Genomic DNA, 143408 nt, shown 5'->3' on the forward strand with positions numbered 1-143408 from the left:
CAGAGTCTCCGAAACGTAATATTCCAGAGTCTTCCCAGGATACAATCCAAAATTAATAAGTAAAGAACCATGAACACCCATCTCTAAGGGAAAGAGGACACGCAAGAATGATGCTGACGGGAATGAGCAGACAAGGGTTTCGAAGCGGCTGCCCCAGCGACGCGGTGAGGGAAGCGCTGGTGGAGAGGACACAGCATCTGAAGTTCTCAAGTCACCGCACGGATTTAACGGCAGGATCCAGATGCCGGAGGACAAGAACAGAGAACGTAAAGACAGACCAATAGAGAACATCTCATCTGAAGAAGAAACAGGACTGAAAGAAAATAAGCAAAGCTTTAGGCATCTGTGGGACGACACAGCTCGGAATAACATACACATCTGGAGTCTGGGAAGGCCGGGAGCAGACGGGTCAGAAAAAAGAATTTGAACACATGCTCTCCTAAGTATTATCCAAGTGTATTGAGGCACAGGTTTTTAGATTCAAGAAACTCAGCAAATCTGGGTTTGCTTTTGATCTATCAGATTTCCTTCTAGGAATTACCCTGAAGCAGGAAAAGACACCTGCATAAGGTTATTTGTTATATATTGAGTGTATAATGTCTATAATGTATCGCATATTGTTTGAACAAATAACCATTCATTTTTACCATGGGACGGCCAATTTCTCTTAAAGGGCCAGACTGTAGTTTGGGGTCTGCCCCGTCTCTGTCACTCTGTGCTTACCTGAGTGGCTTCAGGAGTCGTAAACAGTGTGTAAGCAAAGGCACACATGGTGTGTGCCAAACAAAATGTCATTTACAAAGATACACGGGAGTCAGATTTTGCCAGGGGTCATGCATGGTTTGCCAGCTCCGGATCTGCACAATGGAGTCCTGCCCATCTATTTAGGAAAAATAAGACTGAAGAGAATCGTTATAAACTGTTATGAACTAATGATTTTATTTTTTTAAAGATTTTATTTATTTATTTATTTGAAAGAGAGACAGAGAGACTGAGAGAGCACAAGCAGGGTGAAGGGCAGAAGGAGAAGCAGACTCCCCAGTGAGCAGGGAGCTTGATGTGTGACTGGATCCAGGGACTCCCAGATCATGACCTGAGCCAAAGGCAGACGCTCTACCGACTGAGCCTCCCAGGCGTCCCTGGAGTAATGACTTTAAAGAGACCCAAACAAAAGGGCCTAATCTTGGGCCATTTGAACATCAAAATAAATAATGACAATAATGGATAATAATGCGTTGAATCAACTACATGAGTTCATGAAAAATAAGTGAGCGCCTGGAAAGGAAAGAAGAAAGTGGTCCTTCTGATAGCCGAACGCCAGCACAGGACTACAGAAGGAAGGTGATGTTAGAAACACCATTGTTTGGTAACCAGGAGAGCAGTGATTGCTGCAAGCAGGAGTCATCCGCGTGTGTTCAGACTCGTGGGTTAAGTCTGGCCTAGGAGCAATGTATTTATTCACACAGACTCAAGGAATCACTCTGCAGATTACTTATTAATCACAAAGTGAGCCATAACCTGACAGCAGAAGTCAGGACCACAGCACTTTAACCAGGACTCATGATGACGACATGGTCCTAGCAGAGGCCTCTGGACACCACCCACAGAGGAAGGCATGTCACCCCATTTGTGGTTCTCCTAACCTGCACGTGTAAGTCCACATAACAATGAGGACAAGTCAGACAAACCCAGACTAAGGGTCTTTCCACAGAAATCACTGACCTATGCTTGGGAAAGGCTGACGCCCCGGTGAAGACTGTTCCAGATCAAGGGGGACGAGACAGACTTGCTGCGTAAATGCAGTGTGTGAGTGGGGACCTGGTCCCGGACCAGACAAACAAGACTGTCGAAAAGGACATTCTTGGAATAATGTGCCAAATCAGATTAAGCACAGCAGCCTGATGAGAGAACTCAATAATGATAAACATCTCCGGTTCTGATAGCTGTATTTGGCTATTCTTGTTCTTGGGAAATCCACATTGAGATGTTTTGGGGTAACAGGGTATGAAATCTTCAACTTCCTATCAATGGACTGGAAAAAATGTAATGATTTCTGTACAGAGAGACAAAGACGTACCCAGTACGAGATATAAATAAAAATATAACAATTGGTGAATTTGGGTGAACGGTAGGTGTGAGTTCTTTCCGCTTTCCAGACACTCATTCTGTACATTTTTATTTGGAATTGTTTCAAAATAAAAATATTAAAGAGGTAAGGCATCGAACCACACTCCTGTCACAGCAAAACCAAATCCTGGCACAATAAAGTTTCCTTCAACCAAAAAGTCTACCTGTGATTTCTGACGACGTCCCGCCCGTCGTATTTGGAGGTTACCTCGATACACGGAACACACAATTACGGTTAACATGTTTCGAGTTTGAATACGCAAACATGAATGTGCCCGTAGAAACGTTATCCAGAAACCCCGCACCGAGGCTCGGGCCCGCGGTGCAGAGCGGGCATCGCGGACTCGGGGAAGTGGCTCAGGCGGCGCGCGCCGGTTCGCGGGGACCGCGTCTTCCAACACGTGCGCTGTTGGCACCACGGAGCTGGCGGCTGGAAAGCTCGGGGGCTTCCCAGGTTTCCACCGGGACACGAGGACTCGAGGGCGGGCCGCGCCGCAGACAGACGGAGGACACCAGAAGGACACTCACCTGCGGCCTTGTCCCCGGCGCCCCGCACGCGTCAACAGCTGCATCTGCCGCGGGGCCGGGCAGGGTCGCCCCCAGGCCTGGGCAGGCTCTGTCCTCGGCGGTCTCGGTCCTCGGCAGTCCGCAGGCGGCCGCACACCCCCAGGTCGGGCCGGAGTGCGGGTCGGGAGGGGCTCCGGGTGCCCGGATGGAGCGCGGGGTCGCCCGGGGTCACGTCCTCTGCGTGCCCTGCGCCCGGGGCCACGTCCTCTGCGTGCCCTTCGCCCGGGGTCACGTCCTCCGCGTGCCCTGCGCCCGGGGTCACGTCCTCCGCGTGCCCTTCGCCCGGGGTCACGTCCTCCGCGTGCCCTGCGCCCGGGGTCACGTCCTCCGCGTGCCCTTCGCCCGGGGCCACGTCCTCCGCGTGCCCTGCGCCCGGGGTCACGTCCTCCGCGTGCCCTTCGCCCGGGGCCACGTCCTCCGCGTGCCCTTCGCCCGGGGCCACGTCCTCCGCGTGCCCTTCGCCCGGGGCCACGTCCTCCGCGTGCCCTTCGCCCGGGGCCACGTCCTCCGCGTGCCCTGCGCCCGGGGTCACGTCCTCCGCGTGCCCTTCGCCCGGGGTCACGTCCTCCGCGTGCCCTGCGCCCGGGGTCACGTCCTCTGCGTGCCCTTCGCCCGGGGTCACGTCCTCCGCGTGCCCTGCGCCCGGGGTCACGTCCTCTGCGTGCCCTTCGCCCGGGGCCACGTCCTCTGCGTGCCCTTCGCCCGGGGCCACGTCCTCTGCGTGCCCGGCGCCCGGACCGTCTGCAGGGCCGTCACGGAAATCGGCGCCCGCCCCGTCCGGGCCCTGCCGGCGCACCAGGCAGCGGTGCAGAGTGGGAGCCCGGGCCGCAGGGGCGCGGGGCCTGCCGGGGCCGGGCGTCGGCGGGAGGTGCCCCCGCAAGCGCATGGGCGAGTCTGCGAGCGGCCTGGGGGCGGGCGGGGGTCGCTGGAGCCGCGGGTCTGATCGTGGGCGGGAACGCACGACGTTGGGAAGGTCCTGGCTCCTCAGGGGCGGGGAATGTGTCCTCCGTCGTCCAGCGAGGTTGGGGCAGAATCCCGAGCAGACACGGGCTCGGGCCGCACCCTTCCAGGTGGGGGAGCCCGAGGCCGAGGGGCTCCCCTGCAGCCTGGGGGTGGGCGCTCAGGGGCTGCACCTGGGAGGGGCGAGGGAGGGAGAGCGGCGTCAGACGCAGCAGAGCACACCCCCATGCGTGTCACCGCTGGCACACGAAGCTGACTGCAATCAGATGGAAAGAGATTTTCTGATTTCGAGAGACGCATGCTGCCAGAGGAACCGCGAGCCCACCGCAAAGCTGGGGCTTTGAACAGCGTCTCCCGCGCACAGCTGCAGGCATAAAGCGGCTTGGGTGGACGGCGCCGGCTCAGCCCTCAACGGTCTTGTGGGTGTGTCTATACACAATTGAACACAGATGTACGTTCTTGCTTTTATTAGTCAATCCTGTAAGTCTTTTTCTTCTTTGTTTCAGCCTTGGGTGAGCGCTTAGAATGTCGTTATCCGCCTGAAGATTACACATTAAAGAAAAAAAGTTCACCTGGACCTCTCTTTAGAGGTTTTATGGTTTTAAAGATTACATTTAGTTTCCTAATGCACCCCATTTATTTTAAGGCAGAGGTGGAGACAAATCTCTTAACTTCTTCCCTTTATCCAGTATGGCTTCATTTCCCCCAATGAGTTAGGACATGTCCTTTATCCTGACATAAAGTCTTTTATATCCTTAAGTCATTGACTGAACTTTCTGTTATATTCTTTGAAGCTATTTTGTGAATATCCATCTATTCATTGTGGTTTTACTAAATCATTTAATGTTTTGTACAGAGAGTTCCTTTCACTGCTTTCTAAAAATGAATTTATTTGCTTTTGTCATATTTATTCTTGGAAAAAACAAATAATAGAGAAAACCTGTCCCTATAGGGAAAGACAATACTGAAAATACTACATTCTAGGGATGCCTGGGTGGCTCAGTCAGTCAAATGTCTGCCCAGGAGCCTGGGATCAAGTCCTGCATTGGGCTCCCTGCTCAGCGGGGAGTCTGCTTCTCCTTCTCCCTCTGCTGCTCCCCCTGCTTGTGCTCTAACCCTCTGACGAAGTCTTTTAAAAAGGAAAATACATATTATACCCAAATTAATCTATAAATTTAACATGAAACTATCAATTAATAATTTGTGTAGACTTTGACTCATTTAAGTTTAAAATTTTGTTTACATGGGTTTTACAGTTCTCGATTAAATTTATTTCTATTTTATATTTTGTAGGATTTACTATATTTTAACTGACTATTGATAGCATGTAGGAACACTACTGAATTTTCTGTTTTCCTTTATACTCTAACATTGTTCCAAACACACTTCTTTCTCCTTGGTTTTCATAATTTTCAGTTAAAAATCTTAATTCTTTTAATAGTAGACAATTAAGTCATCAGTCAACTAATAGATTTAGATTCTTTTTCAAACTTTCCCTCTTATTTAACATGTTTTATTTAGCTTATTATAGAAATTCTTAGTTCATGAGTAATAGCAATGTATAGGGACACCTTTATCTTTTTCCTTGTATCAGTGGAATCGTCTGTGGTATTTTTCCATGTTGGTTTTATTTGAAACAGGTACTCTTCACCATGGTAAAGACGTGTCTACTATTCTTAGTTTACCAAGTTTTTTGAACAACATACATTAGGAATAGATATTGATTTTTGTCAACTGTGCATTTTGGATCCCTGGCGTTGGTTAATTTTTGAATTTTGTGCTTTTTCTTTTTTTTGGTAAGATTTTATTTATTTGACAGAGAGAGATCACAAGCAGGCAGAGAGGCAGGCAGAGAGAGAGGAGGAAGCAGGCTCCCTGCGGAGCAGAGAGCCCGATGCAGGGCTTGATCCCAGGACCCTGAGATCATGACCTGAGCCGAAGGCAGAGGTTTAACCCACTGAGCCACCCAGGCGCCCCTTTTGTGCTTTTTCTTAAAAGATCTTGGTGTTCGTTGAATTGACCACGTTAACATTCATTCACTTTACAGCATATGTAGAAAACTGAGGTCCAGGCTGTTTTTGAATCCTTCCAGCGGTAGCAAAGTAACTGCGTATGAAGGCAGCCCCTTCCATCCTCGACGTGTCTGCCCTTATGGAGCCCGCCTGAGCACGCCCTAGCGCCGCGGTGTTCTCAGCCGCCCCCGGCTTGAGGAACCTCTCCTCTGTTACCCAGCGCATACTTGTCAGTCTTGCTGCCAAATCGTTACATGATGCCGTTGGTCAACAGGTCACTGGAACACTCTGATCCCTCCACCAAAACGGAAGTCAGTTTAGTCCAACGTGCCCTGTCCTAAGTATGCAATCCCGGTGCTCACACGAAATACCCATGTAATGCCGTCAGCAGGCAGGACACCTATCTGAGCTCAAGTTAGAGCAAGAATTAAAATAGGTTGCTAATGATTCACATAATGTTTCTCATGTTTAATACAGTAACATTTTAGCTGCAACAGAGATAGTAAATGTACTTACTACAACCCCAAACTGTAAAAATATTCTGATACGGAAGTTCAGAGATGCAGGGCCGGCCACCATCTGCCTCGAGCTGAGTCTCCACAGACCTTCCCTGAGACTCTCAGGCCTTCCATGGCTTGTGGGGTGTTTTCTGTTTCCCCCTGTGGATTCTACAGGAGTCAGGATTCAGGGGCCCCGTGCTTTAAATTATCCAGATGGTTTCCTGACTCCACTATTATCTGTAGCTGTCAGCCAACTAGCCCCAAACTGTGTTTCCCAGAAAAGCTCTTGTGTCCGTGGTTTCCCATCAGGAAGAGCAGCTGTCCTGGGCTTCCACGTGGCGTCTTCTCAGTGTCTTCCCCAGTCAGTGAGCATCTCACAAGGTTTCCCCAACCTCTGTCCCTGGGGTCGGAGGTAACTTTGTTATCTCTGCCTTTGGGTTCCTAGCCTGCAACCTTCCAGAGGGCAATCCTTTTTTCTTACTCATTTTGCCGCACTTGACTTTTCAAAATACTGTTATAATAATTATGCCAGTTCTTGTGGAATTCACCAATAATCAGCTCAGATGAGTGTAGTGAGGTGTCCCACCCTGCAGAGGACAAAGCCCACTGTCATCCCCGAGTCTTGGGGTTACAAGGGAGTGTTCTGTGTCATCTCCATACCGCAGACACAGGACGAGCTCATGAGATGTGAGATTGTGTAACACTGCACTTTTCACTCGTCCAACAGTTTTCACCTTGAGAACGGTCATTTTTTCATTCAGCCGTCTTTGGTCCACATCCACTCAACACGGCTGGACTTGATTAGGACATGTTACTAGTTTGAGAAGTTGTCTTCTCGTTCTACCATATTTTTAAACGTAGCTGAAGAGATGGAACTTCTCAGATAAGCACAGAATGCAGAAAGAGACAGACTGCTCAGTAATTATCTATCACTCGCCAATTAATAAATGAAGCAGGATGGGCTGTCTGAAATCACAAAAGTTTCCTTTCGGGGAATGGTGAAAACAAGAACCTAGGCTTTCAGACTCCAACCCGACTCTCTTCGTGCTTCCTCGTGAAGTCCTTCACAGCCTCCCAGCCCCGTACACCGCCTCCTGCCTTCGGGGAGAGACGGGGTCTACTGATCCCGTACCAACCGTATGTCAGAAAACAGAGAAAAACATGTCTTGTAAAACGATAAAATCATGTCACAGTATCAGTTTACTGTAATAACTTTTCCAGTGTGAAGGTTGTTGCCTGAGTATGAAAAACTGTGATGAAGAAAGGCACAAACAGCTCAACTAACTGGAAAACAAAGTAATTCTATCTCAATTTTTGTTTTTTCACATTAAAGACTAACACTTCAGCTAACACCATCAGTCTTTTCCAACTTTGCTTTGACTCACAGAATCTGAGTTAGGTCGAAAACATTTTAATATTACTTCCCCCACTAAATTGTTTCCTGCACTTGATGTTTCTAAACAGATTGCTTTGGTGCTGTTTAAATTAAACATTTATTAACTAATTCATTCAAGCATCAAAGCTGTTGCATTCTCACAGATAGCATTTGCCATGAACAAACACATTTCAAGCAGAGTATCTTATTGCTATCTATAATTACCAGAAAATAATAAAAACTTTAAATCATGGCTCTAGATGTTGAGAGATCATAAAATAGGAGATTCCTAAATCAGGACCAACGTACTTCAAAATGACTCAGGATTTTCAGGGTAAACATCCTTTAGGTAGTCCAGAGTGTTTTCGTATGTTTTTGTCTATACTCCATCCACCCACCCATCCAGGCACCCACCCAGCTCTCCCTCCACCCATCCATCCACCCACTCAGCCATCCATTCCACGTACCTGGGCCACATACGGAACTAGGCCCTCAGGGTGCAGTGGTTCTCACCCCTCAAGCTTTAGTTTCTGGTGTGCTGGCAAACTCAGAAAGTCTAAATTTGTGATCTGTTTTCACCCTTGTGCTCACGCTTCAACATCCATTTCATTGCTCACCTGTTCATGGGAAGCAAAGGTACCTTTACTTCAGAATCTCAGTCTAGCTGCCTTCGCTCCAACCGTCACGGACTTCTGATCCTTTCACGTGTCTGGCTCCTCACCTTCTCTCTTCACTTAACCGGCACCTCCCTGGAGAGGCCTGTTTTAACCACCTAACCTGAAATAGTCCCCAGTCACCATCACATCAGTGTTCTTTTCCTTGTGCCTTTGTGTCTGATACTTTCCATTTGCTTCTTTAATCTGTCTCCCTTTCCTCCATGAAAGCCCTGTGAAGGCAGACAGGGCCCTTATCAGGCTAAGTTGCCACTGAATCCCAAAATGGTGCTTGGTACACAGTTGGCATTGATTAAATATTTGTTGAATAAATGAATCAGTGGATTCCTAATTGACTACTTCTTAAACTACTGGAGATAATGATTCATCTTTTCTGAGAAGTTTTAAGTTCTCACATCTGTGAAGATTAAATCAGAATTTAAGACTAAATCTTAAAATTAAAAACAGTTTAGAAGTGTAGGAAACATCTGACAGAGAAATAATCTCAGCATTTGCAGAGATGGAAGGAAAGGTTTTCTCTGAAGTAAGCAGGTTGCCGGCCCCTTTATCGCACCATCAGAAAACGCCTGTTTTTGTTGGTTCGCTGGGGAGGTGGGAACATCTGGTGTTGGGACACAGAATGTTGCTCATTTTAAAGTAAAGAGTTACAATAACTTCAGGGGTTGGAAATGGAAGAGAAAATGCCCAAAGGAAATGAAGACAGTCTGGAGAGTCTCTTGTCCTTTAAAACAAACACAAACAAAAAACAAGTTTATTTCGTTCTTAAGCATCTTAAAGGAACCTTCCAAAAATTTTTCAATTTGTATGATTTGCAAATAAGCAGACTTAGGAGGGGAGAAACAGAGAGGAGGGAAGGAGCAGGGAGGCAAGGAAGGAGGAGGCGGGAGGGGAAGGAAGGATCAAAGAATCAAAGAAAAGAAAGAAGGAAAAAGTAAACGAAAGAAAAAAGAGGAAAGAGAAAAGGGAAAAGCAAAGAAAGGAAAGAAGGAAGCAGCGCGCGCGTGTGGCTCCGCCTAGTTCTGGGTTATCCTGGCCAGACCGGCTGACTTCTGGAGGCCGGTTCAGATCCCTTTAAAGGCGGGGACCACCCGTTGGACGCGGGGAGAGGCCCGCGGGAGCGAGGCCGGAGCCTCGGGGGACGCGGCATCTCCTCCGCCGGGTGCCCGGCTCTGCGCTCGCCCGCGCCGCTGCGCCCGCCGCCCCGCCCGAGCTCGCTCCGCCCCGGAGCCCCGGCGCCCTCCGCGCGGGGTCCCCTCGCCGGACGCGCTCAAGCCAGGTCCCCCGGTGGCCCCTGAGTGGTGACTTCTCCCCCGGCCGGCCGGGGAGCCTCTCACAGAGCTCGGAACCGCGGACGTCCGCGACCCCCGCCCCAGCGTGGTGCCGGGCGCAAGGGTCTGCCGGCGGCCAGTCCGACGCGGGGCGCGGGCTCCTGCGCGCGGGGTCTCTGCGCACCCGCCCTCCCGGCTCGCCGACGTGCCTTCCGCGAGAGCCGGTCCTCCGCCAGTCCGGCGCTCGCGCCATGAACCAGAGCCCGGTGTTCGCGCCCCGCAGGGGCGGCTCTCCCCGGCTGGCGGCCGGGGCCGGCGCGCGGCGCAACGAGAGCCAGGACTACCTGCTCTTGGACTCGGAGCCCGGAGACGACGGCTGCCCTCAGCCCCCGCGGCCGGCCTACGGCTACTACCCCTGCCTGTGAGTGCGGGCGCCGCGGGCGGGGGGCGCGGGTGGGCGGGGGGTGGCCGGCGGGGCCGCGCGCGTCCGGACCCGCGTGTCGCTCCCCGGGCCGTGCGAGCCTGGGCTGAGCCCCGAACGAGCGGAGGGGCGCGCGCGTCGAGGTTTTGTTCCTGGTGAGCGCACCCGGGTATGTTGGCCCCGTAGAGCGTGTCCTCGGGGTATTGACCCCTTCAAGGATGGGCAGGTGTTGGTCTCCAGCCCCAGCGGCTGTCCATCCACTCAGATCCCTTGTCGCTGCGCCACGGGCACGGGCTGGGTCGTGAGACTCGGGGTCTGGGGGAGAGAGTGCCACCCGGCTCAGGGTCCCCGGTGCTGCCTGGCGCGCTTCGCGGGGCCTGCCCCTGTCCTGCGGGGCGCGTTCGGGCCCTCCCGCGGCCAGATCCCGCACAAGTTGGCGGGTGACAGTGGAGGGGCGACTTGGCCCGCCACACCCGGCCCCCAGGTCGCCGGGTTAGGACCGGGACAGGGAAGCGCGGGAGGCTTTCTCACCCTGAGCGCCAGGCGCGTTCAGCAGGGGCGCCCAGGGTGTGCGGGAGACTTGCCGCTGTGGAGGCGAGGGGGTCGAGGTCGTTTGCTGGGAGCTCATAGCAAATACGGGATTTTATTTAAGAATCCGGAGGTTGTTTTTTTTGTTTGTTTGTTTGTTTGTTTTGTTTTGCGGGGGGAGGTTGGGGGTTGGCAGGGGCGGGCAGAGGGTGGAATGAGGGAGAAGCTTTCCCTCCCCCCGCGCTCCGGGGAGCTAACAGGCAGCTGGCAGATAGCATTTCTGCCTCTTTGTCACGTTCCTCGATTGGGTAGTGTGGGTCCCTGACGTTCTCGTGGCACGCGGTTTCCCGAGGAAAGCAGCTCTCAGCCCCAGTTCCGTAAGCAGCTCTAGAGTGTGTGGTGGGGGTCGCGGGGAGGGGGAGCGCTCCCCTCCCCATTCCCTCCCCCACTGCCAGGCTCCTGCAAACCCTTGGTCAGGTCTCCCCAGAGTTAAGACCTGGCGTGTTCCCTTTCTCAGAAAGAGGTGAGGCCCAGGAAATGGTGCATCAATTTTTTTCCGAAGGTAGAAGAAAAAAGTTGAACTGGTTCCATCCGTCTATCTGCTGTACGATTTGAAAGCATTTACTATTATTTTTTCTTCCTTTTTCAAAAGTTAAGATCTATTTCACATACCACAGAGTTCACCCATTTACAATGTACAGATCAGTGGTTAATATATCCACAGAGGTGTGAAAAAAAAAATCACTATCTAATTCCATGACGTTTTCATCATCCACAAAAGAAATCTCGCAATTGATGTTGAATTGGGAAATATTTCTATGTCTTACAGCACAGTGCTCAAACGTTAATGGGCAGATGAATAACACCCCCCCCCCCCCGCCCGAATCTTGTTAAAATGCAGATTCTGATTCAGTAGGACTTAGGTGCTGCCCAAGATTCTGTGTATCTGACTACCTCTGAGATGCTGCTAGTGCATGGACCACACTCTGGGGAGCAAGGAGGTACATGCCAAGAAAAACAGAAAGGAAGAAAAATAAATCAATCCTGGATATTCTGAATACTGCTATTTTCAAGCGTGCTCTGAGGGTATATGTTTAAAACATAAGTGAATTTTTCATATTGGCTTAGACTTGAGACGTACTAAGCCTGAGGGCCAGGTACTTGGTGATGTCACCTGTAGCTAATTAAGCAGCTTTAAAGAGCTATGTTGCTTTTTAGCAATCGGGCTGTCCTGTAGAGAAAATTTTAATTTTTTTTCACCTCATTGTACTATAATCATTTGTTACTGTGTTGAGAAAAATAATCTGATTTTTAAAACTTGTGGTTGTAAATTAGGAGTGAGAGAGACTAAGAGAAATAGTAATTCCAGATCGTCCTGTAGACTTCTCCACGGCTTTCTTCGAACGACCCACCGCCTTATTGATGTAGCCCTTAACATCACCTACTCTCCAGAGAATGAGCATTCTCCTCTCTCACTTGAGGAGTCCGAGCTTTCCAAATATGTAGACCGGAGCAGCAGAGATGACCTTTTTAAATGTGTTTCTATTCTTAATGAACACCCCCACCATCATGTCAAAGAAACGATCATTAATTACAGAGGGAACCATATTCCAGAATGTTTGTTTTGTCTAAATCTGTTATTTCCAAAAGATTCTACAGTTACTTTTCATCACTGTGTGCTCTGGTAAGGTTTTCTATTTTTTCCAGCTGAATAATCGGGTAAGTACAAACTCTGGCCAGTCAACAGTGCAGCATTTCCCACCTACGATGTAGGAGAGGAGCTAAGGGACATCACTTCCTTCTGGTGGAGAGTACAAAAAAGCCCTTCCTACAGTCGGACTGTGATGTAGACAGTGTCCTCTATGTTCCCAGAGCGGGAGGTGTGTTACTTGTGAACGTGGCAATCATTAGCGCACCGGAGATGAAGGTATCACCGTTTTCTCAAATCACTGAGATTTTGCCCTTAGAAGAGCTCAGATTATTGCAAGTTGTCATTTCTGTGGGATAAATTCTATGACTTTTGGTAAAAAATTCTGTTTCATAGTTTCCTTATGTGGAAAGATTTTTGTGCCATACTATTTATGTCATGGGGTTTTTACTACTGAAAATTAGGGCCAATCGTCTTGAGAGAAGTTGCACATTTTCAGGCTTTAATAGTGTTTAAGTGGTAACATTCGAAATACTGTTCAGTGAAAAGAGATTCCCTTTCTCTCTCTTCCCTACTTTTAGTCAGAAATCAGTTAGTATTCTCTCTTTTGATTAATTGGAAATGGTAACTAGCAAAACCGGGTCTTAGTCCTTCCCGGGTCCCAGGAGGTATGTCCGAGACTTACTTCACTTCCAAGGCGAAAGTTTGCCTCTAGTCCATGACTTCTGAACATGGGGAAGAATCCTGGGCATAAAAAATAACATGAAGGGGGCGCCTGGGTGGCTCAGTGGGTTAAGCCGCTGCCTTCAGCTCAGGTCATGATCTCAGGGTCCTGGGATGGAGCCCCACGTCGGGCTCTCTGCTCCGCAGGGAGCCTGCTTCCTTCTCTCTCTGCCTGCCTCTCTGCCTACTTGTGATCTCTCTCTCTCACTGTCAAATAAATAAATAAAATCTTTAAAAAAAATAACATGAAGGGTTTCTAACGCCTCAAGATCTGACTGAAGAACAGTTCCACTAACCTTCAGCTTGGAAAGGACTAATTAATTAAATGATTATGAATAATGAAACAGTAAAGTGTTGATAAAAACTCTCTCACACACAAAAAACCCTCTTGCAATGCAGTAGACTGAAATAATCTAAAAAAGTTTTATGGTCACAAATACCTCGTAACACTGGATCAGATGTTTAAAAGGATTTCAGAACATTGACTAATTTTGCAGTCAGTCAGTCAGTGAGAAAGGATTATGACCATGTGCCCAAAGGAAAGCAGTAAAAGGGAGAGCATAGTCCGAGTTGAGCTGAGTCGCAGCTGCCTTGTGGATTAAGCATCTGCATGAACACGGAGGTTGGAGTCGAAAGCCTGCATGGGACAGAGATGACACGAAGGCCTTGCTTCCAGATGAGGGCTGGAGCTAGGACCGAGACAGGCCTGCCTCTTGCCTAAAACCAAGCCCTTTCCTTAATGAAAAGTTAGGCTTGAAAAATGCCACCAGCAATGAGTGAGAACAAGAAACCTGGTTAGTGGGGCGCCTGGGTGTCTCAGTGGGTTAAAGCCTCTGCCTTCGGCTCAGGTCATGATCCCAGGGTCCTGGGATCGAGCCCCACATCGGGTTTTCTGCTCTGCGGGGAGCCTGTTTCCTTCTCTCTCTCTGTGCCTGTCTCTCTGCCTGCTTGTCATCTCTGTCTGTCAGATAGATAAATAAAATCTTTGGAAAAAAAAAAAAAAGAAACCTGGTTAGTAGAAGAAAAAGAAATCTGCTAAGAATTGTATTCTTTGTGCCTATGTCCATGCGAGTTTCTGTTTTTGCTTTTTTAAAAAAAACTAATATAATATATTATTTGCTTTATGGGTACAGGTATGTGAATCGTCAGGCTTACACATTTCACAGCACTCACCATATCACATCCCCTCCCCAATGTCCATAACCCAGCCACCTTATCCTTCTCCCCCCCCAGCAACCCTCAGTTTGTTTCCTGAGATTAAGAGTCTCATATGGTTTGTCTCCCTCCTGGTCCCATCTTGTTTCATTTTTTCTCTCTGTCCCCCACAACCTCCCACCCTGCCTCTCAAATTCCTCATATCAGAGAGATCTTATGATAGTTGTCTTTCTCTGACTGACTTATTTTGCTCAGCAGAATATCTTCTAGTTCCATCCACATTGTCGCAAATGGCAAGATTTCATTTCTTTTGATGGCTGCATAGTATTCCACTGTGTATACATACCACATCTTCTTTATCCATTCATCTGTTGATGGACATCTAGGTCCTTTCCATGGTTTGGTTATTGTAGACATTGCTGCTATGAACATTTGGGTGCACGTGCCCCTTCGGATCACTACATTTGTATCTTTAGGATAAATACCCAGTAGTGCAATTGCTGGGTCACAGGGTAGCTCTATTTTCAACTTTTTGAGGAACCTCCATGCTGTTTTCCAGAGTGGCTGCACCAGCTTGCATTCCCACCAACAGTGGAGGAGGTTCCCCTTTCTCCGCATTGTTTTTTACACCACCTGCTGACCTAGAAATCTTCATGTCGAAAAATACCCCTGAGAACCCTTGAGGAGTAGAGCGCAAAGCTATCCCCAGGCAGTGGTACCGATCATCTGGACTGCCCAGGGTTTTCAAGGAAACAGCAAGCCCTCTGAAGAAATGCTCACTGTAATACGTGACCAGACGCACAAGGAAACGATCAGACATTCTCAACAGAAGAGAGTGAGCAGAGGATGTGATCCCTGGGGAGAATCAGCAGAAGACAAAACAGCAGTTTGTAAGCTGAAACACTTGACATAATGTAACAACATGAACGGGGATGTAAAATGGGCGTGAATAAAGTGTTGACAACATACGGCAAGAAATTAAGCCTGAAGAAAATAGACCAATTGTTTAAAGACAGGCAAATAGAAAAATCAACAAATGAAAGATAAAATTTTGAAAAAACTGAAGGGGAGGGTTAAAATGCAGATTAACCATAGCATAATTGATGATAATACCCAGAATGCAGAGACATAAGTGAATGAAAATATGAACATCATTGGGTTATGGAACAAGAAGATAGCAGTCCCAGGAGAGAACACAGGCAACAAGGGAGAGGCAACATTTGAACTGATCAGGAGTGAACATTTTCCAGAAATGGTGAATTCTCCTGTTGATCAAGTACATCAGTAGTTCAAACCAGAAAACTGAAACCATATGAACACATCATTTTGAAACTGCAGAACATTAAAGGCAAGGGGAGATATTTAAAATGAACCAAGATACAGGATACTTGGAGTAAGTTCTAAAGTAAAGATCTACACTGTGGGAATGTACGGCGGTGGATCTTGGTACCTGCTCTACAATGTGTGGCTTGGAAGCACTGTGGTTTTCTTTTACATAAAAGAAATTGTTAGTGTAATGTTTTATACAACTTTGGCGTTCCATTGCTGGCAGGATCTCTTTATAATATGGACAAAAAGGGGTTCGTATGCAGCGACTCGGATGCCGGAGAGAATGCTAGTATTCATTACGACCTTGGAAAAAATGGTATCTAGAACCACAAAGCAAAGGCCTAGACTTTGGTTAAGTGTCTGCAGGTTGAAAGCTGCTAGTAGGGGACAAGCAAGTGTAAAACTCAGCTTCGCATGTTGCTTCCCCAAGAGGCCCCATTTAAGGTGGGTTTGTGTGCTTGACAGAAGGTTTGCGTGCATGACAGAAACTACCCATTTTGTTTCCAGACCTCCCCTGGTTTGACGTATTCAGCATCTGCTGATAACAAATTATCGTGAGCACTTTTTTTAGGGGGCGATCTTTGCAGGTTGTGCAGTTACTGCCAGATGTGCTGGGTGGCCCACATTCATTCTGTAACAGAATGTGTACATACCCCAGAAGACACCGTGGTTTTTTCTAGACAGTTATGTTCCTTGTGTTATAAGAAGTAACGTCATAAGGCAATTCATCCTCGCCTCCTACAGAGTAAATCATAAAAGGAAAACATTTTCTTGAGTCCGTCCTTGTTTTTCCGCCTCTTTTATGACATATGCTAAATATAATTGGATCCAGTTGGATAAAATTACCATTTGTGATTGCTCTTTGTTTAGGAATCTTCTGGGACTTTCCATACAGGGAGAAGGGCTCATCTGTACGCCCAGTCTCCGTTCAGCTTTGGTGTCTAATATGGGTGTGCTGTTCTGGACTCTTGAGCCGTCGGAACGGATTGGACCACGTTTCTTGCAGAATGTCTGCAGCTGATAGAAATGAATGTTACAGATTCGCAAACAGCATATGTGATCGCAGCGTAACTGTTCTCTACCTAATCCGGGTCACTCAGCCAGGACAAGAGGAGAAGTGATGTTACCTAGAGCTATTCACAGTTTGCTGCGAGTTTCTCAAAAATATTTCCATGTGTTTGGGGGACGATTCAAAACTTTGAGGACCTACCTTGTAGCAGGTCCTGCCCTACCTGTCATTCCGGTGTAGTAGTTTGCTCTGTGGAGCGGCCACTGGGCTCTCGTAACGTCCATTTAATAAGTCGCTGCGCTGGAATTAAGCCATGCTCCGGCCGGGATACGGTTACTAGGTTGCTGGGCTAGGGGGCGGCGCATAGCCCCTACTCAGCATCCTGGGCCCCTGGGGACGTGGTGGCACATGCCCCTGGCGAGCACACGCATCCTTTCTTCTGCCTTTTCACAGGGACCAGAGACAGCACGGGGGGCTCCGCTCTCCCGCAGGGAGGGGCCGTCCTGTCCTCTCTGAGGCCTGAGCGTCATATCGCACTTCTCCGCTCACTCACTCGCTAGTCTGTTGACGCCCTCGTCTCTGCAGGCCTGCGACCCGGGCAGCGGTAACGGAAGCGGTGGCGGCTCTGCGCGGGCGCCTGTTGTACGGGCCTCGGAGGGGTCAGCCGACTCCGTCCTGACTCAACAGGCCCATGACGTGCGCACTTTTGTAACCCCATTTTACTGACAAGAACACAGAAGTACCACAGCAGAGACGTTAAGGGACTTGCTGAAGATGACATGCTCAGGAGCTGACCGAGAGAGGGAGGCAGGCAGGAAGGAGGCGAAGACTCCGTTTGTCGCTTATCCAGACCGACAGGGAAGCTGGGTTTTGGAAGACTGCCAGTCTTTGTCACCAGAGGAAAATCCTGAATGTACCAAACCTAGCCAATCTGTAGATGACTTACTAATTTTACCAAACGGCCCACAAGCTAAGGATGACTCCTCAGAGGTTACAAGGGAGGAAGCTTGCTTTTATTCCATTTCTGTCTGCCGTGGGGGTGAGGAGGCATCTGGGCCACGAGGCGCGTGGTGGGACGGGGGATGCCGGTGCCCCGGCGCGATCTGAGTCATTTTTAAAAGCATTGGACATGGTATTCCTCTGAAAGTATGTATTGCCAGAAGCCATCGCAGTGTGGACAGTCACGGGAAGACTCACTGTCTCAAGACAGGTTTCGTCTTTCAATGCCAGTGGCTCTGGCTTGTAGCACAAAACCCTTGCGCGAAATTGGGAAGAGATCCCTTCGTGGGAATTCCCAATAGCAGCATCTTGGCAGTTATAGTAAGAACTGGAAGTGACATGTTTCCAAAGTTCTTTCTGAAATTCTTTTAGGCAGATACACTGCAACAGATAAAACTTGTTTTTATTGTTACTATGTTAAGTTCTTCTGGACAAGAATTTTGCAATGCGTAGGCTGGAGGGTGGCCAGCGGTGGTGACATGCTGATCCCCGGGCTCGGTGAGAATCCCGGGAGAAGGTTTTCTGCAGACACCTTTCTTGGAAGGACATTCAGGGCCAGACACTGTATTCCATTTTGCAGAATGCGGTCACTGCTTTCAACAAATACTTGTTTAAGCTCCTTCAGTGTGCCAGGCATCATACGTGGGGCGCCCGGACACCATGTTTCCTTGAATCTTGAGTTCTGTCAAATGTGTAGCCTGCCCTGATATTTGATACATGTTCAAAACACAAGCGAAAAACACTTTTGACTAAACTATACTTCAGATTTTTGTTTTCTCTCGGTTAAAACAGCTCTTTATGCTAATTAGATACAGACCTGGGTCCTCTGTCACTCTTGTGCACGTATGAAATGAAGACATCTAAACAAAATAAATTTGGTTAAAGAATTCCCCAAGTTCAGGGGCGCCTGGGAGGCTCCGTGGGTTAAGCTTCTGCCTTCGGCTCAGGTCATGATCTCAGGGTCCTGGGATGGAGCCCCACGTCGGGCTCTCTGCTCCGCAGGGAGCCTGCTTCCCCCTCTCCCTCTGCCTGCTGCTCTGCCTACTTGTGATCTCTCTGTCAAATAACTGAAGAAAATCTTAAGGAAAAAAAAAAAAAAGAATCCCTCAAGTTCCTTCATATCCAGAAAAGGGCTTTCTGAGTCACTTTTCAACACAGAATCTTCAGTGCCCATGTTTTCCCACATAGACTTGTCCTCGGTGCCAAAAAGAACGATGGTGATCCAGCATTTCCTTGAAGAACTCAAAGAGCCTGTGTAAGAACAGAAGCCATGGGTGCGAGGCCGATGACACGACTTTGCAATTACTGGAGCGAGACGGTTTTATTAACAGTTCTCGGTGTTCTGTGTGCTAGAGTTTGGGTCAGGGAGAGTGATGATGGGGCAGAAAAGGTTACAAGGTCAAGGACATCCGTTCTGGTCTGTCCAGAATTTACAGGGTTTGAACTTTCTTCTCTAGCTGGCGTTAAAACTCGGGAGAGGACCGTGACCATCTTTTTGCTTTATTTGTGTTAGCATCCTTGATCCTCCCGGCAAACCCGTGGGGTAGGTTCTGGGATTTCCATCTGTTAAGGAGGAAGCCGAGGTTTCAAAAATGTAAGGGAACTTCCCATTTTATGCCTGTCAAGCATGTGCACCAGGACTTGAGTTCACAGCTGCCGGGTTCTGTGAGCCCCTGTTCGTTCGCTTGCTTTCTTTTCGGCCCTCCTTGGCTGTCCTTCTTTCCCTCCGTGTGGGAAGGGCACCTCCCTGAGGACAGGGGCCGAGCCTGTAAACAGTCACTGGGGACTCCTGGGATGTTTGTTGAATGAATGAATGGATGTTTTTTTCATGCACAGTGATTTCAGTGGGTTGGCCTTACCTCCGATGTTCTCTCCCTGGGCCTCACAGGGTGTTGCCTTTGCTGCGAAGGTACCATTTTTTGTCTTCGCTTTTTCAGAAACACCGTGATACTGGAGTTTTATGTTCTTATGGTTCAGGTCGGTTGATGAATTCTAAGAGCGTTGTGGCATATGCTTGAGACCTAAAATAGTGTTTATTACATATTTTTAATAATCCTACAATCAAGAAAACATTAATATAAACTATTTCTTTTTTTTCCCATTGTGTTGACAAAACACCCAGGGGGATTTTTCTTTTTTGTTTTTACTGAACTGGTGCGAGGAAAGGTACTTGAATTTTTATGCAAGTTAAATGGAAACAGTTTTAAAAAAAACTGAACTTCCCAAGACCAAAATACATTATATTTAGGAAAGTCTTAAGTACTTGAATGAAATAATCCAGCTTAAAATCAAGAAAGTGAGAAAGGCATGGTTAAGTGAAAATGGTCTGAAATTTGCGCATTATTGATAACATATTGATAACTTTGATTTGGGCCAGGTTGTGCCATGGACAGACCTTGCAGTAGTCACAGTCATCTAGTTGATTTTCATTACAATCTGTCTTCTAAAAATTGGATCAGTTATTTTCAAATTGTTTTACAATCCCTCTTACACCCAGAGGGGCTGAGCTGTTATCTTCAGCCCCTTCTCTTGCAAGAGTCAGAGACGCGCTCACTGGAACACTACAGAGAGAGGTGCTTACTAAAGGAAGACTGTTGCGCATTATGTGAGGTAAACCCAGAGAATGTATTAGCAGCTTCTTGTCTGAACTCGTGTAGCAGAGGGTGAGGACGTGGTTTGCAAACCTGGCTGTATCTCAGAATCCCCTGGATTGTTCTTTTAAAATATAGAGTCCCTAAGAACAAGGAAAGTCCCACTAAATCAGAGTGACTAGGAGGATTGCCCAGGAATAACATTAAAAAAATTCCCCAGAATTTTGTAATTCTATTGTTTCAGGTACCTAAGATTCTCTCTGGAAACCAGACGTAGAACTAAACCTAAAATCAAGAAAACCATTGCTGATTATTAATCCAAGAACAAAGCTATGAGATTTAAACATTCATTTTTCTACCTGGGATCCAATGAGCAGATATTATCAGATAAGTTGGGAAATATTATATTTTAAGTCAGTTAAGTCCTCCTCAAATGCTACCATATACCAGATTCTATTGATATATTTGAGGAGAATAAATAATGTGTCTGTATGTCATGCTTGATACAGTGTCAGGAAAGTAATGTGTTTTATGAGAAAGTATATGAGAAAACTGACCTTTCTAGTTTTATTTCTTAAAATATGATGCAGTAGTTTAATATTTAAACTAGAGAACAAAAGAATTTTATTTCTATCTTAATATTGACCTTCTTCCTGATTTGGATTATTCATAATTTCCAAAAATATGAAGTAAATTTGTTCTTCTTCAGATCACCTGAGACTTTACGGGATAAAATTTCCCAAAGGGTAAAAATTTTCTTATTGAATAAGCTTACTATCCCTTAGCTGGATTTCTTTTTTGGAATAGTATGAGGTTTTGAAAAACTTTTTTGAAATTCTGCCTCCAGTGGTGTAGTACAACAGATCATCTTGGCAGTCATCCTATGACAAAATAACGAGATTCTGCATGAAACAGTGTTTTTGTGCTCGCACACCATGAGGAGAGTAAGACCTGGACTCTGTCTTTGCACACACGTGATACCATGCTGGGGAGCAGCATGGCAGAGTGAGTTCTCTTGAGAGGCAGGATTCCTGAAATCAGTTTCAGGAAACTGTCTTGGACTTGAGACTGCTCAGTTCCAAGAGGTCCCCTAGGTTCTCTACAAATGGGTGGTCCGGACGTGAGTGTGTATTTATCTAATTCACCTTACACAAGAAAACAGCCCTCATGAGGTGGAGTAGCAGGAACCACAGATGAGGTAGGACTCACTCAAGGAATTCGTAGAAGCGTTAATGATAAGAACATACGATGAGGGTTGCCTGGGTGGCTCAGTGGGTTAAGCCGCTGCCTTCAGCTCAGGTCATGATCTCAGGGTCCTGGGATCGAGTCCCGTATCGGGCTCTCTGCTTGGCAGGGAGCCTGCTTCCTCCCCTCTCTGGCTGCTGCTCTGCCTACTTGTAATCTCTCTCTCTCTCTCTCTCTCTCTCTCAATCTGTAAAAAAGAAAAAAAAATTAAAAAAAAAAAAAAGAACATACAATGACTGTAGGAATTATGCCCAGAAATAAAGGTGGAATCCAGATGTGAACAAGCAAAAGAAACTGTCTGAGACGAGCGGGCATCGTGAAAATACGACCAGGAAGCACAGCGTTCGTAAGTTAATTGTTGAGATGAGTGGATCAGTACGTGAGAGACGCTGCTAGTCCTGGGAAAAATCCCAAATTCGACATTCGATGTATAGTCTCTACTGAACGTGTGTTGTTCTCATGCCGTTGTAACGTCCGAAAAGTGTCAGCGGAACCATCCAGAGTCAGGGACAGTCTGTCCTAGCCTGGAAACTTCCCTTGGAGGATGGTCTGAGGGAGCAAGGAAGTGAGAGCGAGCATGCGGATACGGAGGAGCCCGACGAACCCGCTCTCCTATGACGGTCATTCGAATTGTGGGTGTAAACAAAGGCCAGAGCTAAAATGCTCAGCGATATCCTGTAAGCGGGGAGGGAGTTACCAGACGGAAATGCTGAAGTGATGTTGCTTGGGAAGGGTGATGCTTTAACTGTACGTCGCACATTTTCAAAGGTAGCCCGTGTGAAAATGCACAAGCATAGAAACAGTGCTAACTCCAGCACCCAGCGGAGGGAAAATAAAGGGAAAGAGGAAAATAAACACCGGGAAGAAAGCAAGCAGGGAAAAAGAAGGAAGATAAATTCAAAGCAAAAAGTAGGAGATATAGATATAGATATATATATTTTCCATATATGTCCGTTAAGATAATAAATTTAACTGACAGAATTCGCCAAGGGGGGGAAAACAGATTTACAAAATAGATTTTTCTTAATCTGGATGTTTTTCATTTAACTACAAGACATATTTAAAACATAAGGACATGGAAAAACTGAACATCAGGAGAGGAAAGAAGATGTATCAGGCAAACACAAAGAGAAATATGGGTAGGTACACTAAACCAAAAGAGAAAAGTGCTTTAAAGGAAAAGCCATTAGTAGGGAGATACAGGACCACTATAAGATTATAGGGTGTATAATTCATCTTGCAAGTACAAAAGTTAAAAACCTGCATTCCTACAATGAAGTAGCTTTAGAAATAAAAGCAAATATTGAAGGAACTGTAAGGGCCATATTGAAAACCTAGCCTCATAGTAGGAATCTCAATTTTTTATTAGGTTGAATAAAAAATTATAAATAAGAACACTTGGAAGTTAAATTATCCAGCATAGTTTATTAGACATTTATAGAATCTGACTATTTAAGGAGCATTCACTTTTTTTCCAGGCATGTGTGAAACATTGAATTTTGTTGAGTTTTGCTTTATCGTCTAGCACACAAATTTTACTAAAGGAATATGTATCTCCTAGAAAGACTATCCGATCACAACACAATGGAATTAGATAAGTCTCCTGAGGCCAGAGAAACAAAAGCAAAAGAGAACTATTAGGGCTTCACCAAAATAAAATGCTTCTGCAGAGGAAAGAAAGCCACCAACACAACTGAAAGACAACCTACAGAATAGGAGAAGAGATTTGCAAAATCATGTAACCAATAAAGGGTTAGTATCCAAGATGTATAAATAACTTATACAGCTCAAAACCAAAAAACCAAATAATCCAGTTTAAAAATGGCAGAAGACAGGAACAGACATGTCCCAAAGAAGACCTGCAGATGGCCAACAGTCACGTGAAAAGATGCTCAACATCACTCATTATCAGTGAAATTGCAAATCAAAACCTTAAGATACCACCTCTGCTGCCAGCATGGCTAAGATCATCAACAACACAGGAAACAGTTAGTGCTGGTGAGGATGCTCAGACAGCAAAAATAAAGAGTTTCCAGAAATTTAAAAATGATGCATTTATATATACATTTCATGGATAAAGAAGAAATCATAAATTTTAAAATACTTAAAAATAAATTACAATGAAAATATTGCATATGCTCCAAATTTGAAAATTTAAGACACAGTGGCCAATTTTTAGAATAATAGAATATATGAAAATTGACTCTTGAAGATATAGAATCCTAAACACTTCTATAACAAATAAAGGAATTGAATCAGTACATCAAAAATGTTCTCATAAAGAAAAGACATACTCAGAGTTTTAAAGTAAGTTTTAATAAATTTCTTTTTTTTCCTTTTAAATTTTTATTTCAATGCCAGTTAAGTGTTGTATTACTTTCAGGTGTACCCTATAGTGATTCAACACTTCCATACACCACCTAGTGCTCGTCACAGGTGCCCTCCTTCAACCCCATCGTCTGTTTCCCCATCCCCTACCCACCTGCCTGCTGGTGACCAGCAGTGTGTTCTCTAGATTTAAGAGTCTGTTTCTTGGTTTGTCTCTCTGTTTCTTTTTTTTTTTTCTTTTCCCAATTTGCTCGTTTGTTTTGTTTCTTAAATTCCACATTTGTGAAGTCATATAGCATTTGTCTTTCTCTGACTTATTTCACTTAATATTATATTCTGTAGATCCATCCATGTTGCAGATGGCAAGATTTGATTCTTTTTACTGGCTGAGTAATTTTCCATTGCATGTGTCCACCGCTTCTTCATCCATTCATCAGTTGATGGACACTTGGGTTGCTTCTGTATCTTGGTGGTTATAAATAATGCTGCTATAAATATTGGGGTGCATGTATCCCTGTGAAGTAGCGTTCTTGTATTCTTTGGGTAAATACCCAGTAGTGCAATTGCTGGATGAGAGGGTAGTTCTGTTTTTAACTTTTTGAGGAACATCCACACTGTTTTCTACAGTGGCTGCACCAGTTTGCTTTCTCTCCAACAGTGCAAGAGGGCTCCCCCTTTCTCCACACTCTTGCTCACACTTGTGGTTGCTCATGTTGTTGACTTTAGCCATTCCGGCAGTTGTGAGGGATGTCTCATTGTAGTTTTGGTTTGCATTTCCCTGATGATCAGTGATATCAAGCATCTTCTCATGTGCCTGTTGGCCATCTGGATGTCTTCTTTGGAGAAATACCTGTTCATGTCTTCTTCCATTTTTTGAAGTTGGATTATGTGGTTTTTGGGTGTTGAGTTTTCTAAGTTCTTTATATATTTTGGATGCCAACCTTTTACAGGCTATGTCATTTGCAAATATCTTTTCTTATTCTGTAGGCTGCCTTTCAATTTTGTTGATTGTTTTCTTTGCTGTGCAGAAGGTTTTTATTTTGCTATTGTCCCAATAGTTTACTTTTCCATTTTTTTTTTTAAGATTTTATTTATTTATTTGACAGAGAGAGAGAGATCACAAGTAGGCAGAGAGGCAGGTAGAGAGACAGGAGGAAGTAGGCTCCCTGCTGAGCAGAGAGCCCCATGCGGGGCTCGATCCCAGGACCCTGAGATCATGACCTGAGCCGAAGGCAGCAGCTTAACCCACTGAGCCACCCAGGCGCCCCTACTTTTCCATTTTGTTTTCCTTGTCTTAGGAGACATATCTAGAAAAAACTTACGATGGCCAAAGTTAAGGAGGTTAGTGCTTGTGTTTTCTTCCTGGATTTTTATAGTTTCATGTTTCATATTTAGGCCTTTAATCCATTTTGAATTTTATTCTGTGTATCATATAAGAAAGTGGTCCCATTTCATTCTTTTGCAGGTGGATGTTCTGTTTTCCCAACACCATTTCCATTGGTTATTCTTGCCTGCTTAGTTGAAGATTAGTTGACCATATAGTTGTGGTTTTATTTTTGGGTTTTCTATTCCATTCTGTTGATCTGTGTGTCTCTTTCTGTACCAGCACCATCCTGTTTTGCTTACTGCATCTTTGTAACATAACTCGAAGTCTGGTGTTGTGATACCTCGAGCTTCGTTTTTCTTTTTCAAGGTTGCTTTGGCTATTCTTGGTCTTTTGGGGTTTTTTGTTTCCATACAAATTGTAGAATTGTTTGTTCTAGTTCTGTGAAAACTGCTTTGGTATTTGGATAGAGATTGCATTAAATGTGTAGATTGCAATTTTTGTTTTAACTATATTTTAGCAATATTTGTTCTTCCAATCCATGAGCATGGATTCTTCATGTCATCTTGAATTTCTCCCATCAGTGTTTTATAGTTTTCAGATTACACGTCTTCACCTCTTTGGTTAGGTTTATTTCTAGGTATCTTATTCTTTTGGGTACAACTGTAGATGGGGTTGTTTTCTTAATTTCTCCTTTTGCTCCATCTTTATTGGTGTATAGAAATGCAACAGATTTCTGTGCACTGATTTTGTATCCTGCGACTTTACTGAATTCATTTATCAGGTCTAGCAGATTTTTGGTGGAGTCTTTAAGGTTTTCTATGTATAGAATCATGTCTTCTGTAAATAGTGAAATTTTGACTTCTTCCTTACTGATCTGGGATGACTTTGATTTTTTTTAAATTGTCTGATTGCTGTGGCTAGGACTTCCAGAACTCTGTTGAATAAGAGTGGCAAGAGTGGACATCTCTGTCTTCTTCCTTGCCTTTGGGGAAGAGCTCTCAGTTTTTGACCGTTAAGGATATTGTCAGCAGTGGTTTTTTCATAGATGGCCCTTTATAGTGCTGAGATATATTACCTCTAAACATAGTTTATTGAGAATTTTATCATGAATGGATGTTGTGTTTTGTCAAATTCTTTTTCTGAAAAGAAATGATTTTATGGTTCTTATCCTTTGTCTTATTGGTATGATTTATCACATTGATTGATTTGTGAATATTGAACCACACTTGCATCCCAGGAATAAATCTCCCTTGATCATGGTGAATGATGTTTTTAATGTATTGTTAAATTCAGTTTGCTATTATTTTGTTGAGAGTTTTCACATCTCTGTTCAGCAGGGATATTGGCCTATAGTTCTCTTTTTTAGTAGGGTCTTTGTTTTGGTATCAGTGTAATGCTTGCCTCATAAAATGCATTTGGAAGTTTTCCTTCCTTTTCTATGTTTGGCATCATTTGAGAAGAATGGGTATTACCTCTTCTTTAAATGCTTAGTAAAGGTGACCTGTGAAAACATTTGGCCCTGGACTTCTGTTTATTGGGAGTTTTTTGATTACTGAATCAATTTCTTTAATGATTATTGGTCTGTTCAAATTTTCTTTCCTCCTGTTTCAGTTTTGTTAGTTTATACGTTTGTAGGAATTTATCCATTTCTTCCACGTTGTCCAATTTTTGGCATATAGTTTTTTTATAATATTCTCTTACAATTATTTGTATTTCTGTGGTATTGATTGTTATCTCTCCTCTCCTTTGTGATTATGTTTATTTGAATCCTTTCTCTTTTTTCTTGATAAGACTAGCTAGAGGATTATCAATTTTATTTATTTTTTTGAATAACCAGCTCCTGGTTTCATTGATCTGTTCTTTTGGTTTTATGAGTTTCTATATTATTTATTTCTGCCCTGATTTTCATTTTTTCTCTCCTTCTGCTGGCTTTGTTCTTTTTTCTAGCTCCTTTTGGTACAAGTTTAGGTTGTTTCTTTGAAATTTTTCTTATTTCTTTTTTTTTAATTTATTTATTTATTTTCAGCATAACAGTACTCATTGTTTTTGCACCATACCCAGTGCTCCATGCAATACGTGCCCTCCCTATTACCCACCACCTGGTTCCTCAACCTCCCACCCCTGACCCTTCGAAACCCTCTGGTTGTTTTTCAGAGTCCATAGTCTCTCATGGTTCATCTCCCCTTCCAGTTTCCCTCAACTCCCTTCTCCTCTCCATCTCCCCATGTCCTCCATGTTATTTGTTAAGCTCCACAAATAAGTGAGACCATATGATACTTGACTCTCTCTGCTTGACTTATTTCACTCAGCATAATCTCCTCCTGTCCCATCCATGTTGCTACAGAAGTTGGGTATTCATCCTTTCTGAGGGAGGCATAATACTCCATCGTGTATATGTACAACATCTCCCTTATCCATTCGTCCATTGAAGGACATCTTGGTTCTTTCCACAGTTTGGCGACCGTAGCCATTGCTGCAATAAACATTGGGGTACAGATGGCCCTTCTTTTCACTACATCTGTATCTTTGGGGTAAATACCCAGCAATGCAATTGCAGGGTCATAGGGAAGCTCTATTCTTCATTTCACAAAGCAAGCTTCAATAAAGAAGATTAAAGAAGATTAAAGTCATACCACGCATCTTTTTTGACTACAACAATATGAAACTGGAAGTTAACCATAAGAAAGAATCTGATAAGTCCACAAACACATAGAGATTAAATAACATGCTACTAAACAATAAAAGGGTTGGCAAGGAAATAAAAGAAGAAATAAAAAAATTATATGGGAACAAATGAAAATCAGAACATGACAGTCTAAAACCTCTGAGGTGCAGAACTTTGGGGGCCCTGGTTAAGGGAGGCTTGATTTGAACTCTGGGACATTTGTTTAAGTTGAAGGCAGCGCTGGCTGTGTGTGGGCTCTCTTCCCTCTGTGAAGAAGGAAGGACACTGAAGCGGAGGCGGGACGGGAGAATCAGCAAGTCTGTTGGACTGCCAGACCACGATGTGTTCTAAGGGAAGTCTAGGAGAAGTTTGAGGAAAGTGCATATGGAAATGGACAATTTGAAAATAGGTTTTAGTAAAACTTTTCCTGTCTTTGTACCTGTGGCAAAGTTGTCGAGTGCTCCAAGGGTGTGGGTCAGGCCCTGCACCCGGACTTCCCCGAGCATGACCCCACGATCCCCGGGGAGTGTCCTAGACATCCAGGACGCTGCCTCAGAAACCCCGAGGGTAGCGTCCGGCTGTGCGTGTACATGAGTGTGTGTGTGTGTGTGTGTGTGTGTGTGTGTGTGTGTGTGTGTAAACGCACAGCCTACTTCGGACCACCACTTTCGTGCTGTAAGTTCTCCACCATTCTCAGATGCTCCTTTGCTCTGTCATTACTATACTTCACCAAATTGAAGGCATCACCATTGTAAGGTAAAATCTAATTTTAAAGATTATAAAGTACAAAAAAATGTGGAGTAGTTTTGGACTGAACAGACATGGTCTTGGCTTGCCTATGAGATTGGTCCTCCTGGGGGCGGGCTCCTGGCTTCCTCCGTCTCTGTGCCTCTGGCCCTCCGGCGCTTGGCTGCATTGGGCTGTCGAGCAGGTGTGTGTTGGGCTGTCGAGCAGGTATGTGCTGAGGGCACGTCAGCGTTGGCCTGTGTTGTCCGTTGTGTTCTCTGTGTTTGTTCTTTTCCTCTCTTCTCTGCCTGGACAGAGATTCGTCCTGAGGAAATAGTAGCTGCTCAGTAAACATTTGTGGATTCCTTGCCTGGTTTTAAAAGGAGAGGTCAGGGCACCTGGGTGGCTCAGTGGGTTAAGCCGCTGCCTTCGGCTCAGGTCATGATCTCAGGATCCTGGGATCGAGTCCCGCATCGGGCTCTCTGCTCGGCAGGGAGCCTGCTTCCTCCTCTCTTTCTCTGCTTGCCTCTCTGCCTACTTGTGATCTCTCTCTGTCAAATAAATAAATAAAAATCTTTAAAAAAAATAAAAGGAGAGGTCAGCTGGGGTCAGAAATGGGAGAATGTGGTGGTGACCCGGGCTGTGGACTAAGGGAACTGGGTCCTGCTTCTGCTGTTGGACCGAGAGGAAGGGGAAAGAGTATCCTTTGCTGTGAGCAAGATGGGGTTAGGGAGAGCAGAGCAGGAAATAGTCTCTGGCGGAAAAGTACATGTCTCTCTGTTATCTGAAATCACGGTGTTTGTCTACTGGCCTTTTCCCCTTGTATCCCTGCTAGCGTGTAACCTCAGCGAAGGGGTGGGCTTGGAGTCACTTTCCACTCTATTCCCAGTGGCTACAATAGCACCTATCTCACAGCAGACAATCAATAAACACGATTTGAATAAAGGACTGAATAAGTGTGTTGCCTGAGTTTACCAATGCCTGAGAGGAGTGTTTTGTTTTTGTTTTTAAGATTTTATTTATTTATTGGCAAACAGAGATCACAAGTAGGCAGAGCAGCAGAGAGAGAGGGGAAGCAGGCTCCCCGCTGAGCAGAGAGCCTGATGCGGGGCTCGATCCCAGGACCCTGGGATCATGACCTGAGCCGAAGGCAGAGGCTTAACCCACTGAACCACCCAGGCGCCCCTCGAGAGGAGATTTTGTGTGTGGAAAAATTATTTACAATAACGCATGTTTTAATTTTATTTACTTCCATTGGGTTGCAAACTGTAAATCCTAGTGTTTCTCAAGCTTTTGTTTAAAACTTATTTTTATTGAGATATAATTGACATTATATTAGTTTCAACTATAACATAATGATTTGATATATGTATATATTAAAAAATGATCGCCACAGTCATTCTACTTAACATCCAGGGCCACACATCATTACAAATTTTTTTTCTGAGGGCTTTTAAGATCCACTTTGAGTAAAAAAAACAAGAAAAAGAAAAAGAAAAAGAAATCTACTCTCCTTACAGCTCTCCGATCTACAGCAGTGTTACTGGCCGCAGTCCCCTTGCAGTAGGTCACACGCCCAGCACTTACGTGTTTTGTAACTGGAAGCTGGTACCTCCCATCACCTGCACCCTTCTTCCCCACCCCCCACCTCTGGCAAGCATTAATCTGTTCTCTGTATCTATGAGTTTGGGGTTTTTTTTTCTTTTTTGAAGATTCCATTTATAAGTATAGCAACCTGTAACCTGTATTTCACAAGCTCTCCAGGTGATTCTTTTCTAATATGTGCTAAAATTTGAGAGCCACTGCCCAGTTCTAACCATCGTGTCCCCAGATATATATAGAGGAATGTTCAAAGCATCGTTGTTTCTTATGTCAAATAATTATGCAACAGTCCTAAGAAAACACTGTAGGCTGCCTGCAGGTGTGGGCAGGTCAGAAAACAAATTAACAGCAGAGGATATTAGCATAGCTTGAACCACTTAATTTCCTTCACATTAGATTTCTGTGGGAGGCAGGGAGCAAGTTCTTTGGATTCCTGCCGTGTGTGCATGCATTTCCGTGGCTCTATGCAGCGAATATACAACTTGTGTCCTTCTTCATGAACGTGCAAGGAGAACACGGAACCAAGAGGGAAAATACTTACCAGGAAACTAGCGGGACCATTCCTTGGCAAAAGGAAGTAAAGGCAGATCTGCGCTCACCTATCTCTGTCCTCTCCACACTCGCCTCCCGTGCTGTGCTCTGCTCAGAACTCTGCTTTGCCGGAACCCCTGGTCTCTCCCGGTGTCCTGCCTTCTGTTTCCTCCTCCCTCCAGCTTCATTTCTGGAATTCTCATCCTGACCATCCTCACCCCTTCATATTTGACTCTGCAGCTTCATTCATTCAGCAAATATGTGGTGAGCACCTATTATGTAGTAAGCCATGTACAGGGAATAAGAAATAAAAATGGTGAACAACCCTGATGTCCTTGGTTCGTGGAGTCTAGATTGTAGTCATGGAGACTGATAATAAATAGCTTTAAATTCTGAGATGCGGGGCGCCTGGGTGGCTCAGTGGGTTAAGCCTCTGCCTTCGGCTCAGGTCATGATCTCAGGGTCCTGGGATGGAGCCCCGCATCGGGCTCTCTGCTCAGTGGGGAGCCCTCTTACCCCTCTCTCTGCTGCTCCCTCTGCTTAGATCACTGTCAAATAAATAAATAAATCTTAAAAAAAAATCTGAGATATTTCTTATCTAAACTCTACTCACCCCTTAAATCTCCTTAAAATTAATTTTCCTGACACACCAGCCGCACGCCCCCAGGAGCCACATGGGACAAACAGACGCCTGAACACGCACAGGATCCTCAGCGCTTGCTGCAGCAGCTGGTCCCGAGGGAACCCTCGCTCAGTGTTTCACGCGTGCCTGAGTCCACACACTCTTGTCCTCATTCCGTCCCCTGGGGCCGCTGTCATCACCACCACCACCGTCACAGTCAGCACCGTCGGTTTTACTTACGGTGCAGACAGAGAGTGAGAGAGCAGGGAAGTATGGAAGGGCAGAGGGAGAGGATCTCAGGCAGACCCACCCCTGAGTGCAGAGCCTGATGCGGGGCTCGATCTCATGACCTGGGCCGCTGTCATCACCACCACCACAGTCACAGTCAGCACCGTCGGTTTTACTTACGGTGCAGACAGAGAGTGAGAGAGCAGGGAAGTATGGAAGGGCAGAGGGAGAGGATCTCAGGCAGACCCACCCCTGAGTGCAGAGCCTGATGCGGGGCTCGATCTCATGACCTGAGCCGAAACCAAGACTCGGCTGCTTAACCAACAGCCACCCAGGAGTCCCTCCACCGATCAGTTTCTAAAGAGCACCGTGCGGTGGAGCTTCCCACAGGGGCGGAGGTGCTCTGTGTCTGCCTGTCCGGTCTGGAGCCACGGGCATCCGGCTCTTGAGATAGGCTGGTGCAACCGAGGAACCGACTTTTTAGCTTTATTTGCTTGTAGTTAATTTGAATTAAAAGTTAAATTGCTACGTGTGGCTAGAGGCTACCATATTGGTCAATGCTGGTCCAACCCTTTATATGGTTTAGTTTCCCGGATTCCTCACAGAGGAAATGTTAATAAGGAGATAAAATTAAGTGCCGGACACTATCCTAAGCATTTTGCACATATTAACTCATTTAACTTCACTATAACCCTGAGGTGGGGTTTAACAGACATCCTTGCAATTTAAGATGACACTTTTATTATTTTTTTAAGAAGACACTTATAAAATGAAATTCTCTCCTAATGAGGTCTTGAGCCCTGCCCCGTGATGGGAGACTCAGCAGAACCTGTACGATCTTACTTGGAATTGACATTCTCTATTTAATTTTTTTCTGCTTATTTTTAAGTTTTCTTTTTCTTTCAGTGAAAAGGAGAGATGGTGCTCAGTTTTAAATATTAGAAGGACACAAGTTGCTTTGTTATAGTAAAATGAAGTGTGTACACAAAAAGTATAGATTTTTTTCTTAGGTTTTCATCTGTGTGACCTTTTCACAGCCACTTAAAGGGAGTGTTCTGGGTCTTTTGTCATAAAATATCCAGAAGGCACAGCTTGCTTTTGTTCTTACTCTTTTCCCTCGGAGCCACCCAATGCTCAGAGCGTCCCAGGCTGTCCTCTCCCTGCCTGTGATGCTCCCACACCTGACCGCCCCCCACCAAGAAATATCCAGGACAAAACACAAGCCACTTTAAAATTTCAAGTTCTATAGAATGGAGCATTTTCATGTGGTGGAAGGAGTAAAAAGGAAAAGCAGGGAAGGAATTGTAAAGTGTGATTTGCAGAGGGATTTACCCTGCCAGCGTGCCAGGACTCAGGGTGAAGTCGTAAGCTTCTCGAATGTGGGGACTGCCCCAAATGGGTAGGTACTAAATGGGTAAGGACTTATTCACATCCTTGCAAGTCCCATGGAAACTGGGTGATTCCCAGCTTCTTATCTCCCTCTTTGTTTCTTTCTTTAGTTACAATGTTTCTCTTTAATCCCTTATCTGTTTCTCTCTTCCTTCTGTGCGGGAGCTTCCCAGTCTCAGGAGGATTAGAGGAGGGAGAGAAGCAGAATGAGGAGGCGCTCACAGTCAGAGCCGGTTTGGGTCTGCAGCATCGCAGGACACTTACTTTACCACAGGTTCGCTTCACCCATGCTGGCAGCTTGGAACCTTGGTTTTTTGGTTTTTTTTTTGTGATGCTACAGTGTATTTTATGAATTTTGGAGTAATGTACCAGGCAATTCATTAGTAAGGGTTAACGGACCAAAATACCCAAGGTCCAATATCCAACGGTCCAAAATATCCAATATTGCTTTTTTAGAAATTGAATTGTAGGACATTGTGTGTAATCCCTGGATCCTGATACTGACATGCCTTTTCGGGTGTTTTTTTGAGAGAGAGAGAGAGAGCGAGCTTGTATGGAACCCAGCCTGACCGTCTGCCTCCAGCCTAAGGGAGCTTCTCTCCCTTATGACATCCCAGTCCCTCGGAGAGCAGAAGGACAATAATGATGAAAGCCGCAGTCCGGGGACATACGCAAGAGTCTACACGAAGGTTAAAACAAATTTTAAAAGTTTGTGGGGGACAGGCTTCTGGGAAAATTAAAGAGTTGGCTCGAAACTGATGCCTGTAATCATAAAGCGAAACACAAGACTCACCGTGTAGATTTCTCCTGGGCTTGACCCTCCCGTTCAGCTCATCAGAAACAACAAATAAGGGGAGAGAACACTTCGGAATTTCTTATCTCCATGTCAGTTGCTGCCGATTTGCCTAAGAGTTTTATTTTTTTTATTTTTTATTTTTTTATATTTTATTTATTTGACAGAGAGAGATCACAAGTAGGCAAAGAGGCAGGCAGAGAGAGAGGAGGAAGCTCAGGCTCCCCACGGAGCAGAGAGCCCGATGCGGGGCTCGATCCCAGGACCCTGAGATCATGACCTGAGCAGAGGCTTTAACCGACTGAGCCACCCAGGCGCCCCTGCCTAAGAGTTTTATAATATGCATTATACACACACACACACACACACACATACATACATATGTCACTCAGGTAGAATGTTATTAGTGTAGGAGGAAGGTCCCATAACCCTAAAACCCACTGACATTTTATTGGCCGCATGGGGCAATGACTGATATTGATAATGGGACCCTTGAATCATCAAAAGAGGCTTAATCTGGGGGCACGTGGCCGGCTCTGTCGGGAGAGTGTGTGACTCTTAATCTCGGGGTTGTGAGCTCAAGCCCCATGCTGGGGATAGGGATGACTTAAAAATAAAATCTTTTTTTTTTTTTAAAGAGACTTCAATCGACCATTCTGAACATAACTTTAAAAGGGACTGATGTATGCAATGCACTTTGGATTTTAAATCCAGTGTAGATCACAGAAAGGTTCTCTCTCAGACCTGGGGGTGAGCAGGAGGCCCCTTGGCTGGATGTTCGTCGATACACTGAGGGACAGGTCGAGCCCTGCAGTGAGGAGCTCAGCAAAGCCACGTCCACAGGCGACTCCCCTGCCAGCATGAGCCCTCCCCTGCCCCCTGCTCCTGTGACAAGCATGAGGACGTCTCTGACTCTGTGCCCTTTTTCACGCTTCCTTCCTGCTTCCCCTGCGGCTGTCCTCCGGGCTCGCCTCCCGTTAGGAGCAGAGGTGTCTCCGTGTCTGCTGCCTGGGCTTTGCGGTTGGTCGTGGAGCCCCGTGTCCTACGCACGATCTGAAAATCCTGATGCTTAGAAGGACGGTCGAATGAGCCAGTCTTGCCGACTCTAATTCCAGGGCAAGTAAGGAAAGCAAGTCTGATGTAAATTAGGGGCATGATGACTTTTCAAGGATGCCCTGCTTTCAAATGGCAGTCCCCGCTGAGCCCTGGTCAGTGGCCACCATGCGGCAAGAGGGACCGGTGTTTCTAAATCCTCTGACTTCTTAAGAGAAGCCAGAAGTAGGATTTTATCTGTAAAATACTCTGATTTTTAAAACTTGAAGAAATTCAAAAGGACTATGGACCGAAACTAATGCCCAGTCTGACAGTTTTTAGGGCTACAGAGTGGATAAAAGGTCAGTTTCTAGTAGAAACGCACTGAAGATGGAATCCACTTTGCCCGATGGTACACCGCCGTGGACAGATCTACAGCTCCAGTCACCTCCCCCTCCAAAAAACCCAAAAATATCTTGGTGTCATAAAACTTTTAATTTTCGTTTCTCTTCTTGAGCTGACAGGTACTGCTTGTCCACAGCATGTCCAGCTGTTGCTTCAAAAAAAAAAAAAAGGAACTGTAAAAAAGAGACAGCTTGAATGGATAGTAGATGCTTTCGAGGCTATGGAAAAAGAAGTTCTGAAAAAACGCTGCCAGGAAAATTCTTTCAAATTAGTAAGGAACTCAGCTAACTGTCTGTTAAGAACAGAACCAGCCAACCAATCACCTAAAGTTTAGCTTTAGTTGGAGGCACTACTAGGATTTATCCTGGTTGTTAAGGTTTAAAGGGTTAGGGTATTGGGGTTCCTGGGTGGCTCAGTGGGTTAAGCCTCTGCCTTCAGCTCAGGTCATGATCCCAAGGTCCTGGGATCGAGCCCTGCATCGGGCTCTCTGCTCCGTGGGGAGCCTGCTTCCTCCTCTCTCTCTGCCTGCCTCTCTGCCTACTTGTGATCTCTCTGTCAAATAAATAAATAAATCTCTAAAGAAAAAAAAATAAAGGGTTAGGGTATTAGCCCTTAAAATCTATAAGGGTAACTTCGTGGAGAAACACTCCCTAGGGAATGGCTGACCTTGTGCCCCTCAAAGTTTTATAAATAAAATTGTATTTTCACAAAGTTCTTCACATTTTATATCTCTGACCATCGGGAAAAAAAATGACTGGTTCTCATGAAAACGGGTCCAACCCACCACAAACTCAGACAATCTTTGACATCTGTTTTACGTTAAAAGTTTGCATCTTGTCTCATACTCTTCCCTTGTTCTCCTGGAAAAAGTAGCTTTTCCATCAGCCTGTCTTCCCAGGAAGATGTAATGTGTTTATCCATAGCTTTTATGCCCTTGGGTCTTGCCATAGGCTCTGGGGTGCTCCGACTTGGCTGGGGGAAGCCAGGGTTTCCCATCAAGGATGATGATGGGAAAATAACAACTCTGTGTCTTCCCAAGCTCAGGCCACGAGCAAAGAAACTGGGCACACAGGACCCCTCCTAGGCAGCCAGAGGTAGCCGGAGCCATGGAGGCTTTTAAAAATAATGAAACAAAAGGAAGGTCCGCTTCAGCGCAGGGAAGGAGCAGGGCCCTGCGGGGCAACGTTGGAAGGAGGGGTGTGTGGACTAGAAGGGATAGGACAGGGCCCCCTCACGCTCTGGGGCCTGTCGACACTGAGCCAGGGGCCCCCTGCCTTGAAGAGCCGGTGTGGGAGGCTGACCGCAGCAGCAGGAGAGGCAGCTGCCGGGTGACCTACTGGGCGCACACTCGGCGCCCTGAGCAAGGCCCCGGGAGGGCTGCACGCCCGAGCTCTCCTGTGCTGCGTGGGGCGTGGGCCCGTGGCCTCCTGGAGCAGTCGGCACAGGGGGAGGCCCATGGCTTCCAGACGCTGGCCTAGTGCTGAGAGTCATGGACCGTAGCGCCCAGAGGAAGCCCGGCCCGGAGCAGCCTGACTCTGGGATGGAAGCGAGGTGTGCGCTGAGCGTCCAAAATTCAGAACCAACACAAGCGTGAGGAGCACGGAGCTGGGCGGGGCAGGGAGCCCCGTTCCCACACCCAAGGGGAGGAGACGGTGCGGTGCGGGTCAGGCGCGACTGGGGAGCGTCGAGCTCTGAGAGCTGCCCCGGCTGCCGAGTCTGGTGCTTGCAGCAACTTCCTTTCACTTTTAGGTTGTAGGGGATTTTGGTAGGTTGGCTGTATGTTATTTTTATTTTCCCTCACCGGGTGAAACAGAGACGGGAGCAGGAGGCCGGATAACTTGCCCCCTCAGACTGCCTGGCTGGCTCCGGGCGGCCCGCTGAACCTGGCCGGGCCCTGGAGGGGACCCTGGTGGCCGGCGCCCCGCCCTGGAGCCGGGGAGTTCACCATCTTCCCAGGTCATCTGTTTTACATGTGGGGTCATGCAGGCAAGGGAGACCTGGAGGAGCCCAGCCCCCTCGGCCGGCCGTTGCTTATTCTCCTCGTTTCCACCCTGGTCCCTTCCCGTGGGCTCAGGCACCTGGGAAGTAGACCACGCCTGGTGTACACGCAAACACAAGTTTAAAACTATGAGTATGTGCAAATCACAGCTTTTCCTCCAGCTCCTCTGAAACCGACCCCTTAAATACACACACTCAAGTAAAAAGGAAGAATTTCCACTTTCGGTTCTCCTGTGGAAGTGAGGATACATCGTACCGTCTCGCGCATCCTTCCCGTCGTGTTGGCGCTCTGTCCACCCAGAACGCCGGTTCTTCCTTCCTCTGGGCCTGTAGACCCTCTCTGCACCCGATCAGCACAGTAGAGTGACCTCCCTGTGGATGCAGTGGGAGCCCAGGCCGAGGTCGGCGTGTGTGTTTCTGTGTCTCCGCGTGCGTTGTGTGTACATCGGTAGAGTGTTCAAACTGCGCGTGGATGGCGCTCAGACCCTGAGATTACAGCACGACCAGTTCCGAGCAGGTATCCCCAAATGCTGCTTTTCCCAAGCGTCTGTTTCCCAGGGTGCACGCCCTCTTGCTGTGCACCTGTGCTCGGCAGCGAGATGAACAGTGGCTCTGCGTGGAGAGAACGCCGTCCAGGTGCCTGTGCTCTTCTGGAGCTCACTGCGGAGCCCAGAGGACACGCGACGGTCCCAGAGGAGCTTTCTTGTACCCGTTGGGCGGGATATCTCTTAGTTCTCAGTGGACTTGATGCTGCGTGTGCTGAGCTTCCAACGAGGGAAAGAGGCTGGAAACTACTGGGAACACACTTGAGGTGGGTTCTGAAGTACCGATCTGCGTTCTGGAGCACAACGTCCGAGGGCACGGGGCTGGCGTCACTGGGTTTCGGCTGACATCGGCGCCGGGAAGGATCTGATCTGATCGGTGGGCTAGGCGGCAGGAGCCGACCGGCTGTAAGATACTTGGATTCTCTTGTAGTGTCGTCTTAATTATCTTTATTCATCCAGTTTGAAACAGGAGATCGGTTTTGGTAAGGATTACGATTGAGGGAGAGGCTTACCAAGCCGGGTCAGGCAGAAACAAGAGCTGGTCTCAGCGTGGGCAGACGTTGGCAGGTGACACAGAAGAGCTCAGGGGACGTTAGGGTTCTGCACGCGACCTGTTTCCATTGTAGAGTCCCCGGACAGAAGGCGTGCAGGCTCTTGGTTCGGACCGTCAGCTGCTGAGCGGTCGTGGGAAGAAGGGACGTCAGTTACCGTCCCCTAGAGCTCCTATCTTACTTCCCATTAATACCTACTTCCTGAATTTCCACAAACCCACACTTCAAACTTCTCTTTTCACATTAACCAAATACAACTCAGTTTCTTTTCTATTTTTGAAGAAAAGAACAATTTCCTGGTTCTGATATTTTAATTTCATGTCTGGCCCTTGAGACGGAGAAAAGCACCCCGGTAAAGCGTTTGTGTGGTAACTACCACTCGTGCTCACACCGTAGTATGTGCACACCCTGTTCTAGGCACCGCCTGCAGCCCAGAGGCCTGATCCGGGTCCGCGGGGTAGGACAGATGGATACTCAGTACTAACAGGAAAACAGGAAGGTAGGAGTTGTCGAGGAAACATGCACGGTTTGAGACGTTTATAATCTAGGTAGATTTTTTAAATTAGGTAACCCGGTAGCTAAGACTGAATTTCTTTTCGCATTTGTTGTTGGAGTATCAAGCACTGCTCTCTTCTTGCTTGGGGTGACAAGTGAACAGAGTTAACGTGGACACAGGAAACATGTCTCAGGAGCAAACCTCAGAAGCTTCTGGCTCACCTCTCTAGTTTTGTACCACCCAATTTGATTACTTGGACCACGTGCTTCCTGGACTGTTTCGATTCTGGATGTATAAATTACTGAGACCAAAGGTGGTAAGAATATTTAGAGCCAAGTGATTTTAGATGATTAGAAAATCCTGCCTCATGTGGCTTTGTTTTTATTTTTTCAAAAATAGGTCATTGTTTCAAAAGTGGGTTAAGTGGATTTCTCTGCATCATCGATTCCTTGTCTCTCTTACTTCCGGGGGCATGGGGTGTGGGGTTCCCGCCCTCAGTGGTCATCCCTTTATAGACCCTACAAATAATTTAGAAATCACACGTAAATTATATGATCTTAGGATGTTCCGAACGGCCTAGAGCTGGAGGTTTTACTTCCCTTACAGACTTCTAAGATCTCCTGTCACAGTTCCGTGGACAGTGGTGGAGGGTGCGAGCCTGGGGTCGGAGGGACGGGGCAGTTTCTCGTCAGAGCGTCAGAGAGCTGCCTGCTCTTGACTTTGGATCCGTGCCCCAAGCCCCCGTTTCCATGGGGAGACGTGGAAGGACCAGGCGGGGCTGGCCTCCGTGAGCAGCCCTGCAGGCGGGGTGCTGGCCTGGGGGAAACGAGTGGGCGGTCAGCATGCCTGCCCCTGGCTCTGCAGAGAGATGCTGTCTGTCTTCCGAAGCTCTTGACTGGACAGACACCCTCGACGTGATGGTTCGAAACAGAGGACTGCCATTGCCTTGAACACAGATGTGTAGAACCTGTAGACCCATCCGTGAATGAGTCATTGGATTTCAGGGTCTTTCTGAGGCCATTATTTGGTAGAAACCATCTATTGGAGGAAAGTTTATTTAAAAATTATTTATAGGGTCACCTGGTGGTTTGGTCGTTAAGCCTCTGCCTTTGGCTCAGGTCATGATCTCAGGGTTCTGGGATCGAGTCCTGCATCGGGCTCTCTGCTCAGCGAGGAGCCTGCTTCTCCCTCTCCCTCCGCTGCTCCCCCTGCTTATGCTGGCTCTCTCAAACAAATAAATAAAATCTTAAAAAATAAATAAGTAAATAAAAATTATTTATAGCTACAGGAAAAAAATTGCAGATCCTGACTACATGAGGAAGTAATAAGAGCATTTACCTTAGGTTTGAAAGTGATAAATCAGGTATTTCTAAGTGTCATTTCTTGGAAGAGTGGTTTAAATAACATGACTTTTTGGGTCTTCCTTTGAACTCAGTTTATTTTTACTTTGTTACTGAGGTATACTTGACACACATTATGTTAGCTTCAGGTGTACAGTATAACGATTCAGTGTTTGTATATAGGGTAAAATAATCACCACAGCGAGGCGAGTCCACACTCATACCACATACATCACGAAAATTATTTTTCTTGTGATGGACAATTTTAACATCTATTCTTCCAGCAACATTCAGGGATGCAATGCTGTGTTATTGCACGCAGTTACCTGTGTGGTGTAGAGATGGGCGCCCGGTAACCACGCTGCCCGCCGTGCCCCCACGCTCCCTCATCTTCTCACGGAAGCGTGTACCGCCCTTCCCCTCCAGCCACCAATTTGTTCTCTGTCTCTAAGAGAGCTCGTTTCCTTCTTTTTTTAGATTCCACATACAAGTGAGATCGTGGAGCATTTGTTTTTCTGTGTCTGATTTATTTCACTTAGCACGATGCTCTCAAACTCCATCCATGTTCCTGCAAATGGCAGGATTTCCTTCCTTTTTGTGGATGAATCGTATCCCACTGCATGTCTCTCTGTCCTGCATTTTCTTTATCCGTCTGTCTGTCCATGGACAATGGTTGTCTCTGTACCCCAGCTGTTGAACATGATGCTGCAGTGACCGCGGGGGTCACGGGGGTGCAGGTGGTTCTTCAGGATCATAATTTGCATCTCCCCCTGCGTACATAGATCCTACGGTGGAATTCCCAGATCAAATGGTAACCCTCGTTTTAATTTTTTGAGGAACGTGCCCACCGTCTTCCATGGGGACAGCCACAGTTTACTTGCCCAACAACACTGAGGGCTTCCCGTTTCTCCACACCCTCTCCAGCCCCGGCTGTTTCTTGGGTATTGGTTGTAGCCATTCTAGCAGCTGTGAGCTGGCGTCTCGCTGTGGCTTGGGTTCACATTCCCGGATGACCAATGATCTGAGCATCTTTTCTTACACCGGTCGACCATCTGTCTGTCTTCGACAAGCTTCTTTCTGGATCTGCTCATTTTTAGTCGGATTGTTTGGGGTTTTTTAGCTATTGAGTTGTATGGGTTCTTTATATGTTTTAGATACTAACTTCTCATCAGATAGGTGATGTGCAAATCTCTCTCCCGTTCAGTAGGTTGCCTTTTCATTTCTTTAAAGATTTCCTTTGCTATGTAGAAGCTTTTTGGTTTGAGGTAGTCACTTATTTTTAAGAAGAGAAATTATGCAAAAAAGAGAAATAGTTTGAATGGTCAAATCTAATATTGGCTTTCTTTTTGGCAAACAGTTTCTATAGCTACTTTGTTATTAAGATTGTGACCTTAGTTTGGCCATAATGGCAGTTTACTCTTGAGGGCTTTCAAGTATGTTGTGCTCGCTGAGGGTCAATCCATGATGTTCATTTAGTCCTTTTAATTCATTCAGTAGTTTCCCACAGTGTTTTTACTGATTAAATGCTAAGTACTCATTTCTAGGAAGTTTGAAGCTGAATTGTTTATTTATAGAAATGTTGACCTGAGAATATGTCTTTATATGGAGAAGATATTTTCCAATTTTCAGCATTTTCTCCAAGCACACCAGACTGTAGAAAATGGCTACTTTGCCCTGAATACTCACATACCTATAGTCACAACTCCTCTTAATGGAAATGATTGTTTTAACTTTGGTTAATGCTGCCCTAAAATTAGAGGTTTCATTTTTAAATCACATGGTTTAATTTACTGTAAATATTACAATCCAATAAAATAGAGGAATCATCTCTTACACCACAACACTGTTAGGTGAACCTAATGAACATATAATTAAGTAAATAATATTATTTTTAAATAACAATGAAATAATGGTAACATGGAATATTAAGAAGTGTTACATTTGGTAAGAGCACATTTTTCCAAATGTAGAGAAGTTACACCACCCGCTGAACACGCTTTGCATATTTTTTAAGTTAATCTGTTTGTATTTTATGATGTGTCAATGTCTGAGAAACATTTACACATAAACAAGGATAGAGTTATTCAACTGCCCTCTATCCCTATTTATTTGTGCTTATGATAAATGTAATAAATTTTGCCATTGAATTTAAATTTCCCTTTTCCTTTTTGCTCTTAAAAAAATACTATGCTGTGTTTTAGGGTTGTGGAAAATATTATTATTGGTTGCATAAAGATCTTCATAACAACAGAAATCAAATTAAAATTAAGAAAAAAGTATTGATACAGCTGAACTCTAGCAAATCAAATTGTATTTCTCTCAGTGACCTGCTTGTACTCATCTGTATATATGCATGATTTTATAATAGTATATATCTCTGTATCTTTTTAAATATAGTTGGATATCATACCTGTTATTTCACATGTGTGATATGTATTCTTTATAATAATCATGTTAAAACTCTCATAGAACTATATTGAGGAAATTTTATTGAGGAATTACATGAATAATTTTTGACAATAATTTCCTTATTGTCAGACATATGTAAGTTGATTCTAAATTTTTGTTTTTATACACAGTGTTGCCAAAAATATCTTACACATATTTTTTATGTACTTTAGATTCCTTTTTAGACTAATTTAGAAGCAGAATTTCTGAAGCACAACATAATATAAATATTTTCATGATTCTTAAACTGTGTTATTAAGTTACTTTCTAAAAAGACTATTCCAGTTTTTGTGTCATCAGCAAAAAGGAGCAGATATAAATTTCACTTAGATATAATACACTTTTGGTGATATCATTCCTTACACGGCTGCTAATTTAGTGTATGAAAAATAATCCTCTTACTAGTTTTAATTTGCATTTTTTTGGTTATGTGGTTAACACATTTTCCATGTGTTACTTCACTAATTTTATGTTACATTGTGTGAGTTACATTTCTATGAACTTTGACTGTTTATCTGCTAGGACCATAATATTTTCCTCACAATTTTATATAAGCCCTTTTTAGAATATAGTACCCTAACCTTTGCTGTCTTATGCAGTGTAGTGTTTTTTCTCTCAGCTACTTTCTTTTCATTAAAATGATTTTATTATAAACACTTAGCGTATTTATTTCATAATGTCATTTTGTTATGATCCCTTCTACCTCACTCTGATTTTTAATCATTATACAGGTCCGATAAATATTGAACGCCTTCTCTGCTCTTTTCTTGGGTCCGTTTTTATTTAGTTCACTAACTAAAACACACACGTGAATATTTTATTCATGTTTCTTTAGCTGCATAATAAAATATGAAATATAAATTATGCAAATAATTATTTCTCCATATAGTTGACATTTGCCTCATTTTTCTCCCACGTAATTTCTTTTGTAAATATTTTAATCCTTTTGTTGTGGTAAAATGCCTATAAATAAAACTTAATTTGAAGCATTTGCAAGTGTGCAGTTCAGTGGTGGTGAGTGCACAGACCCGTTGTGGAGCCATCGCCGCCGTCCACCTGCAGAACTCCGAGCAGCTGTACCCTTTGCTCCCATGAGCCCCTTTCCCCAGTCCCTGGCAACCGTGTTGCTACTTCCTTTTCGTCAGTTTTCTAAGGTCTCTCCTCCTGCCCCCCATACAGTAGCCTCTGGTAAACACCATTCTACTCTCTTTACTGTGAGTTCAGGGTAGTTTTTTTTCGTAAAATAGGTTTCGCATGCAAGTGGGATCATGCACCGTGTCTTTCTGTGTCTGACTTATTTCACTCACGGTGCTCTCAGGATTAACCAGGGCACAAATGGCAGGATTATTTTTAAGGCTGAATAAAATCGCACATATGTCAAATTTGCTTTACCATTCGCTCATCCGTGGACATTCAGGTTGTTGCCATTTTTTGGCTACTGTGAACAGGGCTGTGAGGTGCCTGGGACAGCAGATACCACTTAAGCTCCCGATTTTCTTTCTGTTGCCTTTATAGGGACAAGTAGCCCTGCTGGATCCTATGGTGATTCTAATTTTATGTTTTGAGGAACCACCATACTGGTTTCCACAATAGCTGCACCATTTTTTATTCCTATCAACAGGGTATGAGGGTTCCCTTTTCTGTATGTCCTTGAGACTTCTGTTAACATTGACTTGTGGTCATAGCCATCCTGAGTTGTGCGGTGACACGTTATTGCGGTTTTGATTTGCGTCTCCCTGTTGGTTAGTGACGTTGAGCATCTTTTCACGGATGGGTTAGCCGTTCGCATATGTTCTTTGGAAAATTTCCTATTTAAGATTTTTGCCCCTTTTTAAATCATTTTATTGTTGTTAGTTTTTTCCAGGAGTTCCTTATATATTATGAATATTAACCCTTTATCAAATACATGGTTCACAAATATTTTCTCCCATTCCGTAGCTTCCCTTTCATCTCGTTGATTTTTTCCTTTACCGTGTAGAAAGTTTAGTTCAGCGTACTCTCACTTGTATATTTTTGGTTTTGTTTCCTGTCCTTTTGGTGTCAGATCCAAAAAATTATTGCCAAGATCAGTGTCTGGGGGATTTCCCCCCTGTGTTTTTTTCCAGGAGTTTTATGGTTTCAGGTCTTATGTTTAATTCTTTAATCCACATTGATTTGATTTTTATATATAGTGTAAGATAAGGGCCCACTTCCATTCTTTTGTATGTCAATGTCCAGTCTCCCCAACACTGTTTATGGAAGAGACTGTCTTTCCCCCACTGTGTCTTCTTGGCACCTCTGTAAAGTTAGACGACTATATATGAGGGGATTGTTTGGGGGCCTCTGTTTTCCATTGATCTATGTATCTGGTTTTTGTTCCAATGCCATACTGTTTTGATTACAGGAAGTGTGAGACGTTCAGCTTTATTCTTCTTGCTTACGATTGCTTTGACAATTTGGGGTCATTTGTGGTTCCGTAGGAATATTAAGATTTTTTTTTCTGTTTCTATATAAAATGCTGTTGGAATTTTGGTGGGGATCATACTGAAATCTGTAGATTACTTTGGGTAGTATGGACATTTTAGTAATATTCATTCATGTGATCTGTAAACACAGGACATTTTTTTACTTCTTTGTGTCACCTTCAGTTCCCGTCATTAATGTTCTGTAGTTTTCAGCGTGTAGCTCTTTACCTCCTTGGTTAAATTTATTCCCAGGTATTTTGTTCTTTACAAATGGGCTTATTTTATGAATTTCTTTCACAGATAGCTTTTTGTTACTTTTTGTTACCGTATAGAAGCTCAATTAATTTTTGTGTACTGATTCTTGAATCCTGAAACTTTATTGAATTCATTTATTTTAAGAGTTTCTTGGTGATTTTTTTAGGGATATATATATATATACACACACCATATATATAAAAGATCATATTTAACTTAAGGAAAAAATGACTCAAATAAGTCAGAAATGGAAGAGGAGACATCACAATTGATCCCACAGAAATCGAGAATTGTAAGACACTACTATGAACAATTATACCTGCAAGTTAGATAACCTAAAATAAATGAATAAATTCCTCAAAATATACAACTTACCACATGTGAATCATGAAGAAAAAGAAAATCTGAACACACCAACAATGAGTAAGGAGATTGATTTAAGTAATCAAATATCTCCTAATGAAGAAAAGTCCAGGACTAGATGGCTTTTGGGGAATTTTATCAAATTCTTGGTGATTCTATCAAATATTGTAAAAAGAATTGATATCACTCTTTCTCAAGTGCTTCCAAAAATTAAGATGAAGAAACACTTCCAAATTTGTATGTTGAGGCTGCCTTATCCCAATACCAAAGCCAGACAAGGACAGTACAAGGAAAAAAATTACAGACCAAAACCTTGATGAACATTGATGCAGAAAATTTCCACAAAATTATAACAAATTGAATTCAACAGCACATTGAAAAGATCATATGCTGTGATCAACTTGGATTAATCCCTGGGATGAAAAGATAGTTCAATACAGACAAATCAATAAGGGTAATACACCACATTAACAAAATGAAGGATAAAAATCATATGATCATCTCAATAGTTGAGGAAAAAGTATCTGATGAAATCCAACATCATTCATGATAAAAACTTTCAAGAAATTAGGTATAGAAAGAATGTACCTCAACATAATATGGGTCATACAAGACAAGCCTGCAGTCACATCATACTCCATGGTGAAAAGCTAAAAACTTTTAAGATCAGGAACAAGACAAGGGTGCCCACTTCCCACACCAGCATGGAGCCCAACATGGGGCTTGATCTCATGACCCTGAGATCATAACCCGAGCCAAAATTAAGAGATGGACACTTAACCCAAACCCACAAGCCACAAGGCGTCCCTATTGAATTTGCAATAGATGTCAGTGACAACCATGCTTAAAAAGTGGTCAGTGGAGTAGTAAGTAAGCAATCCTAGTAGAATTGGGGAGGAAGGCGTGGGGCTAAGAGGTTGGAGGCACTGTCTATACAGCCACTAGGTCTATACAGGACTTTTGAAAGCTACTGCTGTCTGGGGGAGTTTTTTATTTTTTATTTTTTTTTAAGTCTTTAAATTTTTTATTTATTTCTTATTTTTTTTATAAACATATAATGTATTTTTATCCCCAGGGATACAGGTCTGTGAATCTCCAGGTTTACACACTTCACAGCACTCACCATAGCACATACCCTCCCAATGTCCATAACCCCCCTCCCCCTCTCCCAACCCCACCTCCCCTCAGTAACCGTTCCCCAGTTTGTTTCGTGAGATTAAGAGTCACTTATGGTTTGCCTCCCTCCCAATCCCATCTTGTTTCGTTTATTCTTCTCCTATGGGGGGAGTTTTTTAAAACCATACTTCCCGTGCCCTTCTCTTGCCCCCTTTTCCTACATGAACCTGTTGAAAATACCATAAATGCCCCTTATCGGACCCTACTGGGATGGTCATGAACAGTTTAATTAGAAGAATGAATTGAGCAGAGACTTATGAAAAGTGCCTTACCTGTAACTTAATACTTCAAGTTAAAACATAAATTAGGATTCACCAGTAAAACAAATTGATTCACCAGTATTTTGATTAAGTATCAAGGTTGTACCTCGAGTGTATTGAAGATTTAGAGTCACTAATTTGTCTCTCATGTCTTTCTCCTCCCAGCCACACTAAAATACATCATTTCTGATTTACAGTATCTACAGTATATGTAGAATGAGAAGTTAAAAACTCCTCCAAAACAGCCTGAGTATAGAATTCTTCTAGATTTCTATGATTTTCTTTCTTTACGGTTGCTTTCCTCCATCTAATTATAGAGCACTTTTTTCTTAATAGACTCGTCCTTAACAATTCTTCCCAAAGTATCGAAGTGACTGTTTATAGCTCTGACAAATCTCACGTGACGTCCCTGTTCTGTTAGTGAACACAAGGGGCTGGTTGTTACTGGAACCTTTGGAGCGAAGCATGCACTGGTGGGAAGCGTTCCGTGCGCTGAGAGCATCCGTCATTTGTTCTGCCAACAGACGCATGGGCTGATCCGGGGTTAGGGAAGAGGAGGTCCGTGAAGAGACATTGGATTGCTTTAAAATTCAAGGTTTCAGATACATTACAGAATGTGAGTATTTGGATTTCGACAGAAAATCTCTGACTATGGTTTCTTGTATGTGGATTTCATGTGTTTATCAGAAAAAAGGAAATGTAATTAGAAAAACCACAAAAGTAAATATAGTAAGTTTATTTTTGCCCTCCTGCTTTATAGAGACACCTGTCATACATACAGAAAGGTAAATAAAATATACCTGTACAGTTTAAATAGTAACTGTAGAATGACCTCCACGTAACCAACACCAAGGTCAGGACACACATTGCCGAAACCCGGAAGACTCCGTTTCATGAGTTTCCTTCCAGTCTGACTCTTGGGATGATCATTTCTTGGTTTTTCTTTATTGTACCACCTACGTATTTACCTGTAAACAATATACTGTGCTTGAATTTTCTGTAAATGGATTGTATTCTCTTATTTTTTAGTCTCATTTGCAGATATAATAGTCCTAACACTCATCAGTGTGGCTCATTCGTTTCCGGTACTGCGTGGTACCCCGTCGCTTAGACCCCCATCATGCATTTATCCCTTCTGTTGTCGGTGGAAGTGTGATTTCTAGGGCGGGACCCTTTGAATCACGCCGCTCCAAGCATTCCTACAAGCATTACTTGGTGCATGTCTGTTTGAGTTGCTGTAGCCTGTCCTGTCAACGGCGGCAGCACTAGACAATGGCTATTTCAGTTTAAGTTAATAAGTTTAAAGAAAACGTGGTGCTCCCTCCGTGGTGCTCGCCACATTTCAAGCATTCAGTAGACACACGCGACTAGTAGCTGTAGTGGAAGCTCCCACTACGGGATATTTCTGTCACCCCAGAAAGTTCTCTCCGACAGCCCTTCTCTGGGTACGTACCTTCAAGTGGAATCATTAGGACATGGGGTAGAGAAGTCTCTGGTCTTAACCGGACAGTGCTAAACTAGAGGTTGTACTAGTTTATATACTAGTTCACATTCCACTCAACACTACGAGGAGGAGCAGCAGTCTCTATGCTTCTCTCCACACCTCCACACGCTCACAGACACTTGGCTCAGACACGGCATCAGTCAGGGCTGTTGGACGACCTTCCACATGTTGGGTGGCGTAAGAAGGGGGACTTGGTATCTTCCAGTTCTGGAGGTCAGGGTCTGAGGTCACCTGTCGCAGACCCTTCTTCTTGGCTTGTCGACAGTTGTCTTCTCCCTGTGCCCGTCTGTGTGTCTCCAGGTCCAAATATCCCCTTTCTGTGAGGACACCAGTCATCACGATTAGAGCCACCGAAGGCCCACATTTTGCCTGGATGACCTTTGTAAAGACTCTGTCTCCAAAGAAGGTCATGTTCAGAGGTGCTGCGGTTAACAGTCCGCTGTTAACAGCTGCTGGGCGCACAGCCGAGCCCGTAACAAGCCCTTGAGCTGCCGTAGTATTGCAAGTGTGGCGAAGTTCTGTGGTCTTGCCTTGTCACTGTATCTCCTTCGGGACTATGGGGCGGGAGCATGCGTCTCACGGATCTCCTGCCCATCTGAGAATCCTCTTTCTTAGCGAGCACCTGGTCAGCGTTTCTACTCTTGTTCTTTTCTGTCAGCCTGCGTTGTTTCCCACACTGCGTTAGATGGCCTCCTTTCCGAGGCTGCTTTGGTTCTGTCGCCGTTTTAGTCTCCTACTCTGTGCTCTGCCTTTTATTGATTTTATTTTACTAAGAATCAGTTCTTAAATGTGATGTATGTTGTTTAGCAAACATTTGCTTTATGGTTGGTACATTGTTTTAGAAGATTTATTTGAGAGAAAGAGTGTGATCAGGGGGAGCAGCAGAGGGAGAAGGAGAAGCAGACCCCCCTCTCAGCCTGGAGCTCAATGTGGGGCTCGACCCCTGGACCCTGGGACCATGACCTGAGCTGAAATCAAGTCACACGCCCAATGCCTGAGCCCCCCATGTGCCCCCGTGGCTGGTACTTTTTGTGTCTTATTAAGAAACTTTCCTTACCCTGATGTTATGACCATTTTTTCCCCCTATACTGTCTTCTAAAAGCTTTGTAGTTTTGTTTTTCCCATTTAGGTCATTTTTCTACCTGGGATTATCTATGTTACGTAGGGGTAAATTTTTTTTTTTAACTCAAACAATTTTTTCTCAACATGATTTATTGAAATTGTACTTTTTCTCCAAAAATTTTGTACAAAATTTCCACAGGTGTATCGATACTATTTGTTCATTCTTTTGATCTGTTTTCCCACCACTTTGTCGAAATGACACTTTCTTTCTTACCAAGGCCTTGTACTAAATCTTATCTGACAGGGAGGGTCTTTGCTCTTTTTCTGTAAAGGCTTCTCAGCCATGCTTGGCCCTTTGCATTTCCTGGTTTTTTATAGCCATGTTTTGTCAGACGAAGTTCCCATCTATTCCTGGTTTGGTAAGACACTTTTTAAAAAAAAAAATCATAAATAGAAATAGAATTTTATTAAACATTTTTTTCTGCAGCTGCACTTGACTTTTTTGGAAATTCACTACTTCACAAATGATGTGTTAGATGTGTCTAATCCTCAGATCAGTTTTGCAGAGCAGGTAATATTGTTGCCATCTTGTAAAAGAAAAAAACCCACAGGGTTCGGAGAGGCTAAGTGGCTTGCCCACATTTTTAGGTACTAAATTGAAAAGCGGGGATTCAAAGTGCAGTGTCTGGCTCATTCATTAACTTATGTGTGTATTTATGCAATAAATTGTCATTGAGGGCCCACCACGTTCCCTTGAAGTCTCTGCCGTCGTTACCACCATTTTCTCAGCACGAGTATACGGAATTCTACAATATGCTCCTGGATCCATCACTATTCTACTTCCTGGATGAATTCAGATCATCTGTCTTTACTTTCTCCTTTATTGCTCTCTTCACTGCACGCACCAAGCTGATGTTCACGGGCAACATGAATAAATGGAGGGGCCCCTGTGTGAAAACCAGGCAGCTACACAAGACAGACTTGCGAAACTAACCAACAGGGCTAGGTCTGTCCCAGCAGGACGTATCTTTAGATTTTCATTTAAGGTCACTCTCCATCAGTGGGACCAAACAGAGTGACCAAGTTACGTTTTTTGCAGTCATGAGGTTTAGTTGGTTCCCTCCTTAGGATTGGTTACGGTGTTAATTTGTTACCTATTTCTGGGAGCATCTCAGATAGTGCCCAACAGACCAGGCACTTCTGACTCTCCATCCCCACTGATCGTGTCCTTGGATTACAGTGGTCAAGACACTAGACACAGGAGACAATCAATAAACTAAATACAACCATGGTTCTAATTTCAGTTATTGTAAGACTATCTAGGGATCTGTCTTTTCTTCTAATAGATCAAACACCAGCCACTTTACCATTAACATTTTAGACTTGACCATTGCAGATCCCAATCTGAATTGTCCAGAAGTTGCCTGATATTTCCAGAGACTCCAGACTTTGAAGCACATTATATATTTTAAGATAGTGGAAACTGTAGGGTGGTTCCTGCGTGGAGGGGTTCTGGTGAAGGTCCTCCCTCCTGGCCACTTGAGAACGTGTCGTCGTTGACAGGGCTAAACGGGCATGTATGTGAACACACTCCGAGCTCGTTGAGAGCCAGTCTCCTCCAGCGGTCGGGGCGGCTGGAAGAGACATCCTGCACCCGGCGTCCTCCAAGGTGCCCTGTGGTCCTTGGCAAAGGTAGGCATGCCTGGAGCCTCTCTGCGGAGATGAAGAATTCCCTCATCTTATCCGTCCTTGCGCCTGCCTCGGTCATCTAAACAAAGGGCAACACAGTTGAACAAGAACGAATCTCAGTGTACTCTGAGCATGGGTGACAAGTGTGGACATTTAACATTGCGTGGCCTTGGGGAAATATGTACATGATACAAAAATTTTATATGTACTGTAGGAGCTCCTGGAGGCTCAGTCGGTTCAACATCTGCGTTCCCCTTGGGTCATGATCTCTGGGTCCTGGGATCCAGCCCCGCATCGGGCTTCCTGCTCAGCGGGGAGCCTGCTTCCCCCTCCGCCGCCCCACCCATCCCCGCTTGTGCTCTAATTCTCTCTCAAATAAATAAAACCTTTTTAAAAATTTATATACATATGTAAGAAATACCATGTGTTGCCTTTCTTTGATGTCTTTAAGAATAAGAAAAAGGTAAAAGATAGCTGCCCTGAGAACAGAAAGCTGCTTAGTTTCCAGATTACCCTTTGGACCCTGCCGTGTTCTCTGTTTCATATCTGCTCTGATCTGCCGCTGCCCGCCCCCTCGCAGCGCCGAGGCGGTCTTCTGGTGTCTGTCCCTGGTGCTGCCTCATTTCCAGGGCAGGTAATTGTTTCAACATTTCCTAGAATATTGAAACTTTTACACAGATGAACTGCTCCTTGCTAAGAGGGACTGAAGAACTTTTGAGCAACTTTTTCATCTTCTTCTGTAACTTACTCAATTCCTTGCTGTATTTTGACATAACTGGGGGCCTTAAAAATGATTTTGTGTTTCAAATCTATAGTTAGTCACAGAACAAAAACACACGATCCCACTGAAACTTCCAGGATCAACTGTGAATGGCTGTTGCCTTCACCACCTGCCAGCCTCTTAGGGTAGAAGTGCCTTGTCTGTAATACGGAGGTGGCCTCACTTCGCAAACACCCAGATTCATTAAAAAAAAAAAAAAAAAAAAAAAAAAAAAGAATGTCCTGGGGCACATTTCAATACATTTTAAGTAACTCTCTGTACAAAGAAAGTTAACACTGAATTTTGTTACAAGAGGAGCTGCCCTTTGGTGATTGAAATGTGGCCTAATTTTTGAGAATAATTTTACCAGCAATTTTTCAAAAGTGTGTCCAGATTAGGGCCAGGATTCTAGGAAAATGGTGACAACAGAAGAAGCATCATTTTGTTTTATTTTTTCAAATATTATTAAAATTATTTATTTGAGAGAAAGAGCACAAGCAGGAGGAGAGGCAGAGAGGGACAGGAAGAAGCAGACTCCCCGCTGAGCAGGGAGCCCAATGCCGGACTCGATCCCAGGACCCTGAGATCATGACCTGAGCCATAGACAGATGCTTCAGCAACGGAGCCACCCAGGTGCCCCCAGAAGCATCCTTTTAAATGTCTTCCAATTCCCGCTATAACACCACAGCCACTGTTTAGCAAACCCAAACCGGATGACGGCATTCACAGTAAAACTGGCGGCCGAGTATGTCCAGGAGCCGCAGAGAGGCGGCTGATGGGAGAAGCCAGCCGCAGGCAGGGCGTGGAGCCGGCGTCTGTCCTGTGGACAGCAGGGACACTGGGTGTGCTGCTGAGGAACAGAGTCGCTCAGGGGACAGCTGCTGAGCCTGGGACTGGTCTGCTTGCTCTAGGGGCATGGTGCAGGTGCTCGTGCAGACTCCTGCATGGCCGAACACTCTAGACCCTGTGAAATCCCCAAATGGAACCTTTAGGCCAAGCTTCTTTCTGGGACGAGACCTCGCGAGGAAGAGTACAGGTAACACGGAACTTGGGGGGGGGGGGGGGGGAAGAGCAGGTTCCGACGGAGTGCCTGAGCCAAGAGAACACATACACGCATCTCACCAAGTCAAAGACCCCGACCTGAAAAGCCCCCATCCCCTGGGGGGTTCCGGGTACGGGAGGTTCTGGAACAGCAAACTGCTGGAGGTGCGGCAGCAGCTGGACGGGCGGGCGCAGGTGGGGGCGCGGCGGGCGCAGGTGGGGGCGCGGCGGGCGCAGGTGGGGGCGCGGAGGCTCCGGGTCCGCGAGGCTGTTCTGGGCGCCTGTGCCGCGATGCGCACGTCCTTGTGCTCTCGTACGAACTCCTCAGACGAACCACGGCAGGAGTGAGCTCCAGCCGGAGCTGGGGTCCCCGGGGGATACCGACGTGTTGGTGGAGCGTCGCTGGTTCTAAGAAGGGCACCCTCGGTGGACGGTGTTGATAATAGCAGAGGCCGCCGGTGCGTGGGGCAGGGGACCCACGGGAAATTTATTTCTGTACCTTCGGCTCAACGTCTCTGTGAACCTCAAACTGCTCTGAATAATAAAGTCTCTTGGAAGGTAGGGTTGTTTTTTTTTTTTTAAGGTTTTATTTATGTATTTGACAGAGATCACAAGTAGGCGGAGAGGCAGGCAGAGAGAGAGAGGGGGAAGGAGGCTCCCCGCTGAGCTGAGAGCCCGATGCGGGGCTCGATCCCAGGACCGTGGGATCATGACCTGAGCCGAAGGCAGAGGCTTTACTGAGCCATCCAGGTGCCCCAGGAAGCGCGTGTTTTCACGGAAGCTGCCGCAGATTTAGTAACGTGGAGCTGCCTCCGACTTTGTAGTTCAGAATTCTGGGAGGTCTCAGCCCGGTCTCTGTCCCGAGCCTGACACCAGGTATCAGCCGTCTGGGCTCTTCCTGGAAGATTCGAGGAAGGTTTGGCTCCCGTGTCCCTTCAGGTGGATGCCGGGGCTCAGGGCTTGCGGTTGTAGGCCCGAGGGTCCCGTGTCCTTGCATTCTGTTCCGCGGCTCCTTCTCCCCCACTAGAGCCTGGGACCCTCTCCGCCTCCTGGTGCGGGCTGAGTCCTCCTCACGCCTCCTGTCTCTGTCCGCTCGTCCGACCTCCGCCCCTTCCTCCAGCTGGGGAAGTCCTCCGCTGGGAAGGGCTCGCGGGACCTGACTGGGGTTATGTGGAGAATCCGGATCTGTCCGTGGGTTTTGTGGTTGGTAAACGTTCCTGTCTGCAGAGCCCATTGCGCCCCGGAACACGCCTAGTCCCAGGTCCCGGGGTCGGGCGCAGGCATCTGCGGGCACCTCCGCCGCCCCCGCTCTGGGCGGCATCTCAGGAAGCAAGCTGCCGTCGGAACACAGCAGAGGGTGGCTGTGGGACCTCAGGGACGAGTCCGCGACCTCGGCTTTCTCCTGGCAGCGCAGAGAACGGAAATTCAGGTCAAACAGGCAGCAGAAAAGGCCCGCGTGGCCTTTTCTCACAAACAGACTGAACGATGAAAGTATGACACAGAATGTGGAAGAACAGCGTTCCGCAGAATGAGAAAAGCTCATAAAACTGAGGTTTCAGAAGTTTAAAAAAATGTAGCACAAGAAATAAACAACGCGCTTTAAGGGAAGCCGAGTGCGGACTAGGACAGTCCAGCGAGTGGAGGAGGGGAGGGAGGTCGGGTAAAGGACCGGCGAGAAGGTCACAGGAGCGCGAGGACAGACAGTCCGACGCTCGGTACCGGAGGCCTCGGGACAACGAAGAATGGGTCCGGGGAGCAGAGAAGAGCCACGCGCCGCGGGGACTCAGGAGAGCTGTCCGAGCGCAGTTGAAACGGTATGTGGGAAGCCCAGCGAGCACCCGGGACCCGGCCCAGAGTGACCAGTCACGCCGCGTCTGGCGACACGACCGCACGTGAGAGGAAACACCCATGCGGCCTCAGGCGAAACGGGCAGCGATTCCCAAGGGACAGAAACCTGGTCGGCGCGAGCCTTTCCCGAGAGCAGCGTTCGCAGCGGGCAGGGAGCGGGGCCCAGGGAGGAAACGCGCGCGAACTCGCCTTCGGGCAGGGCACAGGCCGCTGTGGACATGCGGGAGCTCGGGGCGCGGCCCGCAAAGTCTCCGCGTGCGGGGCTCCCGGGGCGCCCGCTGCCGAGTCCGCCCTAGCGAGCCGATCCCGGGCGAGCCGATCCCGAGCGAGCCGATCCCGAGCGAGCCGAGCCCGGGCGAGCCGAGCCCCACCGAGCCGAGCCCCACCGAGCCGAGCGTTGTTGGCAGAGGCAGGGTGAGCCGCTCCTCGGGACCGGGACTGCGGTGTGGCCGGGCGCGGGCGGGGCCCGAGGCTCGCACGGAGGACGGCCGGAGGAACGGAGGGAAAGCGCGTGGGCCGACAGTAGACGTGATGAACGAAAACCACGTCCCAGGGGTGAGGGGGGCAACGCGCGCGGTGCTCGTCACCCCAGACGGCCGCGCACGCAGCAGGTGAATGCGTGAAAGTCCCCGCGATCGTCCACGAGCGGAGAAAAACCACATCATCTCCGCGGACTTCTCGGGGACCCGCGCCTGCGGCCGCTTCACGACCCGAGGCCCGTGCGTGAGTGTGGCCGCCGCCGCCTGACCCTGGGCCCGGCCCCCACAGCGGCTGAGCGGCGTGACCCCGCCACCCCCGGATCCCGCCCCCAGCCCGTGCCTGGAAGCTCCACGGAGAGAGAACCCGCGTCCCTGAGCAGATCCGACGGAATCCGCGGAACGACGTCCAGGCAGACGGGGCGGGCGCCAGACGCGGGCTCCCTCTCCTGCTCTTCACAGCGACTCAGACCACGTGTGACGTCCTCTGCTTTGTACTCACGGGAGTATGATTATAGGATATTTCCACATTCTCAACTTTTTAAATGACAACTTTTCCAGGCCTTCGGGCAGCCTGCTTCTCCCTCTGACCGTCCCAGCTCTCATGCGCTCTCTTTCTCTCTCTCTCTCTCTCAAATGAGTAAACAAACAAACAAACAAGAAAGCTTTTCCAGCAGGTCATTCAATTTACCTGCTAAGTCTTTCCTTCTTCTCACCCAGCTCTGACCGCAACAAAGCTGGTTAACGAGGGCCCTCCACTTAGTAATGCTCTCCCGTTCTGCTTTTAACAGACGAGGCAGACCACAGTGCGAAAAACAGAAGTCTGGGATCATCAGATTTGCTAAGATGTAAACAAAACCACAAAGTCGTATCCTGGAGTCAGCCCAGCTTTGGACATTTTCTCTATTTGTGGTTGTTCAGAATCACGACCTCATATCCTCTGCAGTCCCAAGTTACGAAAAAAACCCGAGTTAATTATCTTGGCACAAAGTCGATAAAATCTTTTATGAGGACTTCCAGTAGCAGAGGTTAAAGCCAGAAACCAGAACGAATAAATTCTTTGGCTGGTCACAAAGTTAACCACAAAAATAAATTATCCAGAACATCTTACTTCTGAACATTCTAGAAACTTCTGAACTCCTCTTTTATATGTCAGTTTACATTTCTTAATTGTCCCGGCACCCCAGGTGATTTATATGTGTTTATTTTCTCACATAAATTTTATAGCTATACATGAACAATGCGTGATTTCTGGTGTGCAAGTCAGGGTTTCCTAAGAAACCATTGCTTTAACTTCTGAAAAATCACACTGGGTGACAAAGACACTCTGCCGTGAAGTGGGTGTGTTGGAGAGACGTGAGCCATCTCTTGCTAAACGCACCATTATTTCTAAATAGATACCGGCTTTTAGTTAACCTTCCCTTCAACTAGATCGAGTGCGTAGTCATTCATCTTTTCCCAGTCATATTATTCGGCTGCTTATTTATTTTTTGTTTTTTAACGTTTCTGGACATGACAGAACCATACGTCTAGATGGATTTGTCTGTTTTCAGATGGTGTGGCTTCAGTAGCTTCCCAGTAGCTCTGCAGGGGAAGCTTGCAGCGACCCTGAGCGTGGGCAGCAGCAGGGGTGAGAGGAGAATGCAAGGGGGCTGGGATGGAGTGCGACGCAAGGGATGGGGAGATGTCTGTCTGCAGGGACTTCTCGTGAAGACCAGCCTTCTGCACTCGATGGCTGGAAGCTTCCAGATTGGCCCGCTGAGTCTAGCACCCAGGAATCCAGCAAACCAGGAGGAAGGAAGAACATCTTTTATGGAGAGAAGTTCTGCCTTGCACTCCAGTTGGCCCCAGGAGTTGATGGAACAAAGTAAGAGCTCCTCAAAGGTGGGGGGAGGCAGGCTATGGGCACACGAGCAGCACAGTGTCTGGTTTCTAGTTTCCAAATAGCCCGGCCGATTGCAGCTTCAGCCAGGAGACCTAGGCTTTTGTGGGGCTTATATAATTTCAAGGGCTCTGTTTAAAGAAAACACCAAGTTCTGAGTATAAGCTTACCGAGTCCCTCTGCACACCCAGAGTGGCCCTGAGGTTGAGTATCTGAGCTTTGGAGGCGTGTGCCCGAGTCCCAGGGTCCGGGAGGGACCTGACCTGTCCCTGCTGCTGCTCCGGCGTCAAGAGACATTCCGTCAGATGCTGGACCTCATCGTGGGGCTCGGCTCTGCCTTGGGAGATGGGCGGCGTCTCTGACCCGCAGAGCCCCTCCTGCCTGCCTGCTCCTCTGCGGCTAGAACAGGCTGAGGCGAGTGGGTGAGGGGGTGTGAGGTGCAGGGAGAGCTGGGGGGGTGGGGGCAGGGAGCTTGACTCCTGTTGGGAAGAGCTTGACTCCTGTTGGGAAGAGCACCGCACAACGCGCACTGCTGGTGCCGGGCCTGGGAGCAGGGCACGGACATGGAGGACGGGTTGATGTGGGCCCACGGGTTGCATGGGATAAAAACACAGCAGGCGTGAAGGGGTGTTCAACACAAAAAGTCTCAAATTACGTCTACCCCATCATCATATGCACGGGATTCAGGCGAAGAAACTGGTAAATAACCTTCCTGTGACGCAACCAAACAGATGTCTGTAGAGTCACGACCGTGAGTCCAGGTACACCTCAGACCAGAAGCCCTGCGTGTGGCCCATCGGCCGCGTCACAGCCCCCACGCCCTGGAGGAAAGCTGACCACCTGCCTGGGTGGAGGGCCAGGCCCTGAGCCGGTGAAGGGTGCAGACCGTGGGCTGTACTCCCTGGGTCGGATCCCTGCTCTGCCACTGGGGAGCTGGGGCACTGGGAGCATGTTCTCGTGCCTGTATCCCTCCGTTCTCTCCTCTGTGCCACGGCCACAGTAACAGTGAGGCCGTCCTAGGATTCCGGGAGGATTGAGTTATTTGTAGAGCTCTGTTCCGTGTGGTCCAGCGTTAAGAGCCAGGTAAGAAGTTCCGAGACAAGCATTTTCTGAGATTCCTCCTGGTTCTGAGAGTATCGAATTCTGTAGAACAAACTGTTCTGCCGGGTCTGGAGCATTGTTTCACTTGGCCTTCAGAGGAGTCTGCACTGAACAGTGTTAAGGACGCCGTGCGGATCGGGGACCTCCTCGGAGGACGGAGGCCGGCTCCGTGCACACCCAGACCGTTTGACCGTTTTCATGAAGCAGCAGCATCCGCTGGCTCCCAGGAGAGCCCTCAGGACTGTCACTGCCGACCCTGCCCGGGCGCTGACTGTCGGCCCCGTGTCCTCAGAGTCGCTCCACCCGTGCTGGTGAAGACCCTGCCCGTCCACTAACCCTCCCTGAGCTTTCTAGGCTCTTCGTGACGTGTGAAGCTTTTCTGACCTTTCGATCTGCCCACCTGTGTCACAAGGTGAAGTCTTGTGGATCCCCAAGTTGGGTGTTTACTTGTTTATTTTAAAAAGATTTTATTTACTAAAGACAGCGCATGTGAGCGCACAGTCAGGGAGGCGGAGGAGGGGTGGAGGGCATCCCAGGCAGGCTCCATGCCCAGTGCGGAGCCCAGAGTGGGGCCCGATCTCATGACCCAGAGCTCAGGACCTGAGCCGAAACCAAGACTCACACCCTCCGCCTGCTGAGCCACCCAGGCGCCCCCACCGACCTGGTATTTAAAGGGCTTGGGAATTCCTTAAGTTTGCATATTATTGCTTGGTTTCAGCTGAAATTCAGTTTATCGGTAGTTAAAAGGAGGAGAACGGTGTCTGTCCGTGGTTCACGTCTCCAGGATGTGTAGCTGGGGAAGAACCGTGACTGTTGTCGCTGTTCCCGGCACTAATTCGACTGAGGAGTTATTTTATAAATTATTCCTTCATGTGCTCTCGCAGGCCAACTTAGGCTCCCCCAAACATCTAAGAACTTTTTCAGTTGGTCAAAATTGCCTTTGGCTAGAAGAAATCTTATGGGCATATTTGCTTGTGACCTCACATCCCTAAGCGTGTCAGGGCCTACCAGCTGCGTAAATACCCGTTGCTCTGACTTTTACCTTTTCCGTCACACGTGCCCAAGGTCATAGAGCACACATCCATGTAACACAGAGTTAGTCCAATAGATACAAATCTGTTTATGGATATGGATACACAGACAGACACTGATAAAAATAGTTTCTAGTCCATGTCATTCCAGAAAGGATTTGGGATGGCTGTAACTTAAACAGAGTGCTAGAAACAACTTAAAAAGAATAACTGTTTAGTTACTTCATTTTAAAATGTATCCTTTTGTAAATAATTTCACAAAGTCGATTAATCAATTTCAAATGGTGCACATTGTTCCCACGAAAGCTGTAAGGTGTCTGGAAAATAGCTCTCAGAAGCACACATACTCGCGCACACCCCACTTAACGAAGGCGTGTTCTCTGTTAGGTGAACAGTATTGGGGCTCTGTCACAGAAATGGAAATTGTGAAATTCCTGTTTTCCCTTGATGTTACATAAGAATGCTTGCTGGGGCGCCTGGGTGGCTCAGTGGTTAAAGCCTCTGCCTTCGGCTCAGATCATGATCTCAGGGTCCTGGGATCGAGCCCCGCATTGGGCTTTCTGCTCAGTGGGGAGTCTGCTTCCTCCTCTCTACCTGCCTCTCTGCCTGCTTGTGATCTCTGTCTGTCAAATAAATAAATAAAATCTTAAAAAACAAACAAACGCTTGCTCAGTTCAGTCATATAAAGTGATGAAGCAAAGCAAAAGACTGCTTCATGAATGTTTTAAGTGTCTAGAGGCTTCAATTTTAATTGAATATAGTGGTTTTGAGCTTTGTTTTTCAAGTTGGTGAAAATACATTCAACCAAGATTCAGAGGCGGTGATTCAGCAGAGCCTTGCAAAACCCAGGAACTCCATTTGGCATTTTCAGGAGAAGTGCAGATGAGCAGCAGGAAGTAAATATATTGCAGGAAATAAAAAATAAAAAGAAATAATTTATAATCCTGACAAATTATAATGGACTGAAATCACCCTTATGGGGCTTTATCCAGGGTAAGTACAACTTACGAGAGACCCCACGGCCTTGTACCTATACGATGTCTTGAAATTGTAGCCTTCCACATTTCTTCAGGATTTATGTGAACAGTGAATAGAAACAGGACCTAATCAGTTATACTTTAAAAAAAAATGCATTCCCTGGATTTTGGAAGCTAAGCTTATTGACTTATCTTTTGATATGTAGAAAATTGTAGAAGATATTTATGTATAAAAACAAAGAGGCAAATTAGGAATCATACACCTAGAAGGGTCCACTCAGTTAACAACAACCCTAGTTCTTGATTTTTATTTTACAAAGGAAAAAGGACACTAAAACATACAGAAATTTTTTGACAGTTAAAAAATATATATAGCTTAGGTGTAAGCTTCTAAGGGCAGAACATACACCGTGGTTACCGTAATGGTCAATGTTTAACACAATTTCCCATGGAATTAGCACTCAGAACTTGTCTGAGGATGATGGTGGTCATCTGTGCTCTGGGGGAAAAGTTGCATCGCTGAGAGATCTGCATCCCCTCGGGACTGGTCATTGCTAAAAGGACCGGCACAGAGCAGAAGAGAGACACTCACGTTCACACTAGGATTAACGCCTGCTGAGCACCGCACGTGGCAGAAGTTGTGTGAGGAACTGGACATGGGACATGTTCTTGTCATCTTGGAGCTTCCATCCCCCATGTGATTGAAACACGTGGTAATGGGCACCGAGCAGAGGAGGCAGTCAGCACCCCAGGCTCTGGACCAGCTGCCCTGGCAGGGTGGAGGGCAGGGAAGGCTGTCCTAACACCTGCCTCTCTCCACATTCCCGCTATCCCACTGCGGGCCACCGTCGTCTGCCCCCAGCTCCTGACTGGTCATTTGGCCCCTTCGCTTGCTCCTCTCCACTCCACTCTGGATGGGGACACTCTTGGTGTCTCCGCCTCACCTTGGGACGAAGTCCGAACATTGCGGTATAACTCAAAGGATCGTCTACCCGTGCACGACTTTTTTCCTCCCACCCCGATTTCTAGCTCTCCTGCTGCACAGGACCCTCAAGGCATATGAAACGACCTTGAGTTCCAAGGGTACATTGTGTTCCTGCTCCCCTTCTGCCTTTGGGGCAGGCAGAACATCCTCTTTCCCCTTACGGCAACTTTACCCTCACTGGAGGTCTCAGTTCAGATCCGTTCCTGTGAGCCAGAAATACGAGTGTCAGCCTAGCCTCTTCCCTGTGCCTCCTCTCTTTATTTTTTAAAGATTTTATTTATTTATCTATTTCCTTAGATAGTATGCACGAGCAGGGGGAGGGACAGAGGGAGAGGGAGAATCCCAGGCAGACTGCCCGCTAAGCACAGATCCAGTCACGGGGCTCGATCCCAGGACCCCGAGATCATGACTGTAACCAAAACCGAGAGTCCAAGAGTCAGACGCTCCATGGGCTGAGCCACCCAGGGACCCTCTCTGCCTCCTCCTTTTCCTTCCATCACCAAATTCCAAAAATTTTAGGGCTAATAAGCATCTTGCTGTGGTCTGTGTTCTTCGGTTCCTACTCATTCAAACACACCTACAAGGTTAGTATTGTCCTTCCCCATCCTCGGAGAATTAATTCATCTCAGAGATGAAGTCACTCGGGATCGCACACTCGGTAAGTCAGCAATCTGGAACACAAGCCAGATTCTGCCCGACTCCAAGGAGGCGTGCCTCACCACGGCGAGGGACCTACCATGGCGTTTGTTCCAAAAACATCATGACTGTGAGATGTTTAACTTCATTTTGTTTGTTTCTCCCATGTTTATACAAAAATCAGACCCTAGGTTTTTACATATTTTCATCTTTTTAACAATTCCTTTTAGAGCTCTACTTAATGTAGTCGCCTGTTTTAATGGAGGCAACAAGACTGATAGTTGCGCGTGTATTTCTAAAGGTTAGAAAGTGAGAAATAATTGGAAAGTGAACAGATTAGGTGTATTTTTTTGTATCAAAGAAAAATAAATTATTTAAAAAGCAGTGTAGGCTGATCTCACTGTTGCGCGGCATCGAGCAGAGTGGAATGCACAGAAGCAGAATGTAGCCTGGTGGTTTGCAGGGACAGGGAGGTGGCGCAAGGGTCACAGAACTGCGCTGGGCGGGACCGTGAGTCTAGAGTGCAGTGGCCGGCACGGTGACGCTAGTTAATGATGCTGCTCTGATGCCGTGGAAGAGCTCTTGAGACATTTTGCGGTACAACTTTGTGTATTTAAGGGGCACGGGGACAGGACCTGCGGCAGAAAGAGCTGCACTTCTGCTGTACGATGCTGGACTCACATGCTGAGTGCTCAAGGGGGAGGGGACGTGCAGGGAGTATTAGATCATACATTTCTTCTTCGAATTTTATTTGTAAAACTACTTTGTAAGATTTCTCAGGTGTTTATCATTCACTTTGGTATTAACTCTCAGTGAGATGTGCAGAAAGTCGTGATGTAGAAAATGTTGGGGTTCCGAGCCAGCGGCCAGAAAAGAATTCTTGATACGTCTCTGGTGCAAAGAGGTGATTTTATTAAAGCACGGGGACAGGATCCCAGGGCAGAATGGGCTGCACCGGGGTCCTGAGGAGTGGCGCATTGTGTACTTCCAAGTTGGGAGGGGGGTATGGACAGCGTGTCTTAAGGAATCTGGGAGCAAGGTTTCCAGGACCCTGAGGGGCTAGCTGTTGGGAACAGGGCATTTATTACTCTTTAGTAAAACCCTGAGTCATGAGACCCTTCAGACTTATCGGTGGGCTGTATGCTTGGGGAATGATTGCCAAGACGGATCTTGGGGGCTTTAGAGATAAAGAAAGTTTCGAAAGGAATTTTTGTGTGTTAAGGTAGACTTACAGGCTCCTGGGGGTGGGGAGGGAGCTGGTTAGGCTAGGATTGCCTTTCGCCCTTAGCAGAGTATTAATATGGAGATAGCTGCGTCCCTAGAGGATGGTCACTCTGCCTCTTTCAAGGACTTGTCAATGGGCTGGAGGTAGTGAGGAAATAAGTTTTTCTTCTGCTTTTAAGAATGTAGCAATGTACTTAGCTGATCCTGACCCAAACGAGACAGGCTCTAGGTCAGCTTTCTGGGCTACAAGTGAACATTTTTCTGCTTCTATCCCTCATCAATACCAGAAATTTCCTAAGAGAGTAGATTTCATAAACTCTCAACTCTAAGGAAAAAACCTAGCTATGTCAGTAGATGATTAAGTTCATAAACTTGCTTATAGTAAACATTTCACTGTCTATCAAATCACCAGGTCGTATGCCTTAAATACACTAAATACGTATGTTTTTTATTAAATAATAAAATAAAATAAAGAAATGCTTATCGGGCAAACATGCCATTAAAATTCTGGGTCTCCTATTTAAACAAGCCAAGCAGCGTTGCAGGAAATTCCGCCACCAGCCTGCAGATAGCCCCTGCTGTTAGGGTTTGTTGGACTTGATAGACGAAGTTGCACATACAGCGCCGTGTACCGACAGATCGTGCTCGTACCCCCTACCGGGGACTGCTCACCGTTTTGAGAAACGGGGGATCAGCTGTCGAAGCTCCTGCCGTGCAGCAGAATCCCATTCAAAGGTGGACGGCCTGTCTCTTTGTCTGTCGGTCAATTTACCTGGGTGGCCGTGGTGGGCCTACAGTCCAGACTGTAGAAGGAAGACCGCAGGAACGATAAGAGATCGATGGGATGGGGACCCCAAATGTGGGACGTGGACCTGTGGGGCGGTGGGGGGGACAGTGAGCAAAGGACATGAAGGTTTTGTGAATACATCACCAGGGGACGGCTGGCGGGACCGAGAGACAGTGGGCAGGGGCTGTTATTTATTTATTTATTTATTTATTTATTAAAAGATTTTGTTTATTTATTTGACGGAGATCACAGGCACGCAGAGAGGCAGGCAGAGAGAGAGACGAGGAAGCAGGCTCCATGCTGAGCAAAGAGCCTGATGCAGGGCTTGATCTCAGGACCCCAAGATCATGACCTGAGCTGAAGGCAGAGGCTTTAACCCACTGAGCCACCCAGGCGCCCCGTTTTAAAGCAGAAAGGGGAGCAGGTAACTGTGTCTTCTTGTCAGTAACCTGTTGGATATGTAGGGCCTGTGGGTAGTCTGAGTTGGGTTGTCCCATGTGTTCAGCTGGTGGTCATGATCAGCCTTTCTCCTTTCCATCCTCAAGCCCATTTACCCAAAGGTGGGGGCTCCCAGAAGAATGAATGAGAGGCTACTTTTAGATGAAAGGAATGCTAATGAGTCCTGGGGAGGAAGGCAACTGGCTGGCTGTGAGTTATTCTCTGTTGACTTTGGCAAACACAAAGCAGGTCTGCTTGGAGAGATCCCTCCCAAATTAGCAGCCATCATAACTTTAAAATAACAAGGGAACACAGGGAGAAGTGAGAGAGAAAAGAATATTTACTCCAGTGACATGAAGGGTTAGGAAATTTCACATAGAACCACTGTAACCATTCTTTTTTTTTTAAAAAGATATTTATTTATTTGCCAGACAGAGATCACAAGCAGGCAGAGAGGCAGGCAGAGAGATGGGGAAGCAGGCTCCCTGCTGAGCAGAGAACCCGATGGGGGGCTCGATCCCAGGACCCTGAGATCATGACCTGAGCCTAAGGCAGAGGCTTAACCCACTGAGCCACTCAGGTGCCCCCACTGTAACCATTCTTTTTTTTTTTTTTTTTTTTTTTTCCCTTTTTATTAATTTTTTCAGCGTAACAGTATTCATTCTTTTTGCACAACACCCAGTGCTCCATGCAAAACGTGCCTCCCCATCACCCACCACCTGTTCCCCCAACCTCCCACCCCTGACCCTTCAAAACCCTCAGGTTGTTTTTCAGAGTCCATAGTCTCTTATGGTTCGCCTCCCCTCCCCAATGTCCATAGCCCCCTCCCCCTCTCCCAATCCCACCTCCCCCCAGCAACCCCCAGTTTGTTTTGTGAGATTAAGAGTCATTTATGGTTTGTCTCCCTCCCAATCCCATCTTGTTTCATTTATTCTTCTCCTATCCCCCTACCCCCCCATGTTGCTTCTCCATGTCCTCATATCAGGGAGATCATATGATAGTTGTCTTTCTCCGATTGACTTATTTCACTAAGCATGATACGCTCTAGTTCCATCCACGTCGTCGCAAATGGCAAGATTTCATTTCTTTTGATGGCTGCATAGTATTCCATTGTGTATATATACCACATCTTCTTTATCCATTCATCTGCTGATGGACATCTAGGTTCTTTCCATAGTCTGGCTATTGTAGACATTGCTGCTATAAACATTCGGGTACACGTGCCCCTTCGGATCACTATGTTTGTATCTTTAGGGTAAATACCCAGTAGTGCAATTGCTGGGTCATAGGGTAGTTCTATTTTCAACATTTTGAGGAACCTCCATGCTGTTTTCCAGAGTGGTTGGACCAGCTTGCATTCCCACCAACAGTGGAGGAGGGTTCCCCTTTCTCCACATCCTCTCCAGCATCTGTCATTTCCTGACTTGTTAATTTTAGCCATTCTGACTGATGTGAGGTGATATCTCATTGTGGTTTTGATTTGTATTTCCCTGATGCCGAGTGACGTGGAGCACTTTTTCATGTGTCTGTTGGCCATCTGGATGTCTTCTTTGCAGAAATGTCTGTTCATGTCCTCTGCCCATTTCTTGATTGGATTGTTTGTTCTTTGGGTGTTGAGTTTGCTAAGTTCCTTATAGATTTTGGATACTAGCCCTTTATCTGATATGTCGTTTGCAAATATCTTCTCCCATTCTGTCAGTTGTCTTTTGGTTTTGTTAACTGTTTCCTTTGCTGTGCAAAAGCTTTTGATCTTGATGAAATCCCAATAGTTCATTTTCGCCCTTGCTTCCCTTGCCTTTGCCGTTGTTCCTAGGAAGATGTTGCTGCGGCTGAGGTCGAAGAGGTTGCTGCCTGCGTTCTCCTCAAGGATTTTGATGGATTCCTTTCTCACATTGAGGTCCTTCATCCATTTGGAGTCTATTTTCGTGTGTGGTGTAAGGAAGTGGTCCAATTTCATTTTTCTGCATGTGGCTGTCCAATTTTCCCAGCACCATTTATTGAAGAGGCTGTCTTTTTTCCATTGGACATTCTTTCCTGCTTTGTCGAAGATTAGTTGACCATAGAGTTGAGGGTCGATTTCTGGGCTCTCTATTCTGTTCCACTGGTCTATGTGTCTGTTTTTGTGCCAGTACCATGCTGTCTTGATGATGACAGCTTTGTAATAGAGCTTGAAGTCCGGAATTGTGATGCCACCAACTTTGGCTTTGTTCTTCAATATTCCTTTGGCTATTCGAGGTCTTTTCTGGTTCCATATAAATTTTAGGATTATTTGTTCCATTTCTTTGAAAAAAATGGATGGTATTTTGATAGGGATTGCATTAAATGTGTAGATTGCTTTAGGTAGCATAGACATTTTCACAATATTTATTCTTCCAATCCAGGAGCATGGAACATTTTTCCATTTTTTTGTGTCTTCCTCAATTTCTTTCATGAGTACTTTATAATTTTCTGTGTATAGATTCTTAGTCTCTTTGGTTAGGTTTATTCCTAGGTATCTTATAGTTTTGGGTACAATTGTGAATGGGATTGACTCCTTAATTTCTCTTTCTTCAGTCTTGTTGTTGGTGTACAGAAATGCAACTGATTTCTGTGCATTGATTTTATATCCTGACACTTTACTGAATTCCTGTACAAGTTCTAGCAGTTTTGGAGTGGAGTCTTTTGGGTTTTCCACATATAGTATCATATCATCTGCGAAGAGTGATAGTTTGACTTCTTCTTTACCAATTTGGATGCCTTTAATTTCTTTTTGTTGTCTGATTGCTGAGGCTAGGACTTCTAATACTATGTTGAATAGCAGTGGTGATAATGGACATCCCTGCCGTGTTCCTGACCTTAATGGAAAAGCTTTCAGTTTTTCTCCATTGAGAATGATATTTGCGGTGGGTTTTTCATAGATGGCTTTGATAATATTGAGGTATGTGCCCTCTATCCCTACACTTTGAAGAGTTTTGATCAGGAAGGGATGCTGTACTTTGTCAAATGCTTTTTCAGCATCTATTGAGAGTATCATATGGTTCTTGTTCTTTCTTTTATTAATGTGTTCTATCACATTGATTGATTTGCGGATGTTGAACCAACCCTGCAGCCCTGGAATAAATCCCACTTGATCGTGGTGAATAATCCTTTTAATGTACTGTTGAATCCTATTGGCTAGTATTTTGGCGAGAATTTTTGCGTCTGTGTTCATCAAGGATATTGGTCTGTAGTTCTCTTTTTTGGTGGGATCCTTGTCTGGTTTTGGGATCAAGGTGATGCTGGCCTCATAGATTGAGTTTGGAAGTTTTCCTTCCATTTCTATTTTTTGGAACAGTTTCAGGAGAATAGGAATTAGTTCTTCTTTAAATGTTTGGTAGAATTCCCCTGGGAAGCCGTCTGGCCCTGGGCTTTTGTTTGTTTGGAGATTTTTGATGACTGTTTCAATCTCCTTACTGGTTATGGGCCTGTTCAGGTTTTCTATTTCTTCCTGGTTCAGTTGTGGTAGTTTATATGTCTCTATGAATGCATCCATTTCTTCCAGATTGTCCAATTTGTTGGCGTAGAGTTGCTCATAGTATGTTCTTATAATTGTCTGTATTTCTTTGGTGTTAGTTGTGATCTCTCCTCTTTCATTCATGATTTTATTGATTTGGGTCCTTTCTCTTTTCTTTTTGATGAGTCTGGCCAGGGGTTTATCAATCCTATTGATTCTTTCAAAGAACCAGCTCCTAGTTTCATTGATTTTTTCTATTGTTTTTTTGGTTTCTATTTCATTGATTTCTGCTCTGATCTTTATGATTTCTCTTCTCCTGCTGGGTTTAGGGTTTCTTTCTTGTTCTTTCTCCAGCTCCTTTATGCGTAGGGTTAGGTTGTGTACTTGAGACCTTTCTTGTTTCTTGAGAAAGGCTTGTACCGCTATATATTTTCCTCTCAGGACTGCCTTTGCTGTGTCCCACAGATTTTGAACTGTTGTGTTTTCATTATCATTTGTTTCCATGAATTTTTTCAATTCTTCTTTAATTTCCTGGTTGACCCATTCATTCTTTAGAAGGATGCTGTTTAGTCTCCATGTATTTGGGTTCTTTCCAGCTTTCGTCTTGTGATTGAGTTCTAGCTTCAGAGCATTGTGGTCTGAAAATATGCAGGGAATAATCCTAATCTTTTGATACCGGTTGAGACCTGATTTGTGACCCAGGATGTGATCTATTCTGGAGAAGGTTCCATGTGCACTAGAGAAGAATGTGTATTCTGTTGCTTTGGGATGAAATGTTCTGAATATATCTGTGATGTCCATCTGGTCCAGTGTGTCATTTAAGGCCTTTATTTCCTTGTTGATCTTTTGCTTGGATGATCTGTCCATTTCAGTGAGGGGAGTGTTCAAGTCCCCTACTATTATTGTATTATTATTGATGTGTTTCTTTGATTTTGTTATTAATTGGTTGATATAGTTGGCTGCTCCCACGTTAGGGGCATAGATATTTAAAATTGTTAGATCTTCTTGTTGGACAGACCCTTTGAGTAGGATATAGTGTCCTTCCTCATCTCTTATTATAGTCTTTGGCTTAAAATTTAATTGATCTGATATAAGGATTGCCACCCCAGCTTTCTTCTGATGCCCATTAGCATGGTAAATTGTTTTCCACCCCCTCACTTTAAATCTGGAGGTGTCTTCGCGTCTAAAATGAGTTTCTTGCAGGCAACATACTGATGGGTTTTGTTTTTTTATCCATTCTGATACCCTGTGTCTTTTGATTGGGGCATTTAGCCCATTAACATTCAGGGTAACTATTGAGAGATATGAATTTAGTGCCATTAGTAGCCTGTAAGGTGACTGTTACTGTATATTGTCTCTGTACCTTTCTGATCTACTACTTTTAGGCTCTCTCTTTGCTTAGAGGACCCCTTTCAATATTTCCTGGAGAGCTGGTTTGGTGTTTGCAAATTCTTTCAGTTTTTGTTTGTCCTGGAAGCTTTTGATCTCTCCTTCTATTTTCAATGATAGCCTAGCTGGATAGAGTATTCTTGGCTGCATGTTTTTCTCGTTGAGTGCTCTGAATATATCATGCCAGCTCTTTCTGGCCTGCCAGGTCTCTGTGGATAAGTCTGCCGCCAATCTAATATTTTTACCATTGTATGTTACTGATTTCTTTTCTCGGGCTGCTTTCAGGATTTTCTCTTTGTCACTAAGACTTGTAAATTTTACTATTAGGTGACGGGGTGTGGACCTATTCTTGTTGACTTTGAGGGGGGTTCTCTGCATCTCCTGGATTTTAATGCTTGTTCCCTTTGCCATATTAGGGAAATTCTCTCCAATGATTCTCTCCAATAGACCCTCTGCTCCCCTCTCTGTTTCTTCTTCTTCTGGAATCCCAATTATTCTAATGTTGTTTCGTCTTATGGTGTCACTTATCTCTCGAATTCTCCCCTCGTGGTCCAGTAGCTGTTTGTCCCTCTTTTGCTCGGCTTCCTTATTCTCTGTCATTTGGTCTTCTATATCACTAATTCTTTCTTCTGCCTCATTGATCCTAGCAGTGAGAGCCTCCATTTTTGATTGCACCTCATTAATAGCTTTTTTGATTTCAACTTGGTTAGACTTTAGTTCTTTAATTTCTCCAGAAAGGGCTTTAATATCTCCAGAGAGGGTTTCTCTAATATCTTCCATGCCTTTTTCGAGCCCGGCTAGAATGTTCAGAATCGTCATTCTGAACTCTTGATCTGACATAGTACCAATGTCTGTGTTGATTAGGTCCCTAGCCTTCGGTACTGTCTCTTGTTCTTTTGTTTGTGGTGATTTTTTCCGCCTTGTCATTTTGTCCAGATAAGAGGATATGAAGGAGCAAATAAACTACTAATATGGTGGCAAAGACCCCGGAAAAATGCGCTGTAACCAAATCAGAAGAGACCCCAAATTGTGGGGGGGGGGAAGGGGATAAAAAACAGGTTCTGAAAAAAAAAAGAAAAAAAAAAAAGAAAAGAAAAAAATTTAAAAAATAAAACAAATAAAAAAATATAAAAAAGAAAGAAAAAATATATATATTTAGATGAACTAGTCAAAAAACATTAAAAAAGAAAAGGGTAAAAGTTTTTAAAAAAATTTAGCAGAAGAAGAAAAAAGAAAAAAGAAAAAAAATTGAAAAAAGAAAAAAAAATAAAAAATTGAAAAAAGAAAAAAAAATTGAAGTAGCCGCAAGACTAAAGAATCATGGGGAGAAAGCATGAGTTCCGTGCTTTGCTTTCTCCTCCTCTGGAATTGCTCTGCTGTCTTAGGAATTGAATCTGCTTTCTCCTTGATAGATGAACTTCGTCCTGGCTGGATATTTTGTTGATCTTCTGGGGGAGGGGCCTGTTGTAGTGACTCTCAAGTGTCTTTGCCCGAGGCAGGATTGCACCGCCCTTACCGGCGGCCGGACTAAGTAATCGGCTCGGGTTTGCTTTTGGGAGCTTCTGTTCCCTGAACGCTTTCCGTAGAGTTCCGGAGGACGGGAATGAAAATGGCGGCCTCCCAGTCTCCGGCCCGGAGGAGCCGAGAGCCCGGGGCCCCACTCCTCAGTGCGCCCCCAGAGGACAGCACCCAATCACTCCCGTATCCCCAGCCTCTAGCCGCGCTCCGAGCTCACCCAGCCCGCGACCAGTTCAAGGTAACCCCGAGCTGAGAGTTCAGTCCTCGGCTCTGTCTCTGCAGCTGGCTTCTCCGTTCTAATACCTGCGAGCTCTCCGACACTCTGACACCCCCGATCCTTCTGTGACCTTGCGGGGCCTGGGGCCACGCTGGCCCCGCGTGGGCTTCACCCCGGTTTAGCCCCTGGAGCAATGTCCCTCAGTGGAACAGACTTTTAAAAGTCCTGATTTTGTGCTCCGTTCCTCCGCCGCTTGCCGGGAGCCGGCCCCTCCCCCCGCGGTCTATCTTCCCGTCGTTTTAGATTCACTTCTCCGCCAGTCCTACCTTTCAGAAAGTGGTTGATTTTCTGTTTCTAGAGTTGCTGTTCTTCTTCTCTTCGCTCTCCCGTTGGATTTGTAGGTGTTTGCTATGTTTAGATAAGCTATCGAGCTGATCTCCTGTTACCTGATGTAGTCTCAGGCTACTACTTCTCCGCCATCTTGACTCCTCCCCCCACTGTAACCATTCTTAATCTTTTGGTGCAAAGTTAGAAAAATTTAAATGACTTTCTTTTCTACCTGCCTTAAATGATCATTGCAAGTATAACAGAATATTTGAGTTGTGATTAGATGTACTTTTTATCTCAAATGTACAACCTCTGAAATGGTTTAGTCTGTCTCGCCTAGAATGCGTTAGTTCCGGTATGACTGATTTAAAATGCTTCATGAGAAAGAGGAAGAGGCAGTGGGAAACAGTGCCAGGTGTCGAGTTTCTAGACTTCTGTGTATCCTCGGGACGAGAAAAAGAGGAATGGGCCACGAAACCACGCAGAAACCATGTCTGTGGCATGAGCTGAAGACATTGTCGGGGAGAAGCGCTTGTCCCTGCCTGGTGGCCCTTCTAGCTGCACTTACAATCGAACTGACAGGAGACAGATTAACAGGAGAAAAATCACACCTAATAGACCTATGATTGGGGAGGGCACACAGACCTGGGAGTGGAAAGACAAGGAGACAACTCGGAGCTTCAGGGAGCTCAGGAGGGGGTCAGTTGCGGGTTGCGGAAAGCCCATTAGCAGGGAGGTGAGAGATGTTTGCAACAACCAGGTTGCCCTGGGATGTGGATGAGTTTCTTAGGTGGAGAGGAATCTGTGTGAAGAGCTGTCTTCCTGTACCAGCCGGCAGTTGAGGGGAAGGTAAAGAGATTTTCCTGAATCTGTTGGGTTTGGATTGCTTTTACTCTAAATCATGGTCCTACAAAGTGGCCCATCTTGGGGCAGCCTGCCCTTGGTCCCTACAACAGGGGTGACCAAAGTTCAAAATAACCACAAGAACAAAAAGAAAACCTATTGGATCCTAAGGCAGGATCTCCCATTCCCCGGCCCCGCTCCCCTCCATCCTGGCCTGTGTACCCAAGAACAAGCAAGGACAGAGCGAGAAAAACTGCAAAAAAGAGATTAGAAGGAAACTGGTGAATAAGCTGGGCTTGATCTAAAACTATGGCTGGAAGGGACTCAGCTGACCCTCTCTCTGAAGAACGCTAAAAACGAATCTGCCCTGGGAGGTCAGAGCTAGACTGCAGAGAAAGAACTTAGAAGGCTACAGGGCTGGAAAGAGTGTTCTTCAAAGAGCGCACCGTCTCGGGAGAAAGGCGAAAGTGAAGTGAGAAGTGCCTTCTGGCTACTAGTGAGAGAGCAGAGAGCAGGAGGGAAGAGGTTTGGTCTTGGAATAAGGTAGGCAACCAGAACCACAGCCCCACCTCCGGCCGCCTGAGCAGCCAACAATGCACGGCAGTCTCGGAGCTCCGGGGCACTCACAGAAGACGGTGCCACTGAGCCAGAAGTCTTGCACAATAATAATAATTTTTTAAAAAGGAACAAAAGAAAGTTCCAGTTGTCCTGCATCCTCACTGCAGGGTGGTAGTCATTCTTGTTAATTTGGGCCGTTCTCACAGGAGTGCTGTGCGTCTCATCGGAGTCATCATTTGCATCTCTGTCTTGGTAACAATACTGAGGGTTTTCCTGTGCTTATCGTCGTCCATATGCATGTTTTGGTGATGTGTCTGTCAAAGTTTTGCTTATTTTCAATAGGTTTTATTTCCCTTTTTTAATTAGATTTTTATTATTGAATGTTTAACGCTCTTTATATATTCTGGATATAAATCCTTCATCAGATAGGTTATTTGCAAACATTTTTTCCAAACTGTGGCTTATTTTTTTAATTCTTTAAACAGTGTGTTTCAAAAAGTGGAAGTTCTTCATTTTGATGAAGCCCAATTTACCAATTTTAAAAAATTCATACATCGTGCCTTGAGGGTTATATCTAAAAATGTTTTTGCTGGGGCACCTGGGTGGCTCAGTTGGGTAAGCATCTGACTGTTAATTTCTGAAAACTGGTGTGTTATTGATTTGATTACTTCCTTCTGGCAGGAGAAATCCTAAATGAATAGGCTGGCATTTTATAAGAAGCAGAGCAGATCGAGTTCTGCCCCCAGAGTGGTCCGTGTCTTTCCCCTCGGCCACCCGAACGATGCAGGAGCCTCATGAAGAGTCACTGACTTCATAAATCAAGGAGACACTTCTCCAGATTTAAGTCTCTGGTGGCGGAGATACTTTGTGTCATGTGGTTGTCACTCATTTGGTCATTAAGTGTCATTCTAAATGCAGAGTAAGGGTAGGTTCTTACAGGGAATAACATTGTTTGAGAAACTCAGGAATGTGAAAAAACACCATGCTCTCCCCTCACTTTTCTGCTTCCTTTCCGTTATTCATTCATCTGCAGACTCGTAAGGCACGTTGGCACTGTAGTACGAGGATGAGTGCAGGCTTTAGGAGCACGCGTCCGTGGGAAAGGCAGGGGAAGCACACGATCCGGGAGTGAGGCGGGAAGCCCGGGGCGCGCACCGGCCCAGCGAGGCTGGAGCACAGGGCACGCCTACGATGAGGACTGCAGTGAAAATGCACGTTGGTGTGCAGAGAAAGCAGTCCTTGTGTTCTGGGCCACGGTGGAGATTGGATGAGGTGGCTCGGGGACACTTAGCTGCCGTCTTGTTCATTCCGGCTGGAACACGCTCAGCAGGGACGATGGAGAAGGATATTCAAAGTCCGTCCTAGATGGTCACCCATCAGCTCCAGCTGGAGCTCACAAGTCATGCATCGCACAGCAGCCCTGCCAGGTCTGACCTGGTCCACGACCACACCTCGACCACCCATGTTCCAGCCCCAGCATCCAAGGCTCGGAGGGACCACCCCGGAGCAGGGCGCAGTGTCTGGGCTCCTGACACAGCCACTCCTTCTTCAGGCCATGTTCCTCCAGGATCCCGCAGGCTTCCTGCCCAGCCTCAAGTCCAGACCCCCAGAACTCTGTGCTCAGCAACTCTGAATTTGTCCTCCATTTTTCTAGACGTGGGACTTTGGTTGATACAAGTTCCAAACTCCTCAAAACAGAACTCCTTGAGCTGGAGACCAAACCCTTGGGTTCTGAAGCTTGAATCTTCTAGACTGGACTCCTTAGCTCCTGGGGGGTTTCTTTAATGTTCCCCTTCCTCCCGGAGGTACAAGTCCCAAGTGCAGACCTGAGAACCCCAGTGGAATCCACAGCCCAGCCTTGAGCCCTGAGCTCACCACCTTCAGGTCAGCTGAGCCAGGAATCAGAAAGTCCTTGGGGGAGGGAACCGCGGTGTTTGCAGCTGTAACGGACACCGCCCCCTTTCTCTGGACTACTGGCTCGGAGACAAGTACGGTTCTGTGTGCCCAGTGGCTTCTTCCCCTCCGCCCTCCCCTGGGCTGACTTCTCCCTCCTGCTTCTGTCTTCAGAAGCCTCTCGCTGACGCTCAGACTGCGCTGAGAACTACTGGCTAAGTTCTGTAGTCCACGGTCCCATTCCTTTAATAAGAGTCAGTGTCCTGTGGTGTCTTGTGGACCGCTCTCTCTTCTGTGCTCCATCGTGTGTCTTTCCCTGCTGTCTCTCCTGTCACACATCCCGCGTGCCCAGCACAGTGCCCGGAACTCTAAGGATCTGAGCTGATGAATGAAGGAACGAACTGTTGGGCCCATGATCATGGATGTGCAGTTTGAGGGCTGTGTCCAAACTCATCCCCCATCAGCAGGGACAGGCATTCCGGAAGTGTGGCTTCCAGACAAGGTGACCTGTGGCTTGTCGGGTGTTTTCCCGACAGCGAAGAGAAGGGAAGACAAGCTGAGAGAGATGAAAGCCGATACACCTGTGATTCACTACAGAAGTTTGTGCACTTGCTGTCGTCTCTGTGCACACGTTTTCAGCAGCGGTTTCTGAGGGTGTGGACCGTGGCGAAGTCAGGGTCCCTCTCAGAGCGTGCTCTGGGGGATGCTGGCTTGGCCCCCAGGTCTACTCTCCACCACACCCGCCGTCCTCTGCCTGTGGGGGGTGGGCATCTGTGCAGATGGCGTGGGCGGCAGCCACGGGCTCCTTTGTCCCCGGGCTGAGCTGGCTGCAGCCATCGGAGGCCCCTGTGGGATGAGAGGCAGTGTCCTGTAGCTAGGGTTCGTCCACCTGCGTTAAGTTACTCCCCCAGGAGGCTCAGCACAAGCCGCTCTGACTGAGCTGAGAGGGCAGGAGAAGGACGTCAGCGGACCAGATCGCCGGCTCTCTCTTTGAAGGCTGCTTGTTGCCCTTACTGAAGGTCAGAGACTCTGGGACTGGCCCTTGTCTTACAGTTACCCTGTCTAACTTCAGTGACCGTCTCGTCCTTCCGCAACTCCTGGACTAAGCGTGGCACCATGTTGGATTTCCATAATCCCTGCCACCATTCCCAGCGTCTTCCCACCCAGCTCCGCGGATCCCCCAGGAGAAGTGGGCCGCTTCTCTCCTGCCTGGACTCCGTCTTACACAGAGCTTCTGGGTGGAGTGAGACTAGGTTTCTGTTAATGGAAGCAAACCGTTTAAACCTCTTTCTTTGATGAGATAATTGAGATGAATTTTGCTTGTATGACACCTAAGCTTTTTAGTTTTCCTGAGGGTTCTCTACTAAGATCACTCAAAGTAGAGGCCTGTGCCCTACCACCGTTCCAGAGGAAGACCCGCAGGTGGGGGTCCCCGAACGGGAGGGGCTCCCTGGAAACTGACCTTTCAGACTTGGTTATTTTATGAACAACCTGTATCTGTTTCCTTGTTTACTCTTGTTTCCATTCTCTCACCGGGTCAGGTTTGTTTGTTTGTTTGTTTCTTTCTTTCCTTTAAAGACTTTATTTATTTGTCACACAGAGATCACAAGTAGGCAGAGAGGGAGGCAGAGAGAGGAGGAAGCAGGCTCCCTGCAGAGCAGAGAGCCCGATGCGGGGCTCGATCCCAGGACCCTGAGATCATGACCTGAGCCGAAGGCAGAGACTCAACCCACTGAGCCACCCAGGCGCCCCAGGTTTCTACTTTATAGAAGCAAAATGTCAACTGGTATTAAAAATAAACAAAAATGTGTAACATACACGAGACATGCTGGCTCCCAACGAAAGTGACGAGCAGTGGGGGCGTGTGCTGTCCCTCGTTGAGCAGGGGAGCAGCGTGATTCACGGACTGAGCACACAGGAAGACAGTGTTGGAGGGGATGGGACACCTCCAGGGGGAAACTGAAGCTGACCGAGTCAAAATCCAGACTTGCTCTCTTGAGATCCGCTCTCTTGAGATCCCAATGGGAGTCCCCGGATTTGGGACCACATTGTGAACATTGGGACCACATGCTGTGTGGGGTGTGAAGGACCCGGAGAGAGAGAAGGAACGGTGACAGGAAAGGACAAGATCCTTTCTTGGATCTTGTCAAAGGACAGGATCCTTTGCCTGGATCCACGTCTGGATCCAGGCAAGTCACAAGGATGCCGTTAAAAAGATACGGTTCTCGGTTTCCTCTGTCTGCTACCTCCATCAGCCTGGTGTGCATGTGTGGGGCTGTGTCTGCCTTAACGGGATGCAGTGGCTCTAGGGTTTAACGTTATTCCTCTTACAGTTTGTACTGTGCCTTTCTGCTAAGCACAGGGGCATCTCCTAGTGGATACGGCAAAGCCGTTCTTGCTCTCCTGGGACACGGAAAACCACTCTCAATGTTTACTGCTCCCTCAGCCCTGAGGGGAAGGCCGGGGGTGTGTGTGGCCAGGGAGGAAGCAAAGTAAAAACAGCCTCATTTTTTTTTTTAAGATTTTATTTATTATTTATTTGACAGAGAGAGATCACAAGGAGACAGAGAGGCAGAGAGAGGAGGAAGCAGGCTCCCTGCTGAGCAGAGAGCCCAACACGGGGGTTGATCCCAGGACCCTGAGATCATGACCTGAGCCGAAGGCAGAGGCTTAACCCTCTGAACCACCCAGGTGCTCCCAAACCGCCTCATTCTTATAAAGTTAGAAGAAAAGTGCTTTTACCATTCATCCCCCTAAAGCGGCCTGCACATTTGCTGGTTGTTTTGACTCTTACTCTCCAGATACTCACGTCTGATTTTCCCCACGGGTCACTGTGCAGGTAATAGAAATGCTGCTCTGGAATCCCCTCCGTCCTCACCTCCTGGCTCATGTCTGGCCGTGGACGTGGCTCTTCCCGGGCCGCGGGCACAACTGTATTTCTCATGTGTCTGCTTCCGTTACAAGTGTGCTTTCACTTGACAGTGTCAAGGGGTTTTGAAGCAAAAAGCAAAACGTTAAGCCACGTACTTAACATAAAGCTTGGTTTGCGTAAGAGCCGTTCCATTTGGCAAGAGCACATCATGCTTGCTCAGGAAATGGAGGAATTAAGGCGCACGCTCTCGGCTCCAAGCACACAGTCCCCTCGGCTCCGCAACCAATTTGCGCTGCCGGCATTTTCAGCAGCGATGGACTGTTCCATCCCTCCCTCTCCGGGGCAAGAGGCACTGTTTCGCAGCAGAAAGAATCAGGAAAATGAGGTATGTGAAAACTGTTGATTTTCATGGCCTGGTCAATATTTGTGTACCAAGGGGGCATGGCTAGTGAGTGATACTCCTTCCTAGAACTGGTGTTTACGTCTTGTGATAAAACAACTTTTTAAAATACAGACATGAAAATGTAGGTCACTAAAGACCCAGTCATGCTGCATATGGCTAAGTGGATGGAGAAAAATTCTTAATACATATTTTCCTTAAACAGAAGAACTGACTTGGCCAAAGTGTGCCCTTCAGCTGGAGTGAAAATATCTCTTCTGTTGACTAATGTGTGGTTTTGGGTGGCTGTTCCTCTTCCTGGTAGATGATTCGACTCGGTTTCTTTGGGTTTAAGGTACAGTCCTACAACACAGCCTTTTAGACTCCGTTCTTGGGGGGAGGAGGGGCTTGTAATCCAGCGGCACCGAGTATTGTCCTTGAAGGTCTTAACATGTGAATTCCTTGAGTTGTTCTACACATTCTGCCTTTGCATTTGGAAGGTAGGGATCAGCCAGAGCAATGCATGGAGGGTTTTCAGACTGCAGTTGGGGAGCTGGGAGACAGCCAAGGGTGCATTTTGTTGGGTCGCCTTGCTGGCAGGCCTCCCTTGACTTCCCCGCCCCTGAGAGAAGAACTGCCCTCCTTGTGCCTGCCGTGGCCATCTTCCTCAGAGCATCCCACGTGCCCCTCCCAACACTCTGCCTCGGGCTCCCGGTCCGTCCACAGGGTGCCGACGACATGATGATGATAAATAAATCGTATCTGAAACGTACGCCTCTCTGGTGGGTTAATGTTAGTGCTTGCCTCGAGGAGCCAGAAGATGCTTTGAAACGGAAGCAAGCATTCTCTGTGGAAACATTTTTGCTGTGTCCTCTCAAGGACAGAGGCGATAGGTATGAAAGCCGTAGCAGTCTGGAAGGAGACGGACATATCCTTAGGAATGGTGTCTTGCCAGCATCGAACCTGCCCTTGTCCAGACAAACAGGGATTCAAGTCATAAGTCAGGATTTTAAAATTTTAGAATTAAAGATGTCACAACTCTACCTCAGTGTCGATTTAGAGGTGTTGTGTGCAAGAATAAAACCCTGGAAACGGAGATACGAGTAAAGTTACTGATAATAATCTTTCTTCCTCTACAAGGACAAAAGCCGCTCAGTCTCCACAGCAGTCCTTGCCTTTCTGCCTGACGAGGCCGCGAGGTGCGAACGCTGTGAGCGTCTTGTTCACAGGAGCGCAGATTCCCACGGCCCTAAAAACCGTGCAGCCCCAGCTGAGGTGCCGCCCACATTTGTCATTTCGGTCGCCCTGGAAGGGTCCCGTGACATGGGCTGGCGTGACCGTTCACCCATCCTTACCGAAGAGAAGGAACAAAACAGAGACATGGCTCTTGAGTCCATTTTGTGTCCATTTGTGCTTTGTCGAACTTTCCGCCACGTGCTCACTCCTTGCACGTCCATAAATCCCTCATCTTAGCTCTTTTCTCCTTTGATTTTAGTTTTTCCTTCCCAGCACGTTATGCATGTTACGCAGACGCTTCCCCCGCGTTGGGGTTGAGGCTCCTCTGGTCCACGGCAGCTAAGTGGGTGGCGCAGAGAGGCAGGACTGGACGGGTTCTCAGAAGCCAGAGGAGCGGCAGAGAGAAGGGAAGGAGGCTCAGAATCTCCGAGGGACGACGGCGGATGGGGTCTGGGTGACCTCTTCGCGGGTCTACCTCACGCATTCTGTTGACACAGAGATGACCCTGCTCTTGCAGAACCTCACCTCCGAGAGTCACTTTTTGCCAAAACCAACATTAGCAAATTCTTGTGGGGGAGAATTACACTCTTTTAGAAAAGACATTGGAATTAATACATATTTTTTAATGGAAAAGAATATCTACTAAGGACAACTAGCTTTTTGAGGAAAAACGCTGACATAAAATATAGAGTACAAAATATTCATTACAAAACAGCATGGGAGTAAATTCTCAGAATCGTTCTGATCTGTGTAGTCTTTATCACTAATGTCTCTGGATTTAGGTAAGAGAAGATAATGTGTCTGTGAAACTAGCAAAAGTGTTATAAAGGACAAAAAGATGAGAATTAAAAACACAAGATCAGAGAAAAACTTTCAAAAGATTTATTAGAAGATAAAGTTAAAGAAAAGTCCAGATTCTAATGCAAAAAGCCACCAAAAAAAAAAAAAAAAACCAAAATACAAGAAATAAAAAACCCACAAAACCAACCAAACAAAAAAGCATATGAATTAACTGGAAAATCTGAGAGAAAAGGTAAGAAAACTAAATACTAATCCCAGAATGTCTAGCATCCAAAAGGAGTCCCAGAACTAACAATGACCTTCAGAAACAAAATTACCGGAGACATCCGTCAACAATATTTCTCAGAAAAGAAAAAAAAAATTTTTTCTTAGAAAAGGCCACATTTTTCCAGATGAAAAGAATTACTGGGTGCAGAAAACCGTGGAGGAAAACAGATTCCCTCCAGTAAAAAAACTATGTAATTTTACAGCATCAGAGGCAAAGAGAATATCCAGAATGTTATTTCCCAATAGCCCTGTAAAAACTAGAATCTAGGGCACCTGGGTGGCTCAGTCGGTTGCGCGCTGCCTTCAGCTCAGGTCATGACCCCGGAGTCACGGGATCGAGTCCCGGGTCAGGCTCCCAGGTGCACAGGGAGTCTGCTTCTCCCTCTGACCTTCTCCCCTTTCATGCTCTCTCTCACTGTCTCTCTCTCAAATAAGTAAATAAAATCTTAAAAAAAAAAAGCTAGAATCTAGTAGAATAATTCTTCCAAAATTACTGTCAACCTAGAAGTTTCTATGCAACCAAGATAACAATAAGGCTGTTGATTATACAAGGTCACTTCTAGACATGCAACACCTGAAGAGGTCTGCCTTCCACGCGTCCTTCCTCAGGCAGCTCCTGGAGGGTGTGTCGTGCTGGAACACAGGCATGACTAAGGGGGGGTCTGGGGTACAGTACACGGGGGATACAAAACAAACACAAAGTGCAGAGAATCCCTGGGAGGAAGCCAAAAGCAAGATCCAAAGACAACACCCATTCAAGTTTAGACTGCGTCCGGGGCCAGTTAGCAGACCCCCTTCATGAAGCTAAAGTTAAACAAATACGTAGTGTGCTGGTCGAAGGAGAGTGGTTTTGTTGAGCCGGTCAGAAGTACACAGAACATGAAGGGTATGAATACAGAAAGAGAATTTTTAACCAGGGGGGGGTCAGGACGCAGGGAAGCAAGGACAGGTACCATGTGTGCTGCGTGTCGAGACCGGGACCAGCCCCACGTTACTCGAACACATAGTTACGAGTGAGACGTGTGCTGTAACTGTGGAGTGATGGGGCCTTGCGTGTGTTTGTGTGTGTCCCTGTGGGTGTGTGTGTGAGGTGAGGGAGACGGTGAAAGTGAGCTAAATGCTCAGCTTCGGTGGGAGTCCGCAGATAATGACAAACCCGGAAAATTAGAAATCACAATGTCACTAAGTTATATGGATACAAGGATTGAAATTATACAATAATCAGCTAAAACAGCTGACTTTATTGCCTCGGGATCAGGAAGAGGGGAAATGAAGAGCAAAGACTTGCTGGTTTCCTATAACATGTTTGTAGAGTCCTTAAGTTGTGTGCATGCATAACCTTAATAAAATTAAAAATGAGGGGGCCTGGGGGCTCAGTCGTTGAGCATCTGCCTTTGGCTCAGGTCATGATCCCAGCGTCGTGGGATCCAGCCCTGCATCGGGCTCCCTGCTCCACAGAGAGCCTGCTTCTCCCTTTGCCTCTGCCTGCCTCTCTGCCTGCCTGTACTCTCTCTCTCTCTGACAAATAAATAAATAACATCTTAAAAAAAAAAACCTCAGAAGTGTTTACAGTGCATGCCTAAATAGGGTTCTAGATCGTTACACAACTTGATATTTAATTACCTCTTTACCCACAGTGGCAACGAGAGAGTCTGCAGAAGCCAATTTAGTTGTTGGCAAAATTGAGCACCTTTAACATTGAGAACTTTTAACTTTCTTAAGTGAACAAAGACCTGATAAAGATGAAACATAGAGACTTTGGCTTTCTGGGTAGATAAAAGAAAGAAGAAACTTTGTTTATGATTTCTTACCAAAAACAGACCAACGATCCAAGAAAACTTTGTCTCTCTAACAGAGAGAAAAGCCAGATCTCTGTCTTACACTAGTGTAGTTTTATTTTTAGTTTTTTTCTTTATGCTTATTTATTTTTATTATGTTCAGTTAGCCAACACACAGGACACCACTGGTTTTTGATGCAGTGTTCAGTGACCCAGCAGCTGTGTGGAACACCAGTGCTCCTCATACCACATGCCCTCCTTCCTGCCCGTCACCTGCTTACTCCAGCCCTTGACTCTCCCCCCTTCCAGTAACCAGTCTGTTTCCTGGAGTCCAGGGCCTCTCACAGTTTGTCTCCCTCTTTGATTTCTTCCCATGCAGTTTTTCCTCCTTCCCCTGCGCTTCTCCACACTATCTCTTATGTATGAGTGAAACCTTAGGATAATTGACTTTCTCTGCCCGACTTATTTCACTCAGCATAACCCCCCCAGTTCCATCCATGTCAGTACAAAAGTTGGGTGTTCATCCTTTCTGATGGTTGAGTAACATTCCACTGTATATATGAACCACATCTTCTTTATCCATTCGTCTGTTGAAAGTCATCTCGGCTCCTTCCACAGTTTGGCTACTGTAGACATTGCTGGTGTGAACATTGGGGTGCACATGTCCCTTCTTTTTATTACATCTGTGTCTTTGGGGTAAAGACCCCATTGTGCAATTACTGGGTTGTAAGGTAGCTCTCTCTCTCTCTTTTTTTTTTAAAGATTTTATTTATTTGACAGAGATCACAAGAGGGCAGAGAGGCAGACAGAGAAGGGGGAGGCAGGCTCCCTGCTAAGCAGAGAGCCTGATGTGGGGCTCAATCCAGGACCCTGAGACCTTGACCTGAGCTGAAGGCAGAGGCTTAACCCACTGAGCCACTAAGGTGCCCCTGGTAACTCTATTTTTAACATAAAGACCTGCTTTAAAAATTACTGGAATTGTGGCATATGTCTGGCCATTGGCCCTTGACATGATTTATTGGTTGATTATGTTTTTATTTATAAATATTTTATTTATATATTTTAGAAAGAGAGAGAGTGCAGAGGGAGGGGAGCAGAGAGAGAGGGATTGTAGACCCTGATGCAGAGCCCGATCCCATGACCCTGAGACCATCTTCTGAGCTGAAATCGAAAGACAGACACTTAACCAACTGAGCCATCGGGTGCCTCCCTGGACATCATTTTTTGAATTTACAAAGTTCTCTCTTAAATAAAACATCAGCCTGGTTAATTTTGAAGAGAGACCGTGGATGGCTGACGGGCTCCGTGTTGAATCAGTCTCTGGGAAGCATTGGTGAAAACAGCAGCATACTCTTGGAGCTGCTCAGAGAACCCTAATCCGTTTCTGTGCTGCTGACCTCTTGCTACTTCTTTGGCCATCATACTACCGTAGACAAGAGATTTATATTGAGATGAATAAGGACTCCTAGAGAAAGATAATTAGTCCACATTGGAAGGAAGGATCATTATGGGTTCTTTGGACTGATTTAACTTCTTTTCCTGCTGGGAAATTTGTGACAGTCTTCAGGGGGTGGCTCTAGAAACATTTATGAAGACAGGACACATCCGTCACATCTATCATCATTCACACCTTTCTCCTTCTTTTCAGCCCCCGCCCCCGACTCCTACCGTGGCCCTCGTGGCCCTTCCCTGTTCTGCATGGAGTCACCCATTTCAGGCTGGTTGGCAACAGTGATAAGGATTGAGCCTTAAACTTTGTCATAAATTTATAAATCAATAAGAAAAAAACATATCATTTGATTAGAGAAGGGATCACTTCTCGTCGCCCAGACTGAGGGCTTACGTTGAAGGCCAGCCCCTCCTTGACCACTGTCTCCATCACGGAAGTGTTCTTTCCCCCTATGCCTTAATCACCACGTTCTCGTTTCCAGTGATTTTTTAGAACACCTCGCAGAGTCCCAGTCCTACCAATGAAACCTGTGCTGTAGCATCTCGTCACTCCCTACTCTGGAGAAGCCCTCCACCTGCCCCGACCTCTGTCCTGCACTCCACACACACACCTGTGCCTGAGGCCTCATCCTCCCATGTTTAGTTAGTCTGGAACTTTCTCCTGGAAGCATCGTTAGGTGACCCGGCTCCGGGCTTATCATGACAGACGGCAGAAAAGGCACTGTGCTGACCCCCCGCTTCCCTCCAGACTGTAAGATTTATAAGGGCAGAAAAGTTCCTACTTTCCTCACCATTGGTTTTTCTGGGCCTTATATCCTCTGTGACTGAAATATACCTGTTAATCCCCACGCGAACGGCCCAGAGAGATGGTGGGAATTGCCAGTCTGCAGCCCAAACAGAAACCTCAAAATCCGCGAAGTGCCTGACTTTCTTGAAGGAGAAGCAAGCTCTTGGAATCCATTAACAGATAAACGCATCTTCTTTTGCATTGCAGTGTCTAGAGACGCTGGGGCAGCATCCGATATCCTTGAGGCTTGCATTAGACGAGCAGGAGGCCGTCTGGCACAGTGAAATGCTCCTAATAGGATTTGTCCCCAATCTTTCTGCTTTATTACAGCTGGGACGCTGACAGCAGGCTGGCCCACCGGCGGCAGACGATTCTCCGGGAGAAGGGGAGAAGGTTAGCCAACCGGGGACCTGCCTACATGTTTAATGACCGCTCCACAAGCTTGTCGGCTGAGGAGGAACGGTTCCTAGATGCCGCGGAGTATGGCAACATCCCAGTGGTGCGGAAGATGCTGGAAGAGTGTCTGTCGCTGAACGTCAACTGCGTGGACTACATGGGCCAGAACGCCCTGCAGCTGGCCGTGGCCAACGAGCACCTGGAAATCACGGAGCTGCTTCTCAAGAAGGAAAACCTGTCTCGCGTCGGGGACGCCTTGCTCCTCGCCATCAGTAAAGGCTACGTTCGGATTGTGGAAGCCATTCTCAGCCACCCAGCTTTCGCGGAGGGCAGGCGACTAGCCACAAGCCCCAGCCAGTCCGAACTCCAGCAAGACGACTTTTATGCCTATGATGAGGACGGGACGCGGTTCTCTCACGACGTCACGCCCATCATCCTGGCTGCCCACTGCCAGGAGTACGAAATCGTGCACACGCTCTTGCGGAAGGGGGCTCGGATCGAACGGCCTCATGACTACTTCTGCAAGTGTGGCGAGTGCAGCCAGAAACAGAAGCATGACTCCTTTAGCCACTCCAGATCCAGGATCAATGCCTACAAGGGCCTGGCGAGCCCAGCTTACCTGTCGCTGTCTAGCGAGGACCCGGTCATGACCGCTTTGGAGCTGAGCAATGAGCTGGCGGTGTTGGCCAACATTGAGAAGGAGTTCAAGGTAGGTGGTCCTCGCTGAGGACTTGACCCTGCAGGAGCCGGAGTCCAGGGTATTTTTAAGCTTCCGCTGGGCACTCAGCATTGTGCTAGTCACTGTGGGCAGGAAGTAACCGCATGTGTTTTTTGAACAAGCTCTTTGTCAGAATAAGATGTGGTGAAATTTTGAAAGATGTTCCACTGCACACACTTTGTTTGCTCTATCTCTCATCACAGTCTTGACAAGATACTGGTTGCTTCTCAGAGGAAGGGATGGAGGCATAGAAAGCTGATGGAGCCTCATGACCAACGACGGGGCATTGGCGGAGTTGGGCTCCGTGCGCCGGCTGCTGTGCTCCAGCCGGGCTCGGTCTCCCGGGGGACGCGCCTGCGCTCAGAGCACGGCAGGAGGTGCTGGAGGCCAGAAAGACAAGTGAGCAGGAGGAAGTCATGGCATGACCCGGGGGGTGGAGAAATAGTGACGGTACAGAGAGAAGGGAGGACTGGATGAGCTCTGCAAGCTGGGGAGAGCAGCGTTTAGCTCAGACGGGTTCCCAGGGCAGGGAGGGTCCCATGGCCTTTCAGCTGTTTGGGGCAGAATGCATGGGATTCGGGGATGCTGGGCAGGGAACAGCTACGTCAGAGCAAGATAAGAGCAAAAATGGAAGCTTGTCGCTGTGAAAGTAGTCCTCATGCAGAATGAACACCAAGGAGTCTTGCCATAAAATGTGTGTGGTGGGAGCTGCCAGAGGCCGCTTGGTCTGCCTGCTTGTGCCATGTTCAGAGAGGGTGAGAGCCCGGTGCCCAGCCCCGCTCCCGCTGGTCACCTCCTCCCAGCTCCGAGGTTGTCGGGCAGACCCTCAGTTTAATTTGCTACCGTGTGGGGTGACCCAGCGTTAACGTGGCTGCCGGCTTCACTGTCCCTTTCGAGGAACCATAGTCGCAGCTGCGTCCGGCTAACGGCCGACGGCTGGTGGCCTTACCTGTCAGTCTGAGAGAACTTAAAGTGTGAGAACACGTGTAAATGGATTCCCGTGGTCTTATTCTCTCTTTTTTAAAAAAATGCTTTGCTCGTGTGATTGGGAATTAGCAGTGACCCGGAAACCCTTTAGAGCTGGTGGTAAACAAAGAGCACGGAGCGCTCACACGCGGCTTTTCCACCGACACGCTTCCTCCTGAACTGTGCTGCCCCACACTCTCCTCTTAAACGTCCGATTGTACCCGCGGTGCTTGGAATTCTAGACAGCATCGATTTTGAGCCTTGCATGTTTGCCTTTAAGAGGACTAGGGGTTCATCTAGGAACTGAGGGCTACCTGTGAGATACGCTAGAAGCATTGACGTTTACCTGCGCTGCATGGGTATTTGCAAATGCCAGGGAAGGGCCTGTTTTCAGATCTTGCCTTTTTAAATTGAAAAATTTTTTAATTAACACAGAGTGTATTATTTGCCCCAGGGGCGCAGGTCTGTGAATCATCAGTCTTACACACTTCACAGCACTCACACTGTGCACTCACCGTAGCACAACCCTCCCCAGTGTCCGTCACCCAGCCACCCTGTCCTAACCCCTCTCCCCAGCAACCCTCAGTTTATTTCCTGGGATTAAGAGTCTCTTATGGTTTGTCTCCCTCTCTGGTTTCATCTTGTTTTACTTTTCCCTCCTTCCCCCCACGACCCCCCACCCTGCCTCTCAAATTCCTCATATCAGGGGGATCATATGATAATTGTCTTTCTCTGATGGACTTATTTTGCTTAGCATAATACCCTTAGTTGCATCCACATTTTCATAAATGGCAAGATTTCATTTCATTTTATTTTTTTGATGGCTGCATAGTGCCTTCTTTTTTAAAAAATATTTTATTTATTTATTTGCGAGAGAGAGAGAGAATGCGCACAAGCAGGAGCAGGGGCAAAGGGAGAGAGAGAAGCAGAGTGTCCGCCAAGCAGGGAGCCTGAATGTGGGACTCGATCCCAGGACCCTGGGATCATGACCTGAGCCAAAACCAAGTGTTGGATTCTTAACCAACAGAGCTACACAGGTGCCCCAGATCTTTCCTTTGATGGCATGAAATAAAATAACTGTTTTCCTGAATGCTAAATGCTGAACACCAAGCTAAGTACTTTGCACATGCAGTTGAACACTTGTTTAATCTCACAGAACCTCAGTTTTCTCATTCGTAAAATGGGAATAAGAGCAGCACCTACCTTGTAGAGTGGTTTTACCCTGAGATCACAAGCTAGCAAAGGAAGCCTGTGGTTTGATCACAGGGTTATTCAAGTACAAAAGCCCCAGCCCCTAGCCACTCGACTTGGTAGCGGGTCTGGGAAACATAAGCGCTTGCGTCCTTCCTAATCTGTCCCCAGGGCCCTGACTGACTATTGCTGTTTCCTTGTGACTTCGGATACTCTCTGACCCGGTAGTCAGACAGTTTGGAAGTAGCATGAGCCCCTCTCAGTTAAGCATAGTTCGTTGTATCAAGCAGCCCTTAGAGAACCGGTCTGCACCTGTGGTTAGCATAGCGTCATGTGTAGACATCACTAACCTGGAAAGGAAGCTGCTTGGCACGGTTCCCAGACAGGAGCCCAAGGAGCTGCCTCGCACGTGCAGACTTCTCCCAAATATTACCTGCTGACTAACGTCTGGCGCCGCTCCTAGTCCAGCGTCTTCCTCTCCTGGTTCTTAGGGGTCTGTCCATCCCAAGCACACTGGCGGTTTCAGGATGGAGGAGACAAACGGCAAAGCTGTGGCTCCAACAGTAAACTCTGCCACTTGGGCTGTGGGACGTCAGGGGACCTCAGAGCTTTGAGGTGCAAAATGGGAGTAGTATTCACCCTCCTTGCTTCCCACATCTTCAAAGACCAAAACAGAAACACCTTCTACAAACAAGAGACAAAGTGGCAGGATTCTTAAAGGCAGGGGATTTGGGGCCAAACAGAGCAGGAGTTAAAGCCCGATTTTGATACTAAGTGACTGCAGGATCTTGGACACATTGTCTAACCAAAGTAAGTGAGATGACTGTGACGATTATGGGAGAAGAGGGAACCCATGTGCAGGGCAACAAGCCTGCGTTAACAGGTTTTCTTGATGAACGTGGGGCTATACATGGCCTCATCGCAAGGAAGAGAAAAAACAGGGAGGAAGTATCAGAGAGACCTGAATGGAGATGTCAGTGTATATAAATTTGAGTTTTGTGTTTTTTCAATTGAGGTGTTGTTGACAGACAGTGTCCCATTAGTTTCAGGTGTGACACGCAGTGGTTCAGCAAGCCGCTCCTGATGCTGCCATCTGCCACCGCACAACGTTGCTGCAAGACACTGACTGAGCTCCCTGTGCTGTGCTCCCTCCCGTGAACTGTTCCTTCCGGAACTGGAAGCCTGACCTCCAGTCCCCTCCCCCCGATTTGCCCAACCTCTGCCCCCTCTCCTCTGGCGATCGCAGTCTGTTCTTTATTGATGGGTCTGTTTCTGCTTGTTTTGACTCTTAGATTTCACATATGAGTGTTTGTCTTTCACTGTCTGACTTATTTCATTTAGCAGAATACCCTCTAGGTCCATCCACGTGGCTGCAAATGCCGAGATCTCATTCTTTTTTGTGGCTGAGTAATATTCCATGGGGTATATACACCCCTTCTTCATCCATTCACCCTCGTGGGCACTTACACCACTTACACACTGTAAATAACTACTGTAAATAACACTGCTAAAATCAAGGGGTGCATGTGTCTTTCCAATTACTGTATTTACTTTTCTCTAGGTAAACATCCGGCAGTGGCATTACTAGATCCTATGGTATTTCGATTTTTAATTTTTTTAAAAGAATCCTTTATGTTGGCGGGGGGGGCATGCACACACATGTTAGAGCAGAGGGAGGAGCAGAGGGAGAGAATTTCAAGCAGACTCCCTCTGAGCTCAGAGCCTGACAAGGGGCTTGATGGACCCTGAGATCATGACCTGAGCTAAAACCAAGAGTCTCTCTCTTAACCCTCTGAGCCACCCAGGAGCCCCTTATTTTTTTGAGACACCTCCAGACTGTGTTCCATAGCATCTGTACCAGTTTGTACTCCCAACATGGCCAACAGTGCATGCAAGTTCCCTTTTTATACATTCTTGGCGATACATTGTTTCTTGGTTTTGCGGTTTTAGCCATTCTCACAGATGTAAGGTGGTTTCTCATTGTGGTTTTAACTTGCATTTCTCTGATGAATAGTAATGTTGAGTATGTTTTCAAGATGTAAATTTTTGACATTTGAATATTATCTACACTTTCTAAGTCTTCCCAACAAAATATTAGGTCATCAGCAATAAATTACAACAAAAAATTTTCTTAAATTTTCTTTTCTCCAAAGAAAAGAATCTTGATTTTCAGAGTTTGTATTAGATCTTGTCTTTTGACCCTGATTTTGGTTTAGTTCCTCAGTAACAATGTATTAAATAGATAAATGACATATATTTGCTTTTCTCTGGAGCCTGTCCAAATGTCCTGTGTTTCTCAAGTTTACCAACGGGGTTTGCAAGATCTTCCAAAGATCTCTCAGATGTGGGTTAGGTCCTTGCTGATGAAGTCCTGAACATAAGAGATATTATGTATGCAGAGTAGTATGATCAGGCTGGTGGGAAGTTGCTTACTTTGTATCTTTCCTGAACCCACCGGAGAGTTTGGCAGAGTACATGACTTTTCCATACTTTGATTATGTTTTATAAAAATCTCCTTTCTTTGGATATGAAGAAGATCTTTATGATGCTAAGATAGTTCAGAAATTACTCAGCAGCACAACAATTAGTGCACATTAAAAGAACAGTAAACCTAAAGATAGAATTTTTCCATTGGTTTTCCCTACACATGGTCAAGGCACTGATAAATTCCAGTGTGTATCACAGCGCACGTGCTGCTTCGCCGTTGCTGATGTTTGTTCTGCTTTGTCTGTCCTAGAATGACTACAAAAAACTGTCGATGCAGTGCAAAGACTTTGTCGTTGGACTCCTTGATCTGTGCAGAAATACGGAAGAAGTAGAGGCCATCCTGAACGGGGATGCTGACATGCGCCACAGTGGGGGAGATCACGCTCGTCCAAATCTCAGCCGCTTAAAACTTGCCATTAAATATGAAGTAAAAAAAGTAAGATCAGGCCTGAAGCCCCATTTATATCATTTCTGTTTTTCTTGGTGCTGGGTCAGGATGAAGGGTCACCATGATTACCCTGGGCTGAGTTTTTCTAATCTATAGGTGCCCAGGGCAAGTCCTCTGTAATCCAAAGAGCCTCGCTGTGAGTCATTGAACCCACTGTACACGCCCGTCTTTGAAATCTAGACTTGTTTATGCCACGATTGCTGCTCTCCTTAACTTAACCAATGACATAAAAATGACTGCATGTGTCCAGATTATAAGGTTTTGGGTACAGGGAAGGAACACCAGTGTTTGAGACCCAGTTCCATTTCCCATCTGTTGATGTGTTCCAGGACCTACGCCCTCCAATCCTTCCAGTGCTATTTGTGGGGTACTTTCAGCCTGGGTCTTAATGGAGCGCCCACATTCGTGATTGCTTTCTGAAGTTAAATATCTTTAAAAAACCAGTTTTTAAGGATAGGCTCTATTAAAAAAAAGTTTGTATAGGTTTTTTATTACATAATAAAGTAGTCTAATAAAAGTCATACATGCTTATGGTAAAGCAGTGTAGACATGCCCCCTTTTTCCCTTCGCAACTTTTTTTGTCCTTTAGGATTTTACTTTTAAGTAATTTCTATACCTAGTGTAAGACTTGAACTAATGGCCCCAAGATCAAGAGTCACGTGTTGCAGGGACTGAACCCACCAGGCGCCTCTCTGTATTCCCAATTCTTAATGGAGAGTAGTTAATCCCTATTATATTCCTTTCCACAAATTTATATTTTGGACATCTTCACATCTCAGTTAATAAACATCCATCTCATCTTTTCAAAGGCTGTGTTGATGTATTATTGTTCCATTTAGTCAACTTACTATCAGAGAGTTTATTTTTTCTTTCAGGTTTTTGTTAATTCAAAATATTTGCTACGTTTCCCTTCACAGAAAGTGTGCCAGTTTATACACATGGCAGTGGCGTATCAGAGGGCTTATTTTTTTATATTCAAGATGTGTGTTGTTAAATCTTACCATTCCGAGAAGATAAACATTGTATCATGTTTTAATTACCTTCAAGGTTAATCATCCTTAAGCTTTAGTAGTTCCTTTATCTAACTTTTGAATTTTTTTAATCAATTTTTATTTCACATTATTGTTTTTTGTCTATCACATCATATTGCCTTCTGTCATATGTGGCATTCATTTATAAAAATAAATATGTGAGAAAAAATTCTGAAAGATAACAAGTAGAATTTAATTATAAAGTTTTCTCAATTGAAAGAGTTTATGGCACAGGAATAAAAGTACATCAATGGTATAGAATATGTAGTCCAGAAACAGACCCATATACCAATGGGGTAAACAGATATAGCCCTGTAGGTCAGTGGGGAAAGGTGGCTTGCTTTCTTATTTTTACTTTTTTAAAGATTTTTATTTATGTATTTAAAAGAGACAGAGAGAGAGAAAGAGCATGAGCAGGGGGAGCAGCAGAGAGAGAGTGATAAGCAGGCTCCCTGCTGAGCCGGACTTGAAGCCAGGACCCTGTGATCATCACCTGAGCCGATCATGACCTGAGCCGAAGGCAGACGCTTCACCTTCTGGACCACCCGGGTGTCCCAGTGGTGTGCTTTTTTATTTTTATTTTATTTTTTTAAAAGATTTTATTTATTTATTTGACAGAGATCACAAGCAGGCAGAGAGAGAGAGAGAGAGGAGGAAGCAGGCTCCCCGCTGAGCAGAGAGCCTGATGCGGGGCTCAATCCCAGGACCCTGAGATCGTGACCTGAGCCGAAGGCAAAGGCTTTAACCCACTGAGCCACCCAGGCACCCCGTGGTGTCCTTTTTTTTTTTAAAAAAAAGTATTTAAACAAATAAATAACAGTATTTAAACATCTGGGCCACTAAGATCTTGACATCACTCTTACAAGATGGGAAAAAACATGTAAGAGTCCTTGTGCAAAGCGTTGATGAATCTTTTTATAATATTAAACTTCAGAATTTTTTCTGTGCTTCCAAAGAAAGCCCATTAGTCATAAAGAAAGAGTTTGATAGACTGGAATTTTCAAATTTATGTAATACCTATTGGAACCTCCTGCTGCCTTGCTTGATGCCTGTCCACTGGGTGCTTTATGTTTGTTCTTTCTCCAATAGTATTTCTCATGGGAGACCACGGAACATAACACTAGAACACAGGAAGGGGCTCCTGAACTTTTCTCTAACCAAGCTATCTCCCTGCTAGTTTGTAGCTCATCCGAACTGCCAGCAACAGCTTCTGTCCATCTGGTACGAGAACCTGTCCGGTCTACGGCAGCAGACAATGGCGGTGAAGTTTCTGGTGGTCCTCGCGGTGGCCGTGGGATTGCCCTTCCTGGCCCTCATCTACTGGTTTGCCCCGTGCAGCAAGGTATGTCTGCGAAGCCTGCCCGTGCGCCGTCCCCCCAGGTCTGTCCCGCTGTGCAGGTCCAGGCCGGCCTGGCAGGGGAAGTTCTCTCCCCCACAAGAAAATCTCATGGAAGCCACAGCTGGGCTGAAATAATATTACTGTTTTCAATATTACAAAAATAACATCTATTTGCTATAGGAGATAGAGGGGGAAAGGGATAGAAAATTAACCCGTAATCCCTGTGGCTGGATCAAGAAAGAAGACCGAGGGCGCCTGGGTGGCTCAGTGGGTTAAGCCGCTGCCTACGGCTCAGGTCATGATCTCAGGGTCCTGGGATCGAGTCCTGCATCGGGCTCTCTGCTCGGTGGGGAGCCTGCTTTCCCCTCTCTCTCTGCCTGCCTCTCTGTCTACTTGTGATCTTTCTCTGTCAAATAAATAAATAAAATCTTTAAAAAAAAAAAAAAGAAAGAAGACCGAGTCACTGCTGAGTGGATTTCCTCTCCGTCCCCTCTGGAGGCGTGTCTGCTCATACATGGCTATAAAGTTTAACGAGGTCATAGTATGCATGCGCAGATATCTCAGTGTAATCCTAAAAGATACTTTTCTTGTCTTTTACTCCTCCGCTGGCAAAGTTCAAGGTGAAAGTTCTTTTTCTTGTATTCTGTCCCGCGTTAACAACAGTCGTACTCATCGTGTTTTTGAAGCCACATTTCTGGAATGGCTACGTCTCAGCTCTGAGAGTCAGGCTAATAATTCTACAGCTCTGTGGCCAAGACGTCTGTCGGACTGTCCATGTGCCGCGTAGAAATGTCAGTCGAATGCTTGCTGCTCCTTTTCAAACACCTGCAGCAGGTGGATCCGAACACCTGTGTCTCCGTGACCAGCGTGATGTCCTCTTGTTACTTAGTCACACAGTTGCTGCGTTAGCTCGCAGGGACCTTTCTAAGTGGGTCCTGGCGACCACTGGTGCCGGGCTTCCTGCACAGAGGGAGTGACCGGGATCCTTCCAGCACCACGATGAGAACTGCTGGAAACGGATTCTTCCTGAGGGCAAAATCTGTCATTTCCCTTAAAACACAGAAGGCCCCCAAATTGAGATTTTATAAGTAAAACATAAATGGTAAAAAGAAAGAGATTTACTAGAATGAGAAATTAGTAGCACAGATCTTCTAGAAAGTTGTAGTTTTTCTGTTCTTCCCTTTGTCATAGGGATGACAGATTTCAGCCTGAAACAGAAATCCTGAAGCATCCACGTGCTTGGACGTGAAGGGCCACGTCTATGTGTGTGGGTGTTCTCTTCGTCCCTTGCGTTTCCCGAGTGTCCTGAGATTTGCAGCTGAACTGAGTGGGTGGGGGGCTGCTCAGAATTACCCTCGTTCCCTGATGACTCTGTGGTCAGCTCAACTGTAGTATCTTTCCAAATGGAATGACTGTCCTTCTCCATCCGCATCCCGGGGGTCCAGCACCTGATGCCTTCCAGAAGGCTGGGTGTTTTGACAAGAGACTATTATTGCCAGTTCTTACAGTTTCTTAGATTTTGACTGAATCCTCATTAACCCGATTTCCTTCACTATTTCTTCTTCCCTGGTCATGTTTCTTCTTTGGCATCTGCTCTCCATCCTTATTTATGAGCCCTGAGGCAAATAATCAAATTAAAGGACACTGTTGAGGTGTTTTTTTTAAACTAAAGTCTGTTTTCCCACCCGTTATTTAGCCTTTGAAACATGATGAGCAAGTTGGTTTTCCCCTTAACAATGAACATAAACATTTACAGGTTATGGGGGAATATTTGCTTAAGCTGTATTAATGCTTTTATTTAAAATACTGTTTTAAATACTAGGGGCACCTGGGTGGCTCAGTGGGTTAAGCATCCAACTCTGGATTTCAGCTCAGGTCATGATCTTAGGGGTGTGAGTTCAAGACCTGCACTGGGTTCCGTGCTGGTCGTGGAGCTCCTTGAGGAAAAAAAAATACTACTTTCAATACTAAGCAGTTTCCAGCACACCCATGAGAGTCAAGCCAGATCAGCCCACAGGCTGTGCACCTTGACAGAGTCCCTGTGTCCGTGTAAAGTTGGTTTTCTTTCCTCAAGTCTGATTTCTTCTTGCAGAGTTTTTTCTTTACTTGTTTTCTTTTTCCACCATAACCCAAATATGTTTTATGCTCATTACAATAAAAATAGGTCATGTCATGACCTCAAATTATTTTAGCTTAAGCTAGCGTCAACTTTTAAAAAAAAATGTTTTATTTAAATGTAATTAATTAACATAGAGCTATTATTGGTTTTGAGGTAGAGGTCAGTAATTCATCAATTGGATATGACCCCCAGGGCTCATCACACCTCTGCCTCCTTCATGCCCATCCCCCAGCCACCCCTCCCCAGCTCCGCCCTCCCAGCAACCCTCAGTTTGTTGCCTACGATTAAGAGTCTTTTATGGTTCGTCTCCCGCTCTGATTTCATCCTATTTTATTTTCCCTCCCTTCCCCTCTTTTCATCTGTTTTGTTTCTTAAATTCCACATCTGAGTGAGATCATATAGTATTTGCCATCCTCTGACTGACTTGTCCTACTTACTGTGGGACATCAGGGAGAACCAGATCTTGCCATTTACAATGACGTGGCTGGAGCTCGAGGGTATCATGCTGGGCGACACAGGTCACTCAGTGATTGCTTCAACCTTTTCTGTTCCCGTGGGCGTCTGGCAGTTAGGTGTTTAGTCGTCCGTAGATACTGGAGAAAAGTAAAATATACAATATCCAAAGCCAAGTATCTCTTCCAGCAGTTGCCCTCAGGAAAGGGTCAGGTGCATCAGTTACCGTCTTCAGTTGGTAAGTCCCCTTCTTTTCAGTTTCTTTTTTTTTTAGAAATCTGTTTACAGCTGAGCATGTATAGATGACAGGTTTTACTAAAATGGGTAACTCATTTCAATTCCTAAAATCCACTGAACGGTGCCAAAATCTCCCTTAGTTTAAAGAGACACACAACTCTCAATGATCTTTAGTAAGAGACAGAGGTATGGGGGCGCGGGGGGCTCCGTGGGCTGGGCATCAGACTCTTGGCTTGCACTCAGGTTGTGATCTCAGGGTGGTGAGATCGAGCCCCGTGGAGCTCAGCCGCGGTCCACTGGACAGTCTCTCCCTCTGTCCCTCCCCCCGCTTGCACTCTTTCTCTGTCTCTAATTAAACAAATCTTAAAAAGAAAGAAAAGAAATAGAGGGTCATGAACATCCAAACACACCATTTCAGTCTCCAGCCAATCAAATTCTTATTTGTTTTGTGTGTGTTTGCTTTTTTTGCCTTTAAACTCTAGCACATTTCATAGGCAGCAAAGGTGCCTGGTTTGATTCTCCTCTCCCTTTCCTGAGTCAAACCAAGAGGGACCACACCGCGCGGAGGAGCTGGGCGGGAGTCTCACGTTCTGCCCTGAGGGACAGGACAGTCCAGCTCTCAGAGCCCTCCGCCCTGCGGCCCACCCACGGTGGGCAGCTTTGTTCTCAACCCCATTTTCATCCCCAACCTTTAAAGAGCTCATATTTTTACAGAAACGTGGTTCAGGACCGGAGGCAAAAGAAAATCAAACCTACCTTGTCATGCACGTGTTCTCGCTTCACCCTTATGAGGCTCTATCTGAACAGGATCTCTAAAAACACCAAAAAAATACATTCTTCAATTCAAGCTAATGAGCCTCTTATGGAAGTATGAGTTTTAGACACATTCATCGCTGATTTTTACCAGGACTTTGGATTGGCTCTGGCGTCTGTGCAGGTGTACCTAGATCTGTGGATCTGCTGGCCTAAAGCACCAAGCTAGGTCTGGACAGACAGACCTGACACTATGCCTGGAGTAAGATTCTCAGTATCAAGAGAGAAGAGACTAGGGTGCCTGGTGGTTCAGTCAGTGAAGCATCTGCCTTCGGCTCAGGTCATGATCTCAAGGCCCTGGGATGGAGCCCCGCATCGGGCTCCCTGCTCACGGGGAGTCTGCTTCCCCCTCCGCACCCCTCCGCCCATCTTCACTCACATGCTCTCTCAGGCTCTTTCTCTCAAACAAATAAGTAAAATCCTTTTTAAAAAAGAGAGAAGAGAATAAACTATGATCTATTTCAGCCTTAACATTTATGATCTTGGACAACATGGACGAGTAAGGTCTGTAGGAGCAGAGAACTTTGCCACACCCCTTGCAGGACAGCATTTAGCTTTTTTCCATAGGAGAAGAACCTTCTTTTTTTTCCCTTGAGGAATCGACATATCTCTATACTTTATCTGTTTTTAAAAAAGATTTTATTTATTTATCTGACAGAAATCACAAGTAGGCAGAGGCAGGTGGGGGGTGGGAGGAAGCAGGCTCCCCACTGAGCAGAGAGCCCAATGCGGGGCTCGATCCAGAACCAGAGATCGTGACCTGAGCCTAAGGCAGAGGCTTAACCCACTGAGCCACCCAGGCGCCCGTCTCTCTACTTTAATGAAAAAATAGGCAGTTGTTTGTAAACCACATAGAAGCATTAACTGTGAGCAGGAACGCCTGCTTTCAGATTCTAGCCCCGCTGCTCAGGAGCCGTGTGGCATCTCGGCCAGTTTCTGGATCTCCCATCCTCTGGTTCTTCATCGTCTACACAGCATTGTAGCGGCACCTGCCCTCACACTGGGGTCACGGTGACGCGAGTGGACAGAGTACAGCACTGGGATCATACCCTGCACAGAAGCGTGCTAGCCAGGTGTTGGTGGTGCTATAAATTACACACTTTTCTGTTATAACACATTCAATTGAAAATCTGTAGAAAGCCATGAGCCGTCTCCTCAGAAACCCGCACATATATACTGAGTCGTTCAGCATTTTGGGGGATGGGTGCAGAGCCCTGGAGACTCATCATCCCGGACCCAAACCGTCCCCCTGGCCCTGAGGATTTGTGCATCGCACACCCAGACTCATCCTGTGCTGGGAGCCCAGGAGCTCCGGCTGCCTTCGTGCTTCCCGCGAAGAACCTGATTTTCACATCATTTAGGACTTTCACTCGCTGCTACTCAACTCATGAGGGAGGGAACCTGGACCTGAAGTTCCCTTGTTGGGCTTTAAATCCAGCATCATTCCGGGACCTCATTCTGAGTACCTCATGGGAGCTGCCTTCCTTCGGGGTCCTGGTCCTCAGGCTGCTTCTCCTGTTAGCAGGACACCAGCCCCGCAGCCTCCCCAGCACCCGGGCCACTGACAACCGCCTGTAAGGACAGCAGGCAGGACAGACACGGGCCATCGCCAAGCCGATTCTGCTCCAGACCGTCACTGCTGCTTCCTCGGCACCCCATACCCACGGAATGAGTCTGGTGTTCGTGACAGTGATGATACTCTGCTCTGTCCTCGGTCGTAAAATACTCTGTCAGAGTTACGTAGTTTTTTACGAACTTAAGTATCCGTTAACAGGAAAGCGAACTGACCGAATTATAAATCCAAAGCATCAGCCTACCTAGATGAGGGAGGGGACCAACATTTTCAAACAGTGTAAAGGATTTTTATCCGTTCACCAGTTCTATAAATACACACGAGGATCTTAGGAGAGCACTGGAATGCACAGATACCGATTCTCAGGTGCATGCAGGTGTGTTTCCCTAAGCGAAGGGAACAAGCTAAGATTCTCTTTTGCTGTGCGTTGTGCAGATGGGGAAGATTATGCGGGGACCCTTCATGAAGTTCGTGGCACACGCTGCCTCCTTCAGCATCTTCCTGGGACTGCTCGTCATGAACGCGGCTGACAGATTCGAAGGCACCACCCTCCGTCCCAATGAGACAAGCACTGACCATGCGAAACAGCTGTTCAGGATGAAAACCTCCTGCTTCTCGTGGATGGAGATGCTCATTATCTCCTGGGTCGTAGGTGAGGACTGGTTGTCGTTCGTGTGCGCGCGGCTCTGGCAGAAGGTGAGCCCTTCGCACGTCAGGTGCACGGACGCACCCCGTGTGACGCGGGCCGCTACACACCAGGATTTCCTGTGTGTTGTTAGAGCGTGGTTATCCTGGCGTCATTACCAGGGGCACAGTCTTCTCACACACCACAGGCTCCTTAAGTTTCCAAGAAAAACCCGGAAGAAAACAGTAGGAGAGAATCCATCAAATCTGGCCAGATAGGAAGTAACGCTGTTGGTCTTTTGGGAGAGCTGGGACTTCACTTTTAAAAACAGCCACATGATTTTATGTTGAGATTTAGTAATCCGATTTGTTGAACAGCTATTATGTGCAGACTGCTGGAAGCACGTTCCGTATATCCGATCCCACAGCTCCGCAGTCTGTAACATGATGCTAATGTCTGTGTCCTGTGTTTGCCCGAGACCCCCACCCGGTGACTGAAGCAGAGAGAAGGCTTAGGTACTGCACGGCTTGTCGCTGGAGTCAATCGTACTCATGGCTTGTTGTTAAATATAATGCAAAGGAGAAGGTATTTCAATCGGATGTTTGTGAATGAACCAGTTCTGTAGTTAGGTGACTCCTTTGTTAGGTCAGGAGGGCCCCAGGTGACAGAGAGCGCCCTTGCAGGAAGGAAGTTAGTGGGGGGTCAGGTCGATATGTAAATTCGACATGACAAGGATCTGCGGTGTTGTTAGGGGAACAGGAGCACACACAGACGGGACATCTACATCTGATGAGGAGGGCACAGGCAGGGCAGAGTAGGCCTCCCTGCACGTACCTTCCCTCTAAGACTCTGGGGATACGCAGTGTCCCCAGACTGAGTGCTGGGGACGAAGGACACTACCAGGCCTAGAAACGTTGCATGCGAAGCTGTGGAGCTAGGAGGGCCCCTGGCACAGCGTAAAGGTCAGGTGGTGGGCCCCGCTGGAGCTCAGACGCCTGTCCTGGAGGCGCCCTCCCGCCCTCACAGCCACCCCGCTCCCCGCCGCCTTGCTGGAGCGCCCGGCGAGTGCAGGTGCCTCGAAGGTGGAGGCCGTAGGGGCGGTGAGATGGCGGCTGCGGCTTCCCGCGCTGGGGACGGGACCCAGCCGGTCTTAGCGAGGTCAGGGCAGCGGGGAGGTGGGTGAGTCCGGAGGAGAGAGAGCACCGGGGCCACCTCCCCACCAAGTGGGCTGAGGGCGGGGACTCGGGCCTTGGGAAGCGGGGGCGGCGGTCGGGACCGCACCCGGGAGTGCCCGGGCGGCTGCGCTCTGACGGGCGGGGGCAGGGAGACCCGCCTGCTTGGTGCCTGGAGCGGGAGCAGGAAAGCTGAGTAGGTCCGGGCTGTGGGTGCCCTTGGAGTGTGCGTGGGTTGTCCGGAGAAGATGTCCACGAAGTACCGGGAGGCCCAGCTCCACATCGCCTTAAGGGAGGAAGAGAGCGAGGTCTGTCGCAAGCACGTTTGAAATATAATTGACATTTACCAGATACCACCGAACTGTGAGAAATAAATGCCATTTCATTGTGAGCATCTGATGTAAAATAAGAACCGTCCCTGGACGTGGCTGCTGCGTCATCGAGCTGACGGGCCACATGCCGGTTTGGGGTGTGTGTTGGTATACACGCCTACCGAACAGTACTTGGCACGTAGGTCATGTTTAATGCATTTCTGATAATTATATACTATTAAACTTTTCGTTAAGAGTCATACGTTACTTTTAGGGGCGCCTGAGTGGCTCAAAGTGTCCAGCTGAGATGTTTTTGATTTTTTTTTAAGATTTTGTTTATTTATCTGAGAGGGAGAGAGAGCCTGAGTGGGCACCAGCTGGGGGAGGGGCAGATGGAGCCGCAGACTCCCCGCTGAGCAGGCAATCAGCATACCTCACCTGCGGTGCCCCCGAACATCTTTAAATACACTTATATGCGTAGAATCAATGGATCAAAGATTGTCGTTGGATGGGGCCTGGGTGGCTCTGTCGCCAAAGCGTCCCACGCTTGACATTAGCTCAGGTCTTGATCTCAAGGTTGTGAGCTCATGCCCCGAGTTGGGCTCCGTGCTGAGTGTGGGGCCTACTCCAGCCATGAAGAAGTGAAGATTGTTGTTAGTGCACTCTCGAGCCCTGTCCGCTTGTCTTCTAGCGAGCCACTGTGATGGCCGGACTGAGATCTGTGGGGACACGGGAGGCAGGGTTGGACGCGTAGCCTGTGGCCCGGTTTTTGAGGGTTTCGAACAGGAGGCTGAGAACTTTCAAACTTATTTTGTTTTATGGAAGAGCTAAGGCGGGACCAAAATTGAATTGGATCTATTTTCACCCCTTTCCAACGCAGGCATGATATGGGCCGAATGTAAAGAGATTTGGACAGAAGGCCCCAAGGAGTACTTGTTTGAGTTGTGGAACATGCTTGATTTTGGTATGTTGGCCATCTTTGCGGCATCGTTCATTGCAAGATTCATGGCGTTTTGGCATGCTTCCAAAGCCCAGCGCATCGTTGATGCAAATGATACTCTGAAGGACTTGACCAAAGTCACATTGGGAGACAATGTGAAATATTACAATTTGGGTGAGTTTGGAGTGCACAGTCAATGTAAGTTAATAAAAATGCACAGATTTCTGATAAAAGCAAGTCAGTCAGAGTTTGGTCACTGCTCAGTTCTCACAGAATTCCTGGCTTCTTTGGAAGCGTCTGTGTCTGAAGGAGCATGCTCTCTTCTCCTGCCTGTGGTCTTCCTCCTGGCTGGAAACCTCTGGATCCCAAGAACCCTGTCGCTTTTTCTCTCTCAGACCAGCTGGTGCACTGCCATTGGGAATGCCTGTCTTATGTCTTTCATTGTTTTTCTTTGTGTCTATCCAAGACAGCACACGTGTGAGTATCCCTTCCATTTAAGGCACTAAACTATGCAGCCGCAAGGGACTGGTGGGATCCCCAGATGGCTCCTCATAAGTCACATGGCTGTTTCCCAACCAGGCTTTGAACCCGAGGGGAAACAAACAGAAAGCTGGGAGGCCAGATCCCAGCCTCTAGTGCTGATCAAGTTCAGGGTGGACAAGCTAGTGCTGAGCCCCCAGAACGAGGCCGATGTGTCCTTGGGTCTCCAGAGAGCGGTGGTCAGAGCAGCAGGTGTGAGATGGTGTGAGATGCCTTCACAGAGGAGCGGACGAGAATCTCGGGGAAAGGAGGATGGAGCTGAGCCCGGTACGCTCTGTTACCACGTCCTGGGGTAGAAAACACAGGAGGCTTCCCCCTCTCCCCCCAGGAGGAAGGGGAGTCAGGGATGGAAACAGATTTGGGGGGTGCTTAGGGGAAGTCCGTCCTTGAAGAACCCTGGGGTGGGGACGATGGATCCCTTTTGAATGCTCATTTCAAATGCCCCGGTAAGAAATAAGTTAACGTTCTGCTGGCATCTCTGTGAGCCTCTTGGCTGTATCACGTAGAGATCTCTGTATCCCTATTTTCTAATATTTATTTTAATGGTCAACACTTTTTCAAGATGCAGAATTTGGAAATGTGACAGCTACCTATTTATACACTGTACTCATGGACTTAACTATAAAACAGGAGAGTGCTTTGACTAGTTTTCTTGTATCCCTTCCTGATTTCACTTCCCAGCAATAAGAAAATATCATCCTGTTTTTCCTCTTTCTTAGACATTGTTCTTCAGTTTTTTTCATAATGGTTTCATTGGGTTTTGATGACCTAATATAATAATGCCAGAAAAATGAAAAAATGAATACTTGCTACATTTTTATGGGAAAATAGAGTTATTTGAGTGACCAATAAAGGTTGTTTCTAGTAGGCTGAGTACCTGCCAGCAGTTTGCAAGCCCTGGATTACATTACAGTGGGATTTTAGTTTAATGTTAAATAATAAACACTACCCCTTGTGTAGAGCCAAGTGTGTTCTAAACACCAAATACATGTTAGTTTATTGCATTTTCCAGTAGATGAGAGAGGGAGAGTGGGAGTATCTCGTTTTTAAAGAAAATAAAACTAAGAGAAGTTCAATAACCTGGACCAATTTTACACAAACACACACACACACACACACACACACACACACACACACACACACACACAGGGATTTCTGCAGATACCAAGTCCCTAGTTCGAGCTCTTAGCCATGGTGCTATATTTTTATGGAAAATTGCCAGCAAATCAGGAGGATCATCTTCTTATAATTCAGAAGCTTCAATATGCTCGACCCTTAAAGATCACCTTTCCATCAGATATTTGATTGCTAATGTAATTCTGTTTCTTTAGCGGAAAAGAAGTTCCCTAAGTAAACAACTTACGGAAACTCAGGATAACTCTTGTCTTTCCTCTTTCCTAGCCAGGATCAAGTGGGACCCTTCTGATCCTCAAATCATATCTGAAGGTCTTTACGCAATTGCTGTAGTTCTGAGTTTCTCGAGAATAGCTTATATTTTACCAGCCAATGAGAGCTTCGGACCTCTGCAGATATCGCTGGGGCGCACCGTGAAGGACATCTTCAAGTTCATGGTCATCTTCATCATGGTGTTCGTGGCCTTCATGATCGGGATGTTCAACCTCTACTCCTACTACATTGGGGCAAAGCAAAACGAAGCTTTCACCACGTATGTGATCTCAGATGTGCTGGTGGTGGGGACTGTAGATTGACTAAATGTTAGCTCAGCAGGGTACACAGATGTCCCTGGGGTGGTCCCTGATGTTCTGGCAGAGACCTCATCTCATCCTCCTTAGCAGAACAAGAGGATTTTTAAATAAATTGCAAGAATTTGAAAACATGAAAGGCATGGGTACCTGCCTAGTACGAAGTCGTATTAGCAAGCGTTGTCAGTCAGCCCCAGTTGCTCTGGTAAATACCTCGCTGACGTCACTTTATGACCTGCTTCACAACAAGAAGAAACGGAAGCTCAGACAAGTTAGTAACCCTCTGGACGTTGCAGAGCCGCGAGCCTGCAGAAAAGCTGGGCCCTGAGCGCTTGTCCCGGGCTCCAGCCCCGGCGCGCGGACCCTGCACTCTGACTGCTCGGAGACGCCTGGGGACTGGGAAGACGACCACCTTCCTCACCCACTGCCAGACCTTTTCACTGAGGAGATCCAGCTTGTGGATAGTGACGGGAGTTTTGACTTAGATTCCCCATGGCCGCAAGTGTGTTTTCCTAAAGCATGCTTACGGCCGATGACTGGAGTGTTAGGTCGTCCGTGTTGCAGTGAGAAGCGTTGACTGAAACAGAGCCCAGTGTTAGCCGTAGTCTTCTCCAGTCCAGTTTACCAAGGATGAAAGCAGTTCGGCCAAGCCGAGGGCCTTCGCCGTGGCCAGTAATTACACACAAAGCGTTGACATTCCTACCTAAGACTCGTCAGTGATGTTGGTCATAGTGTCTTTGTTTATGTTGTGATATTTTCCTTCAGACATACACTATTATTACCCACTTATTGGACATGAGGAGGAGCATAGATAAGCAGGAAACCTAATAGGACTCCAACAAATTGTATTATTTTTATCAAATAATACATTTAACGCTTCCATTGCCAAGGCTATGCATTGCTTCAGTGTTGCTCTCTGTGGTTATGAGGTTATGTTAACAGCATTTTTAAGTGCTTATTATATGCCAGATTTTGAGCTGAGTGCTTCATTCCTGCAGCCCTGTGGGAAATGAAACTTACGGTACCCATCGTACAGAAAACAGGTTCAGAGAAGGAAAGAATTTTCTCATGAATATCTGCTGATTCGCAGACACTACCTCAACTCACTCTTATTATGGGATTCCTGTCATTCACACAGTGTCCTGCTTTCTCTCTTTATTTTTCCCCAGAGTGGAGGAGAGCTTTAAGACCCTGTTCTGGGCTATCTTTGGACTTTCTGAAGTGAAGTCGGTGGTCATCAACTACAATCACAAGTTCATTGAGAACATCGGTTATGTTCTCTATGGAGTCTACAACGTCACAATGGTCATTGTTTTGCTCAATATGCTAATTGCAATGATCAACAGTTCATTCCAGGAAATTGAGGTATAATTTCCGTACATCTGTATGCTCTGTGACTACATGTTTTGACTTATTCCAAGTGTCGCCTCAGCAATGGTGATGAAAGCATGTGCCCCTTTTCCTCCTTTTCTCTTGCCTGTTTTATGTACTTGTCTGGCCAGTAAGCTAGAAAATTTTAACTTGGCGTGGAGAAATGTCCAATTCACCAATTAAAAAAACAAACAAACCTTAGAAATACTATGTCAGCTTGAATTTATATTTTATTTAAAAAATTATTGTTTACAAATACCACTAGTCTCCAAATCTTTTTTGTAGTGATGTTCAAAATTAACCTGTTCCTGAATTTAGAGTGACAGAATACATTTTTATTCCAGAAATTTTGATCAAATCTGTGATCTCCTGCAGAACAAATTCATCGAATTTATGAGCTACTGCAGAACAAAAGAGTGAATACTTTTTCATGGCTTCTTTTAGAATGTAGAATAATACACTTATATCTTTCAGGGTACTTATAAACATATGCACATTTTGAGATCCTTTGTTTTGTAAGTCTGGTAAAATTTCAGACAGGTTTTGGAAAGAGTGTCTGAGTAGAACTTTACCCTTGAAGACAAGTCTTGGCCTGGTCTTTGGGGTTTGAGAGTGTCTGCAGGCCTTGAGCTCCATGGTGTTAGAAGAATCTGGGTAATTTTGTTTATGCCTCTCGTTGCTGAGCTGTCCTGTGTTTGTGTAGGACGATGCTGATGTGGAATGGAAGTTTGCAAGGGCCAAACTTTGGTTTTCCTACTTTGAGGAGGGAAGAACTCTACCTGTTCCTTTCAACCTGGTGCCAAGTCCAAAGTCCCTGTTTTATCTCTTACTGAGACTTAAAAAATGGATTTCTGAGCTGTTCCAGGGCCGTAAGAAAGGTTTCCAGGAGGATGAGGAGATGAACAAGGTAATTTGATTTGATAGTTTAAAATTACATTTCTTTTTTTTTTTTTTCTAAAGATTTTACCTATCCATCTGACAGACAGAGATCACAAGTAGGCAGAGAGGCAGGCAGAGAGAGAGGAGGAAGCAGGTTCCCTGCTGAGCAGAGAGCCCGATGCGGGGCTCGATCCCAGGACCCTGGAATCATGACCTGAGCCGAAGGCAGAGGCTTAACCCACTGAGCCACCCAGGCGCCCTAAAATTACATTTCTAAATGCAGTGATCATTCAAACCACTGTATTACATTCCTTCAAAAGGAAGTAGTCCATGAGGACGCGTCCGGTCATTCCCCCAGTCGGCATGGTCCTTTGGTTTGTGTCTGTTCAGCAGGAGCTCATTTCCTACTTACAAGAGTGTGGGGAAAATTCGTGAAATGTAACCGTAATAACGAGTCGTCTGTGGTACGCATCGTGGCTCTGGCTCCAGGTCCCCACCTCACCTTCAGTTCACACAGGATGGGGAAGCAGCCGCCACCGATTACGACCTGGGGGATTTGACACTCTTAGCTTCTACACTGAAAACCAGAGACCAACTACTCCCATGCAATATGGGAGACCAGGCTTGGCATTGAGGTTCAAGAGAGAAAGACCACAGAGTAGTCATTGGAACAGTCATCCCGTGGGGCAGCGTGATCTCAAGAAGCCGTGAAAGACATACAGCGTGTAGAAGTGTTTTGGGCACAGGCAGGATGTTGTGTGGAAGTGCATTCGGGGTGGGAACAGTCATCTACACCCAGGAGGAGCACTGAGAGATTCGTTCAGAGGAGAAGGGCCAGCATGGGAACAGGTGTGCCTAAGGTGTCACAGGATGGAGAATGGAAGGAACTGGCTGTTACATCCCCAGAAGGAGGACTGAAGGGGAACAAGGTGAAGGTCTTTAGGTCTCCCGCAGGGTCTCCCATTTTGACTAGGGTGTATACCGAGTCAAATGTTTTCTTTTTTGTTTGTTTGTCATCTCTTCAAAAACAGGAAGAGAGGCAATGGGCAAATTTGCAAATAGATCAATTTTAGTTCTAGGTAAAAACAAACTTGTCATAACAAGATCTATCCAACAGAGGGGGCTGCCTTGTGAGGTAGTGAGTTCCCCGTCATTGCAAGCAATTAGTAAATGCTGGATGACCACTCTTAAGAGTTTTTAGATCTTCCTGCAGTGAGTGGACAGTTGAACCAAATGACTATAAAAGTTTCTTGCAGTTCTAAGATTCTATCACTGAGAGAAAAGAGAAACATTCTAATTTCTGCTCTGTTTTGCTACTCACCACTTGGGGCTGTCAAGTAAACAGTAGGCTCTCTGAGCTTCGGTTTCTCCATCTGCCCTCTGGGAATTCATATCCACATCATAAAGATAAAATCAAATAAATACATGAAAGGGCTTTGAGGATTATAAGGCCATCTTTAAAAGTACTTATTATACTCCTGTCACATTTTTGGAAGACTACCCCATTTACTGTATTCTTCCAGCGTCGAATGTCTAGAACCGGTGAGCTGGGGGAAGGAATTTCTCTCACTTTACTTTTAAGTGTGGCCTTTACAGGTCTAATTAGAACTGCAGCCTGAGGGGTGCTGGGGGCTCGGTCAGCTGGGCGTCCGACTCTTGCTTGAGATTCTTTCCCTCTCTCTCCCCCTCCACCCCTGTAAATGTATAAATCTTAAAAGAAGAAAAAGAGAAAAAGAACTGCAAACTGAGCGAACCTGTTGTGCAGGTGAAGTCTCTGAGTGCTCACCATCGAGAAGAGCCCAGTAGGAGCGCGTTTCTCTTGTTTCTCTTCCTGAACTTTGCTGTAGAGTTAGACCGGGCAGCTTTTAAAATATGGAATAAAGAATGTAGTTGGTTTTGTAATTCTCATTGTAGAATTAGCAATTGTATTCATTTTACTATCTATTCTTAGTTTCATCCTTTTTTTTCTGTCTGTTTTTAAAGAGGAATGAAGAAAAGAAATTTGGAATTTTGGGAAGTCACGAAGACCTTTCAAAATTACCGCTGGACAAAAAGCAGGTAAGATCACATTTGAAAATTACTGCTGGACAAAAAGCAGGTAAGATCACATTTGAAAATACAAAGTCCCGCGTCTGAGCAGGCTTATGTTTTTAGAGAAAAGGACCCATGTTCAGAAGCAGTTTCAAGAAACAGGTAGCAGTCATGAAAGAAGTCAACCATTTTAATTATGCCCCCAAGAACCTGTTACTGAGAGCCGAACGTGGTCAGCGTATTTAAGGCAGATATTCGATGTAGACTGATACTTCCGGTACTTGCAGGCAGTGAAATACAGCAGCAGTGACAGAAAGAAGGCAGACGGAGAGGGTGGAGGACCTCACCGGGGACCGAGGGGGACACGAGGGTCCCGCAGCAGCGCAGGTGTCCAGGATGCACCTGTCACGGCTGGTCGGGGAATTCAGGGCCCGTAGTCCTATGCGCGGCTGGTGAGGAGCTGAGCGCCTGCCGGGGCGTGCACTCTACCGTGGCTCAGCATCCCGACCGTGAGGACACTGGCTTCCTCCTCCTGGTGTGTGCGTAGTAGGGGTACATGCTTGCCTGTCACTGAGGGTCATTGACAATGACATTGTTAGGAGAAGGGCAGGGTACATAGTGAATGGCGACAGATGGCTGCGTGTCCCTTCCCGTCGGACTCCTCAGGCTTAGGGGCTGTGAGTCTGGTCCAGTGGAGGCCGCGCAGTTCTCCGGGGCTTGCCGTAGTCCCACACGGATGACAGCTTCATGTGTCCGCATCACAGAGCAGACCAGGCCACAGCTCCTCTGCCTGGGCTCAGAAGGGTGCTGCAGGCCACCCTGCAGGGACAAATGCCCAGATCCGATGTCATTGCTTTGTTTTCAAGCTAAGTCCGTGACCTCCCCGACAAGGTGGGGGTACGGGAAGTATCGATCTGGCTTCAGTCTAAATACTGGAAGATTGGGACCTCGCGTCACCCCCGCCCTGCACGGTAGCTCCTGGTGCTTCCCCGAGTCTCGGTTTCCCCATCTGTCCACCAGAGAGGCCAAGGCTGAACCCATCACACCGGCCTGTTGGGACGAGTCGGCAATGCCTTGTGGAGAGCAGACCCACTTGTGCTGAGCGGGTGATGCTTGCATGAGAACAGATCATTGCACAAACACGGGGAACATCCGTTTCCTTACGACAGAAACTATAGTATCTCGGAAATCAAGTAACTCTATTTCTTTGTAATCTCTCCAAAAATGTAGGAAATTAAAATTTATTTTAATCATTTTAATCATCTAAAATGCACTTTATATCATTTTGTAAAAAGATTTATTTATTTGAGAGAGAGAGAGAGAGCACGTACATAGGGGTGTGGGGAGTGTGGGAAGAGGGAGAGAGAGAGAGAATCCAAGCAGATCCCAGGCTGAGCACGGAGCCAGACACAGGCTCGATCCCATGACCCCAAGATCACAACCTGAGTTGGACACCCAACCGACTATGCCACTAGGTGCCCCAGATTTTATCTCTTTTAAAGAGGGGTTGGATCACCGTACACTTTCCAATAGCACGCACTTTAACTCTGGAGGAGAATAAACTCAGAGCCGTGCGGAACCTGTGGTGTCTGATCCTAAGCGTGAATCACAAAGTGTCAATTCTCATGTCAGTTTCACCGTCCAGAGACCCTTGTGCAGTCGTGGGGATGGGCTGCTCTTTCCCGGAGTGTGACCAGCAGACAGTCCCAGTGCCTCTGGGTTGCCTCTGCCTTCCACGGGAGCCACACTCTCAGTCCCAGGCATTCGCAGCAGGTGCAGGACCCTCCCTGGGGCCATCTTTGTGCTCAGCACCATGTCGGCTTGGCTGCCCTTCTCAGTCTTCTTGCCCTCGCCCTTTCATGGGTGAGCCAAGCCTCAGGTTCTGGAAGCTTTTTCTGTCTCTCCTGCTCCTCCTGCCCGTGATCTCTCAGAGGCGGTATTCTGGATACATCTCATCCTTCTAGCTGGTTTTGGCGTTGGATTCCTAGAGGACCGAAGTAACACAACTATCTGCTTTACTTGCCCTGGGCGTGTAAGCTTGTGATGAACAGAAATTGGGGCACACTTCCTTTTGCTTGGTACGTTAACTGTACTCCTGGGGGAGTGGCTTTTACAGCAGCCATTTGTGTTTCTAACTGTTTTTGCCTGCTGTTGCTGAGATGGATCACTGGGACAAGCTTGGCCCTGGTAGGTACTAAGCAAAACTCTCGTGGTTCATTCTTCCTTACCCAGTGTGTGCAGCTTTGTTTTCTTTTCCGCTAAAGTCTACATCTAGAACAGTCAGGCTTCCCTTCCACTTGGATCTTCTCTCTGACCCCTTGAGGATTAAAGAGGTCAGGCTGCATCACTGTCTTTGCAGGCGTGCAGACGCTCCACGGAAATCAGGACAACACTGCATCTTTGCTGAGGGCAGCTCTGGAGGGCACTGAGTGGGGTGCCTGTGAGCGTTAGCTTCCCAGATTCAGTCTGGAAGGGCAGCGTAGTTAAGGTCAGTTTTCTGCCGTCTGGCATGCCTTGTGTAAACCGAAAGTGCCAAACTACTTCCCGAACAAGGGCTCTCTGCAAGCTCCAGGAAAGATCTCACTCAGATCACACAGGTTGGTGTGAACGTGGCTTGCACGCCCGACGTGGTGGACCGACGCGGGGCACAGACGCTGCTGCGTCTTCCGTCTGCTCAGCTCTGGGTTGCATGAGATGTGGGGTTGTTTGTTATATATCCAGGAACTCTGTCCTTTGGCTTTCGGTTAGGTCAGAGCGTGTCTTGTCCATCATTGGATGAAATAATTATGTGACACAGTGGCTCTGGCTCTTTGCTGTCCCCGGATGGCGTCCCCTGTTGACTTTGTATAAATTCCCAATCCTCTTTTCTGGGTACATTGAACTAAAATCTCTGGCAGTGAAGCTTGGAAGTGGGTATTCTGATAAGACCTTAGCATATTCTAGCGCTCATCTGGGGCAGGAATCACAGAACATTTCATTCCCTGCGTGAGGGACACGTCCGTGAGCAGCAGTGGTCCGCAGACCATCCGCAGAAGAGATTGACTGGATTAACACGCAACATGAAACAGGCCCGAGTCCACATAGTGGACACGAGATGGTTCTCCTTCTGTACGACAGAGATGACTGGTACGCTCATAGAGCGCCGACTGTATACCAGGCTCTGAATTCTACACACCTTCTGTCTTTAATGACCTCAAGGAGGGAGGGCTTATGATTTCCCTAATTATGCTAATTATGCATTAGCAAGGTGAGGTTATAGAGCTGAAGGGACTGGCCCAGAGTCTCATTTCAGACCAACAACGGAGGCAGGGTTCGAGGTCAGATCTGCCGATTCCAGCGCGGAGGCTTGAGAAAGCACCGACTGCCGTGCTGTGTCCTTTCTGTGCCCCTGCTGACGGCACAGCGTGTCCAGTTTGGGCTCCTCACTGGCCCCAGGCCGTAGACTAAATGCTAACATCAAGCTAATTACTGGGAAGTGAGGGAGCAGAAGCATGAGGAAGGCAGGAATGTGGTATGAAAGCGAGAGAGTGTGCGTGTGTACTCGGAGCAGGGCTTCCACACAGGAGCTCGCCGTCCCCACTCCCGCTGCATCGCTCCTGTGAGGACTGGCCGCAGACACCCAGATCCCTAAGGGTTCTGACCATTCCTGTGGCCTCCGGAACCCGCGGAGTTCGCACCTGTCCCGAGCTGTGGACGCCGGCCCGCATTACCGCGTCTCGCCACCAGGGGTACCGCAGCTCCCTCGCACTATAAGGGCGTCTCTCCCGGCGCCCGATTTCTTTCTAGAGTTGTTGCCCGTGTGCTTATTCAACAGCCACTCTGTATTACACACTGACTAGAATTTCCTGTCATATTTGCGTCCAATTTCATATTTCAGATTTAGAGAAGAGCTAGGCACATAAATCATCCAAATGCATTTGTAACTGTTCAGTGGTAGACCTCTGAACGACCCTGGGGGTTCCCAGCCAGGGGCGGTCTGAAGCCTGGTCTGAGTGCCTCAGGGTGCATTCATAATCCCTGGTGACGCTGTGGCTGTCGCAGCCAGGGAGGGAGCTGCTCCGGGCGTCTAGTCGGTAGAGTCCAGGAACACCACTCAGAGTTCTACAGGGCACAGCAAAACCGCAATAAGAATTATGTAGCCGTGGGGTGCCTGGGTGGCTCAGTGGATTAAGCCGCTGCCTTCGGCTGGGGTCATGATCTCAGGGTCCTGGGATTGAGCCCCGGGTTGGGCTCTTTGCTCCGCAGGGAGCCTGCTTCCTCCTCTCTCTCTGCCTACCTCTCTGCCTACTTGTGATCTCTCTCTGTCAAATAAATAAAATAAAAAATCTTAAAAAAAAAAAAAAGAATTATGCAGCCCAGGGGGTCAGAAAGATTGCAAGTGGGAAGGTCTGGACTCGGCCGGTGGGGTGCATGCCCTGGGGCGGGGTGAGGGTTGCTGTGTGTTGTGCTGGGACCACGTGAACGTGCCGTCCCTGTGCTTATGGACGTCAGCATCGTCACTCTGGAGCATCCATAACCGTACACGTACTCAGAGGAACAGAAGACCACTTTCTGGCTTTCTGGCCCAGTTACCTCTTACAGCGGCCAGTGTGGGGACCCTGCCTCCTGCCCTCCATTCCTTCTTCATGTTTCCGATGTGTCCTGACGTGTAGCTGAGCTGGCCCATCCTGGTGTGTGGACCTGCCTTGTACATGTCTTGTGCAACAAGGGGTCCAGAAAGCGGGTGAACCCGTCGGGGACCCAGAAGCTCTTCTTCCTTCACTTCACCAGCTCGTGGTCTGAGCCCTTGTCCTCTGCTGGGTGGTGCCGGCTCTGGGGACCCTGGGATGACATAGACAAAATCCCTCCTTCCATTAGAGCTGAGCAGGTTGTACACAAGCCAGTGAGTGAAGCAGCTTGCTCAGGAGATCTTTCTCGGGGTGGGTGGGAAGAGCCTTTCTGAGGAGCTTATGTTTGAGGCTAAAATGCAAAGCATGGGGCAGAGCAAACCAGCCGGCCAGGCAAAGGGGGGTTCAGGAACTGGGAACAGCAAACACCCAGGGCCTCGGTGATGGTAGCACAATAGTAAATATCCCCCGCCCTGTCTGACCAGAGAAAAGATGATCTCCACAGGCCTGCAGTGCTGTGGGCTGCGGGCACGGGGGATGATGGGCACATTGGGTACTAAGGTCCACACGCTCATCTTCAGAAAAATCCCGGAGAAACATGATTTTTCACTTTCCTCTTTCCACAAACACATTTTGGTTGTACTAGTGGGCTCCAGTGAAAGAGGGAATGATTTGCAATCATAAAGCTGTGTGTTCACGAATAGATGGTAAATAAATAAATCAGAGGCATCGTGCGCGACGACTGCCCCATCCAGATCCCATTCCTCTGGGAACTGTCCTCATCCCCACAACCAGCCGGGCTAAAAATGGGCTTGAATCTAGTCACCACATCTCATGATGATGCCCTGACGATGTAAATCATAGTGAAAGCCAGAAGAGTTGTGTCATTGTAAAAAAAAAAAAAAAAAAAAAAAGGAGCAACTACATTTTAAAAAATAAATTAAATATTTAAAAAATTAAATATTAAAATAAATTAAATATTAAGGATGAAAACGTTACTAAAAATAGAATTGAAGTTTGCATTCATTTCACAAATTCCTCAACCAGTAGGACTTGGAGAAGCAGGGGTGTCCCCTGGACCATTCCCTTCCTTGTCAGAGCACGTGCAGAAAGTTCCAGAATGTCCCCTGCCAGTCTGCAGCAGCCTGGGACAGAGCTAGAGGTCACTCTTCAGCTTTGTGCCCAGAGCTCTCTCAGAGAACTCATGCTGCCTCAGTTTGCTTAATTTGGCCAATGGTATAATTTTATCCTCATGTTTTATAAAGTAAAAGAATAGGGATTTTTGCTGACACTTTCAGCGAGGTCGAAAGAGAAGCACGAACAGCTCCGTGGAGAGGCGTGCTGTCCGCAAAGTGTTTTCAGAATTGCATATTGCGTTTTCCTATTATTGTAAATCGGCTAGATCATAATCGTTTTGTTCTTCGTGGATACCCAGACTCTATCACAGGACCCACACGTAGACACTCAGTGCGCGCTTGTTCCGTGGGTGAATGTGTGCGGAGCTGTTTGAGTTAGCTGTGGCCACATAAAGCAACTTAGTTACTTAGTGCAACTTAGATGTTGTTGGGAACATCAATCATGGCTGTCTTTGAAGATGGTCTTGGAGTTTCCTGTCCCCTGGAAAGCAGTTGTGCACCCGGAAACAAAGAGAAAAACCAATTTGGATCTGCTGTGTTTTGCTCAATTCCCCTACTTATTTCTTTTTAAAACCAGTTTTTCTTTTTAGAAAATGCCATGAAGAGTTTCTTTAATCAGTCTCTTCATGTGGTAATATGGCCCTTCACGACCTTTATTACAGATTCCTTTAGATCTTTGTTATTTGCCTGTTGAAGCAAAAGGATTTTTTTGAGAAGGACTGCCCACATCTGATACTATGCAGATCCTCGAGTTCAAATTCAAATTCATTAGTAATTTCTTGGCACCTGAACAAAGTCTTAGCCTGGTGTTAGCCCGGGACACCCATCCCGCCCTACTGCAGGTGTGGGTGCTCTGGTGGTTTCTGTTGGTCTGATGCTTCCTGACCTGTGGGCTCCTGAGGTCACTGCCATTACTTTCCCTCCCCGTCTCTCCTTTGTCAGAGACGGGCCTGTCTTGAAAGACAGACTGTCAAGCCAAATAAGTTACAATGTACATATGTAATGAATAAATTCCTATACGTAACTAATAAATACTATCACATTTATTTAAAAGAAAAAGAGGAATTTCTAATTCTTTTCAAATTGCAGCTTGGGCAGAGTAAGCAATCGAGTGTGCGGAGCTCGGAAGATTTCCAGCTGAACAGTTTCAGTGACCCTCCCAGGCAGTATCAGGTAAGCAAGGCAGTTTTTTAAAGAACGAAGGCCAGTCGTTTGTAATATTTGAAGTCCTAAGCTATGTGATTCTTTACGTGAAAATGACCTCTTAGGTTGTTTTTCTCAATATCAAAATAATGTATGAATTTAACACATACGCGCCAGGCCCTGGAGAGAACGTCAGTAAGTAACACGGATGAGGCCTTGGCTTGCAGAGCTCAGAGTCTGCATGTTCACTGCGGACAGTCTACTCCCACAAAACACACAGAAGAGAGTGGGACGGACCTCAGACCCCACCGCTGAGACTGGAGCGCTACTGCTTTTTGGTTATTTTCTGCCGGGTGACTTAAATGATTTATATGTATGTGCATAATTTTATGTATACTGCAATATTATTTACGTGTGTATGTAACATTATGTAACTGAGTGAAAACTTCATGAACAACGGTTTTTCACTTAACAAAACATATATTTATTTTAACGGATTTTTTAAAGAAGTGGTACTACTATGAACATTCTTGTCCATGCACTAATTACATCCTTAGAGTAAGTTTTTCTTTTTTAAGATCTTATTTAGTTGAGAGACAGAGAGAGATCATGAGCAGGGGGGGAGGGGCAGAGGGAGAGGAGGAAGCAGGCTCCCCTCTGAGCAGGGAGCCCGATGCGGGACTCAATCCCAGGACCCCCAGGAGCCCCATGCAGGAGCAGGTGTGTGCTCGGAAGCCCTTGTTTCTCCAAGAAGTTACTTCGGAGTCGTTCGCTCCAGGGACGTGACAGTCGCTCTGGTGATCTGGTGATAGTGTGTGTTCTCTGCCAGACAGATCACCCGAGCCTTCGTTAGCCGTCCCTTCTGAAGTCCTTAGGAAGGACAGACTCAGACACATCTTCCTAATGAGGGATGTGTCACAAACAGGAAACTGAGGTGGATTTCTCCTCTCTTGGTCTAGAAAATTATGAAGAGGCTCATTAAAAGATATGTGCTACAAGCCCAGGTAGATAAGGAGAGTGACGAAGTGAACGAAGGTGAGTGGAATGGGGACCAGTGAGGGTGTGGGGCCTGAGGCCAAGTTGCAGGGAAGCTGGAGGGAAGGGGGTGGCGGGGAGCCTCTGGGGGAGAGAGGACGTCTCCCTGAATCATCAATGCGCACAGTATAGGGGCGAGGGCTCGTTTTCCACAGTCGGGGCAGATGGCCCTTGCTGCGTGAGTAAGTCCTGCTTCTGGGGGTGCTGGGAGGGAGGAGGAAGGGGTTGGGAAAAGCAGAAGGCTGTTGCCCCAACTCCTGCAAACACCTGCCACCAATGCTTCCTTTTGATCTTAGGACATTCGTTACCATTCTTCTGTATATTTTTTTATTTTTTATTTTTTTTTTCAGTGTAACAGAATTCATTGTTTTTGCACCACACCCAGTGCTCCATGCAACACGTGCCCTCCCTAATACCCACCACCTTGTTCCCCCAACCTCCCACCCCCCGCCCCTTCAAAACCCTCAGGTTCTTTTTCAGAGTCCATAGTCTCTCATGGTTCACCTCCCCTTCCAGTTTCCCTCAACTCCCTTCTCCTCTCCATCTCCCCATGTCCTCCGTGTTATTTCTTATGCTCCACAAATAAGTGAAACCATACAATAGTCTTTTCATTCACCAAAAGCTTAGGTGAGAAGATAGAAACCTGCCCCATTAGGAAGTTTTTCCCTCCGAAAAGATTCCTACAACAGATGTGTGTGGAAGATGTGTGTGTGTTTCTTCTGCCCAGTAACCCTCGTTTCTCTGCGTCTGCATTTACAATTAACTCACTGTCATTCTTGTTTTTCAAAGGGGAACTGAAGGAAATTAAACAGGACATCTCAAGCCTCCGCTATGAACTCCTTGAAGAAAAGACTCAGAATTCAGAAGACCTAGCAGAACTTATTAGAAAACTTGAGGAGAAATTATCAATGGAATCAAATCAAGAGGAAAGCAAAAGATAATGCAAAGGCATCCTTTGAAAATCGTATTTATTTGTCCACTTGAAGCCATATTATTTTCCAGTTTATTTTTTTAAGTGCCAGTGTGAACACCTTTTAAACGAGAAAATGTCCAAAGATAACTTGGATTGTCCAATTATCCAAAACCCCAATATTTAATATTTCTGGTGATTGAATTTCATTGTTCAGGCTGAAGTTTGCAGATTATGATGAAAATTGTACCCGGTGTTTGATGCTTGTTTGTATTAACTGCTTTCTGGGGTATAACTATTGTGATGATGTGATTCCATGTTGTGTCTGCTTGGAGACACTCCCTGTGCAGCATTTCTCCTGAAGGTGACTTCAGGTAACTTCTTGCCTGCTTTACGGGTCCCCTGATGGTGACTTCCAGCCGTGAAAGCTGGGGAAGGATGATCTATGGGTATTTGGAGAATGCTGTTTAATCATCTACGCTGCTTGGCCCCCACAGAATATGACTGGTAATATCTGTGCAAAATGCGATTAAATCTTTCCTGAAATTTTGGACGCATCTCACTGGAAATGTTACACTTAACAGTGAAAAAGTGCTTCCTCTACTGAGCCCTGGGAACATGGTTTAGTTTGTGTGTGTGTGTGTGTGTGTGTGTGTGTGTGTCCCTGTGTGCATGTGTATGTGTGCCAGTGTGTCCGTGTGTGCATACACGTGTGCATGGCACGTGCATGTGCCCGTGTGTGCACGCACTCGTGCATATGAAATGCTTGTCCTATTATCTTTTGCAGCCAATACAGACCCTCAGAACCTCTTTATCTTGGGTTTTTTACTGTGACAGAAAGATTTTGGCCCAGTAAGAACCCTTTATTGGAGAGGTAGCAAAGTCACAAATGACTGCAATGATTTGGCCCAGTGATAGCAGAGTCTGGTACCGTTTCTGAGGTTATTTGCAGGGGGATTCCCACCTTTGGCATCGAGTATAAAGGGAAAAAAGTATTGCGGGAACTCGCCAATACTTCCCTGACGCTCTCAGTGCATTCTCCCGTCCCGCTGAAGTACACCACATAGGAATCTGTGTCCGTACGCACGGCGGGGCGATTGGAGGCGACGTCTGCAACAGCGGAAAGAGAAATGAACGTTCATCTGTTCGACTTGCCAACATCTAAAGGATGTTGGGCATTAACTGGACGTGTTGCTTTGGAATCAGTAAAGGAGGCTTCAAATGCAAATTTTTAACTTCATTCTGGAGAGAAAATGGTCGCAAAAGTCTATTAGCCCCAACTTTGGCTTCATTTAAATCAGAAAAGCTTTATGTAACCAGATCCAAAAATACATCTGAAATTTTACATTCAGTGATTTTGTACTGTGGGTATTATTTATGGAGAAGCTATTTGGTAATACAAAAAAGGTGAGCTTTCAAATGTTTTATGACAATATTGGAATCAGAAGTTGTAAAAACCAACCTAGTACCAATGCACTACCCACACATTAAAACAGTCTGTTGTCCACACAAAGCTTGTGCGTTGTGCCAAGCAAAGGGTTGGCCTCCGTGCCTGGGGGCGCTCTGGCCACAGGTGGGTTTGACGGCAGAGAATTGAGAAAACATACCGAGATTCTCCAGTGTCTTTAGGTGGGGTCGACTTGATGAGATACAGGTTTTGGGAAGTGAACAGTCATGACTGGCTCTCCCGGTGAAAACATGCCATCGGGTGCTGCCTGGTGACTTCAACATGAGGTCCTCACATCAAGTCAGATTCTCCCCAAAGTGCCGCTGAGTTGGCCCTGCTTCCAATTTCCTTTCAATTGGAACATGAAAAGAGAAACCAACCTTATGTTAAGAAAGGTTTTAAAAATTGCAACAAGAGCTCAGTGAAAGGCATCTGTCGGAGCTGGTCGCAAGCATGAGCACCCTTCACAGCCTCAAGACCTTGGCGGTATGTCCTGCATCGAGTCGCAGCATGCGTAACCTTTAAAAAGAAAGCGCTTCCTCTGTTGAAATGTGTTGACCCAACCTGTTCTCTCTGTCATGTTTCCCTTTTCAGATCTGGTGCTTTCTGGAGGCCGAGGCACCATAAGGAGGACTGCCCGGGGACATCTGTGACCCGGCGGGTCCTGCGTCGGGGCCGAGCCGCCCTCACGCTTCCTGGCACACCGACTCCCACTGGACAAAACCTAGTCCCTGTGTCTGTACGTCCAGGCCCAGCTTTACTCTGTGCGGAAGCCGAGACGTAACACGGACAGAGCTGATGACTCACCAGAACCGACCGTCTCTTGAAACCTTGCCATGGACTGAACAGAATGGAAAATGCACGTCTGACCTTGAGGAGCTTGCAACCAAATAAAGAAACGGGACTGGACAGAACCGTAAGGAACGTTTACTGAGCCTCTACTGTGTGCCGGGCACACGGTCGGTGCGTTCCATGAAGTACCGACTTTAAGCTAGCTCTCTGCTCACGACAGCTGTCTGAGGTACCACCATTATGACCCTCATTTTAGAAATGGGAAAATTGGAGCCTTTTTATTTTTGAAATTAAATGCAATTAATTAGTATAATTAATATAGTACATCACTAGTTTTTGATGTAGATGTCAGTGATCCATCTGCTGTGTATAATGCCCAGTGCTCATCACATCCCGCATCCTTCCTGCCTATCACCTGGTTACCCCAGCCCTCACCCCCTCCCTTCTGTGACCCTCGGTTTGGTTCCTGGAGTCCAGAGTCTCTCACAGTTTGTCTCCCTCCCTGATTTCTCCCCCTTCAGTCTTCCCTCCTTCTCCTGTGGTTCTCCACACTTTTCCACCTGTAAATGAGACCATACGATAACTGTCTTTCTCTGCTCAACTTATTTCACTCCACATAATCCCCTCCACTTCCATCCATGTTGGTGCAAAAGTTGGGTGTTCGTCCTTTCCGATGGCCGAGGAATGTTCCCTTGTGTACATGGACCACATCTTTTTTACCCATTCATCTGTTGGGAGAATCTCGGCTCCGTCCATAAAAATTGGAGCCTTTAGAAGCTAAGTGACTTGCACAGAGAGTGTCCGAGCCGGAACCAGAACCCAGGCCTGTCTCACAACAGAGGTTTCACACTTACCTGTGGTCTCCCCAGACGGTGCTGGAGTGTGGTTTTCTCGATGGAAAGCTCACACTTCAGTCTCTAGGTGAGGAAAAACAGGCCATACCTGAAAACCCTACATTCTGTAACCCGCCTGACGAAGAGACAGACGGCAGTGCTGCTCACGGGGGCTGTGGGCACAGAGAAGATGTGGCGTGAGAGGGCTGCATGGCAAACCCAAACGAAACAACAGACAGGTTGAGAGCGAAGGGCGGAGGCGGTGTGAGCAAGGCCGGGAGCTGGCCGTGAAAACGGACACGAAGTTCTTCAGAAGGAAACGGTCAAGTCAGTGGCTGTGATGCAGTGAGAACAGGTTTGGCTGTCCACCCTACCCACCCAGGGCTGCTCCGGCAGGGAACCGGACAGTCGTTCTCATCGCCATGCAAATAGGAAAATCAAACCAAACATTTAAAATGGAAAGACCACGTGGCGGTGTTTGCCAACCAGATGGACCGACGTCAACAGAAGCACAGTCCAGATGGACTGACAGTTTCAGGCTGAGGGAAACTGAAGGAGCCCACACAAACCTGACCTTTGCCCCTTCTCCGGCTTCTGCTCCTGCAAGGACTCGCACCCGCACCTGACCCAGGCCTCAGAAAGCTAACGGTGCTCGTCCTCCTCGTAAGGGACGAGGAGTTAATGATTCTCTAGAACAGCCAATATCTGAGAGAGGACCTGGTGAGAAGGACCCACCGAAACTCTCACACCCTCGTCCAGACACCAGTGCTAGACATCCAGAGCCAGACATCTCCACGCCAAGACCCCCGGCTTCAGGGAATGAGTGACTAGGAGGGACACCTGGGCTCTTGTCTTCGTTCTGACCGGTTCCTGGATGCCGAGAGGACGGGTCTGCCAGGTCACCATCCTCGGTGAAAACCCCAGACCCTGAGCAAGACGAGACTCTCTCCTTCCCTTCCCGGGTCTCCCATACAGTCCATCTGTATCTATGTATCTTCCACAAAGTCATCTTTCACCTCCTGCTGGCTCATGTGTGATTTTTGTCCTTCACAGAGCCAGGGACTCTCTTGGCTGATCCTGTGGGACCCCCTCCGGGTCCCTGGATCCAGTCTGCCAGCACCAGAGTGGAGAAAGGCTGTTCCTCCAAGGACCATGGTGAAGTATGAACTGCATCTTTCCTGATTCAACAAGCAGGTAGGACTTCCTCCTTCAGCCTGACGTCTTCCTTCGTCATCGTTGTGGGCAGGTGGGTTCTGTGAGTCACACCCGCTGTCCCCGCAGCTCTGCTGGTGGGGCCGGAGGTGGGCTCCTGTAGGCCGAGTCTCCACTCGGATGGAGGGCAAGCGGACTGAGCCCCTGAAGAAGCAGAAAGGAATACGGATTCTCAGCCCAGGCCTCTGCGTTGTTCTCCAGGAATCTGTCTCGTGAGTCTTCTCCCTGCGCAGGTTACAGTTTGGGTGGGAGGGACTGCTCGGCACCCTAACACAGAGGGAAGCGGAAAACGCATCTGAACATGTTTTGGCACCAAGTCTGGGCTCACAGTCAAAGTCTTTATCTCCATATGGACTAGCGGAAGTGAGACGTACACCAGGAGCCCTCGGAAAGGGCTGGAACGAAACAAACAAAATACTTGTTTCCTTGAATTGTTAGAATGATTCCTTGAATCTTCTTTTTCACTCCATATGTATTATGGCTATAGCCATGAAAGTGACCATGGACACTTTTTCAAACATCTTCCCAGCATGAATTTGATGGTCACACTGAGTCACAAGTTACAAAAAGCTCTCACTTTGGAACCAATTTTTGTAGAGGATTTTTGCACTAAAAAAAAGAAAACGAGAGGCCCTGAATGGTGTCACTTAGCTGAGACCCCACGTTGGCAACCGAGACTTCACGCCAGCAAATCTGCAGTTTCTCGTCCCAAGAATGTGACCTTGAACGGGTCAGCAAGGGAATTCCCCGGTCAGCCCTAGGACACTAACTGATGGTCTCCCCTCACTCCCCTTTCCAGGGCAACCCTGCTTAAAACCATGGATGCTTTGCTCATGATTTCCTTTTCCCCACTCCCATTCTACCTTTAAAAACCTTTCCTTTTGGGAGCTCTTTGGAGCCCCCCCACTTGTTAGATGGGAGGCTGCCGGAGGCGTGAATTGACTTACGAAGCCAATTAGGTCTTTAAGATTTACTCACTTGACTTCTTGTTATTTAACTGTACATTTAGGAAAATAACTAGAGACACTGACTGACTATATGATAGTTTTTTCCCCACTTATGCCATTTGATGGATAATCAATGTATCCAGTGTAAGGGAATCATAGGGATACTGATTCATGTTTTTTCAGACTCTTATGAAAATGATGTATTGAAAAGCCACCTTATTCAATGTGAAGGGGACTTAACACCTGCTAAGGAGACCACAGTTCATAACAGTTATACCCTGAGTATGGTGTTATCTAGAATATCGAAGGAAAAACCATAAGATAGTCTAAAAAGTTTTCATCTTTCTTCTGTTCGTAACGCCTGCTCTGCAAGATGTAGCTTTTGTCACTGTCTACCGACGAACAGTAGAACAGAGTGTAGAAGGAGACAGACAGACGTGTCTTCAAGGAAATGAACAGAACATCATCAATTTTTTCCTAAGTCATTAGAAAAAACTTTGATGATGACCTTTGGGAAGTGAGTCTTGAACTCCACAGGCCTGCATTTTTGTCCTAATCGCTGTCTATCAAAACACTGTCATACCATCTCAAGAACAATTTCAGAATAAGGTCAGTTTACTTAGTATCATGCCTCAGACTAAGGCATGCCTTGGCCTTTCCGGTATGCGGCGATCCCCATCTGACATTTACCCTTCCCTCTTCCTCAGAACATGGCCTATCTTGCGGAATTATTGGGAAGGTCAAATTTTGTTTCCTTCTATTTCAGGAATTGCTAACATGTCGTATCCATGTCAGGATTTGGTAATATGCAGAGGAACGTTTATATCCACACAGTCATCTTTATAGTTTGTCACAACATATGATAGATATAAAAACGCATATCCAATATATTTATTTAAAATCTATTGTATTTGTAGCAACACACCAGGCGCTATTATCGGCAGTTGTAGCAGAAAAGAAGACGAGTCGTTGACTTGGAAACAGCAGATCTGGGGCGTCTGGGAGGCTCGGTCGTGAAGCGTCCACCTGCGGCTCAGGACATGACCCCAGGATCCTGAAACTGAGTCCCGCGTGGAGCCCAGCCGTGGACCATGGCGTCTCTGCCACTCCCCCTGCTCGTGCACGCGCACTCTCGCGCTCTCTAAAATCTTAAAAAAAAAAAAAAATTGGAACAGATCTATTTAATATAATTAATACACGCTCGTTCCAGAAGGCGGGCTTTAATTTAATCATTCTGGAGGGCGTTGCCAACCTGGGAAGAACCGCCCACAAAGAGACATCGACTCCAGCATCCACAAGGTAGAACCGTGACGCCGGGACCCCTCTGTGTGGGGCGGAGCGCACCTGCCGCACCTGCTGCACCTGCCACACCTGCAGCGCGTTCCCACCTCCGTCTTGCTGCCGCATCACGTGCCTGCGGTGCTGGCATCGTCCAGACCCTGGCCGGCTCCTGGCCAGTTTCCACCCGGTTCGGGGGCGGCGGCTTCACCCGCTTTGTGACTTCTGCTGCGCTCACGAGAGTTACCCCTCCTGCCGGCAGTGGAGGAAACGAAAGCCTTCATCACCAGCCGGCTTCTCCTGGGAGTGGACTTACGGGTCTGGAGGGCGCGGGCCAGACGCCGGCAGGACTGGTGGAGGGGCAGGCCGGCCTGGCCTGGGGGAAATGCTGGGTGACAGCAGACGGCGGCGGATGTGGAGCGCCAGGGCCGTGGCATGGGCACCGGCGTGATGCCCCCTGGACGCAGAGCTGGAGCCGGCACCACCGCCCTTGCGGAGAGGGGCCCCTGGGAGCCACCTCCCCGGGAGAGGCCTCCCGCCTGCCCAGGAGCTGTGCACCATGTTCAGGACGCCTGCCCGGAAGGACGTTCAAGCACGTGCTCCCTCCTGAGGCCTTCCGGGGCTCTAGGGTTGACTCTGGAGTGTCCCCTGGAGCCCAGCGTGGGCTGGCCAGGTGCCAGAGGGACATCCACAGGCCACCCGGGACAGGATAGCTCGGGGCAGGAACAGGGCAGTAGGAGGAGGAGGCCAGGTGGTGGGAGGAGGCTCATTGTTGGCACCTGGAGTCTACCTTGTTCAAAGTCCTAGTTGGCACAGATGCCCCGTCAGGACCCACTGACCCTCCCACAGAAGACCCCTGGGAGCCTTGGCTGCTGGGGAAGCTGGGGGACCTCCCCTGGGCTGAGCGTCGTGGCCTGTGGACATTTCTCTGCGGTGGGATCTGTCCCAGCAGGAGCCCATCCAGGTGGTTCCTGAGGGCTAGGACTCCATGGGCGAGAGCTGGCGCCTCAGAAACGGGTAGAGGGGTGCCTGCTGCACATCCGTGAGCCCCCCGGGGCTCTGGAACCTGGGACCCTGAAGAGGACAGGTGTGCGCGGGGTGGGGGGGGCATGAGAGTGCTTGAAGACCTAGGCCTTATTCCAGCCCGAGACAACACACGTGTGACGTTTCACACCCACAGATAAAGCTGGATGAGTGTGGGTAGCTCTGACCCACTGGGGCCAGTGAGGCTGCGGGGTCCTGCCCTAAGAGAAGCCGGGAGCCTGGATTCCGGGCAAGCCCAAGACCCTGTCAGGTGGGCAGCCAGTCACAGAAGGGACTGACTGTCACCTCAGATGTGTTTTGGAGGGAAGACTTGCAGCCCAGAGGGTGTTTTTGTGGTCTGAGATCAGCCGAGCCCCAGGGATGTGGAGATGGGGGGGCATTTGAAGGGCTTGTCCTGCTGGACACCACCATGTCATTGTGGGCCAGATGTGACGTGAGCGCCCCCCCCCCCCTTCCCTAGCCTTTTCCGTCTTCCTCTACCCTCTGTCAGCATGTGGGTCTCCCACCAGCGTATCTTGGTAGACAAACTCTGAGATGGCCCATGGCTTGGGACGCCATCGACACCCAGAGTCTCATTATAACCAGTGTGAGAGGTTTCTGTGTCACTGACATGCCCTTTGTTCCCAGAACAGACCCCATGAAGAGTCCCATGGGAGTCGGGGAGTGCAGGAAAGATAAATGGGTGATTGCGGCTCTAGCTGAAGCCGGTTAGGGGATCCTGCTGGAGGCCATCTCCAGGCTCAGTCTGGCTCTTCCACTGATTTCCAATACGACCTGGGAGACTCACTTCATCGGACTTTGAGGCTCATCATTTCTAAAATGAGGAAATGTTTTTAGATGAATTGATTCATGCAAGATGATGGAATGAACTCCTAGGAAGTTCTGGGCGGTCTCCAAGGTGGATCCTATCTCAGGAGTTCCGATTCCCATCTTTCACACTCCTACTGAGTTCCCCCTTTAGACACAATGGCTACTCCTTGGAAATTCCCCAGGGCAACAACGGACAGCAAGTGTTTTCAGGGTGTGCCCCATGCCATCCGATGTGGCTGAGGGGCCAGGAGCCATTCTGAACCCAAAGCCAGGTTTTGGCTGTGCTGCCTTACTTGCATAAAGACAGCAGTGCCTGGGTCAGGCCTTCACTGTAACCACTGGGTCGGCTTAGTGAGGACCTCACCCTGGACACCAGCCCCGTGACACTGAGGGCACTCGGAGTCCACAGTTCAGTCATACAAAGCAACAGGTGATTCTACATCAGGGTAGATGATGCAAGGTGTAGTTTTAGAACAAATACGACAAAAAAAGATTTAAATGACAGAATAGAAGGTAGTTCAACATACTTTGTATTATGGCCATGATGGGAAAAGTGACCGATGGGGTCAGAAAGGGGAATGGGAGGTCCAAGAAGCAGGCTGGAGTCGTCCAGGGGTAGGGGGTGTCTCATGAAGGAAGGGACCAGGAGGCTTGTCAGGGTTCCAACAGTGAAGCATCAGGTATGCGCTGGTCCTGACCCATGACCCCGGGGGCACTAGGGGCAGTGTAGCTCCAGAGGATCTACAGAAATGCAAACTGGCCTGAACAGAGCCTTCGTGGTCTGCCTTCTTGCTTCCTGGGTGTGGCTCCTTCTCTGCTTCTGGAGGCTGTGGATTCTCTTTTGTTTTCCTCTGAGCTGCACTATTCTGTGTGGATTCAGTGCTGTGAGCAGACGCCCATTCTTCCTGCAACGAAGTGGAGTAGAAGTCATGCTTGTTTCCTAGGTAGACCTGAAGAGATTCAACAGTAATAGCCTTTTCCCAGGTCCCTGGGCCTTCCTCTGCTCGCCAACTCTGAGATTTTAGAAAACATCTTCTATTCTGAACAGGTTGAAAGAATTCGTTTGGTTTTAAAAACTTCGGCCTAGTCACACTTTTCTTAATCTCTGCCATGATCTGTAAACATTGAATGGGCAAGGTTTGACAGGATGAAGGAAGCCTGGGGTTTGCAGTGGGGTTTGGGGCACTGTTGACTCCCTGTTGCCCCGTGTGGCCACTCTCCAGCTAGCACGTGGCCGAATGTATTCCCATGTACCAGCTTCCAGGGAGAAGATAGAAGAGGGTTGGTCCCTGAATTCCTTAGCTCCTAAGAACCATCCTCTAATTTGCGAGCAATATTCCAAAGTGAGTATATCTTAACTAGAGATGAGGGTTAGGGTCAGGGCCAAGTTGCGTACATTAAGTGTGGACAGATTTCTGTGGGTCAATCTTAGCTGTCCAAGGGGTTTTTAAAAAATACAATGGGAGAGGATATAGTCACCAAAGCACTGAGCACATTCCCTGTCCCCGGAAATAGGTCACTAAACATAAATATTGTTTCATCTTTGCTGAGGACCAGGAGCTGGTGCTATATAAGTCCTCGGCAGGCAGCATCTGTGGCCAGCTGGCCGTCTCCCCCCGACATCCACACCCAGCTCAGCCCATCCTCTGTTCTGCTCAAGGGCAGCAAACAGATGGACCGGGTGCATGGGGGACTCCCTCCGGGCAGGCATGGCTTGCTTCCGACAGGTAGGGAAGTGGGCCAGCTCACATGCACATGATGTGTGTTCTTTGGTTCCTTGCTGTCTGTCTCCCCTGTCCATCACGCTGGTCCTGAAGCTTTAGCTCCTGGGAGAACTTGGGTTTTCAGATTTCTGTTGACATATCCAAGTGTAGAACTGTGTTGCCTTTGTTTCCCGTGCTTGTGTCGGAGATGAAGGTGGGAAAAGTCATCTGACCCCCACACCTCAGGCTTGAAAGCCACAGCCAACTACATACTTCACGTTCTACACAATCAACTTTAGGGTCTCCCAGACGCATGTGACATGAAATCGTACTGAAAGAAATCTCATTCCCTAAATTTTGCCTTGTAGAAGACAGTTTAGGGACACCGCCCCTCGCCTGCACTCTCATTTCTGGTCTGGCCAATGCCCAGTCACACTGACATGTGTAGCCAACAAGGGCACAGCAGCCACATCCTCCCGGAGCACTCCCGGTCCCCCTGTTCCCCGTTCTGGCCAACCCTGCACAGCGCCAGTTCTCCCAAGCATTCCCCGTCATGACCCAGCTGTGATCCCCTTCTTGGAGGATTTTTGGTCCCCCTACCTCCAGGTCTGGCCAACCCTGCACACCCCAAGTCCTCCTGAGTGTCCCCTGTCATGACACATGTCACACAAGGCTGTCAGTTGTTGTCTCTTGGTCTGTCCTTCCTTCTTGGAGTGGCTCTCTCTCCCAGATGCCTGACTGGATGGCAGGCCCAGGAATGGTTTCGGGATCTTTTGTCCTGGAATAGCAGGTGAGCTTCAACACCCGATGGGCAGGGGGAGTCTCTGTCCCTCTGTGTGTCCCCAGCCTTGGTGGAGCATTGTGTCCAGGACAAGGGATTTGGGAGTCCTCCCAGATGAAGTTTGTTCTGTGAAGTTGGCTTCCTTCCGAGATCATTATGGAACCACGTGGCGTGGCCGCCATTCCTGAGGGACAGAAAGCATGCTACTCTACTGTCTTCTCCTTGCACACCATGGCTAACAAAGAGGAAGCACACACTCACACTCACAAGTTCACACTTACATCTGTTTCTGAGCATCACTACCATGGAAATGACTGTGAGTCGCCATTGGGCTGGAGACCTGTAGACATGCCATTCCAGGTGTCAGTTGTGGAGGATGGAGATGCAGTTCTGGCTGAAGGGATGGAAGTCCTTGCCTCTGGGGATGAAGAAATTATATTTTACCCAGAAGGCTCTACATTCTACTCAAAGAAGGGACATGATCCTAGGATCTTTGGGACTAGGGATCTGCACAGACTTTTGTATAAAATCCTCTGTAAAGATTTTCTATTAGGTGTTGCAGTCCACCTGGTGTTCCTGGCAATGACCCCACTCTTGCATTGTGTCTTGAAAGCAGCCACAGACCATCCATAACTAATGTTCCAGCCACACTTGATTGAGAGAATACGGGGGGAGGTCCCATTTGGCCCATGGGTGGTAGTTGCCCACACCCTAGATCTGCGACATAATGGATGATGGGGAAGAGGGATCTTCTTTCCAGTAGCAGGGTGGGAAGACATTGGGATCTAACCTGCCTGATCCCGGCCCCTGCACCTGAAAGGAAAAAAAGATGATAATGAGATTGGCCAACAATGAAGGTCTCAGGAATTCCCTCCCCCCAACCCCCACCCATTTCTCTGTTGGCCCAAGCTTCCCACAACTCATTTGTCTGTGGTTGAATCCCATGTAGGTATTGTTTCACTGAGTTAGTCCCCATTGCCTGGCAGGTATATCTTGTGGGGTATATACCACACAGGTGTTCATCTTGTTCAGGCCAAGACCATGAGCACACTTGGGGTTCTCCTGAGTTAGCGGGGGATCTAGCATGTGTGGGCTTCAGGATGAGTCTGATTCAGCCCTCAGCAATGTAATGGAGCACCTGGCTTCCTGGGCCCTCTCTGGCATAGGCCACGTCTGCAGTCGCAATGGAAAAGCCCCTGGCCTGGGTGGTCCACCCGGGGCTTGGCTCTGCAGGCTGAGATCCGAAGTTCCTCCCTCCTCATTAGGACCAGGTCACATACCCATGGATGAGCAAGTCCCTGGAGGCAGGGAGTGGAGCCATGGAGACTGGCACAGGTTGTTAGGACCTCTGTTGTAATGACTTTTCTAATGGCTTTGGCAGCCAGATCTGGGATGCATCTGTTAATAAAATGAGTATTAATTTTGGATAGTAAGTGGGTCCAAGGTGGTGGCTTAGCACCTAGCACATCAGTCCCAGCACCTTGGTGCTACTGTACTACTCTGTAGAGACAATGGGTGAGAATGAGCAAAATGGATGGAAACAGGTCCGGAGTGCACGAGGGAAGGGGTGTGTGTGTGTGTGTGTGTGTGTGTGTGTGTGTGTGTGTGTAGGGGGTTGGGGATAATAGTTCTGGCCAAGCTGTATCTCCAATTTACCTAGGTTCAAGAAGGTGCAGGTAATCCGTGGTGTTTCACCATCCATGATTTTGCAGATGAAGAACATGCCTTTGCATGGAGTTTGGCAAGACTCATTCCAAGTATTCTCTAGCTGGTCTGGAAGTTGGGGAGAGCAGCGCCCTCCATCTGCTAGGAGATGATTGAGAGGCTGAGTGCTCTCAAGAAGGTGTCTGGCTTTTTCAGGGCTCCCTGTGTGTCTGCACGCAAAACCAATAAGGACAGTCACGGTTTTGTTCTGAGGATGGAGTCTTGGAAGAATGCGGTGCCCCGTGTGATACCAGGAAGGGGACAGACCTGGGGTCCCCTGTAGAGTTACTTCGTGGGAGTGGTGGTGATCTGGAGCATCTGCTTCATGAGATTTTTGTCCTTTATTGAGTTCTGGGTGCGCTTAGGCGACTGTGTCCTGATGGCTGGGATTTCCAAGGAGTGGGATATTTTTGGCTTCACTGTAAACGTTGGTCCACCAGGAGCGGGCAAGTCCCATTCTGCTGCTGAGAAGTGTGTCCCTAGTGGTTGGAGTGTGTATTACAAGCCTAGAGGTCAATGGCGAGGTGGTTACAGTGGTCAGCAGGCTATTGTTAGTGATGATTTTTATGGGTGAATTTCATAGGATGAGATGTTAGATCTCATGGTTAGGGATCCTCATTAAGTGCCCATCGAGGTGCCCATCTGAGGTTCGTATTTGATATTTTATTACTTCTAATATCCCTTTTTGTACTTGGTATTCTAATGAGCAGTGCATTACAACGTTGCCTGCATTTTACCCGTGTGTTGATGCGGATTCGAGAGAGGAAAATGTTGTCAGGGCTTCCACAAATTGTACACTGGAACAGCCAAATAACAAAATTTTATTTTTGACACAAAGTAGGAAATACCCTGCTGTGATTCTTAGTTTAAAGCAGGGGAGGGAGCCCTCTTTCAGTACTGGTAATGAGGACCATCGTCCTTCCTAGGGAACATTATCAGATTCTATTGGGAACTTGGTCTTTGCTATTGTGGAAGAATCAGGAGTTGACCAGTTACTCATCTCCTGTTTCATTTTCCACGAGCATTTCCACAATATTTGGTTCACACCGGTACTATAGTGAAATCATCCCAACTTTGGCAGTAGCTCGCCCTTCTCTGCCAAGGGTTTGTTTGAGCGAAAACAAAAGCGAATTCTGGGTGACTGGGAGGCCCTGGGACCAGTATGCTGTCGATAGGGAGTTGCTGAGATCTTAAACTCTAAATGAGTTCCTGACACCCAGACGAAATCCATTTCAGATTTAGAAACTTCCGATAGAAATTTTGTGTCCGTGATGGCAACTGAAGAAAATATGTCATCCCTATATCTAACCTTAACCCCTAACTTTAATGTTGAAACCTAACCTGACCTTAAAGCCCAAACTGGAGCCTTGAATCCCAAACCTGAAACTGAACCCGGTGCCTAAACTCTGAACGTGAGCCCTGGATCTAAACCCTGAACCACAAACGCAAACCTTAAACCAGAACTCTGAGTCATGAATCCTGAACCCAAATTCAGAATTGAATATAAACCCCAAATTTGACCTTGAACTTTATGCCAGAACCCTGAGTCTTAAACCCTAAATCATAACCCTAAAGCCCTAAACTCTGTTTCCTCGCCCCTCACTCTGAATCCTCACCCTGACCCTAAACCCAAAGCCTGATCTAGAACTCTGGCTGAAACCTGAACCTGAAGCCAAACTCAAACCCTTCACCACACTTTGTTTATGCATTTACCACTGATGGATATTTGCAGTTTCTACCTTTTGATTCTTGTGAACACTGTTTGGGTTGGGGGCTAGGGTTAGGGTCTTGGATTGGGTCAGGGCCAGGCTTGAGACTAAGTTGTGGTCAGAGTGTGGGTCTGGTCAGAGCCAGGGTCATGTTCGGTGCCGCCATTTGGGTCAGGGACTGTTGTCATTCCATATGGTTTCCACCTCATGGTTCCTTGGCTATTTTGTGAGAAGCTGGGGCATATTCGGCTCCACGCAGCCTGAATTTCCAGAATGAAATGGGTTTAGCTGGACCCTGGGAGGGAACAGGTGCTTCCTTTGAAGGGGGAGCTCCCCAGCCCTGCACTGCCGCCCCCTGCCTGCAGAGGGCGCCGGACCGCAGCTCCCGCCCTGAGCCTGGCCCCGCCTCCTCGAGACCTGCTGTGGAGACTTGCGCAGGGCCTGCGGCCGCGTCCCCGCTGACGGGACCCGCCGGGGAGGACGTGCGGCCGCGTCCCCGCTGACGGGACCCGCCGGGGAGGACGTGCGGCCGCGTCCCGGCTGACGGGACCCGCCGGGGAGGACGTGCGGCCGCGTCCCCGCTGACGGGACCCGCCGGGGAGGACGTGCGGCCGCGTCCCCGCTGACGGGACCCGCCGGGGAGGACGTGCGGCCGCGTCCCCGCTGACGGGACCCGCCGGGGAGGACGTGCGGCCGCGTCCCCGCTGACGGGACCCGCCGGGGAGGACGTGCGGCCGCGTCCCCGCTGACGGCCCCTCAGGACTGGCCTGTGGAGGAGAAGGTGAGGAGAAGCCGCCCGAGAGGGGCCTGGCGTGGGCGCGTGTTGTCAGGACCCCACGGAAGGCGCAGGTGTGGACACCGGGCGTGGTTCTGTGGCTTCTGTGGCCTCCCGCAGGGCTGTGCGCCGGGCTGCGGGGTCCCCCTTTCGGGGCTTGGCTGCTCCCCGTGTCCCCGTGTCCGTCTGCGCGTCCGGATTCGGTCGCTGGGGCTCCTCGAGGGTCTGCAGTCGGGGAGCGGTCGCCCGCCTCGCGGCTCCTGCCCCGCCCGCCCTGCGGGGTTCTCCCCGCGTCCACGCCGCCGGGTCCGACTCGGGTTGGCGAGCGACGAGCGACGGCGCGGGCTCGGGAGGGCTGTGGGGAGAGCAGGCGTTTCCGGCGCCGTCCCCCGAGCACGGAGTGTCTCCCGCCTCCGGCCGGCGCCGGCCCTGTCCGTCCTCCGTGCCGCACGGCCGCAGAGGACAGCGCCGTCACCCCCTGGGCCGAGGGGACTCCGGGTCTTGTTCCTTCGCACGCGGGAGATGAGCCGGTTCTCCACGGCCCCTCCCTGACGCCGCCTGCGGGGCGCGCAGAAAGGCCACCGGATCGCGCCCGTCGCGTTTGTGCCTTGCGGGCTCCGGAGTGTACTCTCGTCCGCCTTCCGCCGCGTGGCCTGCGCGGCGACCGGCTTCGCGGGGGAGCAGCCGGGAAGGGCGTCGGGCGTCTGCGCCGCCTCCCTGCGGACTTGGAGCCGCGCGGCCGTGCCCCGGCGGCGCCCGTCCCTTCGCGCCCGACAGCCTTTCCTGCTTCGTCGACGTCGATTGGACCGAGGAGTGGCGGGTCGGTGTCTGGGCTCTCGACTCCGCCCACGGTCTGTGCCGGTGCCACGCCGCCCGGGGACCGCAGCTCTGAGGTAAAGCCGGAAGTCCGGCCGCCTGCGCGGCCCGTTGCTGTGCTTCAGCGCCCCCTTCAGGAAGCTCCGTGTGGAAGACGCCGCCGTCTCCGCCTCGGACCGCACCGAGGTCGGCTGTGCCCTTTCACACCCGCAGGCCCTGCGTCCGGCCTCACGGCTCGGGCCGGAGCTCCCGGGACGGTGCGGAGCGGAGCGGCAGCCGGCAGCACGCGCCGGTGCGTGGTTCGCGAGCGCGCGGTCGGTCCGCGGGAGGGAGCGCCGCGTGCTGCGGTTCGGGCGGGGCGAGGGCTGGGGAGAGGGTGAGGGTCTCCCCGTCCTCCGCCGCGCAGAGCCCATTCTGCCCCGGTCCAGAGCGAGCCCTCCGGAACAGGACCGTGGAGCCTCTGTGACCGCTCCCCAGCCGCCTGTCCGCCGGCCCGGCCGCCTGCGGTGTGTGTGGTCGTCGCACAGGTGCCTGGGCCCGGCTCCGCCGACGTCCTCTCTGCCCTCCGCCGGGAGCACTCTCCCCTGCTTCCTGTCTGCATTGTTCCCCCGTTGGCTGGACCTGGACTTGTCCCGCGGCGACCTGAGTCTGCCGGGTGCGTGTGGACTTGTCCCCTGTTTAAATGTGCCCCACTTTCCCTGTGGGAGTGATTTACTTGCAGATAATGGGCAGGCACAGGGAAGTAGCCTTCGTGCCTGTGACAAAATCAGTCTCAGGGCGACTGCGTGGCTCAGTCATTACGCATCTGCCGTCGGTTCCGGCCATGATCCGGGGGTCCTGGGATCGAACCCTGCCATGTCGGGCTCCCTGCTCGGTGGGGAGCCTGCTTCTCCCTCTCCACTCGCCCTGCTTGTGTTCCCCTCTAGCTGTCTCTCTCTGCGAAGTAAATAAGTAAAACCTTGAAAAAAATCAGTCTCCTAGGGGCTCACCACCCTTGCTGACAACGGGGGACCCGCTGTCCCCCCAGGTAGTCCCCTCAGAGAGACAAGACTTCCACCTTCTTGGAGCCGGGAAGATGTAGACCTGGACCTTGAAGCTTCCACTCTTGGATTCAGGGCTGCAGCCTAAGCAAGCCCCCTCTTCTTCCCGCGGTCCTCTTTCCCCTTCCGTGCCCATGGGCTGGACCTGGTTTCTGATCTGGGGGAGTTCGAGGGTGACCCTCCTAGGAATAGCAGTGGTTGACTGATGGGCCTTGTCAGCAAGAGGCCCCGTAGCCTTCATGGGAGGACCCTATGGGATGGAGACTGCTCTGTGGGGCCAGCGACTGCCCACTCCAAGTAGAGTGGGGCAGGCGGCCAGCCCTGCTGATTCTAGCCAGTCTGTAGGCCATAGAAAGGAGGGCTGTGCCCAAAAGTGCTCCACTGCTGGCCGGTGGGGACAGGAGCTGCAGGGGCTTGGCCGGGGAGGGCACCTGCTGGGTTTGCCTGGCAGCTCAGCACAGCGAGAGTGTTCCTGGTTCCAGCATGCTGGCTGTGGGGTTGGTTTCCTGCCACTGAAGCCTCAGACTCCCCTTTGTATGATGGGGTGCTGATGGCCCCCATCTCTGGGAGCAGAAGGTGGGGAGGCCCCATGAGCAGACTTGCTCAGGACCAGCTGGGAGAGTGGTTGTAACTTAAAACAGCGCAGAACCTGCCCCCGGGAATAAGGTGCACACGTCCACGGGCCCCAGGTTTGGGATCCTGCCGCCAGCCTCTGACAGTGACCCTCCTCCCGCCTTGTCGCTCGTCCCTGTAGACAGGTGGTCTTCCTAGAGCTGGTCCTGCAGAGGCACAGAAGCCCATCATGGTGGGACAAAGGGTCTTCTCCTAGGTCGTCACCAACCAGTGGGCTGCCCATATGCCCCGCCCCCCCCCCCCCCCCCCCCCCGGGAAGACTGGAGGGTGGTGGTCCTCGAGATCCCTGGCACCCCACAGTGGAAGGATGTGTCCATGCAGCGCATGGCGATGGTCAGCCGCCTCTGTGAGCAGCGCATCGTCCCTGAGGTGTACGACCTGGTATGTGTGGATGTGGACATGAAGTTCTGTGACCATGTGGACATGGAGATCCTGCCCCCCTCTTTGGCACCCTGTACCCCAGTTTCCACTGAAGTCTTTCCATGAAGACTTCAGTTACCAGCACAGGCCACTGTCCTAGGCCCATATCCCCAGGGACCAGGGTGACATTTACTATGCAGGGACCTTTTTAGGGGGGTTGGTGGTGGGGGTTTGCCGACGGATCTTGGCCTGTCATGAGGCAATGAGGGTTGACCTGGTCAATGGGATCGAGGTTGTGTGGCGTGACAAGATCCATTGAACAGGTACCTGCTGGGCCACAAGCCCAGCTATCCCCGGAGGACCTGTGGGACCCGCAGTGGCCGGGCTGCCCTCCCCCAACCCTTCATGAAGAAGCTGAAATTCAGGCCATGTCCAAGAATCAGCAGGACATCCGGGACTCATGAGGGCTATCCCGTCTCCATCGGGGGGTGCCGTCCTGAGCAGAGCTGTCGGAGCAGGTTCCTACTCCTGTCCCCTCAAGGGCGATTGTGGAGCCCAGCACCACGCACACAGGCACGTCCAGGGCTCCCAGCTGCACCAGCACACAGGAGGCCTGCCTGGGGACACAAGGTCTTCTCTTTGTGGCCACTATGTTCCTATAACTTCTGGGTCATTTGCAGCTGTGAACGGTCAGATGTTTTTCTGTGTCAAGGCTGAGCAACCATCTTTAAAAAGAACAATCGAGGGAAAAGGTTTTCTTCCTGGTTCTAAACAGACACTGCCTGGGGGGTGGGAGTGGTCCTGCAGCAGCGATGGAACCAGGATGGCCTCTGGCAGGGTCTTCCTTCCCAGTCCCTGCATCTTGTCATGGCTCCAGGGTCAGGAGTGTGCTGAGCCACCTGCCAGACCCCCAGTCCCCTGACCGCCAGAGGCCTTGGCCGTGGCCACTAGCTCAGCCTCTAGGAGCACGGAGCCCTCTGGGTTATGTACGGTTTCTGCCTTGGTTTTATTTTTTTAAAATTTAATTTAATTTTTGAAATTTAAATCCTTTAGCCAGCATATAGCACATCAGTAGATTTTACTGTGCTCAGTGATTCATTAGTTGCCTGCAATACCCAGCTCTCATCACAGCATGTGCCCTCTGTAAAGTTTTATAGGCGAGACAAACAACAACACCAGGCAAAGTGGGCGCAAGGCAAGATTTATTAAAGGCGCTCTCCGGTGAAGTTTCAGGGCTCAGGGGAAGGGGAACCAGGAAAGTTGCACCCTGGAGAAGGTGGGCACCCTCGCGGGAGGTTCCCAGACTCTGGAAAGCAGAGTGGGGGAAGTCACACTGCACTGGGAGGGAGTTGGCGGGATCTTTTATCTGTTTCCTGCATAGGTATCCGGTTACCTATGGAGACGTGACTCCCGCATACAACCTTTTGGTGGGAGAGTCAAGGGTTAAGGAAAGGGGAGGGGGAGGAGGCTGGAAGACTGCGGGTCCTGGACCTGGCGGTCATTTCTATTGTTCTTCCTGCACTCCAGGAGCCGGCCCACCCAACACCCTCCTTAATACCTGTCACCCAGCTACCCCTCCTCTCCTCCCCCCTCCCTTCTATGACCCTCAGTTTTGTTTCCGGGATCCAGAGTCTCTCAGGGTTTGTCTCCCTCTCTGATTTCTTCCCATTCAGTTTTCCCTCCCTTCCCCCGTGGTCCTCTGGTCTATTCTTTATGTTCCATGTATGAGTGAAACCATTTGATAATTGTCTTTTTCTGCTTGACTTATTTCATTCAGTATAATCTCCTCCACTTCCATCCATGTTGATGCAAATGGTGGGTATTCATCTTTTCTGATGGCTGAGGAATATTCCATTGTATGTATGAACCACATCTTCTTTATCCATTCATCTGTTGAAGGACATCTAGGCTCTTTCTACAATTCAGCTATTGTGGCCATTGCTGCTATAACATTGGGGTACAGGTGGCCCTTCTTTTCACTACATCTGTATTATTAGGGTAAGTATCCAGGTGTGCAGTTGCTGGGTCATAGGGTAGCTCTATTTTCAACTTCTTTTTTTTTTTTTAAGATTTTATTTATTTATTTGACAGAGAGAGAAATTACAAGTAGGCAGAAAGGCAGGCAGAGAGAGAGGGGGAAGCAGGCTCTCTGCTGAGCAAAGAGCCCGATGCAGGACTTGATCCCAGGACCCTGAGATCATGGCCTGAGCTGAAGACAGAGGCTTAACCCACTGAGGAAGCTCCACACTGTTTTCCAGAGTGACCGCACCAGCTTGCATTCCCACCAACAGTGTATGAAGGATCTCTTCTCCACAACCTCGCCAACACTTGTTTCCGGTCTTGTTACCCATTCTAACTGGTGTGAGGTGGTATCTCATTATAGTTTTGATTTTTATTTCCCTCATGTTGGGGGATGTTGAGCAGATTTTTATGTGTCTGGTGGCCATTTGGATGTCTTCTTTGGTTAGATGTCTGTTCCTGTCTTTTGCTTATCTCTTGATTGGATTATTTGATCTGTGGGTGTTGAATTTGATAAGTTCTTCCTGGATTTTGGATACTAGCCCTTTATCTGATATGTCATTTCCAAATATCTTCTCTCTCATTCTGCTGGTTGTCTTTTGGTTTTGTTGATTGTGTCCTTTGCTATGCAAAAGCTTTCTATCTTGGTGAAATCCCAAAAGGTCATTTTTGTTTTTGTTTCCCTTGCCCTTGGAGACATGTCTAGGAAGAAATTCCTGTGAAACTAAAAAAAAAAAAAAAAAAAAAAAAAGAAAGAAAGAAAATTTTAAAAATTGCTGTGGCTGAGGTCAAAGAGGTTGCTGCCTCTGTTCTCAAGGATTTGGATGAATTTCTGTCTCACATTGAGGTCTTTCATCCATTTGGAGTCTATTTTTGTGTGTGGTATAAGGAAGTAGTCCAGTTTCATTCTTCTGCCTGTGGCTGTCCCATGTTCCCAGCACCATTTATTGGAGACTGTCTTTTTTCCATTGGATATTCTTTCCTGCCTTGTTGAAGATTAGTTGACCATAAAGTTGAGGGTCCTTTTCTGGGTTCTCTATTCTGTTCCATTGATCTGTGTGTCTGTTTTTGTGCTGATACCATACTGTCTTGATGATCACCACTTTGTAATACAACTTATGGTCACCTGCCTTGGTTTTAAATGGCGATTTCTGTGCTGGTGCTTGTGAAATGTGGGCGCTCACTTGGTCTGGATGCAGGTCCCATTAGGATTCCTCAGTGCCCGGGGTTGGGTCTGCACTTGTGCTCTCACCTGCCTGCATGGCGTCTTAGCGAGCATTCACTGAGTGCCTGCTGTGAGCTCCAACAAGACGCAGAACACGAGAGTGAGAACTAAGATACAGGATCCCTGCCCTCCTGGGACTTGCGATGGCCCCATCCTCCTGACTCACCCCATCCTCCTGCCTCACTTCTTTCCTATTGTGCTGGAAATGATGTACAACTGATACTGTTAAGCACGTTTAGGGGCCAATTCAGTGGCGATAAATACACTCACTGTTCTGCACCTGCCACCTCCGTTCATCACTGCCACTTCTTCATCATCCCAAGCTGAACCTCCACCCATGAGACCTGAATCCCCATTCCCCTCCCCAGACCCGGCCCGCAGCAGCTCCTTCCACCTCTATGAGTTGGAGCGCTCTCTGTCCCTCACTAGTCGGCTCCTCCAGTATCAGTCGTTTAGGGACTGGCTTATTTCACGGAGCACAGTGGGCTCAAGTTCTGTCTGCATGAGCCTGGACCTGACATACACTTTCCCCAAAGGAATGGCTCAGCCCTTTCCTGTCTAAGCCGAGCCTCCTCAGTCCCCTCTGCTCCCCTCATTTTCCTCCTCAGCCTGAAGATGATCCCAACCACTCTGCAGCTTTGAAGACCAGTTCAGCCCAGAGGCAGGAATACACCCCAGCAGTCTTGGCCTCATCTACCTCATCTGTCCTGTCCACATCAGGTGCCTGCACCGCCTCCACCAGCTGGCCACCTGTTCATCTCACAGATGTCCCCATCTCAGGAGAGGGAAACACCTAGTCCAGGCCCTTGGATTCCTCTGTGACTTGTTGCTTTCCACCAACTCTCCCAGTAGTGAGGTGGCTACTGGAGGACATTCGGGGTCCAAACCATTTAAAGGCATATGTGAATTCTATGTTGCCTAGGGCAATGGATAAGAATTGGGGCAAATAGAAACCTACCAGAATCACTGGAAGAAAGGCTGAGTGATGAGGAGCTTTAGGGAAGAAGGGCCTGGAAGCTCGGACATATTCCAGAGCCCCTGGAACACTGCCTGCATGGGCTGGGTGTCTGCTCAGGGCTGACCTGAGAAAGCCCTCGGCTTTGCCCTCTGGTGATTGTCAGACTCGGCAAGTAGGAAGTGAAGGCCAAGGCAGAGTGATAAGAGGTCTGGCTGTGACTGAAGGTGTATCCTGACACCCACGCACCCAGAGCCCTCCTCCCCATCTGCAAGGACTGGAAGTTGTTGTTTAAGGAGATCTAACCCAGTCGACAGTTGACCACTACATTCACAGACCAGACCCTTCTGTGGGCACACATGATGAGGGATACAGATTCGACAAAATCAGTTGAGAACTGTCACGAAGCCACAGCAGAACTGCAGCGAGAGGAGTGGCAGCGGTGGTGAACCCTGGGGAGGGGCAGAACTGGGATTTGACTTGCTACATTGCACTATCCACAGTGTCCCAGATCCAAAGGCAGAGAGACGAGTGGTGGTGACACAGGAAAGGAATGTATTTCAGTGCAGCTGACACCAGAAGGCCGAGGACTGGCATGGTCTCAAGGTGCTGGAAACACTCCTGGGCTTTTATATGAGGAAAATCTAGGACAAAGGTTGGTGGGGCAGGTGCAGGGGGTCAGTAAAGTTTCGGCCAATCATTGTCTTCGGGTCCATCATGCAGGGTCTTGCTGGTGTCAGGCAGTGGTTATTACTTGAGGAGTCGTTTTGGTGCCCGCCGGGTCCTTGACTTGAGTTGACAGATGAGCCAGAGGGAGGGACGTGACCAGTTCAGAAGTACAGACGAAGGTCAGAGTGCAGGTGGGTAAAGGCCTCTTTGCCTCTGAGTGCGGGGGAGCTCTGAGCCTCTGCTACACACCTTGCCCGCTCGTTGCTCCCAGCTGCTGGTCCTGAGTTCTGTCTTTTTAATGAACGGGTCATCTAGTAAGTAACTTGTTTCCCTGAGTTCCATGAGCTGCTCGAGCAGACTATTCGAACCTGAGGAGGAGGCTATGGGGCCCTCCAATCTGTAGCCATAACTCGGAAACACGGGTGACCCCTCTGCCCAGCCACTGGCTGACCACGAAGTTAACAGCACAGGGCTTCAGTGGCCACAAAGCACAGAACATAGACTGGACAAAGTTAGTTCAGAAAATCCACTAAGCCAACAGCAGCAAACACAATGAGTAGCAATAATGAAGCCTGGGGTGGGGAAGGTCTGATATTCAGGATGCTTCCATGATAATATTCATCATCACACCCTGGACTTGTCAGTGGGGACACGTCCCCCGGCTGGGGGTCAGGGAGCTTCCTACATGTTCCACCTGACTCTCCCGGGCTCCCCCAGCCACACACAGCCCTGTGCTGCTTCCCATCAGAGGGTGGCTTTGACCAAGGTCAGGAAGACGGGATGGGTTTTCCTGACTCCACCTGCCACCACCTCCCACCCGGGACTGCAAGAGAAGAAAGTTTTCTTTGACTCCTCTTAGGGTCCATGGCTGGGTTTGGAAATTGACAAAGACAGAGGAACAGGAGAGAAGCTGGCAAAGTGTATGTATTTTTCTGGTGGGATCCTCACGAGAACATGGAGACCAGCAGAGGTGATTGGCGCAGACAGTTCTATGTTTTAGGCAAAGAAACAATCAATGTGTGAAGAATTGAGACACGGGTTTGAGCTAGGGCTGGTAAATGTTAAAAAAAAAGTAACTAGGAAGATAAAGGTTAGTTAAACCAGGTTTGTTCCTACAGCCTTTGTGGCCCTAAATTCCTTGACTCTGGTGATCAGCACATCCTCCCTGTGGTCTGGGGAGAGAAAGTCCCCATGGGAGTATTCTGACCTGCTTCAGGGAAGAAGGGCTGACGGCTGGGCATCAGAGGGACCTTCCTGCTTCTGTTCTATGCACAGTTCTTTCAATTTCTATATTTAATTTGCCAAGGTGCCATATTTGGGGCAGTGTGTCCTGACGCTCACTGGCCTGGTGCTGTACTCCATCTCCTCCTAGTATCCAGAACACTGGATGCGCTGCTGTGGAGACAGCCCAGTCCTGGGGCAGCCCCATGTCCAGGGAGGCTCCTGCCTCCAGGGAAGGGTTGCCTATGACTTCTCACACGGTGCCCTGTTGCTAAGGGTGGCCGCCCCTCCTTGGAGAGATTGGGTGAGAGTGTGCGGATCTTACTTTGAGAAACTGACTTCATTTCCTGCAAATGTCTACCCAGTAGTGGAATCATACAGGAGTTCTATTTTTAGTATTTGGGGGAAACTCTATACCTTTCCCGGCATGACTGTGCCAACCGAGGTCAATTCTGGATGATTTTACCTATAAACCAGAGATTTTTCAAGGTCCTCTCCAGCAGAGAACATGAGGAGAGCATTTTCAAGGCCTTGCACGGTATACTAACCATGGGAACAAACCGGTAACTCAAACTACTGAAATGAAGAACTGCTTCTCCTTCTTCCGTTCCTGGCTAGTGTGCTGGTCTGTGGCTCGATCCCACCTCAGGCAGCTGGAAGATTGACCTCCCAGGTTGGCTGCCACTGAGATGGCTACTGTTTCCAGAAATTCTTTGGGGTGTGGCCGGGTTTCCCCACCTGTGCACAGATCAAGTTGGCGACCTCTGACAGTGGAGCCACGGGTCCTTCAGGCATGGTCCCTCCCCCATCCCCCAGCGGAGCCATCACACTGAGGGTTTAGCGGGACGGGAGCTGCCCCTAGGCAAAACTACCCGAGATTCCCACTGTCCCTACCTGACCTTCAGATACTCGAGTACTCTTGAGCCTCTGGTGTCTTCCTGGGACCCTGACCTGGCTGTTTTTGGACAGTTTGTCCAGTGGCACCCTCAGTTTCTGGGAGGGGATTAGCTGGAGTCCAAAGTGTGCCCTGCTGCCCCACCTGCATCGCTGTTTGAAGGCACATTGTCTGGGCCATCTGAGGACCTGAAACCATGGGTCTGTGGTCTGGAGGGCTTCTGAGCAGAGCTGTTGGCATGAGAGAGTTGCAAGGCACAGAGGCAGGTTTCCAGAAAGCTGTGTGGGGTCCCCAGCATCCTATGGTTTTTTAATCAAAACCCTGAGATCTTTAAAATGTCAGCAATGTTAGAGCATGGGCCAGAAAATCACGTCTCTGTGAGTCCAACACCGCCTCCACTATTGGCCGTTCCTTGTGCACGAGCTGAGTACAAAGGATTGGGAGTTGGAGTTTGAGGGGAGGTCCTGGGCCAGACTTTGTATTTGGGGCACAGGCCATTTAGAGAAGCTTGTGCTGAGCCTCAGGAGAGGGCCTGTGGTGGAGACCTCAGCTGCAGACGCTGCTGTCCGCTGATGCCCCCACTCCAGTCTGCCCCAGTGCACCTGCTGTTGGGCACCTGCACCCTCTTCCCTGCCTGAGGGCTCTCTCCTGCACCAGCCTCCCCTCCCCTGGCAGTCGCTGCCAGCCTGCAGCCTGGGAGGGTGGATACTTGATGACATCCAGCCCTGGGGACAGATCTAGTGCAGGTGGGACATGGTCTCCTGGCAGGCTTGAGCACCAGAACCCCAAGGTACTCACTCTCCTCCTGGGGGCTCGCTGTGCCACGTCCTTCCTCAGGCTCCCTGCGCCCAACTCCTCCTCTGCTCAGGGACCACTCTCGGCCCAGGCTCCACACGCTGGGACTGGGAGCGGGTCGTCTGGACCTTCTCGACTTGCGCTTCCATGCCAATGACATGGGCACAGGCAGACTCTGTTTTTGGGAGCGAATTCCTGGTGCTCATCACCACTGCTAGCCCCAATGTCCCCTCCCACAGTGGACATGACCACGTGGGTTGGGGGCTGCCCACTGATGAAGGCCTATTCTCAGTACAGGGCAGGGACACCCCGGATCTTCTGCTGAGTGAAGGAAGGCATGAGGGAGGGAGGGAGTGGAGGGAGAGTAGGGAAGGAGTGGGGGGAAAAGAGGGAAGGAAGGAAAGGAGGAAGGGAGGGGAAGAGGGAGGGGTTGGTGGGCAAGGAGGGAGGGATTGAGGGAGAAGGGGAGGGGAGAACCGGAGAATACCAGGGTGGGAGTGAGGGAGGATGAGAGTGAGGGAGGCAGAATGGGAGGGAAGGAGAGAGGAGAGGGAGGGAGGGAGGATGAGAGGAAGGAAGGGAGGGAGGAGGGAAGGGAGGGGTGGAGGGGAAGGTGAGGGGGAAAATGAATGATGGAGTGAATAAATGAGGTAGGGAAGGAGGCAGTGAAAGCCCAGAAGTCCGGTCCGTACATCAGGAGTCATTAGTTGGGGTGCGGTCCGAGGGCATCAGCCTGGGCCCCGGATGGTGGCTCGGGGCACGCCCATCTGTCCTCCCAGTGCTGACCTTCCTTCTCCTTGGCCCTCTGTCACCCTGGATCCTCTCTACCTCCTCAAACAATTCTGAATGTTCCCAGGAACAGGATGGCCGGAGGGGTTTTCAGGAGAGGCTTCCCAGATCCTGTGCGTGGACAACCCTGGGATAGTAGCTACAGGACATCCTATCATGAGGACTGGACTGTGGATCCCATCCATCTCCTTGAGCATTAGCATTGTTCCATTCTCTGCTCTCTCCACAACCACTGTGCTGCACACTCCTGACAAAACATCTGAAAAATCATGCCAGAGTTTCTGCCTGAGTCTGAGGCTGAGCGCTGGTATGTGATGGAAACACATCACATAACCCTAACCTTAACCCTAACCCTAACCCTAACCCTGCGGCCTGGGATGGGTGCTGCTCACTGTTCTCCGAGACAGGGGTGCTTATCACCCTTCTCTACAGGGGACCTGCGTTGGACCTCTGGTTCTTCACATTCTCCCCCCGGGGCTGCCAGTCCCCAGACCAGACATCTGCCACTCTGAGGGTGACCAGTGCTGGCTTCGTAGGGTTTCCTTTGTCAGAGCCTTTCCCCAGGAGCCGCCACATCTCTGACACATACTCCCTGTGTGCCTACCCTCCCTGCTGGACTTGCATGCATTTGGTCTCTGTCCCTGTGGAACACCGTGACTTGGAGCCTAGTTTAGAGCAGACTCAGGTGGATCTTTTCTCTGGCCTTGGGTTGTGAGTGATGCATTTGCCCTCTGTGGTGTGTCTTCCAGCTTTCTGCATTTCCCTGGTTTCTGTGTGGGCCACAGGAGGAATGGGCCGTATCCTGTCTGGGTTCAAGCTGTAGTGTCCCAGCAGGAACAGGGGTCTCGACCCCGAGATTGTGCCCATAATGCCTAAAGGGGCCTCTATGATTACATCTCA

At 47.8% G+C, this 143408-nt stretch overlaps 1 protein-coding gene and 1 pseudogene across 2 annotated transcripts; both read left to right on the forward strand.

Moving 5' to 3' along the window:
* The first annotated feature begins 9332 nt into the window (after positions 1-9332).
* Positions 9333-116606, forward strand: TRPC6 (transient receptor potential cation channel subfamily C member 6). 2 transcript variants are annotated; one of them, XM_046014309.1, is made up of 13 exons: positions 9333-9904; positions 84213-84987; positions 89891-90076; positions 92297-92461; positions 98089-98305; positions 100642-100875; positions 102643-102907; positions 104114-104309; positions 105019-105222; positions 107178-107252; positions 114058-114141; positions 115071-115146; positions 115936-116606. In XM_046014309.1, the coding sequence occupies exons 1-13, from the start codon at positions 9735-9737 to the stop codon at positions 116085-116087; spliced, it is 2799 nt and encodes a 932-aa protein (XP_045870265.1). In that variant the 5' UTR covers positions 9333-9734; the 3' UTR covers positions 116088-116606. The 2 variants fall into 2 exon arrangements, with proteins under 2 accessions (XP_045870265.1, XP_045870266.1); XM_046014310.1 differs by having other exon boundaries at positions 100642-100725.
* A 16580-nt stretch (positions 116607-133186) lies between these two features.
* Positions 133187-134404, forward strand: LOC123948861 (annotated as a pseudogene).
* The last annotated feature ends 9004 nt before the right edge of the window (positions 134405-143408 follow it).

This window comes from Meles meles, chromosome 8 (assembly GCF_922984935.1).
Source record: "Meles meles chromosome 8, mMelMel3.1 paternal haplotype, whole genome shotgun sequence".
Lineage (NCBI taxonomy): Eukaryota > Metazoa > Chordata > Mammalia > Carnivora > Mustelidae > Meles > Meles meles.

Bases quoted from the DNA above. Each gene is read 5' to 3' on its own strand.
- TRPC6 (XM_046014309.1), top strand. From the start codon at position 9,735: ATGAACCAGAGCCCGGTGTTCGCGCCCCGCAGGGGCGGCTCTCCCCGG. The intron at 84,988-89,890 runs GTAGGTGGTCCT...TGTCTGTCCTAG, and splicing joins ACATTGAGAAGGAGTTCAAG to AATGACTACAAAAAACTGTC. The intron at 92,462-98,088 runs GTATGTCTGCGA...TGCGTTGTGCAG, and splicing joins GGTTTGCCCCGTGCAGCAAG to ATGGGGAAGATTATGCGGGG.